Genomic DNA, 114,965 nt, shown 5'->3' with positions numbered 1-114,965 from the left:
TAGAATCTCTTTTCTCTGAGCCTGACCAAACAGTCAAATGTCTGATATCAACATATTAGAGAGCATTTAAGTCCCCTGGTATTTTGTGTTTAATTCTTCAATTAAATTTTTAAATCTCAGCTCCAGCACTTCATGGCAATGTAAAATGGATGTTGGATGTTTTGCAAAGTAAAACAAAGTGACAATATATAATATAAATTCATGTAAATACACCTATATATCACAGACACTCTGATATATTGTAACAAAAATTGCTGGCAGATGGCACTTGTGTTTTACTTGTTATGCTCTGTAAAACTGTATGCTGTGAAAGATTTTTCTTTAGGAACTATTTTGAAACTCCTTGACTGCCTCTGGTATTTTATCTTGCAATTCAAAAATGTCTGTCAGCGTCTGTAACAAAACTTGTGATCATTTGCATTAAAGTTTGAGGATGGCAAGGTTGCAAAAATATCTATGTTTTTATTAATTTATTTTATTAATTTATTTTTATTTGATTCATTTGTAAAATATGTTTTTACGTATATATGTTTTTAGCTGGTTTATGAGTTTCAAATGCGGAATAAATATAATCATTATTTCTGTTCAGCTGAATTTATTTGCATATAAAGTTTTATAAAGTGAGCATTTTGATAAATATATCTCACACACCCACAATTACCATCCATTTTTTTGTTACAGGGGCAACTTAAATGCATCATTAATCATATGTATGGAATTATTGTTTTATTCAGTATTAAATACACACATACATTTATAAATATTCTGATGAAATAAATAAATATGGCTATAAGATAAATCCTGAAATAAATTAATGTGACATTAGGAAGTGAAAGTCCCCTAAAATAAATCTTAAAAAATAAAATAAAACCACTGTTTTATTACATTACAATTACATTTTATACATTAATTGTCTCACTTATTTGTTTTGGGATTTATTACATAGTCACATTTATCTATTTCATGACAAATATGCATTTATTTATGTATCTATTTCTTAAAATACACTTTTTTATTTTGCTTGTCTTCTTTCAAGTGTACACCACCGTCCAAAAGTTTGGGGTCACCCAGACAATTTCATGTTTTCCATGAAAACTCACACTTTTATTCATGTGCTAACATAATTGTACAGTGGTTTTCTAATCATCAATTAGCCTTTCAACACCGTTAGCTAACATAATGCAGGAGTGATGGTTGCTGGAAATGTTCCTCTGTACCCATGCAGATATTCCATTAAAAATCAGCTGTTTCCAGCTAGAATAGTCATTTACGACATTAACAATGTCTAGACTGTATTTCTAATTAATTTAATCCTATTTTCATTGAAATAAAATGATTTTCTTTAAAAAATAAGGACATTTCTAAGTGACCCTAAACTTGTAAACAGTAGTGTATGTGTATGTGCACTTGATTCAACCCGTCCCTACTGTTTTGGGTTTATTAAATCGAATCAATTTCATTTTATCTTGATGCATTTTGTATTTTATCTTTTACATGATATTTACCATAATCAGATTTAGAATCAGGTTTAATGGCCAAATACATACACAACATACAAGGAATTTGATTTCAGCTATTGGTGTCACCCTAGGAGTATGGAAAGACAATAATAAAAATAAAGAAACTATAGAAAGAAGAACAGGGAAAAAATAGTAGTAATAAAAACAATCATAACACTAATATAAAGATATTTACAAGCTAGAAAGGAATATTTGAACATAGTAGTACAAAATGATGATTGCTACATGATGATACAGTGCAAAAAGCAGAGAATGTTCATAGTGCAAAAAGTACTGTACATATCCATTGGAATACTATCTATTGTACATTTGTGGAGGAATGGCTCAGCTGTTTATTAGGGTGATGGCAGTGGGGAAGAAGCTGTTCTTGTGACTAGTGGTTTTAGTGTACATTGTTTAACTTTGCATGTAAACCACTTTAAATAAATTCTGTGTGTAATAAGGTGCTATATAAATAAACTTGCTTTCTATATAATACAAGATAAAAATGGCACTTAAAGTGAATTTGAAATGCGTTAAGAAATCGTCTGCAACAACTGCTGGACAGTCTTGAACGCAGCCTCGTATCACCTGCAGCCAGCGGGGGTTCAATGCAAATGGGCGGTGTTTTATCCTGGATAAGGAAGACCCACCATTCAAAGCTGTATTTCACAATCTGTCAGTGCCGTGTCGACTGTAGCACCATGGCTTTAATGACGTTTAACTGTAAATACATGTCATGGCCGCGGTTTTCGGAGCAGTAAGGCTCGCCTGTTGGTGGTGATCCGGCCTGCCGTCCTGAGTGCTGACTGCAGCGGTAGGTTCGCTGGCTAACGCCGACAGCTCCGTGAGAAACTGGGCAGGGAGTTGGTGCGCAGAGCATCATCTCAAGGGAGGGGAGGCCGAGAGGAAAATATGGGGTTATTCTTCAAGCTGACACTTGTGTTGAAAAGCAACCGTAAGGCTTGTTGAAATACAGCATGAACAAGCGTTTCTTTAGCCACGTTGAAATTGTAGCTTCTAGCTTTACTTTAATTAGCTTGCTGGCACCACTGGTCTGTGAAAGCTAAAGTTAGCTCAGCTAGCTGGCCCAAAAGCTAACATGTTAGTTAAAAACTGACTAGGACTTTATTACATGCCTAATATATGTTATCTTACGTACAATATATGTTGCCTTCACATAGTCACTGTTATTTAGTGACTATTTTGCGCTGCTGCCGTTAGCGTCTAGATTTGGGAAGCTAGCTGTTGCTAACGTCATTAGCTATCACTGCTTGAGCCCAACAGCCTGTAAGCTAATGTGTATCAAAATAGTTAAAAATCACAAGCCAGCGCCAACTCATATACTAAGAGGACCAACTTGATTCAAAGGCGTAAAAGAGGAGATTTTAGTAAAGAAGTGAAGTAGAGGAAAAGATGATAATAAAGAAGCTAAGTTAGTGCAACAGGATAGACAGTAAAGTTGAGCTTAGGAGAGAAGGCTGTATCAGTGTATGTATGTGTATCTTTACTTTGTGTAGTCATATCTGTCAACACACATAAGATATAAGTTTGCCAAATCCTAAATTAAATGCCCAATATGTGACCATGAGCTGTAGTCTACAATCATCTTTGTGTCGGACTGCAAAGTCTGATAGACATTTTCAGGAAATAATCTAAAATATAGAGTGCCTTTAAAAATACAGAGTGCATTTTATTCACAACATGTCCTTCTCTTGAATTGACTTTGATGAGAAGTATTCAGTTTCCATAGCCAAAAGCACACACTGAGCATAAACCAACCTCTGTGTGATGTTGGTTACATACAAAGCTGCAAACCAGAAGTTTGAAATGTCATTTCTAATGTCACGCTGTCACATTTCTCCTGAGGTCAACGCTGTGTTTTACGTACACATAGTCAACATTCTAAAAAGTTTCTGAGCTGTCTAGAAGCAGACTAGATCCAGAGTTTGTTGTGAGTAAGAGACACACCCAGCTTGTCGATAAATAATGTATCACAGGAAAATGTTGTGCAGTGTACTTTAGTATTGATTATTTTAATTTGACTACAGTTTTGTTGATGCCTGTCTGTTTTCTATCATCTAGTGTAGATGCCTTGGCTGAGATGAGTGTCAAGGCTTTTGAGCTAGTCCCCGCTGTGGAGCGAGACCTCCTCATGGGCGACAAAGCTCGCATCAACATTGAGTGCATTGAATGCTGTGGAAAGCACTTGTATGTGGGCACCAATGACTGCTTCATCCACCACTTTCTGCTGGAGGAGGTCACTTCATCCAAAGGGAAACTGAGTTACTCAGCACAGAAGCTGCTACACAAATACCTGGGCCTCAAGAAACCAGTCGCTGAGCTGCGGGCCGCCTCTGCTTTGGAGCGTCTGATAGTGCTTTGCGATGGCATAGTGTTCCTCGTGGACATGGTGACATTGGAGACCGTGCCCTCAGCAGCAGGAGGTGGAGCCAAGATCAGAGGTGTGACGGCGTTCTGCATTAACGAGAACCCGGTGAACGGTGATCCCTTCTGCGTGGAAATGTGCGTGCTCTCCTCCAAGCGCCGGACAGTACAGATTTACATGGTGTATGAGGACAGAGTGCAGCTGGTCAAAGAGGTGACCACTCCCGAGCAGCCCTGCGCCGTCAGTCTGGATGGTTACTTCCTGTGTCTGGCTCTGACTACGCAGTACATGATCCTTAACTACAACACAGGAGCCTCCCAGGATCTCTTTCCGTACAACAGCGAGGAGAGGAGACCCATTGTGAAGAGGATCAGCAGGGAGGAGTTTCTCTTGGCAGCACCTGGTGGTCTGGGTAAGTCTGTGCAGAAACACTCTAACTGTAAGCCAGCTCCAAACTGCCAAATCTGATTTAAATGCTAATTATTTGGGGCAGGACTCCAAAAAGGCTAACACAACTCTTCTAGCTACAGCATCTCTGTAATGGAGAGCGTGTTGTTTTGCACTTTTACTGTCGAAATATCACCTCACATTTGTCTGATTGCCTTGGTTTCCCATTTTTGCTTTAATAGTTTTTTTTATTGATTTGCGAAAGGCAGTGCTTAATGACGTATTTTTTGTTTGCTTTTGGCAATAAAATCTCTTAAACGGCCTTTATCCTGCAAACTGAATTATCAGTAGGAATTGAATGTTTTGGAAAGTGTTTCTTTAGCTCAGTGAATGCTAAAATTGCCTCTCCAGGTATGTTTGCCAATGCAGAAGGGATATCCCAGCGGGCTCCAGTCAACTGGTCAGAGAGTGTTATTGGTGCGGCGGTTTGTTTTCCATACGTGGTGGCTTTGGATGAGAGCTTCATCACAATCCACAGCATGTTGGACCAACAACTCAAACAGACCCTTTCATTCAGGGAGGGACACATTCTGCAAGACTTTGAAGGTATCTTCACTTGTTGCTTCTCTCAGAGCTTTCAGCCTGTGGCGTCGAATCAAACTATTTACTACAGATGCATGAAGCTTTACCTGAAGTTAGCATTATGTTGGTAATACAACATCAATTCTTGAGGTGATTTGAACTTTCAAGTACACACTGTTCCATGGAAAATGGAAATGGGAGAACATGCTTTAATTCATAAATAGTTTGGGGTCTGAAAAAGTCATCGATTTGGCTAGCTGGACTAAAACCAAAACCTTTTAACCGAAAGTGGCTGACAGCTTAATGGGATCTGAGGCGCTGCCAACCACTTCCTATTACCAATATTTCAGTTCAGTGTTAGAAATGAAATGTCACTGAGCTTAGCTTTAAAAATAAAAAAGTAAATTGGTGTTAGGCTCTAGACAGATGCAAAAACAGAAATTACAACTGAAATTGAACTGAACTGAAGTAGGAAACTCTGTCACGAAGATTTTGATTTGCTCTACATTACAACTGTTTTGCCTGTAATCTGACCTGTGTGTGTGTGTGTGTGTGTGTTGTGGATTTTAGGGAAGGTCATTCTGGCTTCCACTAAGGCCGTGTATGTCTTGGTTCCTTTGCCGCTGGAGAGGCAGATTCAAGACTTACTGGCCGGTCACAGAGTGGAGGAGGCGCTCATCTTAACAGAGGGAGCGCAGAGGAATATTCCCAAAGACAGGTTCCAGGTATCTGAGTGCTGCTTTTGATTTTTATGGCTGAAGTATGTTGAAAGGATGATGCTATGACGATACCGGTGTCACTAATATTCACTTATAACATGATAACATGGTTTTCAGAGATTAGTAATGCAAACTAATAACCTGAGCTGAATTGCATTATTAACTAAAAACAAAATTGTATTCGTTGTTGTCATTTTCTGCAGATTTTGCACAAAAGAATCCTCCAGCAGGCAGGTTTCATACAGTTTGGACAACTTCAGTTTTTGGAAGCGAAAGAACATTTCAGGTAAGAGTCAGAGTGCTCGGTTTTTGTAGAATGGCTCTGTCACGTGGTTGAACGCTTTGTGGCTTAAGTATAGCAAGAACCACACAGATCCAAGGATTTCATAAAATAGCAATGTCACTTATAAAGCTTTATTTAGTGATAAATATTGTAAAAGGATCTGTGTTTACATTTGATTAATTTTAGACTTTGTTTTCGGCCCACTGTTGGAATAAATTGTTACATCTTGAACAGCAAACATGAAATTGATCAGCTGATCCTACAAATCAGAACGTATCTACAACATAAGTAGTCCCAACTTTAGGTCACCTTTACTGGGAACCTTTTAGTTGCTAATATTTGTTAACCACAAGAAAGCTTTATAATTTTATTAACGCCTCCACCACAGAGCTTATGTTTCCAGTCCTGTTTGAAAGTGTTAATCATAAGAGGTGGTCAGTACTCACTGACTGCACCGAGTTCTTGACCTTTAGTTCTTTATTGCCTCATGCATTAGCAGCTTTTGTGACCCTACTGTTACATTTTTCAGGAAGGGTCAGTTGGATGTACGAGAGCTGATATCTCTCTACCCGCTGCTGCTGCCGGCTTCTTCCTCATTCACACGATGCCACCCTCCTCTGCATGAGTTTGCAGATCTCAACCATCTGGCACAGGGTGACCAGGAAAAAGTGTTACGATGCAAGAAATTCCTTATTAGTTATTTAGGAGAGGTAACTCGAATCATTTACTTTTGTCCTAAATTTTTGTGGTACTGTATAGCATGTGGCTCACTCCCCCCCCCCCCCTTCCTCTGTATATGCAGGTACGAAGCACAGAAGTGGTGAATGGCTGCAGGGAGGATGTGGACACAGCACTGTTGAAGCTGTATGCTGAACAGGATCATGATAGCCTTTTAGACCTCCTAGCTTCAGACAACGCCTGTGTGCTAGCAGACAGTGTCCCATGGCTGGAGAAATATCACAAGTGTGTATACTCTTACCTTTAAGTGGGGAAAAAAAAAGTGCATTCTGCGTTCTACACATATTTTATCACTGCATGAGGCATCACTTCTATAGAACCTCCATTAACTGAGCATGCAATTTAATCTGAAACACTGTGAAACTGTTAATAAATAATTTTTAAAACTGTGGTAATTAGCAAAAAAACACCACTGTGGGATCACTGTGGGAATCAGTATAATTTTCATTAATTATCATAGCTCCAAATTTCATAAATTCCTTGAGGGACAGACCAACATGGGGCTTTGTTGGGTAAATACTTTTCCTTGCCCCATGCTGGTAATTAACATCCTGGTAAAGCTTTAATACTGTGTCCACTTTAGTTGAGCCAATTTAATTACTCTGTTCAAAGTAATCTTGAGGGAGAGACCTCGCTCGCTTCATTTTTGCTTTTTTTTTTTTGTCTCTCCGTTGTAGATATTTTGCACTTGGACTGCTCTATCACTATAATGGTCAGGATTCCGCAGCGGTTCAGGTGTGTATGTATGCCTAAATGTTTTCCATTATTGATTCCTACAGAGAAATCTGAGGAAACACAATGCTGATCCCGTTTTTTGTTTTTTTCTTTTCCTTACAGTTGTGGATTCGTGTGGTAGATGGGGATCTGCAGGACTCCACAAGATCTGATCTTTACGAGTACATTGTGGACTTTCTCTGCTCCTCCTCCAATCTGGACCTTGTATGGAAGTATGCAGACTGGGCTTTGCGGAAGGATCCCACCGTAGGTTACCTCAAATGTAACTCTGATGTCAAGTTATTAGTTCTAATCAATTTGATGTAAAGTTGATTTTTTGGAAGAATGTCATTTGTCACTTTCCACTGCTTGCAAATTTTTTCTTCAATGTCCTATTTAAAAATAGCAAGTGCTGAGTTCTTATTGAACCCTCTTACATAATTTAGTGGCATACAACTCAGTTTATGTCTGACTTGCACATTACAGTCTATTGGAACACTGAGTTGTTGAGTATCTTCGGTCATCACTAGCATCACTTTTTGGCATTTTTCATTATGTGGTAGAGCAATAGTGGTAATAACCTTGTCTTTCTTTTTCTGTTTTTAGATAGGTGTTCACATCTTTACAAAGAGGCCTGTCAGAAAAGATCAGCCAGAAACGAACCCTGATGATGTCATCACTTACCTGGGGAAGCACGGCCAGGCGCTGCTCCTCTACCTGGAACATCTGGTGCTGGAGAGAAGGATACAGGTACCAGAAATGGACAAAAAATATCAGCTGGTAAAGACAAATGTGACAGTGACTGTGATGAGCATGAACTCAGAGGTGAAGAACATGTTAGCAAAGCAGCAGCTCTGGTGCTCTGTGTCTCTACACAGGAGGCATTCAGGCACAATATTGAATTGTCAATCTTTTGATTTTTGCAGTACATCACACAATCACAATGGTTATGTGGGGAGAATACAAGTATACAGACAGCGTAAATTATAAAGTTTACCCTATTTAAGGGCACACAGAGCTATGTTTTACCCTGCTGTGTAAAGCAGCTGGATTGATTACAACAGAAGTATAGCTGTCCCATCAGAAAAGTGTGAGACAGGCAACTGAATGAACTGTTGAGGTGTCCTTACAATAGACCAAGTCTGTCCTTGCATCAGTCACTTTATTGTAGCTGATGCAAACTCTAACCTTGCTGCAGGGCAACAAGCATCATAAGAGGAATTTCCCTGCAGTATCAGTTCTTCAAAAGTGTTGAACTGTGCTATTGTCATGAATACACACATGGATTGCAGCAGTCTCACCGTTTACCACTAATTATCAAAGTGTTTTGATGAAGCAGGTCACAGGAGACACAGCGGCTGAGTGGGTAGCACCGTCCTTCACTTCCACCTACATTTACTTTAAGGTTGCCTTTAAAGTGGCTGTAAACCCTTCATTCCAGGAGTCTGGCACCATATGTTTGAGTACTCAAGAAAAAGGATGGTTGAATGCTTAGTTAACCAAGAGGTATTCACTCAGAGCATTGCTCTTTTTCAGGATTTCCTTCATCTACACGCTTTTTAACCTGACTTCACACTTGAAAGCTGCTCAGTTTAACCACAGTCTGATACGTGAGCTGCTGATAAAATCAGTTGTAGAAGCTGGTAAATTAGAACCTTTTTATGGATATGTCAGAATCTGTTGTAAAGTTGATGCCAGTGATGTCCCCTCTTTCCTTTAGGTGTTCAGACACTGCCTTTGTTAATGTGCATTTGTGGTGCAACTTAGAGACTGCAATAAGTCTTAGATTAGGGTAAATAAAAATGCTGCTTTAATTTCTTATGCAGAGTAGTAAATCAAGCTAATATCGGTATAATGTCATTTGGAAACAATGTTTCCAGATAACTGCTTTTACAATAAATATTTGTATTATTTCACTGAGCACCTTCCTCATGGAGAGCTTATTGGATTCTTCCATGTTTGTGAATGCAGAAGGAGAAGTTCCACACACACCTGGCTGTGATGTACCTGGAGAGGGTCTTATCTTTGTTGTCGGAGTCGTCAACAGATGAAGAGCAGCTGACCAAAGCTAGAGAGCGGCTCCAGGCCCTGCTCAGGGAGTCCAACCTTTACCGTGTACAGTTTCTTTTAGGTGAGTGTTCTACTTTGAACATTGTTCTTTCTATTTTTGCTTAATAGTGGATCTTAACCAGCCTTCAGAACATTTTAATTAAGCTGTTGTTTAGTCACTTATAAAGTACATAATGACATTTATCTTGTAATTGTGCAGTTGGAGAGATTATTTTGCAGGTTTCAGCCCCTAATGTGCTGTCTTATTCTGCTCTGATTAGGTAAAATGGAGAACTGTGAACAACTGCTGCTAGAGCGTGCAACACTACATGGAAAACTAGAGGAGCATGACAAAGCACTACACATTTTAGTGCACAAATTAAGAGACTTCCCGTCCGCTGAGGCCTTTTGCATATGGGCCTCTTCTTGTCGAGATTCTGAGTACCGGCAGCAGCTATTTCACCTGCTCTTAGGGGTGTATTTAGATGGGAGCCTTCCTGGAAATGCTCAGACGGCAGCAGGAGGTGGCACTGGTGAGCTGGAGATGGCAGCAGTGGACCTACTGAACCGGCACGGCGAGGTGTTTGATGCAGTCCGTGTTCTGCGAATGCTCCCTGAAGGCTGGTCACTGCAGCTGCTGCGGCCCTTTCTGGGTCGAGCCGTCAGGGCCAGTATGCACGCCTGCCGTACCTCCCAGATCACTCTGGGGCTAGCCCACTCTGAGAACGTTCAGCTGCTGCACGACAGGGTGAGAAACCATCACTTAATACAATAATGTGCATGTTGTTTAAATTGAAAGTAATAATAATAATTCTTCCTACAACTACCGTACTTGGTTAATGTGTTCGTGGCTTTGTTCCCAAGATTGTTATTTAAAACACAAGACACCATTAGTTTTACAACAGATTAACAACAATACACTGAGTATAAAAACTCCATAGTACTTGTTTTACATACATTGAAGTAACATCTCTCAGATATGTGCAGCAAACCAAAGTAAAGTTGAGCTAATTAGTCAGAAAATACTTTTAAATTATTATTTAATAATTTAAGTAATTTTTCCAAACAAATATGAAACATTTGTGTCTAAAATGGAGGTGTTAGATGCATTTTCTGGTTGTATATTGTTGAGTATGGTCTGATTACAAATCAGTTAATGATTTAAGTAATTCTTCCAAACAAAAACACAGAACAGTTGTTTCTCAGATGTTATTATTTGATGTAGTTTTGTGTCCTATGTGGTTGAGGAAACGGAGTACGTTTGTGTTTATGACTGTTTGTCAAACAGAAAAAGAAATCTGATTACAACTCCATGGTCAATGGCATGTCCAGATTTTGACACGGAAGATCAAACATATATTGAATAAATGAAGAACTAGCAGATAAACTGATTTTAAAAAGGCAGAAATTTAAGTCTCCTGGATTTGTGTGAAGGATATGGAGCTTTGTTTTTTCCCGGAGCCAAATTGTTTGACTGACAAATATTTCATGTAATGTTATTCATTTTATCAGTAGAAATTTGAGTTGAGAACTGATCGAACTGATCATTTTAGAATGTTATTTATGTAGTCATTGCTGATTGGACTCATTGTAACTCTTCTTATATGTTCGTTTCCCTCCAGCTGAAAGAGCGCAAGAAACCCATCTTTGTGTCTGAAAAGAAGGGATGCCACCTGTGCCACAACACCTTCAGTGAGCCGGCCGTGGTGTGTCTGCCAGGTGGAGTGCCCGTCCATACTCACTGTGTCGCACAGAGAGTAAGAGACTCTCCCACAAAGAGACAGTTGACTAATAGCAGTAACCATACGTGAGACTTGACCCTTCAAACAACCATGTGATCTGTGATCAGAGGCACTGAAGTAAAAGCAGGACGCACTGAGATTTTTGGATGGCTGGGGACTGTGGGGATAGCAAAAAGCACAGAACACCGATTTCCATGGTAGGATCTGCAGTGGAGTCAACAAGAAACACAAAGAAAGCTGGGCGAGTTTGTACATGTGCGAGGGAGGAACAGAGGATTTCAGCTATTTATTCATGTGCAGCAATTGTACCACACTTTCAGACTTAAAGTTTCAGTTCAGTTCTTAGCCCGTCCTGTCTTCGCTCGTACAGTTTTGAATCTGAATTTGAGAGACCGCTTGAAACGCAGAACACACAACATTTGAATCCTGTTGCAAATTTTTTTTTTGAAGCATGAATAGTATTACAGCTGTTACGGTTGTGGTCTAATCAACCCATATGGGTATATTAATCCTGTCCTAACTTGCACATTGCAGTGTTGGGGTTTAATGTGAAATATTACAAAGACTCATCAGTACTGATGGAAATGGAATCTTTTATGTATATCATTTACATTCTGCTCTGATCTGGTCTCACTGCTGCTTTATTTACCCTCAGCCATAAGATCAATGGACAGTGTATCACAGTATTTCAGTTGATGACTTGACAGCAACAATTTGATCCAAACCTACTAGATTTTGAATGTCCTGTTATCGTCTGTGGAGCGTAACCTTGTAAAGCACTACATGAAATCTGACACTGCTTCACTAATCGTCAGTAAGTGTGACTGAAGATCTCAGAATACATTAAGGACCAATCAGACTGACCTTCTAAAACTTTCACAAATTACACGGATCTTTACTGATGAGTTACACAGATGGTTAAACGTGACAGCAAATGTTATGGCTGAGTGAAAAGCAGCAGCTCATGTGAAATCAAGCTTCCTAAGTATTGTCTGGCTTTGAGTAAAATAAATCGAGAGGGATCTTCATTGCCCACCTGCTGTCATAAATCCATTTTGTTTGTATGATCAGGGTATATACAGTCTATACCAAGCAATGTTAAATGATTCAAGATGAAAGATGTGAAATAATTACTATTTTCACATCAGATTGTAGTGTATTTGATCTGATGTATGGTTAAACACAAACTGGTCTGATAGTGCACATTGAAATACAGGCTCCAGAGTAAAACGTCAGCTCACCACAAGTCTGCTTGCCTTTGACCGCTGCAACAGAAATCCAGTTGATGATCAAGGTTTAAAACGTACCTGTGAACACCACTGCGTTCTCAATTTTGGCCTGCAGCATGGCTTCACAATTACAATAAGCAAGTGCCTCAGCAAGGTAGGAAACCGATTGAGAGTTGTCATAATGATGAGAAAGGATAGAAGAGCATCAGCAAACTAACACAATCAGAAACAGCTGCAGCAGTGGTTGGCAGGTAAAGCAAGAGCCACACTTCCAATTGCACCATCTTGCATTGGAAATTAAAAGGCTGGTAAGTGCTTGGCACAAGGATTGTCTGTGAAAAGCGGTGCTTCACTGACGCTCTGATGATGTGAAGGGTGTCACGTGAAGTCAAACACTTCAGACGGCATCCATGAAGGAAGCAATTGCTCTGAAAATGATGCAAAACAACAGGATCTGGTGTTGCCAAAGAAGCCTAATGTTTTTGATAGGGCACAGAGTCAAGATAAACCAACCAGCCAGCATGTTTGGTTTGGATAGCGCTGACTGTGTGGTGAAAGTGTGCTGGTATGAAGCTGTGTGATAACTAAAGGTGTAAAGGAGCACTTTTATAAATGGCACAATGACTGGAAGTTTGTACTGAAATACTAAATTAAAAGATGACTCCCAGTCTCAAGAAGCTTGGCAGCCAGGGAATATTTCCAAACCGAGAACAATCCCAAACACTGCAACAATCGCACGAGTTATTAAAAAAGACAAAAATGGAAGGTGTGACTTGGCCAATATGTGCACCACTTGAAAAACTCTGAAGTATTTTAAAGTGGAAGTCAGAGCAACAACAACCCTCCAGTTAAAAGCAGCTGAAAGGAATCAACTGTGAAGAACAGCCAAATATTTCCCCACAGATTTGTGTCAGACTCGTATCATCCATGCCCGGCAGGATAGAATCTCTCGTCAAGAATCAAGGTCGACATACAAAACATAAAATAATAAATGAATTAAACATAATCTCAGTAATGAAGGGTGTACTGACTGGTGTTACATTCAAGTTTGACTCTGGGGCCTGCATTTTCAATGTAGTCTGAACAGTTTGTTTCAGTTATACTTCAGATGAAATACCCTACACTCCAACTTAAAATAATAGATATTAAAAGATGCATTTTTAAACCTTTAGTGGCTTAGTCAGTCTTTGTTATATACAATTCAATTTGAATCCTGAAACCAGGATATCAGTTTCAGTCAACTTTTGGGAAAATGAAGTAATATTGAGTCGATGAAAGACTTCATTCTGAAATTAAATTTGGCTTAAATCTTTAGAAGGTAACATGTTCCAAGCGTGAATAAACATTTACAGTTTTCAAAAAGAATGGGACTAAAAGCAGTGAGATAACTGCCATTTATTTCAGGTATTACCAACTGTGGGTAAATCAGTTACTTTTTCAAGGCTCATGAGATGTTGTGTCCATTTTGTCGAGTTGTAAAAAAAAAAACATTTGCCACAAGATGGCAGTAATGTGTAGCGTGTTTTAAAGGACTGGCTTATGGATATTGCTTCTTCACATGCAATTTACTTGTTGCCTTGAATATGCTTTTGGAATCAGGGGTCGAAACTATGTTGAACTAATTCTCCAAACATCCAGTTTTTATGTTACGCCATAAATCCATTCACAAATAATCCCGTTTTGTTTAAAAAGCAATGCTTTAGTGGTCATTCGAACTGTGGGATTAAAATCTTTACTTAAGTACAAATTCATACTCCCTACTTTTCCATCAGACATACTTTTAAAGTGTGTTAAAGTACGTAGACGAGGATGAATTCTTCCTGCATCTCCAATCATGATGATTGTGAAGCATAACATTGCACCTGCACATAACGCCTGAACACGTTCTCGATGTCTTAGACTTGTGAGAAAACAAAGCATCCACAACTTTGCTAGGCTAAAAAACATTTAGTGTTACTTAATTCATCTCAGCTTTTATAACTGCTTCCTCTAGAGCCCTGGAGTTATGGCTTTAACCTTTTAATCATGGCACCTTTCTCAAAAATGGAAAGAAATGGAAGCCCGCAAAGCCCTCTTTACAGGCCTGTCATCACAGAACACTGCTCTCTTCTTCAGCACTTTCCAAATGTCGCTTTTGTGTCAGATAACAAAGTGCAACTTAGACCTCATAAATAATTCCCTCAGACAGACATAACTAAGGGCAAGTGTATGTAATAATGTTTATGTAGCTAAATTAGGTGACCAGTCCAGATCAGGGATATATTCGTAAATATTTGCTGGAAGTGATGCTTTGCAAAAGAATGTCAGCCTATTTCGCTTCGTGTTAATTAAGGTGGCAGGAGATGCAGGAATTCTATAATGGATGAATGAGGGAAAACTAACAAAAACAAAACATGTTTATGTAAATCTGCTGTACACAATACACAAACTTAAATCACTGTGTATCTCCATATCTTATTTAACACTTGTCTGTCATCCTAACAGTTACAAGAAAGTCTTCTAACTGTTATCAGTTTGTAATTCTTAGTAATAAAACAGAAACACATTTATTTATTTTTAACAAATTCTCAGTTGTCCTGCCTACAAAAACACATCACTGTTGTGGGTTTTGCTTGTTTCTCTCGTGCCTGTGCTGTCGATGCTAGCCAATTGCAACCCATTTCTGCAGGAAAATTTCTGTAAACATTCTGACTATTTTTCTAACATGGAAATTTGAACATTGTAGATACTGTAGGTTTCTCTCATTTTCCATGACAGAAATACACTGCTTATGCACAGCATCTTTCTGTCTGAAGAATAATTGTAGCTTGGCTAAAAGGCCTCTGCAACATGACTTAAAACAAACAACAAACTGATCAGTTCTGTGAGAAAAAATGCTCTTTTATAAATATATGTATACTGGTATGTATATACTGCATTTGTACTTGTTTGTTGCTTTCTAAATCGATGCCAATGTGGATGGAGTGTAAAAACTGTAAATCCGTCCCATTTTAATAAACATGAAACTGTATATCAACTCACAGATACCCACTTTTTCCTATTTCACACCTGAAAGTAACTCTTTTGTATTTTTGCATGCTTCCTGTTGCACCCACAGTTGTCCTCACTCATAATAGCACTTGAAGGTGATGGTGCGCCTGTGGGCTCAACAGTGACAAAAACAAAACAATTTTTTTTAAAAGGGAATGGCAAAGAGATTTGTTTAATTAGCAGTGGCGTTTTTGTGGATACCAATTAACTTTCTGAATGTGGATCCAAGCGAAATCATGAACTTTAGCACCAAAACACCTTGTCTGACACGTTCCACTTGCTAATTGTGGTGGCTGCAGGCTTGTTGTAGTGTGGAGGTGGGGGTTAGACTTCTGCAAAAGGGAAAATCAAAAGTAAATGCTTTAACATCTATGCACAAAAGCTTTAACACTGTTTCTTATCACAGAATTGTTTGTTCGATCTTTAATGGTATGTTGGTTTTATGATGTATTTGCTTTTATTGAACCACGGCTAATTGCATATTTGATTTCAGACAACACTGAAAGAAAATACATGGATTTTTAAAGACTTGTATCCTTTTAGCCATGTTATTGCTTTAAAATACCTAAAATGCATCTGTATTAGTGAAAAAGAATTGACCCTGCTTATAATACTGATGTTGCTTTAGTCAGAATGTAAACAGCAGCGAGAATTATTAAAGTATGTTTTAAAAAGACTATCTGAAAATAAGCTGTAATCCTCACTATGGGTCATAGCCACTTAGAAATATAGTAATACAGAAATTACTCCTAACTTATTATAGGCTAAAGTCTTAGATTGAAAATATCACTTGATTAAATGTGCATGAGCATCATTAGCGAAATATAATTGGAGTTTGGAGTTTATTAAAAGTACAAAGTATGCATAATTCAGAAAAATGTGTGTATGCAATAATAGACTATATGGTGTTGTTAAATCTAATGTTATTAATCAAATGACCCAGTAGGAACTACACCAACAATTACCTCCAGGGGACAAATAAAGTTTTCTGAGTCTGAAACAACAAAATGCTGTGAAATTTTACAACATTAAAGTAACAAATATCAGCTTGTGAAAAAAATATTGATTGGAAGGTGTTAATTTTTCTATTTGCTGACTGGTCTTAAGTTGTATTATTAATTTTTAAATTTTAGATTTAATAATGTAAAGGGTGAATCTGCATGTGGATGCTGGGCGATGTTACAAAGAGAGTGCTTGTTTGGACATTGTAATTTTCTTGTTAAAACGTTCTCAGATGTCTGACACTAAAATTTAGGTCACTCAAAGCGCAGCAAGGCACAAAAATGTGTCTGAAATTAAATGAGAATAATAAGTACAAGTATATTAAACGTGTTCCTTCCTGTAGCCGCCGCCTGTCGGCTAACACGGCTAACAGCAACAACTTCGGCTAGGACCGAGTATCGGTGATGAGCTAAATGGCTCCAAAATTCCGCTATATAAAGCCTCTCTTTCTCTCTATTTGCTTCTACTTGTTCACTTCACAAAAACTCCAAAAGAAAAAACGAAGGAAAAAATGCTAACCGAGTACCCGTGTATTTCCGAGTAAATAACGCAACATATCGCGTAACTTCAGCAACGAGATCTCGCACAGATGCAACAAAAAAAAATTGACCGGGGTTTTTAAACATTTGGCCTTTTTCCTTCCATTTTGGTCGCGACGATTCCTGGTAGTTTGCCTCATCTACCGCCACAAGTGTGTCCAAACTAGACAAGTATCGGCTTGTAAAAGTTAATGGATTTACACGAGGAAAAACTGAAAACTCAGACGGAAACAGTGACAGAGGAGGCATGACTGACTCAGAGGAGCTCCAAGTTTCCTTGAGGTAGTACTGAAAGCTAGAGTACTGTCATAGGAGGATCACAGCGGTTTCTGTCTCTGTGTGTTTGAACTTTTAATATTTAGTTTTGTATCTAATAATGAGTTGGCTAAGACAGTCGTGTGGGAATATTGGTTGATTATATTGAGTGTTTGAGCTAACAGATTTTAGCTAAGAAGCTAAAATATTAGGATTTTGAGGACATACCAGTTAGTTATTGAAATGCTGTATTCATCTGACAGATCTGATGGTGTAACATATTTTGATCTCTTCTCTCTGTCTCTTTAGTCTTGGTGAAATTCCAGTAAGAAATGCTTCAGAAATTCATGATGAAACAGGCAGAGCAGAGACTCCTGGCTGCGTGAAGCGACTGCGATCCAGTTGGCAACTTGTTTTGATTGCGATTTTGATGGTGGTGATTCTTGCTCTGATCGTTGTCCTTTTTAGTGAGAGAAAGGAAAAACAGAGCCTGGAAGCAAAATTACAGCATATGGAAGAGGAGACATTTGCTGCGAGGATCAATACAGATCCGCTTCAAAAAGAAAACAATCAGCTGATGCAGGTTCTGAACTTCCCTTACCAAAACTTCACAACTGTGGAAGATGCTGGCCAAATGAAGCAGCTTCTAAACACCACTTTGTTGTTAATTGAAAAAGCCCAGCTGAGCCAGCTCTTGGAGAAGACATTGCAAGAAAAAAAACTGTTGCAAGTGGAGAAAAATGAGCTGAACATTCTTCTAAATTCAACACTGCAAAGTTGTAATCTTGTGGAGATGGAGAACATACTACTGAAGGTGACAGTGAACCAATCACTGCATAACAACACAGTGGCATCCGCAGATAATGAACGCTTGCAACTTCTGTTAACCAGCGAACAGCAAACTAGTGCACAGCTGGAAACAGTAAATCAGCGACAGGATTCAATCTTATTCTCCAAGAAACTGACCTTCGTCTGGATGTTCTGCAACAATGACACCCTGCAGTGTTTGCGATGCCTGCCTGGCTGGACAGAACATGCTTCTCGCTGCTTCCTTTTGTCAACAGTGGCAAAGCAGTGGGAAGATGCTCGCTGGGACTGTTTCAGCATGGGGGGTGACTTGGCTGTTGTTTTGAACGCCGAAGACCAGGCATTCTTGACCAACATGACTTTTCAGTACACGCAGCAGCACCCTGGGGAAGTCTTCCACTCAGCCTGGATCGGGTTGCAGGACATGGTGAAAGAGGGCACCCACTACTGGGTCAACGGCAACAGAATTCAGTCAGATCTCACATACTGGAGGCCTTCAGAGCCAAACAACGCCATTGCCTCCTGGGCCTCTGACATGGCAGGGCAGGACTGCGTTGCCATTGTACCGCCGAATGAAGTTGGTGTCGGGGATTGGTTAAACTCCTGGGATGATATTGTTTGTCTCGGAGCACGACACTACATATGCGAGACAATGGCTCTCATTGTGTCCTGACTGAAACACCTGGGATGCAGTCCACTTTTAGTAGAAGTATCCTGATATATGTGAAGTCTGGTTTTCTCCTTATGTGTATTTTGCTACATGAAAACTATAGAATTATGGGTAGGATATCCATGCTGGACAGACTGGCGACCTGTCCAGGGTGTCCCCTGCCTTCGCCCGAGTCAGCTGGGATAAGCTCCAGCACCCCCCCGCGACCCTAGTGAGGATAAAGCGGTGTATAGAGAATGGATGGATATCCATGCTGTCTCACTAGGCACTTGATCTGGTGCAAGAAAAAGGCTACAAACAAGGGCAAACGCAGCAACGCTGAGCAGTCAACTTGACTATGAAAAGTTTTGAATTTGGCTATTCAAGATGCTGGATTTTTTTTAATCAACACCTGAATTCAAGTGAAAAAAAAAAATTAAAGTTTTCATATTTCTGACCATCCTGCAGTAATAATGTGAAGCTGGCTACTTATAAATGTTTAGTTCTTGAGTTGGATTCTCTGTGTTGAAGTGCAATGAACACTTTCAACACACAGACCAGTAGCATATGCTGTAATCCAATGTGATTGAAAAATAAATAATAAATTTTGTTTGACAACACGGCAAAATACAGTAACAGTTGTGTGAGAGAAATCATTTCATGTTCAAATTTAAATGGATTTTTTAGGTGACCTGGGCATGTACTCACAGAAGACCTGGGTTATCAGCAGTAAAGTTGGTTTAAGAAAAGCAAAATTTCACATGGGGCCTTGCCCTGATCACCAACATACATAGAAAATTAAATGACCAAAAGGCATTATTACGAGTAAGATAAGGAAAATTTGGATTACAGAAAGGCAAAAGGAGGGAGAGAAAAAATAAAAATGAATACAAAAGCTTGAGAATCTAGGAAATCCTTGGATTTGTTGGATTTGAGTTACAACTCAAAGTAAATGAGGTTAGTCTTCATAGTTTATAATATTGTTGGGTTTTATTCTAAATATTTAAATTAGTTGGGCTAATCCCCATAATTTAAATTACTGTAGGGTCTTAACTTTAATATTTGAATTAGTTAGGTTCATCTCCATTATTCAAAATACAATAGAGTCTTACCCTCATTACTTATTATAGACATGTGAAGTTGTATTTTATGTCGTTTTTGTAGGGGTTTTATTCCGTAAAATTGAAATTACTCCGATAAACTCATATCATAAATAACACTGCAGAGCCTTAACCTCAATATTTAAACTTATTAGACGTGTGCTGTATGATGTAATTTTAGCCATTACACACTAACTTAAATCATCCTTCTGCCATCATTGTGTCCTTGAAATGCATTGTCACACTTTAGAATTAAACATACTTTAAATATATTTATTCAACATAATTGGTCTTGTCTTATTTTCAGAAAATCATTGCACTGCCCCCCTGCTGCGTTTTAAACACATCTTTGAGTGAAACAGTACCCCCTGCCGACCGTCCAGTGTAATTGCAGGCCGCCGGTCAGCCCACTGGCTCGGCACAACAACACAAACGCCATCTTTAGCTGACAAGCAAAGTACCCGAAGCAGAGTTGTGGAGAGAAACTAGGTCAAGCGCTCGGAAAACCAGACACACTTTCGAAAACCTCGCTTCGTCAGCTTCCAGTCAGCGTTTGCTAACCTCCCGACACACCGTGCTGTTGTATGGTCCAATGTGTTTGATCGGTCGGCCAGCTCGAACGCAGTTTTCTTGTGTCGGTCCGGGTTGACGTTGATTGATCGCCTTTCAATAATAAATAGCCGACGGAGGTGAACGCCAGGTGAGAGGAGGACGGGGTCGATAATGCTGAAAACATTCTTTAAGTGTAGGAAATTAGCATTGTTAATTAGGAATTTTTATTGTTAATGCACGTTAACTAGCTTGAACTTGCTAAGTAGTTAGCCAGAACCAACGTTCGGTTGGGCTAAGCTAACTGTTGGTGTTTGTGTCGTAAACTGGTGTCGCTGACATAGCGATATTTATGTGCAATAAATGTGCGTTTTATGATAGTTTCAGCAAAGAAAAACTAACTTTTAGGTTTTAAATGTTACACCTGGTTGCTGACTCGGTGGCGTTGGTTTAGACAGGGGAGGCGTGTCCTCCGTGGACAATGTTTTCATTTCGAGGAGGGCAGAGGAAACACATTTGGTTATTGACACAAGAGTTTCTATCTTGCAGGTTAAACAGCAGTGCGTCAGGTAGATCGTGGAAATGCATATACAGTAGCTCTTTATTATTATTATTTATTTTTCATTGGTTGGTCAGATGTTGCCACTTAAAATCTTGACAAGTTAATTTCAGGACTTCAGTTATGCTGTTGTACTAAAATGTTAATTAAATGCAATGTCGATATGAGGGTTTAGGAAGCGCATACTAGTACTCTGGTTTCTTATTTTACAGTGAACTTTTCTAATAATTATGTGCATAGATGAATACAAGTTACTCTCTATTTTCATTGCCGATCAATCATTTAGATAATCTATAAAATGTAAGAAAGTAGTTTAAAAAAATAGTCAGTACGTTCTTTTAAATCACTTCTGAAAACCTACTTTTAAAGGCTTGCTTTTGTGGGAGGCTTAGTTTTTTTTTAAGCTTTAATTAGTTTTAATGTTTTACTCTGTACTGTGCCCTCTTTATTTTAGATGTTCTCTCCTGTTTTATTTTAATTGTAGCTGCCTGGTTCTTTGGTATGATGTCGTCTCTCTCTTAATTTATAACTTTAGCCCTCAGTCTTATTCTTTCATTTTTAATACTGCCTAGTTCCTTTGTTTGTTCTGATTGCTAATCTAGCTAATTATTTATTTAATTTATTATCTTTTTTTACTATTTATTTTGATTGACTTCTCTGACATGTCTCCTATATCTTGTTTGATTGTCTGTGTTGCATGTTTGCGTTGTTAACACTGTTCATAAGGGCGCTTTTTAGATACGGTTATTATTATTACTATATTAAAAAAGTTTCCCCAAAACCCCAAGATGGAGTTCTCATAGTTCCCAAGGATATTCAATTTACTGTCACAGGGGAGTAAAGAAACTAGAAGAATCAGATAATTTTCACCTTTTTTTTCTACAGTAGTCGTCAAATGTTTGGACGCACCTTTTCCTTCAATAGTTTTTATTCATTTAATTATTTTCTACATTTTAGATTAATACTGAAGACATAAAATCTGTAAAAGAATACATATGGAATGTTGTATACAAAAAAGTGGGCCGATTTTGAAATAACAGACGTGTTTTTTTTGACAGCATAATTCCATGTGTGTTCTTTCATAGTTTTGATGTCTTCAGTGAGAATTTACTGTGTAGAAAATAATTTACATAAATAAGAACCACTGAATGAGAAGGTGTGTCCAAACTTTTGACTGGTACTGTAGTTGGTGAATAATTTAATAGTTGGCAACCAGTCTAGTAAGTGATTAATTGTTGCAGCTTTAATACACCTACGGTTTGCATTTCTTAATAATAAATAGCCACGGAGAAGAGATGCTGCAGTGTATTTAGAGGAAAATACACCCTTAGGCAAAACCTTTATAGGTAATTTAGAAGTCCAACTTAACAAAAGCAGCCTGTAACACAATAAAATTGTGTTTTTAGTGTTACCAGACTACCCACTGCTATATTTTGGTAATTTCTTTAAAGATAACAGAGGTTGCGTTATTGTGGATACCCTGGAACAGATTAAATTCTCTAACAGAAAAATCTGTTATGACTGACAAATATTGTGACTTTAGTAAAGGATCAGACTTTTACAGAAAGTATTAAATCGTGATGGAGCTCAGGATGCAGGTGCGCAACAAATTAGTTATCTCTAGCTGACAAACTGTGACTGTGTGTGTGACAGCTCACCTGTCTGACATGAAGAAAAGCACACGTTGTCATTTACTGTTAGATTCTGATTGATCCTGTCTCCATGATGGGGATAATTTCTTAATTATAAGTGATGAATGGAGTTACAGCTGTTGTGTCACATGCATAAATGCGCACGGCTCTCTTGCTGTGGAGACGCTCATATGGATCCTGCAGCTGTTTGATGTTGCAGGTAATGAATGAAGTCAAAGAAAAGACTTCTACAAACATCTGGAAGTAACAGACTTAACTTCATCTCCTGTTAATGCCCTGTCAATATCAGATTTACATTCATTATCATTATAATCTGATCTGAATTGCCGTGGAGTTGGATTTTTCTAGGTACATAATTTTGGAATAGTTAATGTTAAATTGTAAAACAAAGGGAATAAGGCAGAACTCGGCAAACGTAAAAGATGTTTTGGGATTTGGGAGAGATCTCTGCTCTACTATAGGAATGCAAGTTCCACTTCAACTTCAACACTGTAGTTGCATTCACTCGGACATTAGAGTTTCTGTGAACGTACTTTACCTATCAGATCAGTGAGGTTACAGAGGTGGCTGTGACCCCCTGGTTCCCCCATTGAAGGCACTAATGTAAACATAGAACAACCACTGCAATAATCATCAACTATTTTATTAAATACACTACCATTGAATTATTAGCATTCTTCAAATTCACAACAAATAGATAAAATGTGCTGGAGGCAGTGGGCTATCTGAATATAATCTTGTAAGGTTATGTTGTGATATTGATCTTTATTGTGATATAGCAGATTTTTAAGGATAATCCATTGAGAAGCAGCTAACTAGACATGAATGTTTATTTGTGACTACTCCTGTTAAGTAAATAGATGCGATCTAATACAACTATAAATTAAATGAAAACAATTGTAACTCACTATCAATTGGCAAAAATCTCTTGTCACCTGACAAATGTATGTTTTCTCGTAACATTTAATGCCTTGTTGGCCAGCCCAAGTTGACAGATGCTTTCTATATATTGTGCTTTATTGTCTGCAGCTGATATGTACTTGTTATTTTTAGGGTCTTTTTTTCTTATATCAGTCAAATACAGAGCAAAATAACCCATAGTGGTTTTTCAGATAACACTGTTGGCTCATAGTAGCCTTGTTTAGTTTTTACTTGTGTCTGAATTTGCGACAGAAATCCTACAAAAGTGCTTATGAGGGTTAGACCTGGCTCGTAGTAGAACATCACAATCCCTGCTTCAGCCACCACTTCTTTGTCGTTTTAATTTTTGTGACAAATTGTCCTGCAAAAATATCATGTCTCGACAGGGATATCGTGTGAATGTATTGTACATCCTGACAAGTAGCGCTAGTTGCTGTGGAGAGGAGGTTTTTATGAGGTATTCCTGTCATACATTAGACATTAAATGATTCGCCTTAAGAAAATTAACGAGTGATATTTTAGGCCAGCTATTCCGGTTGTCATTAAGTCATTTGCAAAATAAAAATAGCATCATTTCTTGGTTCAAGCAGCTATCAATATCACTGTGAAATGAATTTCTTTGATAATTTTGAATATTTCATGAGCCTAAAAAATGAAATGAAACAATAAATAATTCACTAGTTAACTGATAATGAAAATATTTGCCGCTCAAAGACCAGCCTACCAGAAAAGGACTGCAAGCCTCGTTAATAATAGGATAAATGGGATGACATTCACACCGCCAAGCGTGTCAGGTAATTAAGAGTTAGTTCGGCCCAGCCATCTGGATGTTGTAAACTCCTCTTCTGTTTACCCAGGATGAAACGAGGTCTCCAAGGGAATGAGCAGGAGGATGGAGGTGGCACCAGCGGCGGGTGTCAGAAGACTCTTAAACGGTCCCGCAAGCAGAGGAGGGAGAAAGATTTGGAAGAGGAGGGAGCCCATTGGGAGTGTCTGCCACAGGAAATCCTGCTCCACATCTTCCAGTACCTGCCTCTACTGGATAGGGCTTATGCTTCTCAGGTACCCGTAGAATAATTTGGCATTTACCGCTACATTCAGGGGACAATATTTGCCAGGAGGCACTATTTATTTTTGCAACTCTGAATGGTTGGATGGTGGCTTGTAAGGAATAACTTGTCGCTGCTGTTGGATAGCAGCAACACATCAGCTTGTACATAGGCACCATCTGTTATAATAGATTCCATCAACACTACAGATACAACGCTGAACAAATTTATTAGACCACCTGTCATAAAAACAAGAAAACACAAATATTTTAGAAATCTGTCAAAAAGTTGTTTCTGAGACAAATGACAAACTGGAATAACTAAATACTCCTGATAATAACCAAAAATCTTGATAACAGCTTGCATTCCTGCTGCCATTGTTTTTATGGACAGTCTCTTTTGTTACTGAATTCCACGTTGTTTCTAACTGTTCCCAGAGACTTGCTTTGGATGAAACTTTTGTGCCATCTATTTTTGAATTCAATAAATCCCAGATCTGTTCAATAGGATTCAAGTCTAGATGAATTGCCCATGCCATTTCTGCAAATGAATACCACACCATACCATACCATACCATACCATACTGGAAACTCCACCGTGTTTCACTGCATGTACAATGCATCTAGCATCAAAATTTTCTCCAGCTTTTCTGCGAACATAAACACAGCAATGCTGACCAAAGAGTTCAAAGTCGGTCGTCCGTCCAGCATATCTTCTTCCAGTCATCTACAGTCCAGGGTTTGAGCTCCCTGGCAAATTTGAGGTGTTTTTGGATGTTTGCAGGCCTCAATAATGACTTCTCAGCAGCTATTCTTCCCTTAAAGCTTTGTTCCTTCAGTCGTCTTCTTATGGTCTTTCTGGAAGCTTTCTCAGATTATGATCTAGAGATATTAATCTCTGTCTCAAGATTAGCAGTGTTCTTCCTTCTGTTTCTAGTGCTTCTAATCTTGAGGTGTCTGATGTCTGCTTCAGTTAGCTTTTGTCTTTGGACTCTTCCTTGGCACATTTTGTAAATACCAGTCTCTGCAATACAAAGGCATACTTGACCACACTGAGAACACTTTATGTCTATTTGTCTCAAAGACCATCCAGCATCATAAAGTGCTTTAATTCAGACTCTGTCGTTCTCAGTTATTTCTCTACGCTTCGCTGTTTTGAGAAATTTCAACGTGAATTTACGTTTTTAAACCCAAATTTAAACCAACACACTGGAACTCTGTGAGAAGTCAGAAATTAATCAAGATTAAAAATACAACCACTAGAACAAATCTCTCTGTTCAGGAATGTCATTTGGCATTTCAGTCAAAAAATAATGATGTGCTTTACTATTTTTTTCATTATTGTATTTACATAAACCCTTTTTTTTTAAACAAATGAATGAAATAAGGAATAAACAAATGTGTTTACATGTTTTTTTGTAAAACAGTAAATTGGAAAATTCATGGATAACAACAGTAATTATATTTTAGCATTAAAGATATCCTTTTGATTAAAGAGTGTTGGGACAGTCATTCTGCGTGTAAGAGTTGGAATAAACCGGCAAAACGGAGAAAAATGGAGACACAGTCGACAGACATATCTTTGACCTGCTTGTCACATTTTTGTGAATAGGCATAGGCCATTTATTGAATTGCGCACCGGTGTGTAGCCACATAGCCACGCCCACAATCCAAAACTGGGTCAATCGGGGACAAAGGACCAATCACACAACACCCCCACTTGTTCCCAACTGACCAAGTATAAACAATAACACAGTGCATCACATTACCATACATAATTTACATCAAATACCAAATAAAAAAATCACAAATCTGTCGATTCTTATTTTTGTAACAGCTTTTGTAAAAATATCTGCCACCATTCTATCTGTCGGACAATATTTAATTGTAATTTTCCCATCACAAATCACAGAGCGGACAAAATGATATCGGATATCGATGTGCTTGCATCGTTGGCGACACACAGGGTTTTTTGATAAGGAAATAGCACCTTGATTGTCTTCAAAAATAGTAACAGGTGTATAGTCCACTCCATTGTCCATTCCAGTCAACAAAATAGTTAAATAAAGACTCTCCTGTGCAGTAGCTGATAAAGCCATATATTCAGCTTCACAAGTGGACAAAGCCACAGTGGGCTGTTTCTTTGACTTCCAGGAAATGACAGGTCCATTTTCTGCCAAACTAAAGCAGTAACCAGTCACACTACGTCTATCATTCTGATCTGCTCCCCAATCAGCATCACAGTAAGCAAAAAGTGATAGATTATCATGTTTCCTGTAACACAACTCCTGATCCACAGTGCCTTTTAAATATCTCAACACATGTTTAGCTGCAACCCAATGTTCTTGTTTTGGTTGAGCAAGATATTGTGACAATTTACTCACAACAAAACTTAAATCTGGTCGGGTTGAGGTCATCACATAGATTAAACTGCCAACCATCTCACGATATTTCTTTGGATCAGCAGGCTCACCTTCACTGCCAAATTTCATTTTCACTTCACATGGTGTCAATCTGGGTTTGCAATGAGTCATGTCAAATCGGTCCAGAATTTTGGTAATGCATCTCTTTTGATTCATTTTTATTTCCCCCCTTTTCTGGGCAAAATCGATGCCAAGGAAATGCCTCAATTTCCCAAGATCTTTAATTTTGAATTTTGCACCCAACATTTCCTTCACGTTTTCAAGGATTTGGCAATGACTCGCTGCAAGAATAATGTCATCAACCCAAATTATTAAAACAATTCTTTCACTTTCAGATTGTTTAGTGTAAACACAATTATCTGCTGTATTCTGAACAAAATTATTTTCAATAAGTACATCATGAAGCATTTTATTCCAATTTCGTCCTGACTGCTTTAGACCATAAAGCGATTTGTTAAGTTTACACACCAGTTTCTCTCCTGTTTTTGATTTTATCTCGAATCCTTCAGGTTGTTCCATATAAATTTCACAATCTATAGGAGCATGCAGATAAGCTGTTTTAATGTCCATCTGATGGAGTTCTAAATCATATTGAGCTGCAAGCTGCATTAGGGCACGTACAGAAGTCATATCCGCTGTAGGTGAGAAAGTTTCATTATAATCAATCCCAGCCAATTGACTATAACCTTTCGCAACATATCTGGCTTTGTATAGGGTCTCAACTGGATTTTCTTTAACAGCAAAAACCCATCTGCCCCCCACTGCATGTTTGCCCTCAGGTAAGGATGTTAGTGTGTAGGTATCATTCTCAATTAGAGAGTCCATTTCTTCCTGCATTGCTTTAACCCACTTCTCTGATTTGGGAGAGTTAACAGCTTCTTGCAATGTCAGGGGAACATCACATGTCACACGATAACAATAGTCAATATCCATCAATGATCTATCTTCATCAAATTTCACTTCATAATCATAATCTCTGTAGAATTTTGGGGGTCTCCTCTCTCTTTTTGGATAACGAGCACTTTGACTACTCTCATTCTCACTTTGTGAGTTGATATTCAATTCACTCTCCTCTGTTTTTAGTTCTTCAGGAATCATATTAGTCACATCCGGTTTTGGTGGCTCCCGTACACTTTGTCTATATTTAGAATAGTCATATATGTCTTCATCTGTCTGAGTGTCACATTCATTAGTTGTTTTTGTCACAAATTTTACCAGCCTATTTTTCATCACTTTACCAGTGCTTGGATAAAACACTAGAAATGCAGGACTGTTTTTGTCATAACCTACAAATATTCCTTTTTCACAGCGTGTGTCCAACTTTTTCTGATCATATTTGTAAGCAAAACACTCTGAACCAAACGCTCTCATTTTGGTCATATCAGGGATCTTCCCTGTTAACACAAAGTATGGGGTTTGTCCTAGTCGCCTGTTGAAACATCTATTTCTGATTATAGCAGCAGTTTGTACTGCATATGGCCACAACTGTTTTGGTAATTTACTTTCTATCAACATACATCGAGCCATTTCAAATAGAGTTCTCCAGGCCCTTTCTGCTGTCCCATTCTGATGGGGCGACCACGGGGCTGAGGTTTCATGTCTGATGGCATTTTGCCTTAGCAGTGACTGAAACACAGCTGAGGTATACTCAGTTCCATTGTCTGATCTTAAACATTTAATTTTTCCATATGGTGCAACATCAGCAATAAACCTCTCTGTAGCTTTGACAGTATCACTCTTAGATTTTAAAAAGTAAGTGAAAATGACTCCAGAATAATCATCTGTAAATGCAAGAGCAAATCTAAAGCCTTCTTTACTTGCTGGCTCTATTGGCCCAGCCAAATCAGTATGAACAAGCTCCAGTACATTTTTAGCTTTTTCATCTGGATCTGTATTTCTACTCTGAGCAAATTTACCTTTTATGCATACTTCACATTTCAGATTAGACCTCTCAGTTTTCCCTTTTATCTTCATACCGTTTGTTACACTTTCCAGCTTTAACACATCGTCATAATTACAATGCCCCAATATTTCATGTCATGTCTGAATGTCATAACACACACTACATTGATCAGTTTCATTTTCAAGAGTATCTAAATAAAATAGTCTGTCATGTGTGTTAATATCAAAAATTGTACCGTTTTTGTGGATAAGACGATTCTGTCCCTCTTTGAAGATGACAGTTGCTCCTTGGGCCGTTGCTGCTTTAACCGAGAAGATGTCCTGAGAAAAGGATGGGACGTAGAGCGCCTCCTTCAACATCAGATCCACATCACGGCCTTTATTGTCTCTCATGCGCACTTTGGCAGTACCTTTCTTTAGCGCAATCCCGCTAGCGCGCTCTCCATCAGCCAACTCCAGAATGTGACTTTGCGCTTGGAAGTTTGGATCAAACTCCTCAAACTTCTCCATATCAGTGATGATATGCCTTGTCGCTCCCGAGTCGACCATGAGGCCCCTCATCCTCTCAGCGTTGACCGGGACGGCGGCATCCAGCTGGACCTTAAAGGCGAACGTGTGGTCTTCCTCATCCACCGCTTGCTTCACCTTGTCCCGTTTCCTCCGCCGACAATTTGCGTCCTTGTGCGTGGCGCTTTTACAAAGGCTACACCACTGTCTCTGGTCTCTACGCTCTCCAATGGAAGTGCACTCCGCGGCTTTGTGGCCCTTCAGACCGCAGGTGAAACAGGTGAGTTTTGCACTCCAATTATCTCTCCTGTCTCTTCCTTTCACCTTCATCACACTGTCCTCTCCTGAGCCAGACGCACCACACTTCTCCGTGCTTTCATAGCTCCTCAGTTTAGTCTTAAAATCAGCAAATGACAACGTTGAATCACTCTGTGTAATGTGAACAGAGAATGGTTTGAACACATCAGGCAGACCTTTTAAAATCATTGCGGTCAGTAGACCGTCACTAAGTGTCTCTCCTGCATTACGCAGCGCTGTGATGGCAGTCTCCGCACGAATAATATAGTCTGTGACGCTCTCATTCATACCCTTTTGAAGAGATGTCAGCTCCGTGTACAGACTTATTACGCGCGGCTTTCCCTTCCCTGCGTAATGGTCACGCAGGATCTGAAGCGCTTTTCTCCCGTCATCAGCAGCATCTCTCATTACAAGAGACAAACTTTTATCGTCCAACAACTGGATCAAGACTGCATATGCCTCCTCATTTTTATTTGCATCTGCTGCAACACCATCTGAGCCTGCAGCGGGGGCTCCACCCAGGATGGTGGTCTTCAGGTCCAGCAGACGCAAATGTGCCAGGAACTTCGTTTCCCAGAGCTCATAATTCTTTTCATCTCCGTCAAACAATAAACGATTCCATCGGCTTCCAAACTCTTTACTGGGCCCATAACCTGTTGGGACAGTCATTCTGCGTGTAAGAGTTGGAATAAACCGGCAAAACGGAGAAAAATGGAGACACAGTCGACAGACATATCTTTGACCTGCTTGTCACATTTTTGTGAATAGGCATAGGCCATTTATTGAATTGCGCACCGGTGTGTAGCCACATAGCCACGCCCACAATCCAAAACTGGGTCAATCGGGGACAAAGGACCAATCACACAACAAAGAGCTTGCACATACTGGTGGATAAACCATTACAGAAACATAAAAAAAGACTTTGGGAATCAGCAATAGTGTTAATTTAGGGCAGCGGTGGCAAACACCCTACACTGAGTGGTGGTCTAATAAATCTGTCAAACACTGTAGGTGTCGGTGTAGCTTGTTTCTGACTTTGCATACACATAACATTGCCATTAATATACGTAAATTGTTCCGTAGAAGTTCATATTTTACCTTTTCTGTTTGTATTTTCAGTGTTTATGTGATTGAGCATTAAAGGCCACAGTGGCATGCTTTAACTTGACTACAACTGCAGTACATAGTGCACAAAACAGGGAAAGCACAAACAAAAGTGTATTATATTTCATATTCAGAAAGACTGCAAATTCAAAGTGGAAGCATGAAAATGAGTCCAAATGCCCTGAAATTCAGAAGCTCTGCAATAATTAAACACTTAGACAAGTACAAAAAGATAAATGTTGCAGTGCAAGATAAAGAATTGATGGCAACATCAAAACACATTGCAAAATAAGTGCATTTTTGTGGCTGCTGCTGTGTACGTGTTATGTATCCATTCACACCTCGGAAACAATGATGTTTTTGCCACTTCTTTATGTGACTTCACACTCTCAGCTGACTCATAAGGAATCGTGCGTGGTGTTAGGCTGTCATTGCTTTTGTTTCTCGGTTCTTAGATGCATTTTTAAAGTCTGATGTTCTTCAAGCATGTACTGATTGTTGTCTTGTTAATACATCTCTTTCCGTTATTTTGTCTGATTACCTTGAACCAGATTATTAATACAAAATATAGAAGTAAAATAACCTGTTGACTGTGCCAGATCAAACGGATGCATTGACACTTTGCCACATAATGCAACAAATGCAAGATTTTCACAACAAAGATTAATTTAGTTATATTGTTATTCATCTGTCATCTTGTTCATATTTCATCAGTGCAGTTCTAACTTAATATTGTTAATTAAACTCTTCAGCTTTGTCTTAACAGCTAATTAATAACAGATAAACAGCAAACATACACGTAGTTGGTGTTTTCCTGCTTCAAGACGTCTGTCACGCTTGACATGAATGACACATGTAGTTATCCTTTTAAATCACTTTTCTTGTCACTGCAGGTGTGTCGGGGCTGGAACCAAGCTTTTCACATGCCAGAGCTGTGGCGGTGCTTTGAATTTGAGTTGAACCAGCCAGCCAGCTCGTACCTGAAGGCCACGCACCCAGACCTAATCAAACAGATAATCAAAAGGCACTCCAACCACCTACAGTATGTCAGCTTCAAGGTAGGAGCAAAAGGAAGGAGTGTGCGGTCAGGGTGGTTCAAGTGATAAAGAGAAGCGAACAGTGAAGTTGATTCCTGTGCTCCGTCCAAGGTAAAGTGTCATTTTTGACACTTTGTCATTTTTGTCAGGTGGACAGCAGCAGAGAGTCCGCAGAAGCAGCGTGTGACATCCTCTCTCAGCTTGTGAATTGTTCTCTGAAGACTCTCGGACTCATCTCCACCGCCAGGCCGAGCTTCATGGAGCTGCCCAAGGTAAGCCTCGGCAAGATTGTTGTTTCTGTGTATCTTATTCTGCAAACAAAGCTTACATGCTGCATTTTTAAAACAGTTTCCTTGCACTGCAGGTGGTAAATTAATGTTAAAATAGTTGTATTATACAACTGAATACATAATTGTAATAAATTGGTGCATCTCAAGCTATGGGGGTTTGCAGAGGATGAATATAATTCATGTGGTGACTTAAACCAAGTGAAGTCTTCTGAAGTTTGCAAAGCATTCTGTTTTCTGATTTCAGTCGCATTAAACTTGACTTGTTTTTCTGAGTAGTTTTCCTGCTGTCAGTAATGATTTTGATGTTGGGCATGAATGTTTTTGAGCCCCTGAAGTGAAGCATAACTAAGCGAGAGCTTTTCTGAATTCTAACACACTGAGGAAACGTGACAATTAACTAATTTAAGCTATGATCTTTGATTAATGTCCAAGATGCAGCTGGGGTGATTAATGCCAAGTGCCTGTGGGAAAGTCTATAATTTAACATCTCCACGTTGTCAGCTTAAAATGTTGCGCTCGGCTATTGTTTTCTTTGACAGTTCATCTTAGAAGACAAATCCTCTAGAAAGTGATGCGGCTGCACATTTGCACGGTTGTTGTTTTAATTCATGCTTATAATGCAAAGTTACCCTGTGGAGTTGTGATAGCTTGTGGAGTTGTCGTCCTGTTTTGTTTGAATCTTTTGCTTTACCAGACAAAGGTGATATCATAGTCATATCTGCAGAAGGTGGTCATGCATATACTTAGTGGTATTTTAAAGAAGTTGCAAGCTTTGTCTGCATGTTAAATTCTGTATTGTCTTAGTAAATGAAACTAGCATTTAGAGCAGGGGTGTCACACTCATTTTAATTCAGGGCCAACATGTGGTTGAATTAGATCTCAAGTGGGCCGGACCAGTAAAATCAAAGCATAATAACCTATAAACAACCACAAGTCCTAATGTTTCCTTTGTTTTAGTGCAAAAAAGTACATTCTGAAAATGTTCACATTTAAGGAATTATCTTTTTACAAAAGATTATGAACAACCTGAAATTTCTAAAGAAAAATATATTCAATTTCTAAAAATTTTGCCTCAGTTTGTCATTTACACATTACAACTTCCAGATCACAGAGTGTATACAAAGGAACACAACATTTAGTCACAGGGATCTGGAATTGAACGATATAGTATTTTACTTTATGATAAAAAAAGACAAAAAAACAATGAAAACAAAGCAAAATATAACAAATAAGAGACAAAAACCAACAAAAAATGAGACAACACGAAGCAAAACAAAAAAATTAGACAAAAATGTTACAAAGCAACAAAAAAATTGGACACAAATGAGACAAAAAATGACAAAAGAACAGAATGACAAAAATAGGTAAAAAAACACACAAGCGGAACAAAAAAGTGACACAAAACGACAAAGCAACACACAAAACTACTAATAAAGCAAAACACAAAAGGACAAAGATTAGATTAATAAAAAACATAAGCGAGACAAAAAGGAAACACAAAACAACAAAAACAAGAAACAAAAAACAGAAACATGAGACAAATGAGCAATATAATATTTGACTTTATGGGCAAAACAACTTGTCATGGTTTAGAAAATCTTTTAAATTATTGTTTTACAAAATTGCAATGTGCAGTTGATGTCTTCTCTATAATTTTTACACTTTCAGGGCCGGATTGAACCCTCTGGAGAACCAGTTTTGGCCCACGGGCTGCATGTTTGAAACCACTGATTTAGAGCTACCATGTTTACCTGAAGATTTCTTTCTTTTGCTCTTTTTACAGTCTCACTTCATCTCAGCACTGACGGTGGTCTTTGTCAACTCCAAATCTCTGTCCTCCCTAAAGATTGATGACACCCCTGTAGATGACCCCTCTCTCAAAGTCCTTGTGGCCAATAACAGTGACACGCTCAAACTGCTGAAAATGAGCAGTTGCCCTCATGTTTCACCTGCAGGTACTGACAAATAGAACAGGTCATACATAATAGCGGTGTTAATGATTAAAAATGGCTCACCAATCATTATTAAGAATTTGACTGATCAAGAACAATTATAGCTGAGTTGGTGAAAGCTTTTGTACGTCTGTGGAAAGTCGGCTATTCCTTCGAGCAATTCCATAAATCATTGTTGCAATAAAAATCAAACTGTGAGTCTAAAACCTGCATTCTTCATCAGAGCTCCGCCTTAAGTCTGTGCAGGTCTCCTGAGTTACTTTCCTCTCTTTCAGGCATCCTGTGTGTGGCCGATCAGTGCCATGGCCTGAGAGAACTGGCTCTAAACTATCATCTGCTGAGTGATGAACTTCTCATCGCCCTCTCCTCAGAGAAGCACGTCCACCTCGACCACCTACGCATCGACGTTGTCAGTGAAAATCCCGGCCAACAGTTCCACACCATCAAGAAGAGCAGCTGGGACGCCATGGTGCGCCACTCTCCTAAATTCAATCTGGTCATGTACTTCTTTCTCTACGAGGACGAGTTCGGCCCTTTCTTCCGCGATGAAATCCCCGTCACGCATTTGTATTTCGGCCGCTCCGTCAGTAAAGATGTGCTCGGCCGCGTCGGACTCACCTGCCCGCGTCTGGTCGAGCTGGTGGTGTGCGCCAACGGGCTGCGACCGCTGGATGAAGAGCTCATCCGCATCGCCCAGCGCTGCACGCAGCTGTCGGCCATCGGCTTGGGCGAGTGCGAGGTGTCTTGCAGCGCCTTTGTGGAGTTTGTGAAGATGTGTGGCGACAGACTGACACAGCTATCCATCATGGAGGAAGTACTGGTTCCAGATCACCGTTACGGGCTGGATGATATCCACTGGGAGGTGTCAAAGCATCTGGGTCGCGTCTGGTTCCCAGACATGATGCCTACGTGGTAAAGCTCAGGGAGAAGGTGTAGGTTTGTCGGAGTTTATCTTCATATTTCTCTTCTTTTGACAAAGGCCTCTTTCCAGGCACAGTTTGAGCTCCCTGAATACATGAAGAAATTACATCTATCTGAGCTTTGATCTGATAAAACATAATTTTTGTTTTCAAAAGCATTGATTTCAACTCTGTTCTGTGTATATATATATTTTATATATTTAAATGTATATTTCTAGATCATTAGATTAATCTTATTTTCACTCATACGATCTAGCACTTTCTTTTCTTGACCCCTTTCAAGGGCTGTAAAACCCTGCAGGTCGTGTATGTGTAGTGTTTTAGGAGTATTAAGGGGTGACACTTTTTCATGGGAATATACAAGATTGTAGGATAATTACTGGGCATAAGTTTGGGAAGTTATTTCACACACACAGGTTGTATGTACCACGTCTAAATCTGTCATGATACAGATAAATATACATTTTGCCATATCATAAGCAGGCATATGTACAATTGTTCTAATAGAAAAAATAATGAGTTTAATTCAATTGAAATGACTTCATATACAGACATATTAAACAGATTGTCATTACAACTCTGAATGCACAATGTCTTAGAAGTCATCAGTGTTGTATTTTATAAAAATGGACTTTGTGCGATAGAAAAATGTACAGACATTAGATGGAGATTATCACCATTATAAGCTAATGTATTTGTTTATAATCAGTTAAAATCACCAAAATTTAAATTCTAAGGAAAGGTTTCTGAAGTTTTTCTGATACTTTTAACAAAAGTAATATTGAATTATGATCGTACAAGAATAAATAACATTTCATTGTAAAGGGATGGTCTATATGTGGAGCTTGTATAGACTGGGTCATGTGACTGTGGTTAGGTAGGCAGTACAGGTAGCACATACAGATTCCATGTTGAACACATACATTTTTGTTTGGTTTAGAAGTCTGTGTGTCTTCTGCTCCCAGCATCCATCATTGGGTCACTGCTTAATGTCTTGAATGCGTTTTTGAGTCACTGCATCTCATGTCAAACTGTCTCTTCCTCCGTCCTCGGACAAGGACTGGGTTTTTCCTGCATGGAAGAATTTTGGAGTCCTCCAAAGAGGTTTTTAACAACGCCAAAATGTTAAGAAATGTGTATATAAAAACACACGTATATTAAAAATATGATGCTTTTTAGTCAGTTTTGTTAATTGGGGTTTCATTTACAAAAGAATAATATACATTTTTGTTTAGTGAATGGGCAACAAGAACAGGAAAATGCCAAAGTTTCTGTCCGCTGAAGTAACAAATGCACTGCTAGAGCGATCATGCTTACTGCTGTGCATGGTCACCTTTCAACAGCTCAATCTGAGCCAGGAAAAACCCTGAAGGAGCTTTTCTAAGGACAGATACTTGTGAAGGCAGTGCTCTCAAGTGACTTTTGCTATGATAATCTCAGTCTGCGAGTGTGTGTGTGTATATACACTGCTGTTCAAAAGTCTGAGGTCACCCAGACAATTCCATGTTTTCTATGAAAACTCTTGCTTTTTTCATGTGCTAACATAATTGCACAAGGGTTTTCTAATCATCAGTTATCCTTTCAACACCATTAGCTAACACAATGTAGCATTAGAACACAGGAGTGATGGTTGCTGGAAATGTTCCTCTGTACCCCTATGAAGATATTCCATTAAAAATCAGCCGTTTTCAGCTAGAACAGTCATTTACCACATGAACAACGTCTACACTGTGTTTCTGATTAATTTATTGTTATAGTCTTTGAAAAAAAAAATGCTTTTCTTTAAAAAACAAGTACATTTCTTAGTGACCCCAAATTTTTGAATAGTAGTGGGTACATATACAGTGGTAGAACAGTTTTTGGACTCTTAAAATGTTATTCAGTCTCAAATATTGTCATGAATTATTTGTGGAAAGATCGTTTTTGTGTTTCAGAAGGTATGGCTGCATTAGACAGACACAAACAAATACAAATGATATTTTTTGTTTATTTTTTTAACAGGAAAAACGAACAAAACTAAATTCTACCAAAATGATCCAATGCTCAAAATTTCTGTTTTTTATGGAACCAATCAATTATAAGTTTTTAAAGGCTTTTTAAAAAAAAAAAAAAAAAAAGGATTTGTTAAGTATTATGACACTGATTATACTAAATGAAATGGCACTTGAAAACCTAAGAGTGATTCTTAGTGCAATATACATGCAAATGTATGGGATGTCTGAAATTTTTTTCCACCACTGTGTGTATATATATATATATATATATATATATATATATATATATATATATATATATATATATATATATATATGATAATCCTTTATTACTCCCTACGTCAGGGGAAATTAGCAAGTGATGTTTTAACATATTTTTATGTGTTTTGGCATTGCCTGTCCCATACTTTTTGTAAATATCAAAGTATTGTATGTAAAGATTATTGGGAGGGACAAATCCTAATTGTGAACATTATATATTGATACATTTAATGAAACCTCTTTGATGCACTTTTACTTTAATGAAGGTCCCAAGTTTAACCAGTTGAGCTACTGTGTCATTAGGGTGTGAATTGAACACATTTTACTGTTGTGGTCTGTAAGTCAGCCAATGCTATGAGTAGAACTTGTTAGTTCAGCTGCTTTTTTGGGGTTATTTTCGATTTTTACAAACATTTTAGAGTCTAAGGACTTTAATTATTGCCAGTTGGACAAAAAAAGTCTATCTGGGAAACTAAACCTCCTTGACAGCACAATCATGTTGATATTCTGTCTAAAATTATTTAACCAAGAAAGATATATTCTGGCTGAGATTTCTAAAATGAGATTTATAGTTAAATGGTGGTGCAGAGAAAATACCCATATTTTAAATTTGCATGGTTTTTTTTGTGATTTTTAGCTCACTTTATATAATTAGGATTTACATTCTGGGACAAAGCTGCACAGTTGTAAACAACAGGTTCCTCATGCTGTCATACAGAAACTTACAAAAAATTCTAATTTATACCATTATTATCAGGAGTTATATATTGGTTTGAGATCATATTTGTTGCATAAAAAGATGAAATGCAACAGAATTTCTGTTGTGCGTTTGGATGTCGCAGCTCTTAATGTACCAGCTAAGAATATGACACTCGTAATCTTAATGAGACGGGACGGTTTGGGAGCTGAATGTGGATGGAACCCAATGTTTGCCTGAATGTGTTGAAATATTTATGTTTCGTTGCATCAGAGTGATATAATAGTAACTGAAAGATGTCTTAAGGTGGACTTTGCCTGTGGATTTGCTGAAAGAAAACACATTTGGACTGTGCAAGGAGACCTGTTAATTATTATGTTCTGTTCAAAATCAGCAGCTGGTTTGCAAGGTTTGATATTCGTCCTGTTTTGTGCACTTTGTTTGCAAATGTTTATTGAAAAGAATCACTACTTTTAATATTCTGCCCATAAAAGGGGCATATCATGTCTTAATTGTGTTTCTAGATGTCAGCCAGACCTGGAGGTGGACAATAATTTACTGACATACAGTACATTTTACTGTGTATATATAAAAACATGCCGTCTGCTGATTATTATTATTAACTGCGTTTGTATTCAGTGCTTCAACATGGTTATTGTAGTGTCTGAGGATAGGCCGAATGAGGGCTGCAGTTTCCTTCTAGAGTACAGTGACGATGTTTTGATTTTAATTCTAGCTAAATAAAGGTGCATTGTACTGAAGCTGTATTTGAAGGTGACTCCTTGTACTTTTCCCAAAGACATGTAATATTTGAGTAAATTTCATAGCCACATTAAAAATGCCTGTTTGAAAATGTATTTTGTGTGTGAACTGTAAAAAAAAAAAAAAACAACAGTGCTACTTTAATTATGGCTGCTTTAATTGGTTCAGTCTGTTCTGAGATGCTCCACAAAGTTTAGTAATGAATTTAGTAAAATAGTCTCATAAACTGTTCAGGAGAGTGAAAAAAAACATTGAATTAGACATTAATTGTGTTTTTACACCCTGAATACTTGTTCCACAGTTGACCAGTGTTTGTACAAGAGCTTTTTTCCAGGAAGACTATTCGATAGAGAGATAAATACATAGATCGATACACCAGGATGAGATGTTTACATGCACCACACATAATTGGGGCCAGTGAAGCTCACAAGGTGAATAGTGATAAGCTGTGAATGTATCCATAACAACCACCTGTAATCACCTCTATATGTTTCATGCTTATTTCATGAGAAATTACAACAGTAGCAAAACAAAAAAAACTCCTTGAAAGCATCTTGCAGTCTTTTCATCAACAGTTAAAATACAGAAAACAACATAATTTGGATGGAAGCTTGTGTTGCCTTACATTCAGGCTTTTTCCTCTAAGGTCAAGATTGCTCTTCTCCAATACACAGTGTATGAGAGTTCTCTGCCAGACGTGGAAGTACACTTACAATTACAAAATCTATAAAAGCCTAAATCTAATTTTTTAGTCATTTGCTTGAATTTCTCTGGCTGTCCTTCTCTTCGGTTGCACAGTGGCTTGGTGCTTAGCACTTTAGTCTTGCAGCTAGAAGATCCCACGCCTTCTGGGGCAGATTAAGCGGTGTATAGATGATGGATGGATGTCTTTCCTTTAGAAATTTTAGACTTTTGAACACTTGATATCCTTTATTCTGGTGCTTTTTTATGTGCAAATGATTGTTCATTTTGCAATTTGTAATGTCTATATATGAAAAAAAACCTAAAAATTCAGACACCAGGTGACAATTCAAAATATAATACAATACATTAAGAGTGGGCTGCACAGTGATGTGGTGGTTAGTACTTTTGGCCTTGCAACTCAAAGATCTCTGGTTCGTGTCCTGGCTTCCTGGGATCTTTCTGCATGGAGTTTGCATGTTCTCCCTGTGCATGCGTGGGTTTTCTCAGGATACTCGGGCTTCTTCCCACAGTCCAAAAATATGCTGAGGTTAAATGATTACTCTTGATTGCCTGCAGGTGTGAATGTGAGTGTGATTGTTGTCTGTATATGTAGCCCTGAGACAGACTGGCGACCTGTCCAGGGTGTTCCTGCTTTCACCCCATGTCAGCTGGGATAGACTCCAGCACCCCCCGTGACCCTAGTGAGGATAAAGCAGTGTATAGAGAATGGATGGCTGGATGGATGGATGGATGGATTGTTGTGACTCAGTCTACCTGCTAAGGGCCAGTTATGATCAGGCAGTTTTGTCAAACATATAGTCAACATTGTTGATTGTTGACTCAACAATCAATTCTGGATCAAACGTTGAAATCCTCAAAAAGTTTTCAAGAAAGAGTGTTCAAGCAGTCTTCAGAATCTGATGTGAATAATTTTATTTAATACAGAGGCTTTAAGAACAAACATGATTTTAACTGACTACACAAAGCATTACATCCTTTTTTATATCTATGCAAACGTCTTCTAAACACTCCTGTTCTGGAAAGCCACAATCCAAGCGTTTTAAGACCCAATCAGAATGTAAATGATGTAATCGTATAAAAAGTTAGACCACATGCTCTATTTGATTTCTGCCAGGTTAGCATTATTTCTGCTTAGCTCAGCGTGACCTAGGTTTCAACTCATGAGTGCAGACGAAGAGAGTTCATGCACTTCCAGTCTCATCGCCTTATATTGGCTTCATTAACGTCCGCTGGGTGGCTGTTTTCCGCAGGATTATTTAGTGTATTCACAACTTCAGTTGACCCGTTAGGTCTTCAAACCTTATCATTATTTGCTCTTAAATTTGATTCACACATCCTATTCGTCTGTTTTTATCATTTGCTTAATCTTAAAATGCCACAACAGAATATATGTGAATAAAAACACTAAATCCAGACATCAGGTGACAATTCAAAATAACACACATGTAGGCTGGATTTACTTTTTATGCCTTTTGTTTGGAGAAACAACACTTATTTTGGATGAATTTCTAAAACCCCTGAACTTTAGGACAAGACGTCTGCTCATGTTCCCAACCTTCTTTATTCAAATCACACATATCTATTGTGTCTATAACTAAATTTGGTGGAGGATTTGGGGGGATGAATCTCCTGCACTTGTGCTTCTCTGTGATGCTTTTATAGCAGTCTAACCCTTGTCCTTATTCACTCTATCCAGCAATTTGCATATCATCTTACGTCTAATGTGCAGCTATTATATGTTCACAGTAAGAAATGGGATACATTGTGAGTTGTTTATTTTTAAATTTACCATGTAAGCCTGTCAAATGGGTCAGATTAAGCAGAGGAAATTGGGGGAGAAAAGGAATATCGTGTAATACAATACAAGAAAATTTTATTTACACAGCACTTACCTCCAAGCAGAGGTTTTTCAAGCAGGTACATAAACAACAGTAAACACGAGGACATAAAAGCAGACACAAGCAGGAGAGGACACATTCAAATAATAGCTCCATTAAGTGAAATCAGATAAAAGGCACATCTTGGGGTGCTGTCTCCCGTTCCGAGCACAGCTAATTAAATTTTTAGGTCTCGGGATTTAAAAGGACAATAAATTATATTTTTTAAACGGTAAAACATGCTGCCAGCACTTCACCGCTGATGAAGTCAGGTTGCAGGCGTTACTCAAAAAGCACAGTTTGGGAAGTTTTATGAAGATTGTTGGCCATCCACATTTTTACAGGCCCTGCATTTACAGGAGCATTCTTGTCTTTATTCCTGCTCAAAATGGCCTTTCAGCTGTTTGGAAGGCGCTCTCTATATTTTTGTGTTAATTTGGAGTCTGCTGTAAAACTGCACTGAAATCACTGTTGGAACATCACACCCGAAGGCAAGCAGGGATTTAGTAGCCTTGTCCATGAACGCCAGTAGTTGAGATGTTATGAGGAAAAGAGGGGATGCTTCTTTAATCTTTCATGTCTTTTGTTAAATAGTTTGCACCGACAAAGTTTCATTTATATCTTCTGTACACCCCCAAGCAGGTGATTTTACTTGCTGTGATTATTTAGACGTCTTCTTAAGACTCTGACTGCCTATACTGTTCAGTCCATGCTTGACTTGCATCCTTATTTACTGAATATTGCACATATGTGACTGTATGAATTGATTATTTATGTAGATTATGTTTCACAGGCATTTTATGAATAGAAACCTGGCTGGTTTTTGTCAAATGTTTTGTTTTAAAGCAGTTATTTGAAGTATATGAACTCCGATAAATACATTTTCATTATTGATTTTAAAAGTGTATTTAATTAATGAAACACTTTCTATATTTGAAAATGCAATATATGGCTTCACATAAGCATTTATAATGTTTAGGATATGAGGTAAGGTGCTAACATAGACATGTTTGATGAACTATGCAAATATATTAAACATAAAAATTTCTATTTACCACTGATGGTTCATTTTAGAATGGATTTTAACATTTTATCGATCACATTTAAAGCTCCATGTTATACACTACTATTAAAAAGTTTGGGGTCACTTAGAAATGTCCTTATTTTTTGAAAGAAAAGGGTTTTTTTTTCAATGAAGACAACATTAAATTAATTAGAAATCCAGTCTAGACATTGTTCATGTGGTAAATGACAATTCTAGCTGAAAACGGTTGATTTTTAATGGAATATCTCCATAGGGGTACAGAGGAACATTTCCAGCAACCATCACTCCTGTGTTCTAATGCTACATTGTGGTAGCTAATGGTGTTGAAAGGCTCCTTGATGATTAGAAAACCCTGTGCAATTATGTTAGCACGAATAAAAGTGTGAGTTTTCATGGAAACATGAAATTGTCTGGGTGACCCCAAACTTCTGAATGGTCTTGTATAACACAAATAAAGACTGAACATGATCCAGTTTGTGGGCTGAGATCGTCATGTGGGACTCAAGGCTCAAATCTAAGGTCGATCAAATTTTTTTCACTCCTCGACGTTGAACTGACGTACCTGAGGAGACAAAGCTCACAGAACTGGTGTCTTATTTTAAATCACTTCTTACAACACATTTTTTTAGACTTGCTTTTGGTGCTTTCATTTTGCTAACTAACATTCTATTAATTTATTTATACAGATTTATTTTTATTTTATTTTTTGCATTTTACATTTGTATCTTTTCAGCAACTACTATTTTTCTCCTCTTTTTGCTTCTCTGGTCAGTTTATTTCCTGTTTGGTCTAACGGCTTTATGCTTTTTTTTAGGTTTGTCTGTCAAAGAAAATGTATTTATTAAGGTGCACTTATAACTATTATTATTATTATTGTTATTATTGTTGTTGTTGTTGTTGTTGGGATAATGGAGCAGCAGAGTCAAAGATTAGCTGCAAAATATTTTTTAAGTGATTTAATATTGAATAGCAATATAATGTAAGCCATTAAGAAAAATAATAAATAAATGTTATTATGTTAAAATGTTATTAAAATGTTAAATGTTAAATGTTATTATGTTAAATGTTAATAATCCTATAAATCTCAATGCATATTTAGGTTTATTATTCCTATATTAAAGGTTTTAATCTATAGGCAGGCTGAGTAAATATTTTAAGAAACAACATATTTAAGGAGTATTTTCTGTTCTGGAAATTATCTATAGCCGTATTTTTAATTTCAACACTTTAGGCATATATCATGTGTTTGCAAATCAGTATGATGATCCTGTTTGAAGTTCAGGTACATGAGGCAAAACTTACTTGACATATGTCCAGTTTAGTGTTCAGAAGACGAACAGCGGTGATGTTAAACTTCAACCGACACTCCCACGGGGGAAATAGCAGCTCAAGCAGGGTGAGGCTCAGCTAGCTGGGAGGGGACGACTCTGGACAGGCTGTGGTACCTGGAAACTTCAGTAACGGTGAAAGAAGCAACCACTTTAATTTAATAGCCACGTTTCTCACACTTGTCCCGCTGAGAGGTGATGCTGGGGGTGGCAGGAATGACGGGCAGGTAAGATTTTTGTTTTTTACTAGCAAACATAAACAACCCCCTAAACTTCAGCGAGGTTAAATTGTCAGCTAGCTCTAGAAGCTAAAGCTAACGTCATATTAGCTTGCCAACGTAGCTCATCACAGGGGTGAAGTTAGCTAAGCAGCTAAGCCGGAATAGATGCCCAGTTTTTAAAGCTTTTATGTTTACTATCAGTGTATATTTTAGAGCAAGGCAAAAGCTGAAATGTTGGTTTACGTTAAGGTATAGACAGTTGCCCAGCCAGATACTGTTAGTAATATTTCTCACATTCAAGCTAATTGTACCGTTAGCATGCTAGTTGGTTAGCTGCTCGGCAGCTAGTCCAGTTAGCTCAACAAGTTTACTTTTTAGTTGGTAACATTATGTGAATTAATGTCATTCACCGCCACATAGGTTTCATGTTAAAGTCCTTTCTGAGTTTTCAGCTGTGCCATTACGAAAAGGCTGCAGTTGATTCCTTTTACTGGAAAAAATCATTAAGACAAATTAACCTAACTGATATTAATTTAGATTATATTTATCCATTGTAGTTAACTTTTAGCTTCATTGTAACATCTCTGTGTTCAACAGAAAGCCTCAGCAAGCGTTTGATTACTGACTAAAAGTTTTGGTGAGGAATTGAGCTGTATTTTTAGAAGACAATATCACAACTTAGATATTAGTCAGTTTATTAGTACCGTAATTCTGTGTTTGTATGTGTGACTATTTGTGTGGGAAAGGCTGCAGTCTAGACCAAACCTCAGCATCTCTATTCCTTTTACCAAATTAGGTGATGAATGTGCGATGAGTAATGGTGTTAGTGAGTTCATATATTTTTTCCATTCTCCACCGTGACAGCTGTTGAAACAAGCTCAGCTGTCGATGTGGGAGCTATGTGAGATATGATAAACATTGGTCCAAACATGCCTTGCAGTTATTTGTCGGCTCAACATGTCAAGGAAACACGGGGAAGTAATGTACTAATTTGTATTTTACTGTCTCGTGCAACAGCATTGCCAATGCTCTGGCCAGTGCAGCCTGTGAGCGATGCAAGAGCGGCTTTGCTGCGACCGAGAAGATTGTCAATAGTAACGGAGAACTGTACCACGAGCAGTGCTTCGTGTGTGCCCAGTGTTTCCAGCAGTTTCCAGAGGGACTCTTCTATGAGGTAGTGCACTCAGACCTGCTATTCACTGTATTTCACCTCACAAGGCAACACAATGATGAGTCATACTTTGTGTACTGCATGTGTGTCGATGATCTGTCTGGATTTAATATCAGATGTTTTGAATGTCACTCCTTACAGTTTGAAGGAAGAAAATATTGTGAACATGACTTCCAGATGCTCTTTGCTCCTTGCTGTCACCAGTGTGGTGAGTGTCATCGGCCCTCAAGTGGTTATCTGCTTGTTTTTTTTTTCTTCCATCCTCATAACTCGACAGAAAGAGGATCTTATGAATTTAGCCATACAGCTAGATGAGAGGCTTGATTTGACCTTTTGGGCCAAGCAAATCTGCGACAGTTGCACATTTGCTTGGCATTGGCAAAACAGCTATGTCTGGTAAATTTGCACTAAGCATATTGAATTGTCAATTAAGAATTCATTTAAATATTGCTGTCATGGTGCTCTGTTTCCAAATGTTTTTGGCTATTCACAAACAGGCCCTTCACAGGCATACTTTGCAGCAGTGTATACAAAACATTCGGCCTTTGCCATGCCTCCCACTGTATTACCCTCCTGTTTGGATATAAGCATGTCTATGAGTTCTTTGAGATCAGATCCCAGTGTGTCCTTACTGAACTTTAAGTCTGTTTATTCTTTAATTTAGAACTTCCCACGTGTGTTTAGGTCACCCAGGATGCCTTTTAGAGCACCTTGGTTGCATCTCTTAAGCTTAATTTAAATGCTGCTTGACTGTGTCTGGGGAGAGACAGATGTGCTCTAATCAAATTAAACGGATGATTAAAATGCATTCAATATCAGTCTTGTATTAAGTATCACTAAGAGAACAATACAGAAAGCAATATAGTACATTGTAGAAAAACCTTACAATGGAGCACTCGTTATAAACTTCTGTGCAGTTGCCAAAAAATAGAATGTAAAATAGTCCCAACATATATTGGAGAAGTCAAACTTCGACTTGACTGAAGCTGATCTCTCACTTATGGTTTCCCTCAGGGGAGTTCATCATCGGTCGTGTCATTAAGGCCATGAACAATAGTTGGCACCCTGACTGCTTCTGCTGTGACATTTGCCAGGCTGTGCTTGCAGATGTGGGGTTTGTCAAAAACGCTGGCAGGTAAGTATCCCATCTTATTATGGTCTTAATATAACTGTGACAGCCTGTAAAACAGGTGGTTACACACGTCAAGCTGCTGACTCAGTCACTTTTGCATTCTAACAAATGATGGAATTTTTAGCAGCTGTGATGGAGTGAGTCTAAATGTTATTTGGGGCTGCAGAATCTTTCTTGACACCTCAAATTTTTTCTCCTCCACTTACCTTAGACACCTTTGTCGCCCGTGCCATAACCGTGAGAAAGCCCGCGGCCTGGGCAAGTATATCTGCCAGAAATGCCATGCCATAATTGAGGAGCAGCCACTGATCTTTAAGAACGACCCCTATCACCCTGACCACTTCAACTGCAGCAACTGTGGGTCAGTCTTCACACTCCACACCAATGTTTAGTACAGATCCACAAGCTTCAGGATGTCTAAGATCCACATAAAAAGTTTGTCATTGTCCCCCCCCCCCCCCCCCCCCCCCCCCCCCCCCCCCCCCCCAGGAAAGAACTGACGGCCGACGCCAGAGAACTGAAGGGAGAGCTCTACTGTTTGCCCTGTCACGACAAGATGGGTGTGCCAATCTGTGGTGCCTGCAGGAGACCTATCGAAGGGCGTGTTGTCAATGCCATGGGCAAGCAGTGGCATGTGGAGGTTTGTGTACAAGAGTTATATTTATCAATACACAAAATGCATATATTGATGTGTCAAGGCATCGATTATCTCAGGAGTTTACACTTCAAAAAGAAAATTGAGGCCTTTTTAGAATTTATTTTAAGAACCACTGCTGTGTTTCTTCTGTACATGATTTGATATTTGCTTTGAAAAAATAAGGAAAGGAGGTATAGTTTTTGCTGTAGTAATCCTTACATCTACAAATTTTGTCTGAAATCGTAGAAAGAGGTACACAAAAGGGACCTTTAAGTACAAAAACTAATGTCAAAATCATATGGTGGTAGCACTGCTCGATTTAGACGGTCGCCAGGTCGCCATTTGCGACCTGGCGACCGTCGAAATTGAGTGCTCGATTGAGCTGAACCGCCTGTCATGTTTTCTTCATGGAGGCAGCCACTTTGTATGATGTCATCAACCTGCCATGATTCCCGGCGCTCGTGGTGACCTGGCGACCGTCTAAATAGAGTGCTGGGTAGTTCCGGCAAAACAATGTAACAAGTGTGTAAAAAAATAAAAAATTACCAGTCAGTTGAATTACAGGGAGTAGGCTTCAGAGAGACCACTGACAGGTTAATAATAGTGGCCAAAACATCACACAGACCACCTTTTTATAGTTCATAATATATGTATTGCACCCTTCACACAATGGAGGAATAAAACTCTATTATGAATTTCACATTTAGTTATCATTACTTATGCACAAGAAAATTACATTCATTAAATAAACCAATTTAGAACCAAAGCACAGAAAATTAGCTCATTTAGGTCCGTAGAGAGATGTGAGCACTTTTTAAAAGATTATTTCTCCTGAGGCAGAGCTCAGCAGATCAAACTGTGTGTTCCTCTGTCTGGAGGCTGCTGAGTTTTGTGCTGTTTCAAAAAAAGCTCCAAACTATCAACCGTGTTATAGCAGTCAATTTAATGCTAAAGATGGTAATTAGCTCAAATTAATTTTGCATCTACCCACTTCAGGAATTTATCTGGCAAGCACCGGAAAAGTAACTATTTTAAAAACACTGGGCACACCACCAGTGGATCATTTATCCATAGCACCGAGGGCTAAATGTGATTTGAAAACAAACCAAAAAAACCCACTATAGGATTGCTCTAGTATGCAGACAGTGAATATTTCTCCAGTATCAGGACTGAAATTTTCCTAACATATCTAGATCGGTAAATATATTCATGTACAGCTCATGTAATATTCATATTCCTCACTAGTATAAAAAAAAAAAGTAGGCGTCCTTCTCATCTGTGTTGGCACCTGCTTCAGTCACTTTCACATGGCTTCGTTAGGGGTTTAGTCTGAGGTCCCCCTTTCCCTCAGCAACATTTGTTTTTGTTTACAGCATTTTGTGTGTGCCAAGTGTGAGAAGCCTTTCCTCGGTCATCGCCATTATGAGAGGAAGGGGTTGGCTTACTGTGAGACTCATTATAACCAGGTAAGTAAGCCAAGTAAAAATAATGGCATTGGAGACACGACAGTCATCACAATATTAATAAAGACTCAAAAAAGTGACACAGTTAATATAAAACGTTATTGCTTTGCCAAAGAAAAGAATTTGTGTTTGCCGGATAAACGTGTAATCTTCTTGTTTCTCTCTTATCAAGCTCTTTGGTGATGTGTGCTATCACTGCAACCGTGTGATTGAAGGCGATGGTGAGTATCAGGGGGATAAAGCTCATAATCAGTATGGTGTTTTCAGTGATTTACACAAAGTGCTGCTTGAAGATCCAGCAGTTGAGTGTTCATAATTTCCTTCTGTGATCCCATCAGTTGTGTCTGCTCTGAACAAGGCCTGGTGTGTCACTTGTTTCTCGTGCTCCACCTGCAACACAAAACTCACTCTCAAGTAAGTGATGCTGCTCGTTACAGTTTCTTTTCCTTACTGATCACATGAAACGCTACCAGCTGTCTTCTGTTTTCTCTAACACGCCAACTTTGAGTGTTAACACTTGTCTGTGTGTATTTCACTCTCTTTTGACAACTCTTCCCTCTTGGCTCTTTTCCTTTCCCCACTTTTCCTCCAATTTCTCCTTTTACATGCTTCACTTGCTGCATCTATGGTAACTCAGAGATAAGTTTGTTGAAATTGACCTGAGGCCAGTGTGCAAGCACTGTTATGAGCGCATGCCTGAGGAGCTGAAGCGCCGCCTGGCCCGACGTGAGCGTGATGCCAAAGACCGCAAGAAAAAGCCCGCTGTCTGTTAGTAGGCTTATTACTCTTTACAACTCGCCACTCTGGGCGCTGGTTGGTGCTTTCTCTGACTTCCTCTTCCTTCTGCAGTGTTTCATGTTTACTTCTTTGACAGTATGGCATGTCAGTAATTATTTTCCGAAGTTAAACCCAAAACCGTGCAGTTGTTTTGTGGTATTGTTTGTGTATCACCCTACAAGTATACATGAATATTGAATTCGATTTTTGACTCAACTGATGCATTTGAATAGAGCAGTTGCTAAGAATTAGTTTTATTATCAATTTGCCTGCTGAAAATTTTTAATTAATCAGTCTCTCCAGGATTTCGTGTTTTTTTTTTTTTTTTTACAGCCTAAAATGCCTGAATTCACGACAGCTTTTCTAAAAATGTAAGTTGCGATGTTTTAAGTGTATTTATTGCGGTAAAATTGCTAAAAAGTTTCATTTTTTTCAGCTTTTAGAACATGTTTCAACATTTTATTTGACAATAATTATTCCTAAACTAATTCTTTCACACGCTTCACCTCATTTACACGAGCTGGCACACCACGGTGGGAAATTAGCAGTAACTAGATACCGGTTTAACAGAAAGTAGTTGGTATAATTAAGACATAAATTGATGATTTAAATCTATCAACCACTTCCTGTTATGCCAGTTTGGACATATCTGTGAGTGGCTTAAAAATCAGTTTCACATCCTGGCACACGTATTCACACACACACGCTCACAGCTTGTCACGTCAAATTATTCTAACTTACATTTATTCTCTCAGTGCTTGCAACAGATCTGGATGCAACAGCTTCCATCACTTTGTCTGGTCTGTGGTCTGCTTGTTTCAGCCGTTCTACTACTGTTTGGCGGTAGAAAAGTGTTTGTCAGTCGATGATTTTCGTCTGTATTCCAAAACAATATTGCACAGGTGCGAAACAGTTTACCTCCGCTTTGGTAAAGAACATCGGGAAATTGTTTTTCATGGTCTTTAGCAGTAGTTTTTGTTGGTAAATGAGAGACATTAGAAAGGGACATGTCTGGATCTTCAAACCATGAACAAGGAAATGAATGCGTATGCGCATTATGTTTGCGTTGGGGACTGCTATGATTGATGGAACTCATGGGAGGCTGGTCAAAATTGCAGAAAAGTTGCGGAGATTGGTTGAATTTGCGTTAATTGTTGCAACGTCACGAATTCCTGGAGGGACTGGTCAGTTGTTGTGTCTACAAAGGAAAGAAAGGAGCCCAAGGTGGGGTGTTCACATGTCTTATCCAGTCATCAGTCCTACTGCCCAGAGATCTCAGTGCTTATATTCCTTTTTTTCCCTCCCATTCCTTGCAGGAACAAGTTTGTTGAGTTTGACATGAAGCCTGTTTGTAAAAAGTGTTATGAGAAGTTTCCTCTCGAGCTCAAGAAAAGACTCAAGAAGCTGGCAGAGGCTTTGGGACGTAAGTGAGCTGCTCCAGGCCAAACAACCTGGAAGAATTCCTGTTATGTCTGTAATTATGAAATATCCAGGGAACTGCTGCATTACGACATAAGAGCCAGGCGTTATACCACTGCTAAAATATTAAAAATGTAAGTCTGGGATCCCTTTAAAACAGATATAAATATTTACCACTGTGGTCTTGTCATAAACAAAAACTGTTGGCAGATTTTTTTCTTCTTGCTGTTGTTTTTAATATGCTAATGTTTTTTTTTTTAATACATTCCTAAAATTGCCCTAATTTGTTTCCTCTTCAATGCAAGACACGTAATATTCCAGTTTATTCTGCTTTTACCACGAGGGTAATAGTTAACCGTACTGTGTGAAACTTGAATTTGAAAAGATTATTTTTAATTACACCTGTGCCTTGACAATATGAACTATGTGTATTAAAATAATACAGTTATGCCTTAGTTTATCTATCTTAACACAGAGTAGCTACTGAAAGCAGAATTTTATTAGACTTTTCACCTTGAGCTTTCATACCTCAGTGTGAGTGACTATGAAACAACCACTGTGTTCTTAAGGGTATTGTAACGGTGCGTCTTTCTGCGAACAGGAGAAAAAAAAATCACATTTCTCTAGGAAAACTTCAAATGAGCCATTATTGGGAGCATCCACAAACTGCTATGTGTTAAACTATACTTCAATGTACGAATATGTATGTTTAAAGTCTTTCTAATTTAATTTCTGGTGCCTACTCATCAGCCTTATTGACGTTAAGTTTCACAGAATTACTGCATGACTACAGCTGGGCCACTGATTTGGCAGGAAGTGTGACATTAGAGACGGTACTGTTTAAATGATTGTAAAATCCCGGTCTTATCTTTTGGTGTAAAGATGTCTGCTATGCTTTCTGTGTATATGGTACTGTAATATTACTGCTTGTACTGTAAATGCCCGAGGTTTGTTAGTCTGATATTTTTAACCAAATTAACGTTTGCAACTTTCTGAGAAAAAACAAAACATTTTAACAAGAACTCAGAACATTGAGCAGATTATTTAACAGGAAGTCACTTTGTTGTTAAAATATCGCTACTGAGTCAGTGCATTGCTTGGGTTATTTGTAAACTGAATGTGTTTAGAGGAAAAATGGCAGACACAAGAAAATATATAAATTTGTTTTGATGAGCATTTTATTATTTGATGAGCATATGCATTTATTTTGTCAGCGTTTACATTTTGTTAAAAATTGCATGAAATAGTCAACAGTTTCCTGCAGCACATACACTGTTTATTTCCCTGCCTGACTGATCAATAAAGTATTCCTGAATGTGAGTAAACGCATCATGTTTGTGCCTGTTCATATTCTAAAAAGATGCAGTACAATCATATCAGTAATTTCCACATTCTAGTTAATAAATTACTTTGAGTTCTCAGAAACTTGTAGCATCCCACGTCTCATTTGCAGCATTCACATATGATAGGTTATTATAAAGTCAATAGAAGTTCCAGTACATGCAAAATACATCAGAGCAGATGACCAAGCCTACAAAATGTAGTTTAAATCCTACAGTCACATTACAAAGTGGTGTTAGAGGCGTCTATTGACAAAGTAGAGGCTGTATATAATATGTGCATGTATTTATATGTGTTCTAGACCGTTTTAAAACCGTTGGTAACAATAGTTGCTCTACATGTTTTCTCCCTGATGTAGCTAAATGGAATTTAGCTGTCAGCGTTTTTCTTGCTGCTACATGTCAGACTATAAGCTAGCGATATGTAACACTCCAGCTTCAAGTGTTGAGATAGTACCTCTTAAGTTGACATTATGCGTGTGATAGTAATTTAATGCAGCTACAGGATACTGTGTGTTAATTTCTAAGTAATGTTAGCAAGCATTCAACAAGAAGAGTTCATGTTTAAAAGACTGATGCACTAAATTATTACTCAACTAATGCCTTCCTAATTATAATATGAAGCATGAAAGGATGCATGATTTATTCCATGCTCCTGTGGCAGAACAAAGCCTGTTTGATTGATCCACACTTGAATGAACTCCTTCATGAACGTTAACCCAGACATTTCTTAAAGTGTCTTGAGATTCGCTGTAAACCAGTTGGATTCACAAATGCTGGGACCAGAGCATTCGGCGGCCCAAAGTCAGCACCGGCTATGTAGCTTCATGGTCGGCTTCCATCAGCTATGACTTCGTGTCCTTTAGTCTGATTTGTTTATTAGCTGATTGAAACAGAAAATGTAAGCTCTGAGAGGACTTTTATGAGCCAAAACTATCCAGTTTAGTCAGACTGCTCATTACAAATAAAGCTTGGGACTAAATAAAATGCAGTTTGTTGTTTTGTGAGTGGCTCAGGGCAGGGAGAGAAGAGGTAAAATCCTTCAAAGAGACCATAGAGGACAAGTGGAACATGCTGGAGTGGAGGAGGAATGAAATGAGAAACATGTAAACATCTGAGCAGCAGTTTAGAGTCACAGTGAGACAGTGGCTGATTGAAATGTGAAGCACAGTGGTGCAGTAACCAGTAATGGTTCATTCCATCTCACAGGGGTCTTCTGCTCGACCATCTCTGCTGGATCTTTAAAATTATATCTGTGAAATTCTAGCTTTATATACCGTAGCAAGCATTTTTCGAGATACATTTTTGAGTAAACTGCCTGTTGACCGCCTTTGAGCAGGTTTAACAACACATTTCAGGTTGTGTTTGAGTGACAATATTTCAGGAACTTTTGAACATAAAAGCCTGACATTTTCACTGTTGTTTCTCATCATGCCACTGATTCAGAATCTGCAGCATTAGCCACTTAGATTAAGTAGTCTTTGATCATGGGTGAGTTGGAATATGTAAAAAATGAAGCTGTCACTAACAGTCCTATGTTGAAGGCGTGACACAAAAACGCAAAACAAATCATATGTTCATTGACCTTTCATAACTGCTTGAGCAGGTGTGAGAAGTTACACCACAAAAATATTGCAGAGCAGAGTTCTTGAGTATCAAATATCAACTTTTTTTTAAAGACACATTCTTCATTTTCTGACTTTTTACCTTTATTAGTTCCTGAGATGCTGTTCAAACATAGCCTCAACTTTCCATGTGTGAAAAAGACACATTGAAAGTGGGTCAACGGGCAGAAGTATTTGACATATCAAGCTAGAATTTCACAAATTTCCTTAGAAATATTCACATTTATGGTATAAAAACCTCAGGGAGATCAGAGATGGCTGAGCAAAAATTGAAAAATTTCATGATTTGAGATGAAGAATGACCCTTGTTTTTCACTCTGACGTCATTTACATGTGATTTAATGACACAACTGTTCATCAAGCAGTCAGATAAGCTAATAAGTACATAAAGGGTGAGAAATGAATTTGATTTCTCACTCGCGAGAAGTTCGATGTACACCAAACCCACGCCTGCAAACAGCAAGACTGACTGCTGTAAAACACTTCACCTCTAATGAGTCATTAACACAATGCATGTCGCTTGTTCAGTTCATACGTAAGCAGAACTGTTAAATGTGATTTCATTAGAATATTATTTCTTGGTGAGCAGCGATGAGTGCAGTCCGCTTTTGAGGTGTTGATGGGTGTATTTTTAAACCTGAATAGAATCTGGCTGGATAATTTCCTTCGCTCCCAGTGCTTCTATGCTAATTACCTGCTGGCTCTCAGCTTCATGTATCATACAGGTACAGGAGTGATAATTACCTCCTTATTTAACTACAGCATTAGTTAGATCAACACGGACTGACGTGTGTGGATTGTATGGACACGTTATGTGTTGTTGCCATAAATATTAATAAATGTGGTTCATGCAGATCATATTTTTAGGAATCTCAGACTCATTGGGGATGGACTGGATTCCTACATGGGGTTGTTAGCCACACTCAGATTCGACGAGTAATGATGGGGAACATGTGAGAGGTATTTTGAAAGTTGGCTCTTAGAATGATACGGCGTTGGCGGCGTGTTTGTGTATCGCGGTCGACGATGTGACGGTACACCCAAGAAGTGCAGTCTGAAAGTTGCCCATTCACCAAAGGTCATATCCAGGAGTTTTTTGAGGTCATCTGTGTCACCGAAAACCAGTGCTGAACCGTTGAGGTCATTGCTTTCCACAATATCGATGTACTTGCTGGGATATTCCATCCTTTTCAACTAGGAAAAAAGAGAAACAGTAAGACAATAATTCTATCACTTCATCCTTGCTTATAAGACTGAATTAATGTAAACCTAGTTTTGATTTGCATCATGATGTGAGGTGCATAAACACATAATACTGAATAAATAAATTAATATGGCTTCGTAGCAAAGACATTCTTCAGATAAATCCATTGTCAGTGCTTAGGATCAGCATGTACCTCATCACATTGTAATCTAACTGCTAGTGTTTGTTTTAAACTGTCGACCCCGTCCGTGGGGTTTACTGTTCACTTGCTTTCCATCATGTCAGAGCTGTATTTAGTTACTGCGATGGTTCATCAGAAATGTGTCTACAAAATGATCCATGTTTATTTTCGGAGTTTTCTGACAGCAGATGAGTAATAGAACTATAAAGGGAACTGTTGTTGAAGAGCTGCAGGCGACAAGCTGCACAACTTTAACTTCTCAGCAAGGTAAAACTTCACTGTACCTTTGTGTTGTGCAGAAAAGTACTTGCACCGTGTGAAAGCTGGATTGTGATTGCTCATGGCATGATGGAAAAAGGCCAATTATTGACTATTACAGCATGAGTTTGCTTGGCTTTCTTATGAAAAGAACATTAGTTGTTCTGTTTTTCCTGCAAAAAGCTTCTCGACAAACTTTTACTGTGTTATTATGCTGCACTTGTCGACACCACCAGTAACAATGGGTGTAGCCAAATCCGCCAGGACCGAAATCTGAAAGAACATGATTTTTCAAGATGTTCTTACCTCGTTACACACATCCTCTGTCCTCATTTTGATGATAGTTGCGATTGGCAGAGGAGCGAGGTTCCTCATCCAGCCAGAATCTTTCAGCCTGGATGTCCCTCTGATCTGAGCCAGCTCCATCCTAATCGAATGATCCAGGTTCACTGTCGCTGCTTCAAATGTCTTCAAGTCTCTCACGGTGAATTGGAAATCCACTTTGAGGAATTTTTCAAACATCTCAGGATCTCCATCCTGCTCTAGGAGTTCCTCGATCTGTGTGCTCATCACATACAGCTCTGCCCGTGACCCGCTGAAGACTTCCCATAAGGCCTTTGAGTCGTCAATGTTGAGGACATTGTTAGGATCAATATCTGCCCTCTGCTGAGCGTCTTCTACGCACTGGATGATCCAGCTGAGCCGGCAGGGCCACTGATTGGCTAAGACCACCCATGCTCCAATGTATTCTGGTCGAGGAAGCTCTTTCTTCAAGGCCTTCATGATTATTACCGTTACTTGAATAGAGTTGATCACCCTCCTCATAGACATGACGTCATCTGACATGTACCTGTTAAAGTTCCTTTCATTGCTGGTCAGGATGTTCCACACCAAATTCTCTACTTCCTCCTCCTGTACATCCAGTATTGCTGTATTTTTAACGATCAGGGGACTTGAATCCTTTGTTTCCGACGCAACTTCCACCAAAGGGACACTCAAGAAAGATGTATTCCTTTTGTGTTTACCTTCCCTTGAGGGAGAAGTGCTGGTGAGGCTGTAAAATAAATTGCGCCTCGAATCATCGCCCAGTGGTGGGACCGTGAAGGCCAGAGTGACTATGCGGTTCAACAGTGCATACGCTCTGTCCTCTTTGCTGAAGCAGCCGTCTGCAAAGTTCACTTTCTCGACAAGAACCTGTGGGTTTACCGCCAGAATGGATATAAATGGGCTCTCCTCATCTGAAAGCAGAATGTTGATGGCTTCCAGAGCTGCAACAATTTTCTTGGGAGAGCAGCGGTCCAGACTGGTGATATACAGGACCACTCGAATCCTTCTCCTCTCAAACACCTCCATAAACTGTATGAATTGAGACAAAAGCCACATTTCCTTTCGGACCTCATTCATGAAGCCCATTTTGGAGCTGATCCGTTCATTGTCCATCCCAGCCTTAATGTTCATCTCCTGGCTATAAATGAGGTTCTTAGCCATCTGGAAGGTGAACCTCAGTGCGCTTGCTGCAGGGACTCCTAACGAGGCAATGATCAGCCCCTCCAGCACACCCACCCCATGTGTTTCACTCACCGTCCCGTTTGTATTCACCTCGGCTTTGGGGAGACCAAACGTCAACGCGAACACCAGGACGATAGCTGGTATTACAAGAATGCACAAGACAAGCAACCACAGCGGGCAGCAGCAAATCTTCTTGGATCTCCAATGGTCCGGACTATCCTTCACAATCTGATGATTTTAAAACAACAAAACACAGGCCAAAGCAGAAGCAGGTGAGACAGTACCACAATGCTTTTTGGTGTAATTCCACAAGTGGCAGTGTTGGTTATCGATTGTCTGACTTTTCCTGTTGCTCAAAGTTAAAATATGTCTTCTGAAGTGACTTCTACTTGATAGATCGTCAGCGAATTTTGTACAAATGACTGTGGTTGTCAGAAAAAGGAATTCTAATGCATCTCGTGATATTCCTGCTTTTCTTTTACTATCCACCACCATGATGTTCACATTTTAGGTTATGTGAAATAGTGAAATTTCTCCACAATCACATTGATTTTCCTTTCTGTATTAGCTAAAATAACTTTGGTGATCATCTGCTGCTTCTTTAATTGTCATCATTTGGCCAAAATTTAACTTCCCTCAATCCACATTTAATGTTGATCGTTGTAGTTTGCTCTGATTTTGAGTGTGAGTGGCACTTTTTGTTGTTGAAACATCAAAAATATTCAATTTATAAAACTTAACAATGATGAGCTTTTGCAGAAACTGTTTCCTGATGACAAAAAGCAAAAGATTTTTCAACAGACCACTTTTCATCGGGAAGGGTTTTCTACGAGAGCTAAAAAAGAAAAACCAGATATACAAATTTTGCTTTTGCCAAACAAATGTAAGCACATTATCTAACAAACTTAACATGCTGTTAATGTGGCAGTAAAGTATTTTTTATAAAAGGAGAAGTTACTAAAATTCACAAACCTGCTTCTGGACTTCTTCCTCTTCATCGTATTGAGCCACACGATAGAGTACAAATTGTAACTTCCCAAAGCTCAATTGCATGGCCTGAAACAGCCGTATGGCTATACCGGCCCAGAGCAGGTCACTGCCTGCAAAATGCCAAGCACTAAAGTGCACATAAATGAACCTGACGTTGTGTTGCTGGTGGCTCTCCTTTGTCCAAATTGGCCTGTAGAAGAGCAGTCGACCAAGGAGTGCTAGAAAGTCAGTAAATGAAGGCTGAACTGAGCGAGGCCTGGATCTTCCTTTATATTCCTTCTCAATCCTTGAAGCCTCCTGGTTCATGTACACTGAGGACACACAAACATTTTGGATGTTTACATTCATCATTTTGGTGGCTGAGGTGCACGTAAGAACGAATTAAATTAAAGGCAGAAAGTTAACGAGACTTGTAAACGTGAGTGAGTTGGCTGGTGTGTAAAAAGGATAATAAAAAAAGGGTTTCTTCTACTTTCATGTTGAATATAATATCAATAATTTTGTGCTTTTTGCTCATTTGGCTCTCAACAGATGATGAAATGCCCTGGAGTGTGGCACTAAACCAAAAGCTGTTAAAGGAAGAAGAATCAGTCTGGCTCTTCTGCAGAAAAATATTGTCACCTGAAAAGACCAGATGCACAATAAACGGTGAAAAATATAGAGTTCATGAATAGCAGTGTTTATTATGCACCTCGCAACATTTTGAAGCTTCATTATTCCATGGACATTATTATGCGACCACTAAGTCTGGTCCAACATGTTCGATATATCTGCCAAGGTTGAGAAAGAAATAATCACGACAACCTTATGCAGCAAGACCTTCAGAGTAACACAAAATAACTTGTCTTTTCAACTGGAGACCTTCACTACAGCTTCACATGCTCCATTCAGTCTGTTCAATGCTACATGTCTATTAGAAAAACCAAACTGTATCTTCATATTGGAGTTGTCATATGTTTTACATGCAAGGTTGTGGAATGTGTGATGTCTTCTAGCACGTTGCTTTCTGACGAGTTGCTATTGAAGTTCTAAAAAATGCGTTTCTTGTCCTTAAGCTTTTAAGTTGGGCATCTTTGTTAAATATTTCCAATATTAAATGTAGACCTTTGCAGACATTGCCTGAAACTGTGATGGAATACTGCTCGTATTTACTTTGTTAAAACTGATCATGAGGGGATTGTTCGGACACAGCAGCATGTGCTGTCTTTTTAGGGCAACCATTATACATCCTGTAAATGATAAATGTCTTAGCAGTCCCCTTTGAGCTGGGACAATGTGCAACTTTTGAGGACACAGAGATCCTCCAGAGGCCTGCAGAACAGAAATGCAATGTCCACTTCCAGTCAGTCAGTTGTGAAGAAGTCATTAAAGCCCGAACCAGCTCAGCGCAGTTGATTTACATACCAGGAAGTAGCTCAGCTTTTTCTTTGCCGTGGCTAAACTGCCTCCCAAGTTTAAATTCGCAAAGATTACAACAGTATATGCTGTACAATTGTGTCACTACAGCAATAATGTGTGCAGATGGAGTAGTTTCAGATACTCCAATCATGCTTACAGGAAACACCAGGGACACTGAAAATAGACAGTATCGTAAACACTGCTTGCATACAAACCCTCAGAAGTTTTTATGTTTGTTTCAAAAATAATAGTTTTTTTGGCTTAGCATCCTGCACTTCCCACCCACAGACTGGATCTTGTCATCGTGTTTGAGTGGCTGAATCAGAAACAGCATGCTGGACCAGTCAAACTGTTAAATACCTTTCATTTGATGGAGGATCATGCTTATTCGATTCTGACATGAGGAGTAGAGTCCTACAGTTGCAGGGGATGAAACCTTTGTCAGGGTCTTGGATAGGGCGTATGCATAAATATCATCTATAAGCAGATATAGGGGAATAAAACAGAATTATGCACTCATTTTACACTTTCATTTTACATCCATACCAATTTAGTCCTTTGAATAATTCAAAAAAATTAAAAATGAGCTACAGTTGAAAGACTATCAACATAATTGTTGAAATAGTTCATGCAAATTATGAAAAAACAGGATTTCCAGTAGGCATATAAATACAACACTGATTAGATGAGCATTTAGGAGCAACTGTGAAATATTCTAAAGCACATTTTTTATTCTATAGTATGTAATCTCTATATGATATAATCTTACTGCATGTGGCTCTGTCACTAGCAATTATCACTGAAATCATCATAAATCATTTCACAGATGAAGACTCGCTGGCTGTCGCATACACAGCAGCGTGACACCTGCAGCTGCACCATGTGGTGACGCCCAAGGTTTGGTTTTATAACAGCAATTAAATGTTGTCTGATACAAAATTTAATACAGGCTCTGAATAATTAAATGCTCCAGTAGCGTGCAGGTGTGGTTTGGTCAGTCAGAAAAGATAGTCGAGGTAGTAGATTATAGAGTCAGGATACAAGAAAACAATAACTAATCAAGACATGACCCAACCGGTTCAGTAAAACTATTAGCTGTGAATACAAAATGATTAAATCAGTAATAAGCCATCTGTAATTAGCACGGCTACTTATAAAGAAAACTGTGGCGACACAAAAATTCAAAGCCAACAGCTTGCTGAACACTGAACAGAACACAAATATAAAACAACACCATCAACAACAACAGCGATAATAGAAAATAACAAACATTAAATACTTAATTCATGTGGCCCAAGGGTGGGGCATTACTTCTGTGGAGCACTGCTAAAGAATAGAGGCTGGAACCACTACTGATTTAGACATTAATAAGCGTATTCACAGAGGGTGTGAGCGAGAATTTCAGTAGCTGAAGTGAGACTGAAAGTGTGAACAGAGCCCTTCAGAGGAGGAGAGATGAGCTGTGCCACTTACACCAGATTACCTGCAGAAAACTCACCTTTTGTTGGCTCAGTCATGATGGCTGTGTGATGGGACATGCAGCTTTCACAGAAAATACCCACAACCTGTGAAGAATGAGTAACAATCGAGATCTCAGAGCAGCAGAGGTGTGAGTTAAGCTACAAATTCCCCCCTCGTTTTGCGCCCACGAGATGTGTAACTTTTGTTTGTACCATTTGGTGCCACTGTCTGATGAAGCTTATGAATAGTTTATAAGCTTTTAGATTATTTACTCATGCTTTATAGATTATTCCTAAGTCATTATTACAATTGTGAACAGTCTTAGCATTGCTTGTGCTTTCTTTACACTCTTTAAATCATTAGGTTGAGTTCTTGTCTGCCGACCCTCTGCAGAACATCTGGCCCACAGCTGCTTTTCAGCATTTACAACTGCGGACTTGATGAACTGTAGAACCCATAATTTGTTATCGTTTATAACTGCAGGTGACTCTAAACCATATACGTTATGAGGAAGTACGCAACCATTAATGCTCTCTTGGTTTGCTAACATGTATAACTGCAATAGAAACACACAGCCACATCATTAATAAAACATTTCACTGTAAGGGTGCACACTGATGCAATAGAGGCTTAATTAAAGCAATAGAATGGGAACTTCTTAACTTTATGTATTTAATTAAAATAAGTCTTTGCATCAGCATTTCATATCTACTGTGTTGGTCTCTCTACATTTATGCAATTTTAACTTCTGTGAGCAAATCCAGTGAAATTAATGCGAATATCAGTAATTTTACAGGCATAAATGGTACTATTAGCCTGAACTGCATCATCACTATTGTTATTTTATCTTTGTAAATCTTTAACCAGGGAGTGACTAAGTGTTTATCTTACCTGGAGAGCGACGTTCTCCCGCTTCAGTGTGAAACTCTTGATTTGACAGTTTTTGACGCAGCACGCTCAGTTTAACTTAATGATTTTCTGTTTAGGAATTGTTTGCTTTTGTACTAAACACCGCTAGAGCTGAACGGGAAAGACGTGTGAAGTGAAAATCCTTGAGAAGTGCTGACAAAGCCCCCCCAACCCCCCAAAAAAGAGAGCGAAATTTAAATTTAGTAACACTCTGTGGTTTCGTGAGTGCTGATTGACAGGCATTTAAGTGAGTTATTTTAAAGTGACATCCTGACGCTCATGTAAGGCTAAGAGCCTTCCCGTGAGTTCAGGCTGTTCTGTTTTTATGTGCACAGAAATGTCAACCGTTTAGCTGTGTCAGTGATTACCATTACGCAGTCCCTTTCCCTGCTGGCAACATATTTTCTGCTCCTGTTCTTGCCTACACTTGCCTAACAAACTGAAGACTGGCTGCGCAAAATAGAGTTTTACAAAGAGACTTTTATGTGGCAAAGTCTATGTTTAACTCTCATGGAATAGCCTCTGATCAGAGTGTACAAAACTACAATAAAACTTCTGCGTTTATGGCTTAAGCACCTATAAAATGATGGGTTAGTCCTGGGTAGAAATGTGTGACTGGTGAAACAAGCTTACCTGGTTACCTCTAAATGTCAGGTGTCATGTTGAATCGCGACTCTTGAAGTGTCCCTTAAACAAAGAGGATCATGCAGGAGCAGCAGGGTGTGGTGTGGTGTGGTGGACCCGATACCACCAAGACTTCAGTGTCGTAAAATTTACAGCACTGATAAGAGGGAGTAAAGTCACCTGATGACTGCAGCCTGTGTTTGTGGGCTGGACACCTACATGGAAGTGAGATCACATACAAGAATGCATCACTGCCAGACGAAGCTGTACATTTCTCCAATCCCTCTCCTTCCTGCTTCCAATCTTCTCTCTATTCACAGAATGTCAGCGAAGTGGGTAGTTTCCTGAAAGCATTACAAGGTAGAAAAATCCCCCATTCTTGCAGTAGCTGCTGGCGTTAACTATCCAACTTTTTCAGTCCATGGAAAAATGTAACAAATGAGTGATTTCATGCCAGAGCCATGGGTCTGCATGATTCATTAAGTGAATTCCTAGTTTTGGAGTCCCTCAGGTTGAGAATGACTGGATTGCTCTGGCTGGTCTGAACTGACATGCAAAGCAGCTGATGCCAAAGCAGCAGCACCAAAGCCTTTCTTTGCCTGCAGTAGGATTTGTTGTGACATAACTGGTTAGTCAAGCTTTGAAATGCAAGCTATGACTCTAATTTCCCCTAGCATATTTACTTTTTTCTTTTTTTTCTCTCTTTTTTTTGTATTAGCCTACTTGTACCATCTGGTGTTCCAGTATACTTCACGACACAAGTCCTTCAAAAAAAAAATTACAACAAGCGCACTTTGTGAAGTAAATCATTTCGAAGTTTTTAGTACATCCAAACATACAACCTGCATTTAAAACATGCTTCATGTGAATCATGGTTGAAAATGAAAAAGCTTATATTCTGCAAACAGATATTAAATCACGTCGTCTAAAGCAATCTGACGTAAACACACAGACCGGTGATGAATTAATGGGAGAACCTGAATGCTTGACCTCTGCAGTGATGGGATCTGGGGACGCTGTTGTGCTGTGAGGGACATTTTCTTGGCATGGTTTGGGTCCACGTGTCCACTCAGAGGGAAAGGTTGCTACAAATGAGAACAAAGTTATTCTAAATGATCAACTTTGCCCTTTAATCAAACATTTCTATCTTGCTGGGAGTGTGAAAAAGAGATAAATTACATGCAGATCTCAACCTAATTGAACACCTTTCAGAGATCTTGCCAATATTTTCTTATCAAAACACCAAATGAGGGAATTTCTTTTTTTTTTCCCTTCGAAAAATGGTGTTCTGTCCTTCCAGCAGAGTTACAAACACTCCGAGAACCAATTCCAAGCAGCATAGAAGCTGTTCTGGTGGCAAATGATTGCCCTTAACTTTACTTAGACACTTTATGCTGGTTTTTCCCTTGAATTTGTCTCCAGTCTCTATGTACATTAATCCTGAGCTTTTTTGTGCCCAGCTATGTTCTGGTCAACAACCACTAGCTGTAAAAGAAGGCAATCTTAATGTTAGAGACTTTTTTATTGGATGTAGATGGAAAGAAAATCAGGCTATTTCGTGTTCTGCTTCTCTTTTGCAGGGCTACATTTTTTAACAAAACGCCTGGATGGACTTGATTTGTCTCCAGGAAACCTTTATTGTGACAGATTTTTTTGTTGACCTTCAAACAGAGGACAACATAATGTTACATGTAAGATTTTATGGTCATGTTTTGAGTAAAATTTCACTGCTGTGCTAGTATTTCTGAGTCCATGTGGTGAATTATATCTGCATGAAACAATAAATTAGTTCATAAACAACTCCATTTCCTCTGTGTGCAAACATTCAACTTGAACTTGACTGTTTTTTTTTATTACAACCAAACATTCGGTGTCAACTCTGTATACAGCATCACACACAAGCATCTGAGAGCAAAATACTCAATACTTTAGGCTAGTAGCTGAAATGAAGTTTAATTAGTGCATGTCTGATTAAGATTTAAAGTGCTTGGCCTGAGGGTGACTAATTCTGTCTTTACTCCAAGTACCTGATTGTTCAACTTCTTTAATTAACTTGATTGTCATAGAGAGTGAGTGTGTGTGTATGAAAGAGAGAGACAGTTCTCAGTTATTGCTTGGCTAGAAGTCTTTTGCGAATCGATATGAATGAACTGGATGTTATCACCCCTCATACGCACCCTCAACACATCTTGCCCTTTCACCGCATAAACTGTGCAATTAAGGTTAACGAATTCACCTTCATGATTAATCCAAGATATGCATCAGACATAGATAAATTAAGTTCTAGGTTTGGCCAGTCTTGGAGTGATTTTCTGCTAAAAGCAGGAGGAAATTAAACTAATATTGTAATATGTTCAGTTCAGGGGACAGGAGCTGTTTTCTGGCAGGAGCCGGTTGAAAATGTGCACACCGAAGAACATTTGTGTCAACCGGGATGCATAAACAGATGATGTGAGGCATTTTTTATAAGTCATGTTGTGATCTAACACTCCAACAGAGGGTGCTAAAGTATTGTGCATGGAAGCAGGGCAATGACATTTGATCAGTAGCCCTTCATCTCTCCCTCTCTGCTCTATTTGGTATGTAGAAGCAGACGCGACAGTAAAGGAGGCATTTACTGAAAATGGGGTGCGGTTGAAGGCTTAAGACTTCTTGCGGATGGGGTGATGGTCATTTAATGTAAATCAGTAAATGCAGTGCACAGGACACACACACACATACACACCCACCCACTAATATCTATCTGCCTTTATTCCTTATCCATTCTTCCTAAGGGCAGACAAGCTTCAGTATTGACACACAGCCTGACACCAGCTTGGCCCTGGCCCAGCTTGCCTGGCCTAATTGGCCTCAAGACCTCTTGTTGGTGTGATCTATTGATCAGTCTCACTGCAGATGCTGCTAAGTCACAGGGAGAGGACAGAGAAATAGCCAGATATACCGAAAGTAAGCACTGCCAAATCTGGGCATGATGTCTTAAGCTTTGCTGTTCCCTCCGCAGAGCTGTGCAGCAAGCAGAGATGATAGGGTCTTCACCCTGAGGTGCAGAGGTCCAGATTCTTGCCACAAGCTGATTCACACACACTGATTGTCCTTTATTGTTACCAAGGGGATGATGGCACCAACAAATGGAGGTTTCTGAATGCTGTGACCCCCAAAGATCTATAGACACAGTCTGCTTTAACAATCCCACCAGAGACAGCGAGATGAAAACTCCTCCACACTCGCAAAATCCACTTTTTCTTTGAAACCTCTGCGGCAAATATTAGGAGAGAAAAAAAAGGCAGCAATGAGATTGCCACTGAAGAGCCCTTCTGGGGCAGGGGTGAGCGAAATGGTATGCATGCTGATCTTGTATCTATCAGCGCAAACATCCTATACATGATTATTTTTCCCCGCACCTTCTACCTCGTCTCTATTCACATTCACATCCCTGATCACATCATCTCATTCTCATCTATTTCCATTTTGACTTCTTCTCCTCATCGCCTCCCTTCTCAAGCAGTTCAGCTATTTCAATGTAAATAGTGTCTGTGCTTATCTGCCTCTTAATCCTCCTCCGTCATTCTGTACAGACTTCCTTCAATTCCCTGCAAAAAACTCATAAGAGAAACATGCATATGTTTATGAGGCCTGCCACACAATGCGTCCTTCACTACCTCATAACAGGCAATAGATTCTTCTTTATGTGGAGCACAAATTTCCTATTCTCTACTGTGTGTGAGAGCTACATTCCCATATGGTATTACATTTATGATGCATGACAAGGCTTACAATTCTCCATCTCCTCTGCAGCGCGGTGCGAGTAACCAGAGCTGTCCAAAAGTCATGGCTGTGACAACGGGGATCATTATACATTTTTCTTTCTGTGCGGCTGCCTCTCTGTATTCCTCTCCATGCCTCCATGAAATCTGTCTTTATCCTACCGTGAGAGAGTATAGCTACCAGGTGCACACTGAGCCCTTCTCTGGTTGGTGGTGTTGGAATGAGTGTCCACTCTAGGACCTTTTCACCAACACGCAAACTTACACGCATGTGTGCACACAGTCCCGCCAACCTGCTGATCCTGCCTCCTGTTTTATTGTCAATATCAGTCGGCTCAGGGGTTGTAGGGTTGACGGCTGTTGACAGGGGCTGGATTGTGGCGGTAAAGATGATGGCAGCTCTCGCCGAGATAGAATAGCTGTATCTTGAGACCTCTTGGAGGGTGTTATTAGGCTGTTATGAAATCTGCTCCCTATCAGACCTTCACTGAAGCAAAGGGGAGGATACAGCCAGATGCAGTGCAAAATACAAGTGTTGACTCTCTCCTTTCCTCCTATAGCTTCCTCTTATCTCCCCCTCTACTTCCTTTTGCTCACACATACACACACTTCTCTGTAGTATCACACCACCTGTACCTGTGTTTTTCCAGTCAACAAAGCATCCTGCAGTCTCCCTGCACGCGTGCACAAAGGAATTGCTTCATCATATAAGGAATGGCAAGGCATGCTGCATGCACTGCATCACGACACCAGGACCTGCTGTCAGGCTGCACCAAAGCTGCTGTCAAGATACCTGAACACACACACACAGATCGTTCCAGGACATCAGTGAGAGAAGTGTTGTAAAACTGTGTAATGCATGTGGTGTTCAAGTACAAACAAATACACAAAGACAAGGAACACATGTACTATACGCAGCATGGCAGGAGAGCTCAAACATCACATTTATCACGATGCCATCTCTGGTTTGATGTGTGTTAAACAAGAGATCAAACAGCAAAATAAGTTGTGAAGAAAAAAATTGATATTTTGAGTGTATCCACGGCACAGAGGAGCAGACATCAACATTCGGGCGATTTCACCTGTAAGCTTTTGTACTTTTGTGTTTAACTTTACAACACAGGAGTGTTTTTTGTACCTCAACCTTTTGGCTCCTGTCATCATGTCTCTGGAGTTGTTTTTTACTCTCGGTATGCCGGCAGTGGTACTCTATGGACGGCAGTGTCAGTCAGTTTGCTCCACCACCTCGGTTGCTCCGGGATTTTTTTCCTTCTTGTTTTTCCTTCACGTTGCAGGCAGGAAGGGTGAGTTACACTGAGACTGTCCTTCCAAGAAAAGCAACAGCATCACTCTTGTCAACAAATTCCCCAAAACAGCATATCATAAATTCTCAAACAGTGGCTCTTTATTTACCTCTGTGGCAGAAAGGCTATTATTTGAGACAGGCATTTATTTCTATTTTACCCTGTCCTCCACTTTAGTTTTTGCTGTTATCTTGATAAATTCACGATAATTTCCACTTTTGCAACACTGATTTCATCAGATCAGCACGAATCAAGCACTTCAAGAGTTTTCTCTGAACAATGTTAAGCTGCTGTCATTGTGATGCGAGGTTGTCTGTTGGATTCCTTTAACCATGACAATAATTGTTCATTAACCTCAGACACGTAGTTTTTGTAGGAATTGTTCAAGTTCTATTTAGACTGAACTACCTCTACTCAGGGTCAAAACAAAATGAATTCTCAGTAGTGTTGTGAAACCACAAAAATAAGGATTTTTCCCTTTTTATGCCCCTGGGGTCTACCCTTGAATAAGATAACAAACACAATGCTGGGTTGTCCACAAATTATCATTCTTAACAACATGGAGAATGAAATTACATCATTTCAGTGGGAAAGACAGACATTCAAATGGAACAGATTTTATATCGAACACACACTCTTTTCCTATTGGCTTCTTGTAAATGGGTCTTTGTTTTGGCATTTTAAGATTGAACAAATGATAAAATTAGACAAACAGGATGTGTGCATCAAGTTTAAGAACAGACAGTGATAGTATTGGAAGATCTAGCATTTAAGGAAAGCGGCAACCCAATGTAAGTCCATGGAGCCCATATAAGGCGATGAGACCGAATGTGCATGAACTCTGTTCGTCTGCACTCGTGAGTTGAAACCTAGGTCACGCTGAGCTAAGCAGAAATAATGCCAACCTAGCAGAAATAAAAAAGAGAATGTGGTCTAACTTTTGATACGATTACATCATATACATTCTGATTGGGTCTTAAGACGATGGGCTGTGGCTTTCTAGAATGGAAGAGAAGTGTTTAGAAGAAGTTTGTATGAGTGTAAAAGAGGATGTAACGCTTAGTGTAGTCAGTTAAAATCTTGAGATTTTGTTCATGTTTGTTCCTACAGCCTCTATTGAATAAACATTATTCGCATCAGATTCTGTAGACTGCTTGAACATTCTTTCTTGACAACTTTTTGAGGACTCCAACTTTTGATCCAGAATTGATTTTTGACTGTGTGTTTGACAAAGCTGCCCGATCATCTCTGGCTCTTAGCAGCAGACTGAGTCACAACACTAAGTTTAAAGCTTTTGGTACAGCTTTCCATATCATGTTAGAAATGCTGAATTCATCTTTCCAAAGACAGAAAACTTTTAGGGGTGTAAGCATATCTTCTGTGTTTGGCCTCAAGCCTTAACCTTTTTGACCATAATTAAGCTTTGCTAAAAAATATACATGTATATAAAATTAATAAACAGATTAAAAATTGGTTAACTTTACCCTCACAGTTTGGAGGGGATGTATCAGCACCTGATAAAAGGAATGCTGCAAAGTATGCTGCAGATGGTCACAATGAACATCTACATAAACAAAAACCATTAATGGCACTAATAGCTCTAATCTGCATCAGCTGTACTTTGTGTTTAATCCTGATCAGCAATTATCAATATTTACCATATTAAGCATTATGAGTTTATCTCTCAAAAAGAAGTGTTAGAATAACAGTAAACACAAATTTTATTTTCCACTGACTCACCTGTACAATTCTTCTTGATCATGTCAGAAATTTTATGTCTAATGGAACCTTATTCCTCATTATAGCCTGAGGTCTTAACTTCTTTCCTTCCTCATGCAACACGCACATGCAATAGACAACTTTAACCTGAACATACACAAGCATTTTGTTTATCTGAAACATATAAATGATTGATTATGAACAGATGATTAACACATAAATAAACAATAACCTCTGATCGTACCATTGCCATGTTTTCACAACACCAACACTGTGCAACAGGAAAGCTTTAAAGTGTTCGCTATCCTGGTTGTAGACTCTCAGTCTTGTTTGAATCTATAATGAAATTCAGTACAAAATGTCAGAGTGTAAACGCCTAGCTCCTGCAGACAGAATGTGTAAAGACTTAACTTCTCAAACAACCTCAAGAGGCAGTGAGAGATGTTTCGGACAGGTAACCCACAGCAACAACAAGAGATGAAAGAAATGTTCCCACAGTACTCTGTTGTGCGGCTGTTGATGACTTTTTATGCGCTGCCTTCTCTGTTTTCCTCTGTGTTTACCCACATTGCAATAAATCCCGCACAAAGATGTCCACATGTGATTAGTAACTTGACTGAAATTGACCTGCTGCAGTATGCTTCTGACAAAGGCACATTTTGAAATAAAAGAATAAACGCTGGCATTGTTATGGCTTCTGCAAAGCCTGCAGTGCTCATAGCAATGTAATAATTTTCCTTCCAGGAATACGTGTTTGAATTTTACAAAGGATAAATAACATGATTCTACTTGAATAGGTGGAAGCTTTAAAATGTGTCAGGGAAAAAAGTGCGGCTCATTCAAAGAATGATCCATATGATCCAGGTGCTATACTATTAAGAAGGTGTAAATGAGATCTGAAGTGCATATGGGACATACGGGAGCGCTGCTTCTGCAATATCACTGCAGAAGGAACAGTTCTTGGTGGAGGAGGTGGGAAAACAGGAGGAGGCACAGCGACATGTCAAGGCCATCTCAGTGGCCAAGCAGGGCGAACGGTAGGGATGGGTGTCGTTAGGTTTTTCATGAATACGATTATCGTATTAAGGAATCGTTTGGCACCGGAATCGATAAGCAGAACCGGAATCGGAATCGGATTCATGAAAAACCTAACGATACCCATCCCTAGCGAACGCTTAAACTCCAAGAGCCTGGGAAAGAGGGAACTCAGCTGGCGTGACGTCTGGGAGATGGACATCTCAAGTTTTGTCATCATCGCAGCTCACGACCTCCTATCCACATCCCAGACCCCGAAGCTGTGATGAGGAGAAGACCCCACTTTGCTCTTTTTGCCAAGGACCTGCATCGCTAAGGCACATTTTAACTGGATGCATCACGAGCCTCACCCAGGGGCATTACACTTGGCGGTATAACAAAGTTCTCAGACGGCTGGCATCGGTCTTGGAACAGAAATGCCCACATCGCACCATTTGTAACAGCGGGCCATATAACATCAAAGGACGCATGCATTCTGCAGGTTGCTGCAGAATTGGAAAATGGACTCGGACTTGGCAAAGAGCTTGTGTTTATCGCAGACATTGTGGTTACGGCGCTCCGGCCAGACATGGTCCTGTGGTCCACAACAGCCAAGGTGGCATACACTATGGACTCGACAGCACCATGGGAGGATGGTGCTGAAGAAGAAGCTTACGAGAGGAAAAACAGTAAGTGCTCTGAACTGGCAACCGGAACTGGGCAGAATGGCTGGAAGACCAAGACTCTCCCTGTGGAAGTGGGATGCAGGGGATTTTTTTTTATTTTTATGTTTTGCTACCAGTCTGTTGAAGAAGATGAAGACGAGGGGGTCGCTTCCTCCAACAAACAATCGAGTCCTTGTCAAGAGCATCAAAAAAGATGAAAAAAAGCAGCAATTGGATTTGGATTAAAAGGAAAGAAAAACAACTGGGCTGCGAGATGAAGACAGGCGGAGGGGATGGAGCAGAGGGAGGTGCAGCTGGCTGAGCTTTTGAGCCCTCTGGAGATGTCATGGGCTTATCAGCAAAAAGCCAAAGAGGGAGGGTGCCCACCTGACGACCCCCGATGACGTACTTTTACTCCGCTTCACCGCTGCAATCCCACTGCAAACATCAAAAGTGGCGATTTACCACAGGGATTGAAACATCAAGTCATATTAGTTCTACTTTTTATAGGAGCAAAACAAGTTGCATGCACGCTTCAAATTGTAATTTGTCACACCACCACACACTCACTCACCCAGCAAACACACAGCAAACAGACAAATATATAATATTTATAAACATGCACATGCAGATTTCTCTGTTGCAGAGGCATCAGGATGTAATAATAATGCCTTCTTATTCATTGCAAAGGTTTTGTCTGTTATTTTTGTCAGCTGTTGCCTCTATTATGAAGTATTCAGATGTCAGGTCTATTTACATGGTGCACAGATACAGCAGCTATTCAAACATCCAGGCTGGAGAAAGGCAATAGGTGAACACAGAAATCTTAGCATGAACGTGAATGTGATTTGTGAGACAAGAATCATTTAAAGTGACTCTCAGAGCTCATTCTAAACCCCTTCTGTCAGCTGTGAGAGAGCCCGCTCTAATCCATTGTCACTGGGTGGATTAATTTGCATAATTCCACTATTGTGCGGTCCCAGATCTTTTTCTATCTCCTCCTTCACACAAAATGAAGAAGAAGAAGACGGGGAGAAAAAAAGAAAAAAAAGAGAGGAGACTCTCAAAGCTCTGCTACTTGTTGCTCTGGCAACAGGGGCGGAAAAAAGTGAATACGAGTACAGTAGGGTAAGAATAAGAGAACCGGCAGGAGAAAGGAGTCGGTGGTGCACGGGTGTGGAGATGAAGAGGGTGTGAGGATGGAGATATGATGAGCAGGGAGTAGGGGGGGGAGGAAAAGGACAAGAAAGAGGGAGGACAGACAGAGAGAGAAGAGAGGAAACGACTGTTCAGTGAGTGGAACATGGAGCAATTTTCTGTTGCTTAAAAAGTCATTTATCTATGTCGACAGTCTATTAGTCATGTATTCGAGTGTGACTCCCCCCCTTCACACTCATACACACACACACACACATGTGCACACTTTCATCCAGCACACCCTCATTGTGTACATGTTTACGTATAACTGTTTGTGTGTATGACGAGGCTGTACTGCTCATCCTCCAGGGACGAGAGCTGCAGGGAAGAGAGGCAACTCTAAATTGCACAGATAAGATCAATATGTAGTTAAGGGGTGGAGCTGCGCCTTTCAGAATGAACGCTGTGTGATACTGCATTAACTCTAGCCCCACGTTAAATGCATTATTCTCCAAAATGTGATGGAGAACCTACCTGTCAAAATAACACAACATTCTATAGTCAGTCACTTACTGCTCAGTGATTGACAGGTCTTTACTTCTGCTTTATCCTGATCCCCGCTCTTGTTTTGCTATCGTCTTGATTAATTCCGTACAGTTTCCATTTTTACGGCACTAATTTCCTCAGAACAGCAAGAGTCGTGTCAAGTGTTTCATGTTGTGTGTTTTCTCTGAAAGTTGTTGAGCTGCTGTCAGTGTGACTGCAAACTGTCTGAGTTGGTTTCCGTGATAATCAGTGCTCATTAACAATAACCATGTAGTTATTGTAAGAGCTGGTCGAGTCTTGGAGGAGGTGCACATGGAGGCGGGAATAATCTCCATTCCACATATGGAAATTTACAGCTTCAAGCAGTTACAGAGGAAAAAAAATCCCCATGCATACATACATATAAACTTAGAAAACTGGTTTAAAGGACTGATCTAAACCTTTAGTACGTCAGCAACAGTCGATTCCTTGAGGTGTAGCATGTAAGCAAGATAATTGCACCAACTCCAGAATCATTATATTTCAAGGGAAATTGTTTTGCCTGAAAAAACAGACTGTGGAGTGCCAAACATAGTTCTTTGAAAACATAATTCACGGTCGGTGCTTGAAGGTCGGTGCCGTTGTTCGCAGACCTTCGGTACGTTTAGCTGCAGCGAATTCTTACTCAAGCAAACGTACGATTAAAAGCACATTTGCTTGAGTAAGAATTGCCTAAAACAAATGTATTCAGTTCAGTTTCAATTCAGGTTTATTTATATAGCACCAATTACAATCCAAATCGTCTCAAGACGCTTTACAGAACACATATGCCTGTTGCACTTTAGCAACAGTAAAACTTGAGGATATTCACACTAGACGATGTGTAATGATAAACCAGCCAGATGATGCAGACGACCACGCGGACTGAGTCTAGTTCTTAGTTCTCTAGTTCTTTGAAGGAGTTTTTTTTTCTCCCAACTGTCTCAAAGTGCCTCCTTTAAGGGAAATTGTTGGTTTTCTGTAAAGTCTTGACTTTACTGTATTATTTTAATAAAACTACAATGAATTGAACTAAAAAGATAGAGCAGATAAGAGTGTGTCAGACAAGAAAGAACTGCGATTGTTCATTATTAGCTGACATGTCACACATTACCAAGAAGTTTGAACCCATTTCAGTCTCACTGGAAAAAATAATTATGAAACTGTAACATGACTGTACATTTTGGATTTTTAAAAAAATAATTATTCATCATACATCATAGAAATGGCAAAATTATTGGACAAACACATTAATTATCACAAATGTCAGCACTACAGAGGAGCTTAAAGCCATCTCTCAGGCTTTATTGGACGGAAATTTCATAATCACACAGCCATATACAGTTAAAATACCCATGGCAAGACAATATGAACCATTTTGAATTCTTATATTATGACAGCAACATTAAAGAGTGCTGGGATCTCCCACTTCCGGAGCAGAATACATGCAAACAATAGGTAAGAGAAACTGAAATAGAATAAACAATAATTATTTGATATAAACAATAAGTGGACTGCTAACAGGAGCCACAGTCTCCACTAAGACTGTTAGCTCCTCAACTAATTAGCAGCCGCCAACAGAAGCTCTAAATGTCCATAGTCACCCCTCAGTGGCTACGGAACCGACGGGCGACACAGGAATACAAACAAATCAAAACGAGGCACCAGAGCAAACTAGTTACATTAAATACCAGCCGCCCTGTCTGAGTGTTTTGGTTGCAGACATATACTCATGTGTGGTGATTGCTGGGGTCTTTTGGGAAGAGGAGTTGGTGGTGGCGTACCAATCCAACAGGTCGGAAGGTGTAGAGGACCAGTGCTGGGAGGAGGTCTGGAGCTCCAAGCTAATCACTCCTCATGAGTGCCAGGTGGGATCTGGAGCTCAGTTTTCAGCCAGTTGTAATCAATCCACTCTCCAGACGACTTCCAGAGGCTGTACAAAATCCATTTCCAAACACACGGCCACCAGAGGCTGTAACAGTGATAAAAAATCTCAGGTAGAGACGCAGTGATTCATGCTTTTTTCCATTATTGATTAACCTAGTGTGTTTTTTATTAATTGATTAATCATTAACAGGTTAGGTCAACACCAAAATAGAATGAGAAAGAAAGAAAGAAAGAAAGAAAGAAAGAAAGAAAGAAAGAAAGAAAGAAAGAAAGAAAGAAAGAAAGAAACTGCATTCAATCTACTTCAGAAACAAAAAATATTGACCTCAGAGAAATCCTGACACACGATAAGCTGGAACCACAAAATGTATAAATATTTGCCTAATAAATTACTTAAATGACTGATTAATTAGGAGAATAATTCAGCACTATATTGGAGTAATTTATTGGGCAATGGGATTGTAAATAATTGGAGAAATCCACTTTGACAGATCAAGAAAGGTTTTTGATAAAATGAGCCAGTTCTGTTCACGTTGGCAGATATAACAGTCGAGGGTCATAGTGTTGATCTCTCAGTTTGTTTGTGGCGCACACAGCATTAAAAAATGATCCAGAAGTTACGCTGGATAATCCAGAGATGCCACTATGAGCAGTTTTCATTCCCAAGAAATAGCCCCCATTAAAACCTCTGAAAGTGTATCAGAGTAGCAGGGGACACTGATACTGGTCTTAAATGTAATTTTCCGTCTCCGTGAGCATCGCTTCAGTTTTATTGGATTGAAGACAAAACCTGGGCAAACGAAACTGAACCTCTCTCAGCGGATAATCCACTACAGAGCTAAGTGAGAAAATATGTTATTTTTAATTTGAGTCCAGCAGCCCATTAAAACAGAAAGTCAGTGAGACTAACCAGGAGTAAGTATCTCTTGCCCTCAGCTGAGAGGCTGCACACTGTTAACCCTGCTGCCGTGGGTTGAAAACCCCGCAGAGATGTGTCCTCCGACTCCCCTGTGGCCTGTCCTTCCCTCAGCTCTCCTGCCGTCGTAATAAGCAAAACATCGTGTCCTGCTATAATCACCATGATATATTAAACATAATCATATGTGTTAATGAGGGTGTAATTACAATAATTCATGCACTAATTAGCAAAAATTCCTCTATCAACACATTTTCTAAATATTCTCACCCAATATGATCTGTATCAGTGGACACCTGTGTAATAAAGAATAGCACATTAAGGGCTGCTGCTTTGGCGGTTCTGTCTCAGAGAGGTGTTTCTGGTATTCAGTTAAAAAGTGGCTTTTAAAGCTGATTCTGTCGTCACCTTATAATTACCAAGTTGACATCCATTCATCCATTCTCTATACACTGCTTTATCCTCACTAGGGTCGCGGGGGGTGCTGAAGCCTATCCCAGCTGACTCGGGCAAAGGCAGGGGACACCGTGGACAGGTCGCCAGTCTGTCGCAGGGCTACATATACAGACAAACAATCACACTCATATTATCTCATATTTTTGGACTGTGGAAGGAAGCCGGAGTGCCCGGAGAAAACCCACACATGCACAGGGAGAACATGCAAACTCCATGCAGAAAGATCCCAGACCAAGGCCGGGATTTGAACTGGGGATCTTCTTGCTGCAAGTCGAAAGTGCTAATCACTACCCCACTGTGCAGCCCCATTACCAAGTTGACACCCTGGTGAAAATGATCCAAAAGCAATTATCTTAGCAGAATTGAACATTTGAACCAACAATATATGAGGTACAACAGAACATTATGAACCCTACACTGGAGGTGTTTCTTTGTATGTTATGGTTGTGTGTTTTTTTTTTTTTTTTGTACTGTAGAAAAGAGTACAAAGGATGAAAACCCCCAGAATGAGTAGATGTGTCCAAACGTTTGACTGGTACAGAAAATTCATGTGTCCGAAAAAAGTCTCCACATTCAAGACCAGTGAAAATCAAATAGATTTTTTTAGACTTTGCTAACCTGTCCATGTGGTGTTGTCGATTTGCTGGCAGGCACATCATGAACAAAAGAGGCAGTTGACGCCTCGGCTGAGATTTTCCACCTTGCAACTGCAGTGTATCGATGACAGTCTTAAAAACACATTCAGACTTTCAGAGTTTTCACATGTAAAAAAACCTAAGGAAACAATCCTATCAACTTGCAGCGAGCTGTTTTCTGTATCAGCTTTTTTCATCTATAGAAAACTACTCCAGTATTGCAACTTGCAGCTGTATAACCATAGACTGTATATATAGTGGACGTAGCATCTGGCTCCAGAATTGAAGCCAACCCGGAAGTGTCAAAAACTTGCAATATCACGCCGTCCGCTAGGGTTGGCTCCAAGAAGCTTTTGCTCCATAGACCCCAATTCATTTTTGGAGAAAATAAAATTTGATAGACTGATTTTCTCCAGCTCAGGATTTTTTTCCCGTTAGTTTTCATGGTCAAAATGAGAGATCAGGTGGCCAATCTTAAAATAAATCAATACTGAATTTTAAATAAATCGTTAAAGTTGGCGGAGCCAGGGGGCGTGGCTATACTTGATGGACAGCAACAGAAGCCTCTGCGGTAAAACGTGGGCGGGATAAGAGAGTCCTCAGTCAATCCTGCCCCTAGTTGCTCTCCGGTCCAGTCTGTTTGATGACGCTTTTTACGTCACTGGCTCCAAAAAACCCAAAACGGCGACCAGGAAGTAGCAAAATCCGGGCTTCATTTTCTCGGCGTTGAAACCAACGGGTGACGTCACGGTTAGTTTACGCCTGTGTATAACGCTAAGTTTTGTTTTATTTTTTTACAGTGTTTGAACAGAGTCTACTGCTACGTTTCCACTAGATGTGTTTTTTTCTGCATGTAAAAGCGTCGCATCTGAAAATCGCCCTCTTGGTGAGCGTGCACTTGAGGCCAGTAGCCGGTGTTCAACTCCTGCTGACCTTCTTCTTGAACTTTCCTGCCTGCCCCTGATTGGACAAATGCATTGACTTGGGATTTCAGGCCAGACCAACATGGCGGCTCGGTTGCAAACTTTCTCTTTTGTTTCAAAAGCAGTTAGGTGAGAGGTATTTCTGAAAGTCTTTGAGTCTAGAAATAATCTGTGCAGTAGCTGCATCTGTCCTCATTTTAGTTCACTGACGGCTAGTTTAGATGTTTGACGAAAGTTTCATGATGCGTCGAACCTTTGCACGCGGCATTGAATTTGCATAAAGTAGAAATCCTGTCTATGCAAATGAGCTGCGCCCCCCTCCAGTGAGACGCACTGGATCGCAGCTCGAAACACACCACAACTGGACCAGCATGCAACGCGGTGTGTTTCACATAGACCATGAATGGGGTAATGAAAATTTCCAGATCTAGTGGACAGGTACTTTAAAGCTCAGACTACAGGAGCTAGTTTAATCTTGCTTCACTACTTCCAATTATTGGAGTAGAAATCTGGTCTAAAATCTTGATCTGACCTTATTTTCTGGTCAGATTATTCGTTCATTTGATGTATATTTTTACAGATCCATTCCAAAAATCTTCTAACCTGCTTGCAGACTCATCAGATTTGTCCCCAATTAATATCAAACATGTTTGATATTTATGAGTTAAGTTTATCCTCGGAGCATCCGGAGCTGTGGATGCTGTAGTCGTGCAACAACAAATATTCTCACCCTTGAGGCTGATGTTCATCATCGATAATAAAACTACTAGTTCAAATCTCACCTCCAGTTCTCACTGAAGAATAAACAACCTGTGGTGGCCACTTTTTCTAAACTATCATCCCATTCAGACTCATTTAGCCTTCTGCTTTTGTTTTTTTGGTGTTACAGCAGCTGTTGCTCCACAGTCTTCATTTTGTTTATGTCTGCACCTCCTTGAGGTGACACACTGCTCTCTGATTGCACAGTAATCTCAACGATATCCTGCAGTGTGTCATACACCTTTATTTTTTAAAGACTGCAGTCTGTACATGTCTGAGATGAGAAAGAAGCATATCTTTGAAGTGTCTCTTTGTGTGTGGTGCAACCCAGTTTTGAAATCTATAAGGAAGACGGGCTTTGGGTGAGCTGGTGTGCTTGAGCTGCAGTGCAAGTGAGTGGAGAGAGAGGTGGGGCCTCATATACTAAAGAAAGAAATTGTGTCACAACTAAAATCTTTTTGTGATAAAGTTCTGCAAAATTCTAGAAATGCTTTCAGCTGATTAAAAAAGCAAAGTTCCTAGATTGGCAGGTTAAGGTTGTTATGGACTTGTAAAGTTCACAGCCTGGCTCTCAGATCAGGTTCAATCTGCTGCACCTGTGAGATGGAGCTCGGCTGTGTGCTGTTGCCAATCAGCTGTTCGGGGATATAAGGAGGGATCTCCCACCTGCTCAGACGGTTGTGGGTAGGGGCTGTGGAAGGTTTGACACCATAAGTTAGCCTTCTTATGGGAACCTAATTGTCTTTGTGTCGTGTCAGTGCACAGAATAGAACCCAGCACTTCCTTGCTTTTGTTTTGGGGAACGTTTTCTTTTAAGAGGTCTTAGTTTTTGTTTGGTTCTACCATCTTGGTAGATTTAGTGGGGGGTAGTGGTATTCAACCACACTATCCTCTTTTAGACCACAGAACCCCGTTTTGCATTTGTTCGTGCAGTTTTTGTTTGTTTCACCTGTTAACAACCTTAGTTCATTTAGTTTTGTCTGAGAAAAGAGGGGGGTGAAATGTAACAAGGTTCTCTCAAGGCATTTTAAAAATCTGTTCATAATCCTTCATCGGGCAAGAATTTTTCACCCAGTCAATCAGCGAAGTAGCCGAGCCGCGCTAGACAACCCACGGCAACGAATTTAATCCTCTGCCAGGGTGGGTCTAGTTACCCTCGGTAAGCCTCGAGGTTGGATGCTCCTAAAACTGGCCGACGAATCACCATGAAGTGTTGCGTCAGAAGGCGGTCGTAACTAAGTGACGACAGAGGCGCGACGATTCTGACAGAAACAACCGGAAACAACTAGCCTAGCCGCGCTAGACAACCCACGGCAACGAATTTAATTCTCTGCCAGGGTCGACAACAGTCGTTGAGCTCCATTAGCACTGACTCTGAATAATCTTTCTGTTAGCATGTCTGTAATATACTTGAGCTTCACCCACTGACTGTATAAATAAGGCTTCACTGAACTACCGCATCCTCTGATTTCCGACGCTCTATGAACTACGTCAGCCTATTCGTTGCACTGATTGGTTGTATACCTACCCAATTGCTGCAGTGATTTGAAAGACAACCTTTTAGCCCGCCTCCCTCCCTGTTGAGAGTTCCTAGACCCTTGCGTCTTCAGGCCTGGGTCTAGCGCGGCTAGGCTATCAGCGAAGATAACTCTACATCAAAACGAACCATGACTAGTTGACAAAACTGACACATTTTATGGCTGAGTAGTTGTGCTAAATGATGATATATACATTTGTTGGAATGTTCTTGACAAGGAACGACACATGGTAAATTCACTGACCTTTAATTTCACATGAGAATTAAAAATTTTGCAAAATGTCACAAAAGTAAAAAAGACTTGTGTCCTCAAATATCACTTTAGGGTTGAAATTTTGAATGTCAAAGTGTTTCAGTGAGTACTCTTAAAAGGGTTACAACATTTTCTGACTGTTGTCTTGGGAATGTTTCATAATTTTTTTTAAAGTGGGTTACCACAACTACATCCCCAAAACATCCTCAGAATATCGCAGGCAAAATGTTCTATGTTTGCTAAAACATCATATTACATAAACATTTTATATTAAAAAAAACATTCTGCTGTCTGAAGCTTCAAAGAGATCCTGAAACGTTTTTTAAAATGTTGGCTTGAGAATGTCTTCTTTTTGTTAACTTATAGTTAATGTTTGCCAATGTTGTGTTACTTCTAAGCCATTTTAAGGCATAAAAGAATATTTTCATGGAAAAAAACATGCAAATGAGTTTTTCTTTTTACAAATTTCATCAATATCCAGAGAGGGACTTACTCCCTTTGGTGTGAAACTAGAAAGTTTATCTGTTTAAAAAAGGGATAAAATGTGGTGTTTACACGTTTCTGCCGCCCCCCTGAGTGGTCAACAAACTGTTTGTTGCAGCTTCAAGTTTTAACAAATTTGCCACAAACTAAATATGCTAAGAAAAAAGTTTGCAACACCAGTACTCTTGTTTTAGGAAACATAACACATGAGGAAACTCATGTTTGTTCTCTCAGAAGATTTTACAAATGTTTATTCATCCAAGAAAATGACTGCGCATATTTGCTCATTTTTCAGCAATGTTTCACATTCAGATAGTAATCCTCGCAAGCTGTCCAGTACAACGACAGCCTTGAACTGTCGGCCAATACCAGAGCGAGATTGAGTTTCAGTGCGGGCCTTGCCTCGGGGAGAGGGAGAGAAGCTAAAGCAGAAAATCCATTTTTCATAATTATGAGTGAAAATTAATGTCCATAATTCACTGAGCGGAGCTGGAAGACACTGGGAAAAGGTCGGACAGGGTTCTGCAGAGATGTCGATTGCAACCATCGATTAGGTGATTACATACGTTTCAGACCCACTCTGTTTTGGAGAAAATGCAAAACAAAAGGCTTGACAAATAAAATCTAAGCTTTAAGAAAAGGGAACAAGGTGTAGTCACTTGTGGCGTTCAATTTGTTTTCGTTTGGGGAAAGAAAAAAAAATCCATGGTTCAAGCCTGCACCCTTCGAAACATCATCAGCAATTCAACTATAAGTGAATCTCCTCGGAGCAGTAGCCGTAATCAAATCCCACTCCTTCAGTTACTTTTTTTTAATCTCATCATATCGTTGCATAATCAAAGCTTTGCATTTGAGTTGTCTGCAGCAAACAGCGGCCCTATATGTTTATTCATGTGAGCTCTGAGCCAAACCGAGCGAACCATCCATCAACACACTCCAGAAAGGAGCGATTCGCTTCCTCCTCCTTCCTTTTCCCATGCTGTTCAACACCTCCACCCTCCACCAGAGAGCAGAGTGTGTTTACTGATGCGTGAAGACGGTAGCCACGGAGGAGCCCCGCAGAAAACAAATGCCGTCCCTGGTCTGGTTGTCACTGTCATGGATCATCAAGAGGAGTTCATTGTTATTACGTCCGCTGTTACACTCACTGATAGGACAGACAGGGGGCTAGTTTTGATTGCTAGTTAAGACACAACGTGCAAGGAACACCTGCTGGCTGATAATTGTCACAACACGGCAAAAGGGATACAATCAGGCGTTGTGGTGTGCTGCGTGCACACACCGACACGCATGCAGTCAGTTGCTATTATGTGGTCGCAGAGACATAGACATCAGCACACGCAGACACACATTTATAAGCATGGCTTAATGGGCCAGTGTGTGGTTTAAATTCTCTTTGATGCTCTGGATACCCCCCGCTGTTCACCATATTACTCTGTACACATCAAACAGGTTGTTCTGGGAAGAAAAATGACATGATGACAAGACCACGGCTCACTATTCAGCTCATCCTAACGCCGGGCTTTTTATTCAAATAAAATAGGTTCCTGTACCTTTTTCCTCCTCTCTCTGTTCCTCAGCCATGGCTTCTCTTTTATTTTGTGCTTTTCCCCCTCACAATTTCAAATCCTTCCTCTTCCTCCTCTTTTTTCTTCTTCCTGCCTTTCTTCTCATGTAATGCTTGCATCTGTTTTCCTCACCCTTGATGGCCAAGATGAAACTGCCTGCCTACCAATCTCCCACTTTTTGCTCTGTCCATGTCTGTCTTTTTCTTGTCTTTATGCTTTTTGTTTTTTTCCCCCTGTGAACTGACATCCCCCTCCATTCTCTTTTTGAGTCACCTAAAGCCTGTCCCAGCATGCCACTCCATCATAGCTGACCATCCAGACAGTGTCAGCGTGAGTCACAGTTCACAGATGATAATGACCCGGCCCAGCTGCTCGGTAACCAGGGACACACTGGGCTCCTCTAACCTACGATCCGGCGTGTGTGCCCATGCATGCCTATTTCGGTGCATCTGTAAATGTGCTTGTACAAATTCTGAATGTGCAGAAAAGGAAGCAAAGGGAGGTGGAAATAAAAAGCAACATATTCTCCCCTCGTGTTGATTTGGTGTGCCTATGTGTCCATGCGTACACTGAACTGGAGAGTTGCATGGCGCATGAGCCTATTGGTATGGATAGCAGGGGATGATCTGGAGCGTGATCTGTGTTCACCACCTCCCAGTCGGCCCCTCCCATCCCATAACTCCACCGCTGCCTCCAAGGCCCCTGTAACCTTCCTCCCGCACATCCATCTGTCAATCATGTTCATTCCAGCATAGCTACACAGGGACACTTGTTTCATTGTTAATTGAACCCCATACAGTTTACACTGGAAAAAAAACCAACATCCCCTTATCTGTTATTCCTGAGGTAACCCTTCACGGAGATATTATTAATCACTGCAGCACACAGCTCAGGGAACATCTATCGACTGATAAAACGTTTGGGGAAAAATGAGCTTGGGAGCCAGCTGTTGATGTACAGGCTAAAATTTATACATGCATTTATGAAGGCTGTTCCGTAAAGCCAACAGTCTTTTGTTCTGAGATTATTCAGTGGACTGAGCCTCCTTTAAAGTGGTGTGAAAGGCGGTGAAAAGACATTTTCCCATATTTAAAGGTCACACCTATTTAAGGCATTGATGTAGGTGGTACATTTAGCATCACAGTTCAAATTGCTTAAGTGTTATACAGATGGTCACTGAGCAGCTCAATTTGTGTGCACTTCTTGCTTCAGAAGAGAAAAGTGTTCCAGGCTAGAATTCCCAGGATATTTAGCGAATCGGACTCCGGATATTTCTGTTAAAAGCCTGCTCCTCTGGTCATCATGTTGAACATGTCCTCCATCACTTGAGGGCATCAGGATGCTTCAAAAAGGGACCATCTAACAGCTGGGAGATCGGGGAAGCAGTGTTCCGACAATTTGTGTAACTTACTGACATCAAAAATCTGACCGGCATGCCGACAACACAGCGATTAGTCATGTCTGTTGAGAGGAAAAATATCAAGTATCTGAATCTTTTCCTGAGGCTCTTTTGGGTCTTCACACGTCTTTTCACTTTTGGGGTGTACAGCTGAATACCTCTGAGGAGAAGCCCATCTGAAAGTGTGTGCCATTATCCACATGATTCATTCTGTGAAGAAATGACACACAAAAGACAAGGATGCAGCTCCGAATTCAAAGACTGGCCATTCAGAACGGACATTAATACTCTGCCTTTGACATGTTTAGACATGCTGTACAACCAGTTCTTTTAAGCATAAGCATTCTGAACTCTTAAATGTGGCAGTGCCTCCTTTAAAAGCATCGGCTGAGTCAATTTGGAAGCTTCGGCTCCCCAATGGGGCTTTCTGCATGCATTTATAAATGTGCAAAATGTCATTAAAATCAATTTTGCCCACATCGGTTTTTGATTAAAGCTTATTGGATCCACCCAGTGTAATGCTCTGTGTGGCGTACGCTTATCAAATTATTCTGACATCTTTATTTCTCCTCTTATCAAATATTTAGTCTCTTAAAATCCATATTTTTGAACAGTGCTTTGTGCAAATTGAGTCTTTGCTTGATAGATGAGGACTGGATCAATTCAGGGTGAGACCACCCAGTTTTGCAGACAAAATTCTTTTGAGCGATTCAAATTTGTTGACTTCAAGCTGGTGCATAATTTATTCTTAAAGATGAGGAATAAGCTTTATTACTCTAAAGCAGAGAATTGCACCATCTTGCATCATGTGTGTTGCCACATGGAAATGAAAATGAGTGTAAAACCCAGAAATCATAAAGGATCTGTCTGATTGTTTTGTGACAGGATGGTGTGTTTTGGCACATCACTCTGCCTCGCTCGGTCTTCTTTACATGACACGGCGGTACAAAGGAGCAGCGCCGGTGACAAAATGTCATGCCAGTAATTGCCCCCAGCTACTTATTCGCTCCGCAGCCCCGGATGGACTTGCAGAATTTCCTGCGCTGTCCCTCGATCAAATCAATTCACCGAGAGAAGGTTAAGTTCTTTTCTCACAAGCCGCTATTTCCATCTTGCTGGAGAGCCTTGGATAGAGATCAGACTGCAATCAATTAACTGTCTGTGTCATTACAGGATTAGCTCTACCCACAGCATGGTCACATACATCTGGAAGCTTGCCCAGTAATGGGCAGGTAATAGAGCAAGTGACTGCATGTCCCCTGGGGAAGATTAGTACTCCATGTCCCGTATAGTACAAGACTGGGAAATAACAAACAGGAAGGAACAGGAATAAAATTAATAGTAAAAAAAAAGCTTAACTGTGTGTAGCAGACACTTACATATGTGTGTGTGTGTCTTTTGAAAATATATACACACAGACACATGTGACTGATCCCACATTCATTGTAGAATGACTTCATATCTGCCAGACTAATGACAGTCCCATTACCTTCAGCTGCCTGGTTAGCCTGCTGATGGTAACATTCAGCGCCAATAGAATAGAATATGCTTTATTGTCATTATACGGTGTACAACGAGACTGGAGAGCTTCTCCAAGCATCACTGTGCACACGTACAGCCTCACAGAGCTGCCTAGACTTTATATTGTTACCATTCAATAAAGCCTGATGGATTGAATTGTAACCTACCTCCTCAGCCTGCTGTGTTACTCTCCAGTGAAACAGTGGTGGCACCAAGGTCAGAGTATGCTGCAAGCTTTTAACAAACAAACTTATTCAGAGCTTATTCTTATATGCTGTGCCTCTCTATTAGACACATGCTCAGGTACATGCATAGATGCAAACACTCACCTTCACAATAACTGCAGTGCCACGTTCAAGGTAGTCCGTAGAGAACGGCATTTGTCCTACTCCATCCCTGAGCCCGAACAGGCCTCATTCCTCTCAATAGTTCCTCATTATCCAGCCTGCTGGTGTTTGAGTTTGATTGATTGTTCATAAAACATGCATGACCCTCATGAATTATTGTGAGAGAACATCCAATAAATTGTTTTAGATGGCTTATTACAACAACGTTACTGGCCTGGCATATTAAATTATTTTCAATCCTGTAAATCACAGAGGCGATTTGAAAATAACCCATTAAAGGCATCACGGTGACATTTCTGTACTCTTACTACAACATAACCATCTCAGTCACAGCTCTTTTTAATCACAAGGAATTTTGTCATCAGTCACATTCCATTAGGCCTTTAATAAGATACCAAAAGAATAAGATGCATCTGGAGAAATCTGCCGGGTTGGGAGGGAGGTTTTATGAATCAGGTTAACGGTGATTAATGTTGTTCGATTTTAAAGACACGACTGTAAACTTCTTTTCTTTCATCTGTCTTATTCCAAAAACGAACAAGTGCAGTAAAAGTAAGCAAAGTCAATAAAAATTACATAAAAAAGGCAATTAAGTCTTGTGATGTAATAATATTTTTGCACATAATTGCATTTTGAAAGATGAAAGTATACAGGCAAACTAAGTTATTAAATTCACTTGTATTTATAAATATATGTATAAAAACACATAAAGATCTCCTGATAAGGGATTCATTTCAGCAATTTCAACAGAATTATTGCTTTCATCTATCATTCAGCTTGTAGATACCTGTCTTCACTGAGAAGTTGAGTTCAGGTTGAGTATAGATTTTGATAAGGATGCACTGACATAGAGTTGGCCATGCGTTTGAATTTTGTGACCCTCTTTCACCTTCCTTGTGTCTCTTGGGATTAGTAAAGGAGACAGGATTGGGACAGGATGAGCTGGGGACAGAAAAGGAAAGCAGAGAGGATGGTCACCAAACCGCCTCCGACCTTCAGGTCCCAAAGGAACAGGAGTCAAATCTTTAAAAAAAAATAAAGTTGAAGGACTGTGTGACTTGGGCAGCAGAACAGGTATAGTGATTTTTGCAACTGGCCTAAATGCTGGTTCTTAAGACGGCATTTCTACTCCTTGCCTCAGATATCTGGTTTCAACTGATACTGAGTTGATGGCTAAGGCTCACATGTGCATAACTGTCTGCTTAACAGGAGTTGTGTGTTCAGCTAGCTCTGTTTAACTTTTAATTTTAAGTAACATTTTCACAGTTTAGCACAAATCTTATAATCACTGATAAGATGCAAAGCAAACCGATCTGTGCTCCCTCAGCGAATAGATGCTGTTGGATGTATAGGAGACATTTGGTGAAAAAGGCCTTCAGCTTTGAAGGTCCACAGAGTTTTTGCATACTTTGTTCAACTCAAGCCTTGAAATCAATTTTTTTTTTTTTGACAAAAGCCACATGGTCAAGTGCAGTGCCTTTAAAAAGTGTTCACACTCATTGATGTATTCCCTGATTGTTGCTTTTCTATGTTAAATCATTTTAGCAAGAATTTAAAAAGAACTCTTTTATGTCAAAGTGAAACGAGATTTCTACAAAGTAAAACATATAAAACGTGATTCACCTAATTAAACGCAGGGTCAACCATTTGGTGTTAGAAGTAACACATTTTGTGAAAGAAGATCACCCGAGAGAAATAAATGTGTCTCTGATTGTAGTTTAAAGATATTTGTTGTAGAAAAGTCCAAATACATACATATGCCATGAAGACAAAAGCACCCTCTGAGCAACTCTTTGAAAAGCACAAATCAGGGACAAATCCAACACTGCACATTATTAAACACACCATGCCTATTGTAAAGCATGGCGGTGGCATTATCATAATGTGGGAATACGTCTTGGCAGCACTGCAGGTCCTGGAAGACCTATAAAGGTGGAAGGTAAAATAAATGCACCACAACTTGGGGAAATCCTGGAGGATGACCACATGCAGTCTGCAAGAGAACTACGACTGAGGAGAAGATTTGTTTTCTAGCCAGAGAATGAACCAAAGTATACAACCAAAGACAACAAAGTGAAAGTTCTGGGGTGGCCGAGTCAGAGCCGAGACTTCAGTCTAATTGAGAAATTGTGCCTGGATATGATAAAGGCTGTTCAGACGATCCCTGTTTAGCCTGACAGAGCTGGAGTAGTTTTGCAAAGATGAATGGGGTAAAACTGCAGTATCCAGATGTGCAAGGTTGATTGACAGGGCCATCTACTAAATAGTGACTTGAGTAGGAGAATACTTATGAAATCCCTTATTTTATATTCCATATATTTAATAATTGATAATACTTTACTTTGTAGAAATCTGTTTTCACTCTGGCATGAAAGAGTCTTTTCTAGAGTATATTCTGGTCAAAGAAGTGAAATTACATTGACCACAATTCCATTGTAAAAAGCAGTGAAAGGGGAAAACTTCCAGGAGGGGGAAATAATTTTTATAGGCACCATTTCACATTATACTCAGGTTCCAACATCTGATTTATTTGAAACACAATTTTATTTGATTTGAGCTCATTTATTCACATTAAGATTCAAGTGTTGTAGTGAATGTGGCTCCTGCAAGCACAGACATGAAAAGAGCTATAGATGAAGGGAGTGGAGCCATGGAGAGAGTTGTGTACATTCACCTCCTACCTGCACCCACCGCGTTTGATCCAAACCCCATGCCTTTGAAGTGTGTACGCCTTTGTGCTGGGCCAAATAGGGGTGTGTGTGTGTGTGTGTGTGGAAAAAACCTTGCATGCAAGTGATGTCATCATTGACACACCAGCATCCACTCTCATACAAATGTGCACGATTGACGTGCACGTGCATCCAAACACAGTCACTTCCACACAGATGGGAAACTAAATGGGAAAATGTTTCTATCACTCACCGATATGTGCCTCCCTTCAAACTGTACCGCAGACCTTTTTCTCCTGCGACTGTGGGCTATCTCAAATGGCAATGCAAATGCTCATCTTATCAGATTGCACTTTTCAAGCCGAGAAAAGTGGACGAAAATATAGTGCTCAAGCATAAACAATATGACTTTGCAAAGTTTTTTCCTCAAAGTGGCCTCAATCAATATGTTTTTTTCATTAGGAAAAGATTACAGAGAATTATCAGCCAACTCTGCAGCTCCCATCAGCCCTATGGACTGTTACGGCGTCTTTCAGCTCACTGCTGCATTTTCAGTTTTGCTTCACTTTCACAGGCAGCTGTTCCTCAGAATGTGCATTTACGCAAGACATTTAGAAGTGTAGTGTACTGTATGCTCAGAATGAACCTTCCTCCATATGGCATACATGCCTATTGCCTAAATATAATGCTCAGAATAGTCACTGTAGATAATAGAGTTGACTTAACTGATTATTCATATCTTTTATCTTTAGTGTATAGCCACATAAACACCCACACCAACACACAGCAAACACAACCACAGTCACCATTTGCTTCAAGCAGAGAGACTGAGAGCGAGAGAGAAAGCTCTTGACTTCACATATCTCAAGTGGATGACATTTTGTCCTTCATCGCTGAAGAAATGGTCAATAACCAAGTCATAATTTCCCAGTGGACCTTCAGCGCTGGGCTAATATTTTGGCCAAGTGGCCATGTTTCTCCTGTACACACATTCAGACCTGCTCCTGTTCTTTTACTTGGGCACTGGTCCAGTTTCAAAATCATTTCACCTCCTCTAAATTTTTATTTTGTGTCGATGGCAATTTTGACAGCTCGATTTCACCAAAATAACAGATTTTCACAGCAAAAAGTGTAATAGCTGATATCACATCATGAGCGCTCTACCAGTCAGACTTTAAATGACATTGATAACATTCTATGGTTTTATTCTAGGATTCCAGAGTGTCGACCATTTACAATTTTGCTGTTGCATTGAATAATCTGCTTGATCAAAAGACAAACTTGGTTCACTTTGCAAACTTGATAAAATCCTATATGCAAAATATTTTTACCACAGAAACTGGCCGTTTTTTTGTTTTTGTTTTTGTGTGACTCAAATTCCAGTGGGCGCTGATTTCAAAAATATTAAAAATGAGAGAGAGAGGGCTGTGATACAACACAAATACAGGAACTGTTTGAATCATTTTAAATACAATGGCAGCAATAGTTTCAACAATAGGTGATGTGAAGGCACACAGCCTGCAAATAGATTTTCGGTGTTGTTTTTCTGCAGCTTAAGGATCCTGTAATGGAAAGAGAGCTTAATAAAATGTTTGTTTTACAACTGACACTCTCATGACTCATGAACTTGGATATAAATTAAGAAAATACAAATACACTTGGTGGGCTATAAAGAAATTAAAAAGATTTAGGGGATTTAATTTTCTACTTCTTTGCTGTTTGTGACCAGCTGTTACTGAGTAAATCAATATGAAGCCAGCTGAATTCCAATTAGCAGGACTAAATTTTCAACATAAGATGCAATTTATTCTGCAGGCAACAGAAAGTTCCACCCAGAGAGACAAGTGTAGAGAAAGAAACCAACACAGTTTCAGTCTAACTTCTATTAAAACAACAACAGAACACAATAATAACTGAGATACAAATCCAAACCCCCTATTAGTCTTGGGAAAAATGTTTTGCATAAACATATATGTTTTATGTCACTGAGCATTTGTCTGTTACGAAAAGGGGGGAAAAAAAGAGGGAATTTAATCGTAACCCCTCGGTGAAAAGCTTCCTGTTGTGCAGTTAACTGTCAGATGACAGAGTGAGATGGAAAAAAAAAACCCAACAAGGGAGGAGATGAGCTATGAAGAAGAACAGGAAACAAGAGGAGCGGAGGAGCTGTCAGTCGCACTCTGGGTTCTTAGGGTTTAATATCTCTTTCTCATGCACACATCTAAACCTCCTCCTCATCTGCTGTCAGTGAATGCCAGCTAGATGTCACTTTTACTCTGGATTTCCAGCTCATGACAGAGGAACTGAAGGTCAAATCACTAACAGCGAGCTCTGTGTAATGGGACTGAACATAAACCCAAGATAGTCTTAAAATACACTCAACAGCTGAGTCGTTTCAGCGAATTGATCATGTTTATCAGTGTCTGCTGCACATCCCCAAGACCCCCTTTTAATCATTTGTATAATATAGCGGAAGATAAGCTTTATGAAAATTTACTCCTGGTTGACATTGTAGTATAAATAGGCAGTGCAGGTGAGATATGACAAGCGCCGCGCTACACTTTATCAAGTAATGAATAATACAGGGAAAAATCTTCAAACAAGTAGGAACCAGAAGCCTGTTAAAGAGGCAAGTTTTCCTACTGTTCTGCTGCAGCTGCGCGGACTCTGGGCTTGTCATTTTTCTATGGGATAGATAGTCCCAGAATTCTTACAGGATCATTTCTTTAAAGCTGCACTGATACATTTTTCATAATAACAATGGATCAAATGACTGCGAGCATTGGGGTTGCTTGTAGTAAGAAACTTGCTGAAAATTACCAACCCACTCTGCAACCCACTCTTCCTGAACTTTTGTGCGCTTTTTACTGACATTTTAGGTGCACTCAGTTGTAGCTGTGATTTAGTGACGTCGACTATAAAACCATCAAGCACGCATCAGTTTCACAGTGATTTCTTTCAGTTTGAGCAAAGATTGAGTCACTGTCCTAAAAATTATTCTTGTTCAGCACAGATATTACATAATCACGATCATACCCATCAAGCAATTTTTATTGCTGCAGTCATATATTAACTCACCATGATGCATTGATCTCTGATTTGGCCCTATTATGACCAATGAAAAAATGAAACTAATAATGGATTTTTGATTTAGCCCAGGAGCTTATCGAGGACAAGCAGTATATCTGACGTGACAGGAGGATATCTGTATTCATCTGGGCAAGAGTGTGTGTGTGTTTGTCCCATTTCTGGTTTGGAGTGGGCGAGTGTGTGTGTTTGTGAGTGAGGTCAGACTTTGTGAGATATCAGAAAAGCAATATTCCTTCAAGTTGAGCAGTATGTGTCGGAGGGAAGAAGACCACACCGGGAAGAAAGGGTTTGTGGGATGTGGCATAGATAGTCATCTGTTGTTTTATGTATTCTAGCTGGCCTCTGTATGTGTGTATTTGAATGCTTGCAGTACACTCTGTCCATATAGTCATAGAGGCATCTTAGCTAATAGTGATGTGAATCAATTGTAGGCATTTAACTGACAGTTAAACAAAGTCATATTCGGTATATAAATATGAAAGCATTTGCAAATGGCTATAATGGTTAATTTATGTCTATTAATTAAAAATACATTACATAAGTATTCACTCCCTTTAAAGTGACTCACCTAATTCGACACAGGTGCACCCAGTTGGTGTGAGAAGTCACACAATTAGCGAAATTTATATCATCTGGGCGCAGTGAACGTATCTCAAGTGACTGTGGTGTAAAGACACCTTTATCAGGGAGGTTCAGTCTCTGGTGAATCAACTCCTGGATATAACAACACCATGAAGACAAAAGACCACTCAAAGCAACTCTGTAATAAAGGTTACTGTCAGGAGATGGACACGGGAAAATTAGTAAGTGATTAAATATCATAGAAAGAAATGAAATAAATGACTGATGGTGCAGGAAAGAGACTAGTGAGCGAGGCCACCGAGACACCTATGACTCCTCTGAAGACTCACAAGATGGGAGACTATGCATACAGCTAATGTGTGTTCTTCATTATTTAGTTCTGATGAGACCAAAATTCAGCTTTCTGCCCATCAGTCTAGACAGAATGTTTAGCTGCACATCATCAGAAACACACCATGAACACTGAAGCATGGTGGTGGCATCATCATGATGTAGGGAAGCTTCTTGGCAGCAGGTTTTATAGGCCTGTAAAGGTAGAGGGTAAAATGAAGGTAGCAAAGGGTATATGGAAATCCCAGAACTGTGACTTCAGAGAAGACAGTGACCTGAAGTCTTTAACAGATGTACTGCATGTAAATGTAAATGCATGTGTTGATGGTTATCATAGTAAATTAATATATTAACCATTTTATTTACTTTGCAGAGTCGCAAAATCGTATCGGAGTATTTTACACCATGTCCAGATTTTTGGTGACCATCAAATATACTGTTTTCAGTCATACTCCCTGCCAAGTCTAATCAAAATTACAAGAGACGTCAAATCCACATAGCTACAAAAAGTCCATACTAAATCCAGTGACACTTGATTATCAGCCACAACATTAAAACTACCTGACTAAATATTGTGTAGGTCTTCCTCGTGCCACCAAAACAACTCTTACTTATAGCGCCATGAACTCAGACCAGACTTCAGCAACAAATCTTCTGAGTCCTAGAAGTTGTGAATGGGGCTTCTGAATGGACTTCTTTTTCAACCACGTACCACAGACGTGGGACGAAATGGAGATCTGGGCAATTTGGGGGCCAAGTCAACACCTTGAACTCTTTTTCATGTTCTTCAAGCCATTCCTGAACAATGTTAGCAGCATGACAAGGTGCATCCTCCTGCTAAAAGAAGTAACTTTCATGATGGAACACTGTGGGCATGAGAGGGTGTGTTTTGTCTGTAACCATGTTGAGGTAGGTGTTATGTCACATGCCCTTTGTAGGTGCTTCTAGCGGTGGACAGAGGTCAGCGTAGACACTCTGACTGTATGCAGATACCCAGCCCTCTGCGCAACAAGCTGCAAATCACTCGTCTGTGGGATCAGAGCATGCAGGCCAGCTCTTGGTCCTCGTGTGCATCAATGAGCCTTGGGCGCCCACTGCACTGTTGCTAGTTCAGTGACCTAGCCTTGTAGATGAGTTCAACGATATGGCATAAGTGCACAGGCAGAGTGCGTTAGGTCATCCAGTCATCTTGGGCAAACCAAATGCACTGATTAGACAGGCTATTTAACAGGCCCCTGACTGCTACAGAAAACAGATTTTTCTTCTTTTTATTGTCAGAGGACTTGATTTATTGATTGCTGGCAGGATGTTAAGAGATTTTCAACAAATATAACAAAAATTGCCTCTGGAATACATTGCATTCTCCAGTTAGTTAACATAATTTCTTGGGATGCAAAAAAGCAAAAGCTCAAGTCATGAAATGTTTTATTGTGTATTGTGGAGTTGACTTTCAGTATCCAAATGCACAACATCAGAAAAATATATGCTTCTTGATCAGGTGACATTTATAGAAAAAGCAGTGAGATAGAGATTGAACATAGCTGCATGTAGATTTGATCGCGTTACATGTTGTAACTCACAAAGATTATTGTGAAAAAGATGACACACTAGTCTGTTGTGCGGATGAACTAACACAACTTGTACAGGCTACACTTTATCTTGGAAATGAGGCCCCAGAGCAACTTCTCTGGCTTGCTCAGAAATGTCAATCAAACTGCTGTGCCCCCGAGTGCACGCTGAGCATCTAAAATAAGTATACAGTAGAGATATATATTTTTTTCTGTATTATTTCCCGAAAGCACCAATTCGTGACCTTATTAACCTAGGGGATAGTTAATTATTTCCTGCCTGTGCTCTTTGTATTTTATGGCATTGTATTGACTGATTTCATTCAAAATGCACTCCTCATTAAACTCCTCAGGTTTGTGCTGCTTTTTAGGACACACACAAATAATACAACACAGGCAAAAGGCAAAAACAAGACAATATAATTTAAGACAAAATGCACCTACTTTTTCCTTTAGCTTTTAAAGGTCCTATATTTGTTGTCCCTTTCAGAAAATTAACAAATGTCTTACACATCCTTAAAGTGTGTTTTTAATTTTTTTAGCATAAAATATGCTGGGTAAGTGAATGCATAACCCCGTTCACCTTATCCTTAACCGTCTTTTTCCATGTCTGTAGCTTTAAATATAGCTGAGCTGCTTCTGTTCATGACTCCAAAGCAAAAGACTTTCTCTGCATCTGTGATTGACGGCACAGAGCAAAACTGTTGACCACATGGTGGCCAACTAAGAGGTGAATGAGTGTGTGAGACCGAGACTTTTGATCACCTGTAACCTCTCTCAAAATAATGATTGTCAAATTCACTGAACAGCTGTTGTTTTTAACCCATGTGTACGATGAAACTGTCAGATCTGTATTTTAGTGATGCAGAGCCACAGCTTGAAAATGGCTTTGAAGAGGCTTCCAGTTTCCATGTAGTCTTAATAGGCTGTGTTTCAGCTACTCTTAATGCTCATGCTGTAGTCTGACAACAGAATGAGAGCAGCTTTATTGGGAATGTGATTGTATTAAAATGCAGTATATGTGAGCTCAGAGAGAAGGAGAAAACAGAAAACAGAACCCTAAACAGATGTAGAGGGATTTTACTGGCTGAGTTTAGGATGCACTGAAACACAACAGACAAGTTTAAAACTCACCCAGTGTTTGTTTACTGATTTCAAATCAGTCTAAAAGTTTCCACCATATTGTGTTGATCCTTCTTGTGGTATCAAAACATCTCTGACCATTTAGGCCATGGACACAGGACCTCTCGGGATGTCCTGAGGTGTCTGCAACCAGAACGCTGGCAGCCAACCTGCAGGGTTGGTCCTTGTTCTGGTGCATCACATGCTTGTTCAATTGGATTGGGATCTATGGAGTTCTGAGACAGAGTCAAGATCATAGGGAGGAAGTGCTTGGTATGCAACAGGGTTTGGGTCTGTGATACATGTCAACATTCACATGAGGACAGACTTTGATGTATTGTGTCAAAAAAATACAAAAACAGAAGAAATCTGTTTCTCTAATGATGACAACTCAGGCATGCTAATGATAATAAACAACTCATTTAAAGCTGGAAACCAGCCAACCAAAGCTTTGATGTCATCAAAGCAAAATCTAATTCGACTTCAGTTTAAAGTCCAATCTAACAAATCCACACAGTTTTAGTGGGTTTCTGATGTTTTCCTTTATCAAATTGCAAGTTCTTTAAGGGAGATTACTTAAAAGTGACCTTCATTTTACATTTCTTCATGTCAAGGTGGAAGTTTTTTCAGGTTTCTGGAAAGTTTTCCAAGTTTTCAAATATTTTTCTGGGACAGAGTTGGTGTTTAAAAGGTCAGACCTCATTGTTTTCATGTTGCAGCTCTCAGAACTGCAACTGTTTTCTCAAAGACAGCCTCGAAATTATTGGTTGAGCTGCTCTGCCACCTGAGCCACAGGTGTCCTGTTTCAAATGCTTTACATTAGCTGCCTCCTTTAAAATGTTACACAAAAGGATCATTCTTTTAGTGTTATTTTCAAATGTTATTTGGGCCTCAGTTTCAGCTGTGCCTTTGAAAATTTCTGATGCTGCCTAGCAACAAGCACACACCTGCTGCTTGTTTCAGCTTTCCAACTGATGAGCCGATGCTTTTTACAGCCAAAATACTGCGGACCTTCCCACACATGCTAAATGCCACACATCTGATCATAGCAGCTTTGGTAGCTCTTTTGGGTGATGAAAAAATACTTCTTTGCTGTAGTCATTTAAAGTTAGCCTGAATCGCCAGTGTATGAGCTAAAAACAGGAAAATTTCATTTGAAGTTTAATTTCATTTCATATCTCTGAAAAGTGTTACTATGTTGTTTTAAAATACTCCACTGTGAGAGAATTCAGGCCTTCATACTGCCAAGTTTTCATAGAAACAAATCCTTCCTCTGCAGCTATTCCTTCTTTAATGCATATCAATAACTTTTTTCAGAACTATAAATGCACTAAAGTTAATCCTGGTCAGCCAGTTGAACTGGAATGAACCTTTCTCCTTGCGTCTAACTGTGCCGGCCCTACAGCCAACACACCATCATGGACAAAACCCTGGCGGAGTGAGAGGGCTTCAAAGAGTGGGATGTCTCTACAAAGCAACAGTTCAAGCTTCAGAAGCAGCTACAAACAGAGACTATAATGGCCAGCAGCCACTCATTTCCTTTCAGCGGGACATGAATGGGTGATAGGACGGGGTCAGTCACTCTGGCAAAATGAGGATTGTAATGTTGGATAAAGATGCACTCTTCAAAATTACACTTCAGAAACGGTTCATCTGAGATTGGAAAGGACAAACCAGTTATTTGTCTGAAAGTCAATTAGCAGCTTTGCCGACAAAACAAAAGACATTATTTGGTGATTTACGAGCCCTGACAATTGCACATTTTGTGGAACTCGCACTAGAGAATGTCAAGAGCACAACAGTTTGGCATGAAGAGGTTCTCAAAGTTGAACCTTTAGAGAATAACTTAAAAAGCAGGATTTTACTGTTCTCTCTGGTTGTAGGTTTCAGCTCTGTTGTGCCTCTGATTACACCTTATTGCCAGAAAACAACAGTATTGCTGACAAAAGATTACTAACAGTGCTAACACATGGTTTACTGTGTATACAAGAATACATTGGTCAATCACTTAGGCAGTAAATGTTTCATTCAGTTTTGGATTTATGAGTTTTCAGAATCACATGATATGGATATTGTAATCATGGGCAAAGCATCCTTTTTTAAATCAAAGTATTTTTGTAAAGTATTGTCAGATTTTTTTTTTTTAGTTTTTTATATTTTTAGCTCTTTTTGTTTACTGCAAGCAGTTTATTGCTCCCCTTTGTGTATTCTTTAGTGCCACCTAGTGGTACAAGCAATTTCACAACATTAAACAGGATGTGAGCCAAAAGGAACTGGAAGTACTTTTCAGGAAGTCTTTTTCTTTGAAATGGGTGACAGTCACAAAGGATCAGCCAACTCCATCTTGGCCCTAAAAGTCCACAAGCCAGCTACATTTGTAAGTCCTCAGCTATTTACAGTTATGTTAACATGTTTTTGTTACTATTTCATGGGTTGAGTATCGTATTTATGATGATGACTAGTTTTTACAAAGGGCTGCATTAATACTTAAAGCACAGGTGCATGTGTAAATGGCATTTGTTGTTGTATTTTCATATATTATGCTGATTGACATAGCTTTAAGTATCTGTTCAAATGATTTTGTCAGTAGTCTTTTCTCTACTGATGAACTAGAGGTCATGTGAAGCGCTGTCAAAGGTGGTTACGTGTTTGTATTTTGGGATCGTTTGCAGTTTTACAAAGAATGAAGTATTTTCATGATTAAATCCAGTCTATTCCTTGGAGTATACAGCGTTGGAGAATATAAAGTTGAAGTAGCCGATAAGCTCAAAAATATGGTGGCTGCAACAACTTTTAGTGAGGACAGAATAATTTCATTTTGGAAAAGAAAGTTAAAGAAATTGGCTGTTAGGAGTTGCTTTATGCTGCATGTGAGATAAGGTGTGCCTGGAAGTCTTCCTCTTGCTTGTCCAGTCAGTGACCTATGCATGGCTGGTGGCGTTGGTTGTTTAATGCTAGTGGATGCTCCATACTGCTGTGTTTTGCACTTGCTGGTCTGCTATCGCCCTCCTTCCATTGACTCATGTGCTCTGCTTTGCTGATGGTTTTGCTGTCTGTCAACCACTGTAATTCCTTTATTTTGAGCTGTGTTTACCACCCATGTACGAGTTAAGTTTTAGGACCTTATTTCTTTGTTTAATGTTCAGCTGTATATTTAATCTGTTTTCAATCCTTTGCTTTTTAAAAAAGATTTATTCATATTTTGGATATTTCAGCTTGTAATGTTACACTTACTGGGAAAATGTTTCATGTCCTCAAAAATCTGCAAGTACTCATTTGTCAAACATGAAAACATCCTCGCACTTATTAAGCACAGAGCAACTATGGAATGATTAAGGCGAGATGATAATTTGGTTTCACACCTGTATAGTACATCACCACCTATGTATTTAGGGTGACAGATATTTCATAGTTGTTATGGGAGTCAAATGTGTGTTTTTCATTTCCAATAGTAATGTCTCAGGATTCTGGAATACTGGATAGCGAGACACTGATTGTATATAGACAGAGAGGTATACATTTAGAAAAAAAAAATCCTCGTCTGTTTAACATATTCAGCATTTTGGACAATGTTAAATCACAAAAACACCCAGCTTACCCATGCTCTGATAGATAGATAGACAGATAGATAGATAGATATTAATGTTGCTGCTGGTTATGGCTAAATATTGTGCAAATGCTCTTTTTCGTCCTCTTTTTATCCCCTTCTGGTGTTTTTTTTCTTAGCCCTGGAGGTTCATGGACTTTGTTCGTTGGTGGTGGAGTCACAGCCACTCTCTGTTTAAATGGTTTCTGACTTTGCTCCAAGCTATTTGCCTGATGATGGTCTAATATTGAAACATTGTACCAATAACTTTGAAGTTAGTCAGTGTGTGGGAGTCTGTCTGTGTACCTGTAGGATCCTGGAATACACCTGTACAGTCATACAGCATGAGAAGGTAAACCAGTGAAGGCTACATAAACAATGAGCAATGACATCAATTTTTAATACCCAGTCAAATCCAAACTGTTGCAAAAGTGGTTTCTAGCCAACTTACAGCCCATCTGTTCTTTTTGATTGATTCAAGTCTGAGTTCAGAAGTAAACACTCTACTGAAATTGCACTCACCAGGGTAGTAAATGATTTGTTAATTGCCCTGGATTCTCTCTTAACATCTGTCCTACATTTGACAGTGAGGACCACAAGGTCCTCTTAGGTTTTCTTGAGAACTCTTTTGTTGTTGTGGGGCTGCTTCTGTTCTCTGTATGTGCTTCCCATCGGTCATACCTTTAAAAATAAAAAGGAAAGACATTTTCTGCTTTTGGTTTTTGAAAAATGTTCAACTGACAATTAATCCTTAATGTTACAAATGGGTCTGAACAGAGATTTAAAATTATCTCTCAGCAAGTGAAATGTCAGGCAATGCTAGAAGTATTGCTCTAGGGACAGCTGCCTTTTTGGTCCAGACGGAAATTTCTCAAAAACGACTGAATAGATTTCCATGAATTTTTGCTGAAGGATAAGTCCTTATGATTGCAGCACTGCCAGCAGGGCAACATTTTCACTTATGTTGAAACATCTGTGGATCACATTAATGATTCCCAGAGGAGGAATCCTAATTATTTGGTGAGTCTTAGTGAAATATCTGAACAAGTTTTAAGTGGATTACCATGAAATTTGCTACACAGATCTTGGTAAATTTGAAATACATGCATCCTTTGTCTGATTTACACCGTGTCTGTGTGAGAGGCCCAGCAGCAGCTTCAGTGTTCTGTGTGTGTCTACAAAGGAGGAGTTCAGACACAGTGTTGAGCAGAAGGTCAAACTGTTTAGAAGCTCTCAGAGCCGACGGCACAGTCATTGTATTTATGCGCGTAAAATGTGGGATAATGGAGTTGAAGCGTAAAAATATGTGTTTTACTTGCGCTGTATGCCCATAAATGTGAGCTGTTACATGGCCTGTGTGGACAGCTGCACTGATTAAAATAGAAGAGAATCTGTTCCATCAGATGTGCATGAGATGGACGACTGAAACGCTTTCTGTGTCGACACACTGCGACGACGACAAGAGGACAAGTCAAAGACACCTGTGACTGCAGCTGGACAGGTTGTTTTTAAAGGCAGCACTGAGAGAAAGAGGGGGAAAAAAGGAGGGAGTGCATTTCTTGGCATTATTTTCAATCAAAGTTATATTGACCCTCAGAGAAGTTCAATAAAGAACTGATGGTTATGAGTTAAGCAGAAACCAGGCCTCTGAGAGTGTGAAGACTAGCAAATAAAATAGATTTATCACAGCATCTTTCAGGCTCCCACAGGCTTTCACTTACCTTCGAGAAACATTTTTCCAAAAATAGCAACTTAATTAAGGCTACCATTAAGACTTTAATTTAACCATAAAAACTTAAAAGAACTCTGCGTTCATTTGGCAGATGTCTTGGTGAATGTGACTCACAATAAGTGCATTCAACCTATGGGCAGAGGAGTATTTATTGCGATAAATCAATTTGAAGAAATCCATCTTCCTAAAAACAAATTGACAAGATGATTTTAAAAAATGTGCAGGTTCTGGTGTGAGTAAATGAATGTGCTGTCTTTTGTAGGAGTCTCTTTCTTTGGTGCAGAACTGCAACCAAATCATTATTGCAGGGTTTTAGCTGGAGGAAGACTTTAGCGAGTGATTTTTAGAAGTGCATAATCACCATATTTGCCTCTGCTCACCCACCTGTAAGTGTCGATTAGCAAACAGCATGTCACCTGGAGGGGAAGGGTCTTTTTCACCCATAATCCCAGTAGGGTGTGCGAAGTTAAAATGAACACAAATTAGAGCAACAAATACATGTTACACGTGCAGTACATAGTGGCATGAAATATTAAATAATGTTAAGAAATAATGCTGTTTTTCATTGGCGAGGGAAAACTTAAGGTGTGTGTGCTAATGATCACTCTGAGCTTTAGCATTTCAGTTCATCCCTGACGGTTTCATATTAATGTACAATAGCATCACAGCCACCAAACTGTGCATACTGGGACTCAACTATCTGTTAATCAAGCTGGTGTAAAAACGTACTTAAAAATACAGGAGCCACGTACTGTTTAATAACTTGCCAGTGATGCAGTCATGAAACCAGTTCAATCGGTATCTAAACGAGCTCTCAAAGTCCTGGATAATAACCCTGAAAGCCACCATCTTTGTAATATACTTCTGAGATATAGTGTTCTTTATGGATACACATTAAGCACTTTCCAGTTCCTGAACATTCTTCCAATAAATATATAAATTGGCAGAGCTTTCTGTCCTTTAAATCCGGGCCTGCCATCATAACTAGTCACTGCATGCTTGCCTTGTCTGCTCTCACTTGCTTTTCCGTTTGACTGTTTGTCCCTTCTGACTTCATGCTGTCTGTAATGTAATATGTTTTGATCTTGCCATGTCTTAACTGGTTGCTCTGATTGTCTGCTTGATATTACTGCGGTGTCTGTTTTACACACTCTTTCCTGTTCAGCTGCTGCATGTTTCATGTACGGTTTCCTGCTCTAATTTCACATGCTGACAAATTTAGCCTCTTGCAAGGTAACAGCAGTTGCTTGTAGAGCTTTTGCTTAACACTGTCACAGTTACACAGATAATGATTAATTATTAATTCACTGTCCCTGGGAAAAAAGCAAATGGTCACATAAGAGGTCATGAATCGTCACCATCTCCTGTTACTTTGACATTTCCATCACTAACTGGTTTCTAAAGTTTGTTAAAGGAAGGAACTGCAAGCTCAAGAGTCAGTGTTAAATCTTCCTTTTAAATTATTAAGCAGGAAAACGATAAAATGCACAAATTACAAGATTGAAGAATCTGACCAAGAAATGCATCTTTTATTAATGTCAACACAAACCACGATGAGCCAAAAATAGTCCATCATATCTTTCTCGCATAATTGAAACAAAGATGAGGACCATTGGGCCCCAATTCCCAACCGTGTGTGGAGAGGAAACCAGGCACTGAGTATCTGAGTCACCTCATTAATACTTTGCCTCCAGTCAAACACGGCGGTGGCAGTATCAGGCTTTAGGGATGTTTTTCTGTAACGGAGACTGGTCAGAACAGAGAGGGAAATGGATGCAGAAAAATATAGAGCAGTTTTGACTGACAACCTTCTCCAGAGTAGTCAGGATCTCAGGCTGCAGTGAAGGTTTACAAAGCATACCACCAAGAAAACGGGTCTGGCTTCAGGACCACTCTAGTACACACCTGGACAGTTGTCCAGATAGAGTCTGGACCTGAACCCAATAGAGAACCCTAAAAATGGCCATGCACCAACACTCCACATCCAACATGGATGAGCATGAATAATTCTGACAGGAGGAATGGGAGAAACTTCCAAAAGAACGCTGTGCCAAGCTCATCGGATCGTTCACAAGAAGTCTTGAGGCTGTCATTGCTGACAAAGGTGCTCTAACCAAGTACTAAGTGAAGAGACTGAATATTTTTATGTATATTTCAGTCTTTTATCCTGAATAAATTTACAAAACTCTGCAAACCTGTTTTTGCTCTGTCATTGTGAAGTATTGTGTGTAGAATAATTGGAAAAAATGAGCTGAATACATTTTAAGATTACCACAAAATGTGAAAAACATGAAGGTGTCGAATGCACCAGTAGACCTAATTTCAGTTGGAGAAACATCAGAACACATCTAACTTTTGCTTCACAAAGTCTCTATTTGACCTGACAGACTGTCGTACGAAAAGCAGTTTCACAGAATAAGCTCATATGGTGAAAGACAAATTAACAATATAATGGAATTTATTACAACAGAATCTTATAAACCTCACAACGCTCATACTTATTTTGGAGACACTATTGCCAAAGTTCAGTTGTACAATAGACACGAGCATTCATATTTCAAACATAAAATAAACTAGTTGAAAAATAAGCCCATCCTTACTATTTGGTTTTTGTACTGGGTATTCAAGCGGTGCATCAGTGAGGAGAGCCATAGACCAGTGTGTTTACAGAAGGCATTCCTGTTCACCTCCTTCATTTTAATGCACAAGGTGTTTGTGAAATATGACGTGGGTGGGGTTGTGCGGGTGTGTTTGTGCATGCGCGCATCTCTGTGTGTGTTATAACTGAGGGGAAGCAAGAGGAGAAGCAGAAGATGAACATGCTTTATGGCAGTAGTAAAATTCTCCATGGTCCGTCTGCTAGGGAAGAGCCAAGGGCAGAATGTTTATGGCTCCCAAACATTATAAACTACCTCTGTGCATTTACCTCAAGCTGCTGTGTTTGGCCAGCCATGTCCCTCTGCTGCAGAACGAGCGTCGGAGTGGCGTGTCTCTTCATGAATACTAAATATACCTCTGTTTCACTATCATTAAATGTATCTTTGCTATTTCCAGCCTCACCTCGTCTTCTGGTGAAAGCAGGAGCACTGAGGTGTGATTTCATGCGGTGAATATCAACTGGTAGACTGTCTACACAGCCATATTGGTTTTAATGCGAGCGTGTCCTCCTCTGTTACTACAGCACAATACAAAATCAGGCACAAAACAACCAGCGTCTCAGTGAGTGAAATCCTAATGGAGTCAAACTTCAAACATCAGCAGGAACTCTTTAAAAATACATCACAAGATGCCTGTGCTAAGACGAGTTTAGAGGAGTCTTGACGTTCTGCTATGACCTGCAGGGTCACCTGACCTGCAGCGGAAGCTAAGCTAACCTGCCAGTTAAAGGAATCTATAGTGCTGGGGGGGCAGTTTTCAATCTCCACACACAAAAACCCAGCAGGTCCAACACATAAAGAATATCTGCAACATTATACCACAGAATCAGCTATCTATGGATTATATTAAGCTCCCATATGTTTCCTAAATTCAAACTGTGTTATGTTTTTATTGGTCTGCGGCTCGGAGAATTAGCCCCACCAGTTCTCTGTAGAAAGAAAAGGACCCTTCTTCATTGTGTGCAGAGTACATCATGCACACCTAAGTCCTGATGCACAGAGGCACTCCATCTGAATCCTAACACCATTTTACACTCAGACTCTGAAAGCTCCTGTCAAGGGATACAAGATTTATTTGCCTGTAATTGCCTAATTTTGCCTTTCCTGCAGGCTCAGAGGGAGCCACAGCCCACCGATAGACAGCCTAACCTTGCCTACTGAGGAACAGTCCAAGGATGTAATACTGTCAGCTTCACATAGTCCTCACTGGTGATTTATCATCGCTGCCGCCCTTCCTCCCTCCCTCCCTCCTGCACTTCTTCCCACCTCTGCTTGAACAAACACTTACTGAGTTGTTATGGCTTCGCTCATCGAAGGCAAACTCCACCGAGTGTTTGCGTTGCAACGCAAAGGAGGGATCTGTTGATAGAGGTAACTTAGAACTGAGACAAGAGGAGAGATGTGTTGAATGACTGCAACACACCTTGGATGGGGTGTTTGTCAGGATCAATAGCCCAGTCTGAACAAGCAAGCAAAGGAAGTGTCTTTGTTATGCCAGGGTGGATTCAGGTCAATGATTATGAGTGTTTACTCCTGCGAGGTGGCGAGAATGACAGCTCTGGTGGGGAGATCAGGAGGACATTTTAAAAAACATATTCCTTCCATATCAATTTCAAATCCATAGTTGTGTGATTACTTGCTTTTGCAAGTGCAGAAAAAAGCACAGCTATGTTGTCCCAGCGGTGCAGTCAGACATTCAGCAATACATAAACACCTTAGCTCAAACAAGACGAGATAACGCCGCTGTTCTACTTTTAGTCATTCAGCGAACAATTCAACCTGCCTGCAAGTCTCTTTCAATGGAATGTGAACCTGGGACATGTTATAATAACAGGCTATTGAATAGACAGTAGACTGCCACGTGATTGCACAGATGATGTACGAGCTGCAGGTACATGATGCGTGAAGCCAGTAGCCTATTTTCCACTGTGCATGTGGCAGAGTATACCCAATTTTATTGCTTATCTGCAGTCACTCACTGGCTTTAGCTCGGATATGGCCGGATTTACCCTGTACGCTGCTTATGCAGGTTTGAGGTGTTCTGAGGCTTGTGGCTCCAGTGCAAAATTACTACAAACAATCCAGTTATATTTGTGGTGTATGAATAATATTTTTTGTACCAAAAGTGTTTTTTTTTCTTTTAGTTGTCAATTTATTGCTTGAAAAGGTTCTTCAGAAGAAAAGTCTAAGAAGCCTCTGACCACAGCTAAAGAACTCCCAAATTGTCTTAATGTTTCTCCTGCTATTCTCAACCTTGACAGGATAATTTGTCTTAGATTGATTTATTCTTGTCGTCCTTTTTCTCCCAAGGTGGATTTCGGAGAAATGGGTCCGAACTCGGTAATCTCCAAACAAGATGATTTATTCCAGAAGAGACAAAGAAAAGACCTGTGAAAAGCAAAATTATGCTCTGGGAAGTTCTACCGGGGATTTCAGAACTTTTGCCACAGACGTGATTTCTTGTAAAAAGCTGAGCCTTAAAAATTACAGGTTGTTATTGTGGAAGAAATGTATTCATAGTTTCTATGTAAAATGTGTTTTAAGAATAACCAGCTGATATATGAATTATCCATGTGGTCACGTGGGAAGATCTTGCATTAAGTGGCTCAGCCATTATCCCACAGTTTATGGCTCACGGCAGAAATATGCATAAATGCAGGACTAACAGCCTACACTACAGAGTATGATAAGGAGCCGCAGCAGGAAAACCAACCTTAGTCACACAGTGAGGCTGGTTAGTGCCACAAAATACATCTGACAGGCTGTATCTGATTGTATAACAAGAAGCACCTGGTCTCCCTGTCATTTTATCCTCCTTAACAAATATGTCTTTTGAACCAAGATCCATCATAACAGGTCTGGAGTCATTGATGCCAGAATGAGACAACAAACCTTGCTGGTATATGCATTTTAAATGTTGTCATGGCAGGAAAAGTACAGGCGTAACTAATGATTTTAATAATTACATCTGTGTCTCCGTGTAGACCGTTGAGGGGAAACATCCAAAGAAACTCCAAAACAGGATGCAATAATAATTAAAGTCCTAATCTGTGCTTAAGAAAAGCCTGTTAAAGGCCTTTCATACAGGCATGGTATCCTGCACAGGTGATTTCACTCATCTTGGTTGGATGTGTGTCTTTTCAGGACTGTGCAGGAGTGTACCAAGTGCTTGTGATCGACAATCAGCTCTTTTACTCTCCATTTAGTTTTGTTGAACCTGTAAGCGCTAGCCAACTTACAGTCTCAATTTCAACTTAATAGCACGTCAAAATCAGTTCATTTAAATGTTGTGGCAACACTCCTGATTTGGTTAGGCTGGTTGTGTCCTAAGTCACTCTACCACCTGTTGTTATACTTCAGCAGACAGTATGTGCTTGATTGTAAAGCTGTTAACTTCTGCTTATTTTCCATCATGAATATATATATTTTTATTAATCTCTACTTAAATTGTTATGATTGATCTACTAATAGTTTCAGATGTAATAAATTTATAATTGTTTTTCATTAATTCACTGTCCATTCCCTGTTTTCCCTGTATGCTGCTTGGCAGTCTCTGGCTTTGGGTACATGCTGTAAAAATAACTGTTTCTTGTGCAACTGGGCACTTTAGTTCAGAAGGATATGCGACCTCATGTTTTTTGTGGCATGCAGTAGGTCAGCCAACAACAGAAGTCTAATTAGCCAGAATATCTGAAAACATCAGTGGGTCTGCTGGGTCCTGATGCAGTCTGTGGAAGCAGACGGTGTTTGCAGTACTCTCTGCTTCTCCCATAAGTGTAGGTTCCTTTGACACCTTGTTTCTGTGGTGAGCTGTCGTGTCAAATGTCTTTGTCTAATGCAAACTGCCTTCTGTGGCAGCGGCTGCGCAATACTGCCACCCCACTGGAATATTACATTGAACAGAGGCTTTGATGTGAAGTATTTATCCTTCTCCTTTTTGGTATCATTAATAACTGCTGATGTGAGCATGGCGTTCTAAGCTTCTCCTTTATGGCAGGGTCCTGGTTCCCCAACTGCCACCTTAATATGACCTCTCAATTTACCATGATGCCGATAATGGGTTCATTCATCAGTATGAATTGGTTGGGTTAATTTTTTCCTTACTGAACTAAATGGGAAGATTAGCTTAACAAATTACAACTGATAAATGACCCATTATGAGAGTCAAGCATCTAGGGTGATGATTATAGGCTGCTTTGCTGGCTCATATCGATGTTACGTGGTCCGTCACTCACTGACCTCTTATCTGAGACCCGAATTAACCTTAAACTGGAAAGTAGCATCACTAGCAGCTGCTACAACTGGATTTCCCTGCATACCAGTGTTTCTATTTGTAAACAATTTTTTTCTTCATTTTAACATGCTGACTGACTTTGTACTGCTTCAAACTTTACTGTGTGAAAATTGTATGACTATTTAATTAGGATTTCTTTTAAACACCGATCAAGAATGTTACACTTTGAAAACCCAAATAATTAATTCAAAATCATTTCTTGGTAAGCCTCCTGGAAAACGTTAATATTTACTACTCCTCTAAAAGAATTTCTTAATCAAAACTAGTGCCTGTTATTCATTTATTGATTCTATTATAACATTTCGTGCCTTAATCTTATTTTTACACCTCTGAGTTCATTTGATCTTCTGTGTATTGAATAAAAGACGCACTCTTACACCAGCAATGAATTACTTAATTAACTACAAAATACCAGAAGAACACTGTCTGCACTTTATTCCCTATGACTTTATTTTTTCTTGAAATTGGAACCATCTTTTTCAATTGCAATTGTTGACTTTATTAGACGTGATTAATAAATTGGCTGATAAATGCACACGCCATCTATAGCAGACTTACTTTCATCTAGTAGGATATTTTGTTTTGGCCAGTGGCTCGAACAGAGCAGATAGAACTCCAACAGGACTCTTGTGTTGTAACTATGGTGATGAGACACTTATGAAATAATTTCCCTTCTTATCACAGTCCTGTAATAATGATTAAGGAGCAACTCTGCATCAAAGAATAAGGCCGGGAGGAAAGGACGGCGCACATTTGTATAAAATAGATTGAGCCTAATGTCTTTACATTTAGCAATGGGAGATGTTGTGGATTATGTGTCGTTATACTGACATCTACACCTTATATATTAAGCTCAGTGTCACTACGTAATTGCAAATAAGCTGCCATGCCTTCTGTTTGCCTGCATGATGCATCCAATTAAATTGTCTATATGTTCTATGTTTTATAAATTATTGGCACAAACATAAAAGAAAAACAATTCTCATCACTGAGTGGGCAGAGTCAGACATCACCTAGCTTTGAGATGGACACTCTATTTATTAACCACCCCTGCTGTGTTCACAGCATCACTGCCAGAGCAACTTTTGTTAAGTGACATTTAAGCTGTTTTTTTTTTTTTTTTTTTTAACATTTTTAACACTGAATGTGGCTTCGAAATATTGGCAGTCACTTGGTTTGTGTTTCTGGGCTTGCTTTCAAAATGCGCTCGGGTCTTAACAGCCTCGTTTTAGTTCACCTGCTTAATACGCCGAAAACAAAACAGCCAGATAATCTGAGATAAAACACAAGCTGCCAGTCATTACCACCCGCTGCCCGGCTCTGATACCTGCTCAGACTGCAGGACCTGTCTGCACCAAGATCCGTCTCTGTGTTTGGATCTGTCGCTCTCTCACGCCCAAAATATGAAGCTTCCGATGCCAAAGAAATTGAGAGTATTGATGAGAGAAACACAGCAAATAAATATGACTGCAGCGGCCGCATCAATGTACAAACATACAGTGAATTCAGCTTAGATCAGATTGCTTCAGTAAATGGTAAACAGGCTGATTAGTTAATAGACATTTAAATTCAGATCAGAAACCTGTAATATGAGGCAGAATTTAGGGTTAGCAAGATAACTTTTACAGGATTCCAACAAGTGGTTTGCTTTTTCTCAGCATGGCAATTGTTATTGAAAACCTTAAGACAAACAGATCAATGCATATTAAAACAAAGCCACTGATCTATCATTGTCTTTGCCTAAGAGATCCCATGCCTAATATCTAGACAGAGAGAGAGTAAAAGTTTTATAGGTTGCAAGCAATTTCAAAGCCCGTTTCAGTTTCCATAAGGCCTTTAGTCTGCAATATAATCCTAAAAACTGAAGGGTCAATATGTAGTTGCAGGACTTTTTGTAACATAGTTTGACAGGTATCACAGTTGACATTTTTGCTGTTTCAGGGTTAAAATCACGCCTGTAACCAAACATTACATGCATTTTTACAGAAAGATTCTTTCTAATAATTATAAATACAATTGAGTGAAATTGAAATTTAATATAAAGATATTGTAGTAAATCTGTTGGCATGCGATAAATCCACACTTGGATTCACACACTATTTCATATTAAATAACTCAGAAAGCCTTGAAGTCTTGCCAGTCTTTTCTTCAGGAGGAAATGACATCAATGTGAGCAGGTCATGTGATCTGGAATTAACACACTTTTTTCAGAGGGTGTTTTTTAATGGGTCACTTAGCTTAAAGTGGATTTCTCAGACAATTTTGCTATTTTCCATTCAAATTTCATATATTGCCAAAAAAAGAAATATCTGTCTGATTATCTCAGCTTATTAAAAGAACACAATTTTTGAATAAGCTCATTTTATATCGTTTAGCTAATTAGATGGTGGTGTTTATTAAATGTGGACGGTTATTGAGTTGATATTTATAGTGATATCAGTCATTTTATAATAAAGTGTTGTTTCCATAATAAATAGTTATGGAATTGTAAAGACATGATCATAATGAACATAAAACTTTTTTTTTTTAAACTTTCAATAAAATTTTATGCAAGATTATCCCATGGACTTCAAAAGTCCTCAATTATATATTGACCCAGAAACATATCCTGGATATGTTGAACCTGTTTGGTAGTACATTCCCCAATGTACAGCTGTTATATTTTCATTTGGCAGCTAAACTTCAACAAGCATGCCAAAAGTGATTTCAAATAATACATAATAATACTTTTTAAGTGCTACACACATACAGAACCTGGCAAAGACGAACACAGGAAAAGTCATTTTGAATTTGTCTTCTTGCTTTGGTCTCCATGGAAAGACATCAACAGCTGAAATGCTTGACTAGTACATTCTGTAGAAAACTTAGTGTACCAGAACACATCAGGGGCTTTTGATTAATACTGGCACGTAACTAAGCTCATAGTTAACTTAACGTGACCAATTCGAGTGATCTTTCGACTACAGCACCACACCGCCTGGGGCTCGAAAGGTATCGGGCTAAAGGATGGCGGGTTAATGTCATGTTCATGTCATATAACTTGTACTCCAATAGTGCTGAGTTTCACTGCAGAAAAATGCTCCTGTAGAGCCTCTCTGGCAGCACAATCGACCTACTTGTTGTTTAACTGTATAATCAGTGTGCTCCAAACACTAAAAAAAACAACAAACTGCTAATAAATGCACAGGCTTTACTGGTTGCTAGATAACAAAGGCAAAAGAAATAATATCAAGTCACAAGGTTCTTAAGATTCAAATGACATCACACGTCAGCCAGTCAGGTGATTAGTTTTAATTCAGATTTAGGGTGTGAGGTGCTTGTGCTGCAACCTTAAGTGTGAAGTGTTACTGAAAATAAGCCTCAAGTTTAAATGCAAATTGAACAAACATATGTTCAAGAGTGTCATCTGTGTCTCTGAATTTGGTGAGCATATGGCTGTTGCCACACTTACAATCTAAGTATTTGAAGAGTTATACACCTTTTGTTCTTGAACACTCATTTACACACAGTTCTTTCTGTAAACTTGCTCAGACTTGGTGCTTTGATATAGTGTCCATTAAGGTATTTTAGATTACATAGTTAAAACAGACTCTCAGGAACAAACACTTTCAGTCTTGTAATCCTTATGTCTGAAAAGTGACATCGTAAACCTGACCAAATCTGTCTAGTTGACAATCAGACATTGTTTCACTTTTATCTCAAGTCTTACTTGTGCTGTCTGTTCTCTCTAAATATCTCTTCCTTCTCAGCGTTTCAGAATTTTAATAAGAAACAAATCATGCTGATATTGCCTCCCATAGTTTATTATGAATGTCTGGCTGTTAACGCCTTCTGTGGGCTCATCTGCTATACAAACATCCCCCTCAGAGTATCTGTTTATCTGTTCTGCAAAAGTGTGTAAATGCTGTCAGGGAAGAGGGGGGTCTGGATTGATGCTGTCAGGAAGTAACCAGGCTTTAATTCATCTGCTGGGAATTTGTGATTGAGAACACCACCGGTTAGACGCTGGTGCTGTTATTTAGTGACTGTGGGCATGAAATCATGAAGAGATGGGTAAGTGATGAAGCATTTAAAATTATTAGTGTCATGCTTATGAGTCTTTATCATTGTTAGAATCTCTTATCTGCATACACTGTAAATAGTGTTCAGAAGTAATTGCTTAGATTTGATTGAAAGCTGAATTTGTCTATAACGGCTTCCAAAACAGGAATAATTGAACAGTAGACAGTGTGGCAGGAACCACAAACCGTGGATTAAATGATAAAACAAGATTACAAATATGACATTTTAATCATCTTTTTTACATCAAAAAATTGCAAAACTTTAGCTTTAGTAAGACAGGTTTCTCAGTGATAGGACGGTTTTGGTATCTTCAGGAAAATCATCATGGAAATCCAAATTCTGCTGACTGACTGAGCAGGGTATACAACATTTAATTGTTTCTTATGTGTATATTCATGTTTTCTGGTGTCACAAAGAGCTCACAGAGAAATAACTGATTCTGAATGGTTTATTATTAGACTGCAATCGATCACATTATAAAAGACTAGCAAGTTAAAACAAGAAGAAAACAGGCGTCTTGAACACTGTGAATAAATACAGATAGACATACTTTTTTGATTTTACTGAAGTTTAGTTAGGACTTAAATACAGCGTGTCACTGTCTGCCTGAAAGTCCCTGCAATCATGTGCTGCTGGCAAACATGTTACCATGGCTACCAAGTGATTTATGGAAATATTGCTTCAGATTGTTCATTATAAATTGCTCCCTGAGCAATCAGCAGATTTTTATTAGTAAATTAACTTTTGAAGTCATGCTCAAATCACGTATTAACGTTGTGATTGGTCCATCTGTTTTCAGCCCACGAACAAAAGTAATGTGCATACGAGCTCGGCCGTTTTCTTGCATCACTTTGAGTGCAGACGTATCCTCACTCCTCACCACTGTTCTGAAAATACACAGTCAGGAGTGAGCAACATTTGAACTTAATTAGCATTAAAGCTTGCAATTAGACAAGGTGCTGCCACCACTGAGCAAACTAATTTATAGGCAAGTACACAACCGAACAAGCTACCAGTTGTGATTTGCATTCAAACACGCAATTAGATGAGTGTGGACCACACGGCTAGTGTCCTGAATGAGCAAGAGACCGCAGATTACAAGTGATAATGTATAGCGGAAATCTGCAACACCATACATTAAAATCACTGCAGCTGAGTTGCAAATTTTGGTCAAATTTGAAAACATGACTAGTACATAACTGCTAATTTAATATTACTATTATAGTGTAAATCACTAGTTTAAAATGTGTATATCTAAAGAACAAGACCCATTATCTGGTGAATTTATGTTGCAAATTTTGATGTGACTGTTGAAAATGTAAATATCTCACAAATAAATGCCAGTGCAGAATTGGCTTTAAAGATGCTCAGATGAGTGATCTTGATATTTTGGCCAAAAGTTATTTTTGTTACACTTTTTCAGCAGTATAATTCTTTGCCCATCTAAGATGGGACATTTCTGCAACATTCCCTAACATTGCCTCCAAGTTGCAGCAATTTTTCTATAAAGAAATTCCTTTAGTCAAATGTTCAGATTGTTTTAAGAATATTTTGAAACACAGATTATGTTCTATGATAGCAAAGGAGTAATGTTTTCACATCAACATTTTATAAAAAAAAAAAAGTTTTCCAGAGCTTATCAAGGTATCAGATTATCTTTTGTAAAATGTTCCTTTAATGTGATGTATAAACTGAAGTATAACATTCTTCTTGCAATGTTCTGAGGTTGTTTTGGGGATGTTGCTGAGGGAAAACATTAAAGAACAATCTTTAATTAACATTCCCTCATTGATAACAATGGGAGGATGTTCTCAATGAAACATTCAGAAAATGTCAAGATGCTATTGAGACCTTAGACGATAGAGAGAACATTCTTATTTAAGATGTTCCTGTAATGTGATATATTAACAGAAGTGGAACATTCTGCCTGTAATTTTCTGAGAATGTTTTGGGGATGTTATTGAAGGAAGACATTGTAGAATCTATACAATGTTCCTACAATGTTACATGATAAGAAAGGAAGAACGTTCTCAGTGCAACATTCAGTTTTGAGAACGGTACGGTCAAACAATGTTGTCATCAAACTTTTTCAGAACATCTTTAGTTATCCTATCTTTAGGAAGAGCATTCTGGGAACTAAAATAAAACTTTCCACTGAAAATATTAGTGAAACTTCGCAGAACGTTTTTGGAATGAAAAAAATTCTAGTTGGGTGGTTGCTTGTTATGAAAGTAACATCCATATGAATGCCAGTACCAAAGGTTTCCTAGCAGAACATTGCATTGTACCAAGATGATCAAACATGATCTGTTCACCCGTTAATGTAGCTGAACATCCAACATATCACTGTTTATTTCTAGACATGGTTAGTTGTCAGAGTCAGCTGACTGCACCTGGACCACAGACGAGCCAGCAAGGCAAGCAGCAATTCTTTTTTTGCTGTGTGCAAGAATTTTTACGTAACAGAAAATAAGCTGCTATAGTCAGGTCACACAGCAATTCCTTCAGACTCCTCAAATGTTGAAGCAGTACATATTTATTTTAACTGTCGGGCTTCCGCACATTTTTGTTTGCTTTTAAGACTAAACAAGCTACGCCACATGGTTGGACATAAATATCTATGGCAGGCAATGCAGTTTTAAATGTTAATGCCTGTTACTCATCAAACTACTTGGCAGACTCAGTGTTTAAAAAAAATGTAGACTTTACAAGAGTTTGAGAACTTACTTAAAAACTTGTAGTAAATGACCTTGTTATTTGCTCATTTGCGGAGTCATGATGTAACAGTTATTTAACATTGTGTGAGCTGCACTGATGGCTTTGTAGTTAACACTACAGTGGTATAAAATGATCACAATTCTTAATTTCCTTCTGTCCATGACTTACGAAACCCGTTCTTTTATTAATCGCTGCAAGGTATCGTGTAATAAGTCACAGTTTCTGAAGTGTTTGACTAAGATAAGAGCCTTTTAGCAGGTAAAGAAATAACTGAGCTTCTTACCCTCAACCCCTGGATGTTGCACACAGACCTGGGAGCATAAAGAAACTCCTCTCAGAGTTCATGTTCAGTCACTCCAGGATTTTTTTCAATCCATATTACCTCAGTCAGAATGCTTATATGACATGCATCTGCTGGACAGGAAGAAAGAGTTGTGTGATTGGGCACAGCGTGTCTCTCCTCATTCGCCGCGAAGCTCGGCTATTCAAAGTGGTTATAATGACAGCACAAACAGGGAGCCTTGTCTGGGAATAAAGATAAGGCAGAGCGAGTGTGTGTGCGTGAGCGTGAGTTGGGGTACAAGGAGGGGTTACATGGGAACAGACAGCGACGTGAGTAGGCAAGACAGATGGACAGAGTGGAGAGAAAGAGACAGATGGAAGAGAGAAAGAGGACGAGGAGAGAAAGATATTGCGTAATAGCACAGAAATGGCCATAATTGCTCACTGCAGCATAATTTAAAGTATGACACCCATCACACTTTATTTATTGCCCTCTCCCGCTTTCATTAAACTTTTCTCTCATTCTCTGTCTCCTCTCCCTGTTTCATAACCAGCGAAATCATATTTATTTTCTGAACACTTTAAAGACAAGTGTCACATAAAAGTGGCGCCAAGAAGGGGGTCGAAATTACAAACCAATAAACAAATAGTCCAAATAAAAAGCGCATTGCAAAACAGCCCTTTAAAACAGAACAGTCAGCCACATTTGCAGCAGCATCTGACAACACAGGTGCACAGACATAGTGAGGCCGTGTGGCGAGGCGAGCGAGAACACTGTGTGCTTAAAGACGCATCTGCAAATGGTCTATAATTGATCAAAACCGGGGAGGATAGCATTTATAGTGGTTGTGGGAACAAATTGTGGTCTGTGGTGAACATTTAACTGTCCCACGTTCCACATCGAACACTTTTTCTCTTTCCTTCTAGTACTGCAGCCGCCTTTACAAAGTACCTACTGTTGCATGCTGGATGCACACAACTGGGACATAGTACTTCATCACAGTGTCGTGCCTCAAGCTTTGCCTGTCTTGCTCATGTATCCGTCGCAGTGTGTTGTGCGAAATGAGGTGTCATCTATCCGTGCACTCTCAGCGGCTCAAGCTTGTTTATATTTGCGCAAGACACCGTGACGCATGTGACGTATTTTCTTGTCTAATCTGCACAGAGGATTGGGAGTCAGGATGGCCAGGAAGGCGCGCTGGCTTGCATGCTGCAAAATGCGAACAGATGTAGTACCACATCCTTATGTTTTGTTCAAATTGGATTTGACACACTATGCATACTAAATCTTTTCTGGCATACTGCATAGCATGGTTGTAAGGGTACGGGAAAGCACACTTTGTTTGACTGAACAGACGCAGTACTCACCAGAAATAATGATAGCAGAGACAGAAGAGAACAAAGATCAGATAACAAGCAAACAGGTCACATGTTGAGTTTGAGATCGGGCAAAGCCACTTATGGGACATCCATCCATCCATCCATCCATCCATCCATTTTCTTCTGCTTATCTAGGGTCGTGGAGGTAACAGGTGAAGCAGGTCATTCCAGACGTCCCTC

General features: G+C 39.4%; 5 protein-coding genes across 8 annotated transcripts; 4 read left to right on the top strand and 1 right to left on the bottom strand.

The window, feature by feature from the left end:
• Window positions 1–2,083: 2,083 nt before the first annotated feature.
• Window positions 2,084–15,347, top strand: tgfbrap1 (transforming growth factor, beta receptor associated protein 1). 2 transcript variants are annotated; one of them, XM_022191522.2, is made up of 13 exons: window positions 2,084–2,316; window positions 3,590–4,300; window positions 4,687–4,881; window positions 5,428–5,582; window positions 5,780–5,862; window positions 6,389–6,569; window positions 6,662–6,822; window positions 7,275–7,332; window positions 7,435–7,578; window positions 7,918–8,061; window positions 9,283–9,442; window positions 9,642–10,108; window positions 10,983–15,347. In XM_022191522.2, the coding sequence occupies exons 2-13, from the start codon at window positions 3,604–3,606 to the stop codon at window positions 11,169–11,171; spliced, it is 2,634 nt and encodes an 877-aa protein (XP_022047214.1). In that variant the 5' UTR covers window positions 2,084–2,316; window positions 3,590–3,603; the 3' UTR covers window positions 11,172–15,347. The 2 variants fall into 2 exon arrangements, with proteins under 2 accessions (XP_022047214.1, XP_022047213.1); XM_022191521.2 differs by having other exon boundaries at window positions 3,585–4,300.
• Window positions 15,348–17,782: 2,435 nt separating this feature from the next.
• On the top strand, window positions 17,783–18,638 carry LOC110949463 (C-type lectin domain family 7 member A-like). Its single transcript, XM_022191556.2, has one exon. The coding sequence runs from the start codon at window positions 17,792–17,794 to the stop codon at window positions 18,635–18,637; it is 846 nt and encodes a 281-aa protein (XP_022047248.2). The 5' UTR covers window positions 17,783–17,791; the 3' UTR covers window position 18,638.
• Window positions 18,639–20,102: 1,464 nt separating this feature from the next.
• Window positions 20,103–38,683, top strand: LOC110949438 (F-box/LRR-repeat protein 3-like). Its single transcript, XM_022191519.2, has 6 exons — window positions 20,103–20,413; window positions 24,252–24,456; window positions 31,569–31,733; window positions 31,862–31,984; window positions 33,786–33,957; window positions 34,230–38,683. Exons 2-6 carry the CDS (start codon window positions 24,253–24,255, stop codon window positions 34,868–34,870), a joined length of 1,305 nt encoding a protein of 434 aa, XP_022047211.1. The 5' UTR covers window positions 20,103–20,413; window position 24,252; the 3' UTR covers window positions 34,871–38,683.
• Window positions 38,684–43,514: 4,831 nt separating this feature from the next.
• On the top strand, window positions 43,515–51,692 carry lims1 (LIM and senescent cell antigen-like domains 1). 3 transcript variants are annotated; one of them, XM_022191516.2, is made up of 11 exons: window positions 43,515–43,770; window positions 44,782–44,938; window positions 45,077–45,143; window positions 45,950–46,070; window positions 46,279–46,428; window positions 46,557–46,707; window positions 48,078–48,170; window positions 48,340–48,388; window positions 48,506–48,581; window positions 48,805–48,980; window positions 50,261–50,385. In XM_022191516.2, the coding sequence occupies exons 1-10, from the start codon at window positions 43,742–43,744 to the stop codon at window positions 48,938–48,940; spliced, it is 1,029 nt and encodes a 342-aa protein (XP_022047208.1). In that variant the 5' UTR covers window positions 43,515–43,741; the 3' UTR covers window positions 48,941–48,980; window positions 50,261–50,385. The 3 variants fall into 3 exon arrangements, with proteins under 3 accessions (XP_022047208.1, XP_022047209.1, XP_022047210.1); XM_022191517.2 differs by having other exon boundaries at window positions 48,805–48,935; window positions 50,261–50,380; XM_022191518.2 differs by lacking the exon at window positions 48,805–48,980 and having other exon boundaries at window positions 43,518–43,770; window positions 50,261–51,692.
• A 17-nt stretch (window positions 51,693–51,709) lies between these two features.
• nkpd1 (NTPase, KAP family P-loop domain containing 1) lies at window positions 51,710–62,415 on the bottom strand. Its single transcript, XM_051943930.1, has 6 exons — window positions 61,872–62,415; window positions 60,367–60,433; window positions 59,229–59,345; window positions 57,453–57,781; window positions 55,278–56,708; window positions 51,710–54,522 (listed from the first exon to the last, which is right to left on the bottom strand). The coding sequence occupies exons 2-6, from the start codon at window positions 60,404–60,406 to the stop codon at window positions 54,229–54,231; spliced, it is 2,211 nt and encodes a 736-aa protein (XP_051799890.1). The 5' UTR covers window positions 60,407–60,433; window positions 61,872–62,415; the 3' UTR covers window positions 51,710–54,228.
• Between the last annotated feature and the right edge of the window lie 52,550 nt (window positions 62,416–114,965).

Source organism: Acanthochromis polyacanthus, chromosome 2, assembly GCF_021347895.1.
Source record: "Acanthochromis polyacanthus isolate Apoly-LR-REF ecotype Palm Island chromosome 2, KAUST_Apoly_ChrSc, whole genome shotgun sequence".
Lineage (NCBI taxonomy): Eukaryota > Metazoa > Chordata > Actinopteri > Pomacentridae > Acanthochromis > Acanthochromis polyacanthus.
This window is presented reverse-complemented; position numbering and strand designations above follow the sequence as displayed.

What these genes read in the sequence shown, in the direction of transcription:
- tgfbrap1 (XM_022191522.2), top strand. Translation starts at nt 3,604, where the DNA reads ATGAGTGTCAAGGCTTTTGAGCTAGTCCCCGCTGTGGAGCGAGACCTC. An exon ending in CATTCTGCAAGACTTTGAAG is followed by an intron (nt 4,882 to 5,427) that starts GTATCTTCACTT and finishes TGTGGATTTTAG; the next exon opens with GGAAGGTCATTCTGGCTTCC. An exon ending in TGCTGGAGAGAAGGATACAG is followed by an intron (nt 8,062 to 9,282) that starts GTACCAGAAATG and finishes TTGTGAATGCAG; the next exon opens with AAGGAGAAGTTCCACACACA.
- LOC110949463 (XM_022191556.2), top strand. Translation starts at nt 17,792, where the DNA reads ATGAAGCAGCTTCTAAACACCACTTTGTTGTTAATTGAAAAAGCCCAG.
- LOC110949438 (XM_022191519.2), top strand. Translation starts at nt 24,253, where the DNA reads ATGAAACGAGGTCTCCAAGGGAATGAGCAGGAGGATGGAGGTGGCACC. An exon ending in GCTTCATGGAGCTGCCCAAG is followed by an intron (nt 31,985 to 33,785) that starts GTAAGCCTCGGC and finishes CTCTTTTTACAG; the next exon opens with TCTCACTTCATCTCAGCACT. An exon ending in CCCTCATGTTTCACCTGCAG is followed by an intron (nt 33,958 to 34,229) that starts GTACTGACAAAT and finishes CCTCTCTTTCAG; the next exon opens with GCATCCTGTGTGTGGCCGAT.
- lims1 (XM_022191516.2), top strand. Translation starts at nt 43,742, where the DNA reads ATGCTGGGGGTGGCAGGAATGACGGGCAG. An exon ending in TCCTTGCTGTCACCAGTGTG is followed by an intron (nt 45,144 to 45,949) that starts GTGAGTGTCATC and finishes GGTTTCCCTCAG; the next exon opens with GGGAGTTCATCATCGGTCGT. An exon ending in TTTGTCAAAAACGCTGGCAG is followed by an intron (nt 46,071 to 46,278) that starts GTAAGTATCCCA and finishes CACTTACCTTAG; the next exon opens with ACACCTTTGTCGCCCGTGCC.
- nkpd1 (XM_051943930.1), bottom strand. Translation starts at nt 60,406, where the DNA reads ATGTCCCATCACACAGCCATCATGACTGAGCCAACAAAAG. An exon ending in AGGAAGAAGTCCAGAAGCAG is followed by an intron (nt 56,709 to 57,452) that starts GTTTGTGAATTT and finishes TAAAATCATCAG; the next exon opens with ATTGTGAAGGATAGTCCGGA. An exon ending in CAGAGGATGTGTGTAACGAG is followed by an intron (nt 54,523 to 55,277) that starts GTAAGAACATCT and finishes CTTTTTTCCTAG; the next exon opens with TTGAAAAGGATGGAATATCC.